This window comes from Podarcis liolepis, assembly GCF_965112155.1.
Source record: "Podarcis liolepis genome assembly, chromosome: 5".
Taxonomy (NCBI): Eukaryota; Metazoa; Chordata; class Lepidosauria; order Squamata; family Lacertidae; genus Podarcis; species Podarcis liolepis.
In genome coordinates, this window is record NC_139556.1 from 32,470,747 (window position 1) to 32,609,053 (window position 138,307).

The window sequence follows — 138,307 nt, forward strand, 5'->3', positions numbered from 1 at the left end:
TACATTGAATGCTTGTTGCAGAAAGCAAGAAAACCTGAAAAACCATTGAAATGTTTTCATATCAGACACTTTCAGATTTCACAGCTTCTATAATGCAAATCATTTCTCCTCAATTCCTTCATTCATTCGCTTGCTTGTTGGCAAGTGGGCAAGAACAAATTCAGCAGTTGTTAGCAGTGTCAATGAGCTATTCTTCCTCAAGAAAATAGCTTTCTTGTGTAGGGCTTAGAGTGAGGCATTTCTTTCTTTTTCTCAGCTAGCTTAATATCAGTCACATATTCTCTTCATGTTTGCTCAATAATACAGCAAAACAATTCACATTTTTTTCTTGCTAGTTGCCATTGGGAGAGTGCTTGAACTCACTTTGTGAGTCCTATAGCATCTCCATCCAATATGCCAACGTTAGATTCACAATGCTAGGAACAAAACCGGGACATCTGTATACAGTGGTACCTCGGTTTACGAACTTAATCCGTTCTGGAAGTCTGTTCTTAAACTGAAACAGTTCTTAAACTGAGACACGCTTTCCCTAATGAGGCCTCCCGCAGCCGGTGCCCTTCCACTGTTCTGGCTTCCATTCTTAGACTGAGGTAAAGTTTGTAAACCGGGACACTGCTTCTCGTTTTGCGGAGTTTGTAAACTGAATCATTTGTAAACAGGGCTGTTCTTAAACCGAGGTACCACTGTACTACAATGGAACATTTTTTCTGTTGTTGGTGTGAATGGTTTTCAGCTTATTTGACTCTTGACAATTGCTCATTGCGTTTGTCAAGAGAAAGAGTGGCACCTTTGAAGGGACGCCCACTGATCACAGTCACACCAATTCTCCAGTAAACAAGACAAGCGGGGCCCCTTCACCTGTTCTCCTCTTTTTTCTTCCTAATGTAACCCTAATGTCTCAACAAATGAAACTGACCTATGGAAAATGTAACTTGAAAAAAGAGACATTGCACATACCTTTGTAAACCAAGAAAACTTTAATAAAATATTTTTTTTAAAAAAAAAGACAAGCGGGGTGGGGCTTTTACAGCACATTCCCACACATGCTTATTCGGAAATTATTACCATTACTATTACTAGTATCCCGCCCATCTGACTGGGTTTCCCCACTCACTCTGGGCAGCTCCCAACAGAATATTAATAGCACGGTAACATCAAACATTAAAAACTTCCTTCATTAGTTGAAATGAGGCTTATTCCCAAGTAAGTGGGGGCACGATTGCATCTTTCATCTAACGATATCTAGAAGGCTACTTGTTGTGTTAAGGCTGCCACCACACGTGAAAGACAAATTTATTATGACATCAGCGCTTGTGAATTAAACGTCTGCTTCATCCGATGCAATGGAGCATAGTAATCAAGTGTCAGAAACACGCACACACGTGTAGACGCTGGAGCTCGAAGAGAACGAGCTGAGAACGCGCAGCCTGAGGCGATTCAATCAGAGCTTAAACAAGCGCAGCGGGAGCCCCTCCGAGGGCGCGAAAAATCCCCGGAGCTGCGGCTCGTTTTGAGGCGCGAAAGCGGCGCAGTCTCCGACTAGCTGCCGCTCCAGGAAGCCGGGGCGCCGTCGCTTTCTCGTCTGTCCCTTCCCGGCTGCCCTCGGGGACACAGGCAGGCTCCTCCCGCCGTCTGGCGCAGGCGAGCCGCTTCCAGAGCAGAGCAGAGCAGGCGCCGCCGCCGCCGTAGCTCGCGGCCTGGGGCTCCGCAGGTGGTTTACGGGCGGGCGGGCGGAGCAGGAAGCGCGGCGGCAGCGGAGGGATTATTGGCGGAGGGGAGGCGCCCGGGCCGCGGCAGAAGCAGGCCGAGGGAGGAGGATGGCGCGGTCGACGGGAGACTCGGAGCAGGTCCGCTACTGCGCGCGCTTCAACTACCTGTGCCTCAAGTTCACGCTCATCACCTACTCCACGGTGTTTTGGGTGAGTGCGAGGGGCGGGCTGGCCGGACCTCCGTCAGGCGGCGACAGCAGCTCCCCTGTAGTAGGGTGTAGCCGCCGAGCTGGGGCAGGCAAGAAAGGAGGAAAGCGGGGCGACGAGCAAGGAGCTGCCATGGGGGGGGGGGGAGAGAGGAGAAATGCCCCTCCGTGCCCGCGCGGGGTTGCCCCAGGGATGCCCTCCTGCTGCCTTTTGTTTTTTTTTCTCACAGAACCGGGGCGACCTGTTAGCAACAGGTGTGGTGCGATGCGGGTAAGGCTGCTGGAAAGAAGCACCAGGAAACGCGCCGCCCAGCCGCAGCGTTTGGGAAGCTGAGGGGGTTTTTTGTTGTTGTTATTGTTTAGGGAGTTGCACACAGAAACCACACACACACACACGCCTCCTCCTCCTCCGAAGACGCCGGGGCGGTCCGTCCAGTTGCAAAGGTTTCCAATCCCACCCAGTGACGGGAAAGCAAGCAGCTCGCTCGATAAGCACGTGCTTTTATTTTTTTGTCAGTGGGAGGCTATTCCGTGGTTTAAAATAACGCCGATTTCAAAGTATGTAACGGAGGAGACCCTTCAGGGGTGCGGTCAGAATAGCTGTAGCTTGACTTGTGCGGTGAATTTAACTGTAGGCTTTTAACTTGGCAAACTAGTGCCCTGACTCAGTCGAGGAAGGGAAAAAAGGCATTAAAGTGCTTGTGACACCTGCTGCCTTTCTCTAAAGCGATCATATGCTGGCAGTGGCTATTAGAAAAGGCAGAGTCACATTTCCTTGTCATCTCCTCTTGCCCTGAAATTTGCTTCTGGTTCTGTCGAACCATTAATAATAAAATAATTCATTTTTGCAGTAAAAATTGTTTAAATAGAAATCGTCTCTGAAAATTGTACATATGCTTAATTTTTTTGTGTTGTCATGCACCCATCATTCTGCAACCAACATTGCAAACACACAGGTTTGTTAAGAAGTGCAGAAGAAGATAAAAACCATGCATTTATGTGGCCTGCATAGTTCTGAGTTCAAAGTCTCAATTTTTGCTTGTGGCACACCCCACATTAGTAGAGAGGGAAATTTTAACCTATAAGGAAATATTTAATGAATTAGTCACATGGATGAATTGATAAGAGCTTGCAGGTCTAATTCAAACAGCCTGTTTTGTTTACAATCACCACCATTTCCTTCCCTTTTCTCTCTCTGCTGTGTTGAATATAGACTAGACACCTTGGGACAGGGAACTCTGTGTGCTTGTTCTTTGTAAAACACTTATTACACAGTGACAGTGTAATATGACTGACTGATTGAATAATATTGCTCCCAATAAGACTTATTCCAGTAAAACCCCCAAGCTTTCATGCTATTTGAAAGACAGTTCAGCTGTCACTTTGGATTGTATTCATACTTATACTGGATTAATTAACCATTAACACATGAGGATCTGGACTGGACATAATGTTCCCTGTTACTATGAATAATAGTTTATGCGGAGTGTTAGATACACACACGCTTCTCTCTTCTTCTGCACTGGCTTTGGTCTGGAGAGCCTGGTTTGTTTAAACTAGAGTTCCCTGTTTAGATGAAATAAGAGACTGTGGCTTAATGTTTGCTTACTAATCAGTACATTATTCCAGGGCCAGGAATTAACCTAAAGCTAAAGATGAAAAGAGGGGCTTTAGTTTAAACAAACCAAGATATTTGCACTGAAGAGGACTTGCAATGGGAGGGGCAAAAGAGGAGCAAAAGGTTTTGACACTCGTTCTTGGCTTCATGGTTTATGAAGCTAGGAATAATTAAGTCTGAACTGAACCTTACTTTGTTCATTATTGTATCTTCAGATCTGTGACTATCGCTCAATCAATACACAACACCGCTTAACTAACATGTAGCTCAGTTAACACACAATGCCCAACCATGAATTTGTGGCTGGAAGTACCTTTGCGAGTTTGCACATGCTCTTATTCCCTCCCCTCCTCCACTTCCTGAGTTTTTCTAGCTCACATTGCTGTGATGTCCAGATTGGCACCTTATGATTTGTGCTAACCTCTGAATCATGGTTTGCAAACCATCTTCAAAGCAACATTTCAAATTCTGTTTAACATCATGGCAAACTATGGTTAGTAAACATCAGGAAGTAGATGGAAGAGGGTAGATTGTGGTCTGTTGGTGAACTATTGGCCAATTTTGGGTGAACAACCTAGTTCAGGTGTGGGTAACATATGCCCCTGCAGGTGTTGCTGCACTCCATTCCCATCATGCTTGCCATTGGAGTTCAACCACATGTGGTAGCTCAGAGGTTAGCAACCCCTGATCTTACCTCCTTTAAGTTGTGTTGTTGGGTTTCTTGCAAAAAATGCTTGACTACGGTAAATGCATTTTGATCTCTTAAGAAAAGAGTGCTTTCATTGTTTAGAGGACTTGCATTCTGGATATGAACTCTTGCTTTGTAAATATGAAATATTTTGGTGGACCCCTGGGCTTCTTAAGAAAAATAAAACAAGACTTGTCTTGTGGGTATCGTTAGAGTCTTTCATTGGGCAATAATGGCTGCCTCAACAGTGAGTAAGCTGAATGAGATGAAAGGTTAGGTAGCAGTTTCTCAGTCAAAATATTGTTCTGTTTCACTGAAGTGAGTTGAAGAGGTTGTTGGGGTCATGGAACTACTGTAAACTTAAGATCCAGTTAAAAGTGCGAATGTAGAGGCCTTATAATTGTGTTTGTGTGTGCATTGTAGCTTTCTGTGTATTAATTATAGGAATCACTGCCGGATAATTCCAGTTTTCATCAGCATAATTCTACCTACATTGGGGGACGGAACTTGCCGATCTGTTTAATAATGCTAAAAATCATTTTAGAAAAAAATGGGTATTTTTTAATGGCTCAAGTTTAGCTGGAACTGTTTGGATCTTCAGAAGGTGTCTTAGAGGATCCCGGGCTGATATCATCTGAAGGATTACTCACTTTCTTCACTCTATTTAGGCATCACAGCTAATAGATCCTCGACTGAAATTCCACTGAAGGTTCATGCTGTTCTTTATCCTTATGGGGAAATTCCTTACTTTTGTGTGACGCAAGCTGATTTCCTATTTACAGTTAAAGTTATCTGTATTCCAGGCGGCAAGGATGTAGGTCCCTAGTTCCCAGTTCGTTATTATTAGTTCTCAGTTCAACAGAGAGCTGCATGAGCAGCCTAAATGGGGAACTGAATTTCGTAACATCTTGGCACCCCAAAATGAGATTTGGGGCTACTCATACCTTACATCTCCATGACTGGGAGGCTGTTTCCTTCAAGATACAGCAGAGACATGTAGGGGCATTTCCCTGAATGTGCAAATACCTAAGTGTGGATGGGGGCAGGGACAAATGTTTGAACCCCTGATGCTTCTCAGGATGACATGCATGAGGCTTTTGAAGCAGGGCTTGTTTGTGCACCCTTCCTCCCATCCACAGATAAGAGCGTTTGCATATTCCGAGAAATGCACAAACATGCCTCCTTATTCTCTCTGGTCAAAAGCTTTGCTTTTGCACAACACACGATTCCACCCTGGTCATTCAGTGTCACAGTGTCAAGCCTTATGTTATAACCAGCTCACATATGCCCAGGAAGGCTGGCACTTCTTTGTATCATGATGCACACATTCCTATTTATGGATGAAGGCTTCAACCAAAAGTCAGACTTTTCTAGAAAGAAGCGACTTAAGAACCTCAAATGGAGAGGCCTCTCCCAGCCAATACACTTTTGTCATAAAAGATTGGTGGGAGGATCACTCCTTCTTTCTCAGTTTATTTTAAACTGCCTTCTTTGGCAGTTTTTCTTCCTCAGAGGAATTTTTATTGAGGGAAAAGAGACCTTTTTAAAGCTATGCTTATTTTTAACTTTGATAAATGCAATGGTTTATATTTCTTAGAAGTATATTTTGGCACTGCTTTTTTATATATATAAAAAAAGGATTTCCCCTTAGTTCTCCGGCCCTCTTGGTTATTGATGGGAGAAATTTTGAAGCTGTGAGTGTGTTGAGGTATGGGAGCTCTAAAAATACAATTCAGGATTGGTCACTGAAGACAGGAGAGACAGGACCTTTCACCCCAGAGCTAATAGCACTGTGGGGAATATTTCCACCAAGATCATGGTTGAGGGGAGGGAAGGCTTAAACATCCCCATGTGCTGCAGTCCCGACAAATTTAGATACTGTATTAATATTTATTAAATCAAAATCAATTTGCATTGGATGATCATGGAGCAGGGATAAACTGATTTTCTCTCTTCTAAAATGTTGAATAAGAAGGCTGCTGAAAATAAGTAGACACACAGTTTTAAACATTATTTTCGTTAGCTTGATTCAGGTAGAACAAGAACAGAAGAAATATTACCCTGGACCAAACCACTGCATCTAAACAGTCTTTAAACCTCTTTTGTTGACCAGCAGCATTATACTTTCCATTTTTAAGTTCGGAATAGAGTAGTTGCTTTGGAAGACAATAATCAGGCATCCACACAACACGACCAGTCCAACGAAGTTGATGTTGAAGAATCATTGCTTAGACACCGGTGATCTTTGCTTCTTCCAGTACACTGGCATTAGTTCACCTGTCCCGATTGAAATGCAGAGTGTCTGAGGACTGGGACATTCACAGGGAAACCAAAATGCTTGTTTACAAAGCTATTGTACTACCAACTTTACTGTATGCTTGGGTGTCTCTATAAGGCCATTAAGACCAGAGTGTAAGGCTACCTCGTGCACCACTATTATCAAGAAAAACAAACATCGAATATTGTGGCACTTTAAAGATTAACACAATTATTGTTTTATTAGTATGAATCTTTTATGAAAGTGGCACAGGACTCTTGGCTGAAGTGGTTTGTCTTCTGGAAATGTATCAGTGGTATCAGTTCTGCTACAGAACAGTTCAATAATGTTTTGGTTGTGACATGGCCTGTTGGAAATACAATCTGTCCCTGATTTAGGGACCAGACAAAATAATGCTGTGTGCTTGATGCTTCCAGTTTGCTGTTTTTTAAAAAAAAAAATCAATTCCACCTTTCAAGATTCCTGCTAGTTTGTACTTTTGTGAAATAAGCAGTAATTTGATTTTCTCTTTTTAATAAGTCAGTTTAAAATACAGCCATTGGTTTGGTTTGGAAAACAACAATAACAAACACTTTCTCTTTCTTTCTGTTACAGTTGCTAGGAGGCTTTGTCTTAGCCGTTGGCATTTATGCAGAAGTTGAAAGACAGAAATATAAAACCCTTGAAAGTGCCTTTTTAGCTCCAGCCATTCTTCTAATACTCCTAGGTATTATAATGTTCCTCGTTTCCTTCGTGGGTGTGTTGGCTTCCTTAAGGGACAACTTATGCCTTCTTCAAGTTGTAAGTACTTTTATATAAGTAGGAGTCTACTTGTAACCTGAACTTGATGTTTATAAAACTTATTTTGATCTCTATTCTGTAAACAGCTTTAAGACGGCTTAGCTAATAACTTCCTTCTTTGGATAAATAGCAGAGAGAAAGGAAAGTACAAGATGGATTCTAATTTAACCACTGTAATCGAAGTTGTCAAAGGCAAACGCTTTACTTTAGTGGCACTTAATCATGGTTTTAGAGAAATTGTGGGTGTAACTGGAAAAGCCTGCTTAAACAAAAGTAAGATTTATGTAAGAAAAATGCAATGTAAATTCAGGCATACAAAATGTTTTTATATTTAACAAATATTTAACATGTGTTTACATAGCTTGATGTTAAAAGCCGTCAGGATAAAATATTTTCATTCACAAAATGTATTTACTTATTATTTAAACTGAAGTCCATTGATTTACTGCCTCCAGGTTAGCAGAGGTTTCTTTCACAGCATGTATGCTTGAACTTTCTCCATCTACATGGTGTTTTTTTAATGTGTCATATTTTTATATAACGTATTTATTTATGAAAAGAGCCCTTTGATCTAAAGTAGCACCATGATTCCTTTTGGGGTAGAACCAGCGATCGACATTTTCACATCAACAGTAAAACAATCAATATGCGTAAAACAATCAATATGCAAATTAAATTTAGAGCAATGTTGAGAATGAAAAGTAAACAGCAAGAATTCACTAACACTACAGTGGTACCTCCGGTTAAGAACTTAATTCGTTCTGGAGGTCTGTTCTTAACCTGAAGCCTCCCGCTGCCGCCATGCCGCTGCTGCACAATTTCTGTTCTCATCCTGAAGCAAAGTTCTTAACCCGAGGTAATATTTCTGGGTTAGCAGAGTCTGTAACCTGAAGCGTATGTAACCTGAAGCATATGTAACCTGAGGTACCACTGTATTGGCCTCTGGTGGGGTGTTCCACTGCCAATCTCACGTATGCACGTGAATTGATGATTACAATATTAGAGCAGCCCACTCGCTCTGCAACACTCAGTCAGATGTTTATTAAAGCTGACCAAGAAGACGAAATGCAAAGTATAAAATACAAAACCACAGCCTACATGAAGCCAATGATTTTAAAATGACAAGCTCAGAACTAAGAATCATAGCAGGCCTATGAGACATTACAACATTCGGAAGTCTTGCCACCTGCTTAATAATAAACGTATTGATCCCCTCAAGGAAGAAACTTGGAAAATTCTCTGAAGATCAGTTAGGAAACTGTTTCGTAAGTGAATATATTGTGTGCAATCTTCTGATAAAATGACAGAAAAAGAACTGACCCTTTTGACCTCTGAGAGGTCATACAGAAAGCATCTGCCTAACTAAAGGGAACTAAGTTTTGAAGTGAAACATTAAGATGGGCAAATCAAATAGCTGTTCTGTACTTTGGCACCTAGCAACTACAGTGGTACCTCTGGTTATGTACTTAATTCATTCCGGAGGTCCATTCTTAACCTGAAACTGTTCTTAACCTGAAGCACCACTTTAGCTAATGGGGCCTCCTGCTGCCGCCGCACGATTTCTGTTCTCATCCTGAAGCAAAGTTCTTAACTCAGGTACTATTTCTGGGTTAGCGGAGTCTGTAACCTGAAGCGTATGTTACCCGAGGTTCCACTGTATGTGCTTGCATGGTGCTGGCTGCAGCGCCCCCATGCCACAAGTGTCTCCTTGATGACCAAATGTAACAGGGAGAAAGCCCCTCCCCTTTCCGTTTGCCAGATTGCGATGATTTGTGTTACCCTTCTAGTGAGTTGCCCTCACCAGCCAGTGCTGCATGTTTCAATTTCAAAGCCTTGTAAATTTATAAAGAAAAAAGGGGGAAGAAAGAAAAATAACACCCCTCACGTTAACCACTCAGTAAACTTCACTATATTCAAATGTCTGAACAGGTATCCAAACAAAATGGATTTTGTTTGTAAATAGTATGTTCGAATGTAGCAAGGGCAATGGTCTTTGGTCCATTGTGTAATAGAGTCTAAAACATGAGTGCTGCACAGAACACAAGAGAGGAGGATGAAGGCGGCTTGGGGACCTGACTGGTGCCACAGGTCTGCCTTCATCTCCTGTACTGTGCTGCTGCTGCCGCCTGCTGCTCATCCTCAGTAGTTGAGAGGCAAGATCATTCCCCGAGGCACATGGGTCTTTGCAGAGTAGCAGTGGCAAGTGCTCCGGTGGCACTGCCTCATCTACAGCAGTTCTAAAAGTTGCTTAATTTCCCTGGAAGTCTTGAGTCATGATTTCAGTGCTGAAGATTTTAGATTTTGTATGTTTACGTAATATTTTTGAAATTCTTTTGCAGTTCATGTACATCTTGGGAATTTGTTTGCTCATTGAATTAATTGGTGGAGTTATGGCCTTAATGTTCAGGAATCAGGTAAGAAAACTGAAATATTCAAGAAAAGGTACCTTTAAAAAAACTTCTCCCTATTTGTTATGGAAAAATGGAACCAGTACTCATTTACCTCAAAGCAAAATTACTGATTATTATGGAAGAGTCACAGAAGATCATGTATTTGAGTAGCAAGATTGCAACAAAATCAGGGCTTGCAAACACTACTGTAAAAATAAAATTGCATTCTGGCACTCCTGATTCTGTGCCCTAAACAACTACGTAACTTACAGAAATCAAGCAAATTTTCATAATTTCTTACTTTGTGTAATTTATTCTTCAATATTCACTCTTGCCGGCTATATAAACTCTTTTTATCCTTCTGGCTTTTCAGCAGGTGTTTTCCACAGTTCAAAGTGTATGTTTTTACCTTAAAGGCTAAAACTATTACCATTAAAAAAAATGAAATATGAGATTCTTAGGAAGTTAGATTCAGTGCCTAATACCACACTATATGTTCAGTAGGCTGTGAGTTTAGTTTATTTGTATGTATGTTGTTTTTCCGTAGTCGGCTGTGCCCAAAGCAACTCATTAAGTTATCAAAAATACAACATTTGGGGAAAATCCAGTTTGTAACCAAATATCAATGTCAGTGAATTCAAGTAAGGCAAAAGCTTTTCAACCAGAATAGGATAAATTCAGTATTACAAAGAAACAATTAGACTTCAACAGTTAGACTTAAACAATATGTATGAATGAAGCTAATAACACACTTCAAGTGCTGCTCTTACAGCACTCCAAGAGCCCACACTGGTCTAAATACATTTCGGAGGGGGTTGGGGGCTGCTCATCACCAGGCTAGATGGTTCACAATGGGCTCCCCTTTCTGTCTTCCAGAGGAGACTTTGACAGCAGCAAAAGGGAAGTTCCTGTTAAGGGCCAATTTGTTGAATTTTTCAGGCTTTAAAGAATCTTGCGTGTTTACTGTAGTAGGAAATGAAAGAAAGAAAGAAGATGGTCTTTACTTCCAAAAAGAAGGAAATACGTATATGATGCCTTGCCCTTCCTTCAGTATTCCTTCCTTTCAAAAGACACCCATAATTGAGTATTGGCAAAATGAACATTAACTGAAGCTAAAAGCCTGGTAGCTAATAAACTAAAGATTCTGTAACTGGTTGGCAATTCTAACATTTTGTCATAAACTGGGAATAGCTTTGAGTGTTGCCAGAATATAACTTCATAGTGCTTTAGGAAGATAAGGATCAACAAGTTGTCTTTGGCAGTCCGCTACCCCTCTGAAGCTTCCAGTCTGCCTGCTGGCTTTGCATGTGTGCAGTAGCATAAATACGATAGAATGAGACAACTTGCCTCTGTGCAGCCTGGATACGAGCACAATATATAGGCATCAAATATCACTCAATACATTATTTCTTAGATTATGTTATGTGAAGTTTCTTTTCAGAATGGAGAAATGCAATAACATTTTCAAGATGCCAGATTACCTTGTTCGGAGATTTGCAAATCAGGCAGCGTGGTACCACTGCAGCTTCACATTGGCTCTCTGCCTGTGGTCTAACACGATACAGGACATTTAGGCTGTAATCCTGCACACACTCACCTGGGAGTAAGTCCCACTGAAGTCAGGAGGGCCTACTTTCTTCTTAGAAGACATGTATCACATTGCTCCCATGCCTTGGGAAAAGACTTGAAGCACAGTAAGTTGGTGAAAAGGTTGTATATGTTAAAATATAACAATCAGAAGAACTGTGGAATAATAGCCAAATCAAACAAATGTGAGCAGAGGAAGTTAGCTCAGGTGTTGGAGGGCAGCCTCCCTTCTTACATTCTGTGACTCCCCAGCCAAAGATTGGAATAACCATCCCTCCTTGCAAGGTGAATCATGAGCTGTAGATGTGCCTCAAGCCCCAGTGTTCAGAAGCTTTCATCCAGGCATGCAGCTCTACTCCAGCGATCACTCAGCAGCACCTCTAAAGCTTCTTGCTTTGGATGATAACTTGTGGTTGTTCCCTGCCTAAAAATGCCTCATGGTACCAGTCAACTGTTGTTTTAATTTCCTTCATCAGCCTGCACAGAATGCTTCAGAGGCGATCGGCTTCTGCTTGTTTGCGTCCACCCACTCACACACAACAGCTTGAAAATAGCTCTAAGCACTGGCAGATGGACCCCATTGACCCAGTGAGGGGCAGGAATATCATAACTGATTCTGGGGTGCGGAATATAGCTTCCCCCCAAAAAACTAAGAGAAACTGCTTGATCACGTGGGAGAACCCAACTCGAGTCTCTTCCAAAGTGAGAGGGATAGAGCAGACTTGTTAATTGGACAGCAGGTTTTTTGCAAAGAGCAAGAGCAATTCATTCTGCGTAGTGAGAACTTGGAATTTCAGCAGCAGCATCCTTAAAAGTCCACAACTATTTTAAACTTGCCTGAGCATCAGTTCCACAAGGCATGGATAAAGACTTGAGAGCCTGCCCAGGCATAGAAATTCCTACCCGCAGCACTGTAATGTCCCTTCTTAACTTGAAATAATGAGGCATACACTCATTCTGCCTAGGCCCAAAGGGTGGAGATGTAAATTACTTCCTTCCCCCAAGCTTCTCATTTTACAGGTAGGTTTCGGTCAGCCTGTTCCAAGTGCTAGTAAGCAATTCTGAGCCATTAGTGTTTTGGAGAAGCGTGGAGCTTGGTGTTTCCTCTTGCAGCACAAGCTGGCCTGACAAGCCTGTTTTGTCTCTAAAGTTGACGTACAAGTCCTCTGATTTGCAAAGGCTTGTCTACCTTGAATGTCTAACTCAGGGAAACTGATTGCTTGCTAATAAAAGTGAAATGAATAAAAGTTTGAGATAATAGGGACCCCCTCACACACATAATAAATTTTCAGTTATGATGTTGTACCTTCAGATGCCTTTCCTCAAAGTAGTATTTCTGTAGTGTGAATATTGCATTTTCCTACCATTCAAACTGAATATTGTATCTGTTTGAAAAAGAATGGTGCACCAATGCAGACAGGATTCAGCCTGAGCAGATAGAGATCTTGGGCCTCGCAAGTTGATTTTTTTTTTTTTTTGGAAGAACTTGGCCATTACGGGATGTATCCTGCTATTAGAATGATACTCATGTGGGAGATAGGTATTTTCTGGTTTGTTTTAAAGAACCATTTTATATTCCAGCATTAGATGTTGGGGACAACGGTGCTGATTTGGGCCCCACACTGTGGGTGCCCAGCATGACTTGCCCCCTGCCCACACTGTGACATTATGATGCACATGCCATGACATCATGATGCACGCTGTGGTGTCATGACGTCATAGCGCGGGGGAGGACACAAGCTCCAGCTGCACAGCAACTGGACCCCTCCTGCCAGAACTCACTCACTCACTCTCTCTCTCCAACTCCACGCTCTCTCTTCCACCCCATGCTTGATCTCCCTGCTCTTTCTCCCACCCACCCTGCCTGAACTCTGTGCTCTCTTCCACCCCAACTCTACACTCTTTCACCCCCTAACTCAACACTCTCTCTTCCCCTCCTGCCCGAACACCACACTTTCTCTCCCACCCCCCGTCTGAACTCGGTGCTCTTTCCATGCGGTGTGGAGTCTGCGTGCCAGCTCCTGCATTTTGCGGGTGCCCAGCCCCTATATGGGAAATTTTCTGAGTGCTTGGGCACGCAGGACCCCGGGGAGATAGTGCCTATGATAGGGGCGTATGCAATCTTCAAATAATTTTTTGTGTGTGGACAAATTGGAGTAGAGGAGAGCTTGCTGGTACCCACCACTTGTTGAAGGGAGAGATTACAATCTCCAGGTTGGAATGGTATAGTGGGAGAGTTTTTATCTTCTAAAGCAGTAAAAATAAAGAAAAAAATCCAAATGCTACAAAATTGACATTGGAAGGATGTATTATTTGTTACTTATGATACATCGCAGGCATTGTCCAACAGTTAATAACCATATTCCACGCAGCAATGTAAATGACAGGAAAAATCACATTTTCCTATTGGCAAAATACTCCCGTTGGTATGCTGGGAAAATGCAAAAATCCTTTAACAAAGCCACTTTTTCATTAAGTTAGTTCTGTGGATCCTACATAGTGGTCTAAGTAAGATATTTCACATTTATTGCATGAAAACAACTATTAAACCATAAGCAAACATTTGCAGGAGTAGGTTCTTGTTTTCCTACAATTTTATATATTGACAGAGCCTAATACCAGACTAGTTCTTGCATATTGCTTATTTTTAGGGCTGTCAATCAGTTACACATTCTTGACCCATAATCTGCCTTTGATTCTTACATTAAATTGTAGATATCATCATCATCATCTTTCTAAGATACCAAAGGAAGTGTGAGAACTTACAGCATGTTAAAAATTTCTCTTTCATTTCCTTTTCTAGCAGCTTATCAGAACTAAGAGTCTAAAAAGCATTACAATCATTCTCAGCCCCACTGCTGAATAGACTTGTTAAAACTTGTTGCCGGTTATAGATGGTATGAGTGCATGCTTATACTTTTTTCTTTTCAAATTATGTGTGCTTGATCTTATTTAGTTGTTTTTCCCTTTAGACAATTGACTTTGTAAATGAGAACATCCGAAGAGGGATTGTGAATTACTACGATGACTTGGACTTCAAAAACATAATGGATTTTGTTCAAAAGGAGGTTGGTTTTTGGATGTCAAATTAATCAAACAGTAGTAGGCTATTCATTGATCCCATGTGCTACAATATAGCAGTAGCTTCCAGCTATTTGCTGTTCAGGTGGATGTGTTGGGGTGCTCAATGCTGGGGTGGCTTCCTTGCTGACAGTGGACCCCCCCCCACTGGTGGAGGCTGGCAGAGCTGGGCAGGGGCATCTCTCCATTCAGACCCCTCCATCATGGTGAGCTGGGGGTTTGGATGGCTCTGTTAATTGCTTACAATTTATATGATTTAGTTTCCATACAAACATTTTTCAGGCACTAAGGTGTTTGTCGGAACTTGAAACCCTTGCTGAGGGAAATAGGCCATTGAGAGTTAGAAATTGTTTTGAACCACGGCTGTGTCTTATGCCATAGCATGCTTAATTGACTCATTGGTTTGTGTTGAAATACTTACTGGGTTGCTTTTGCCTTGAGCTACAGAGATGTTAAATGAAACGGAAAAGTTGGATATTTTTTAACATACAGAGAACAGCATGTGTATAGATATATAGATGAAAACTCCCAACATTTAAAAGACAACTTTGACTTTATGGTGAAGATTTTGGACACAAGCCAGAAGAGAGTTTCTTTTGGGCAAACTAAATTGAAATGAAGGGAAGTGTGCATAAACATAAATGCTCATTTCAATGAGGCTTGCTCAGAAGACCAACGTGGTGAATTGTGTTCCTTATAAGATATTTTTTAAAGGGGACAGCCTTCTTTTAAAAAAAGGTCAGGAACAAATTGTTTTAGGCGTGTACTAATTCATAGCTTTCCAAGTCGCCCTTTTGTTAAATGTATACACAAAGTTTTAGAGTTCTCGTAAGTAACTGGTTTATCCTTGTTTCGGTCCCTGCCAATGAGATGTTTAGTTAATGCGTTAATGATTGATCAACAGTGTTTAGTTTTCTAGTTCTTGTTTTATAAATGAAATTACATTAGCTATTCTCTTTTACTCTGTAATGATACTCATAAAATCTGGGACGATTCTGTGGTGCGTAGTCAAAGCTGAGAAAATTTTGATGCGGCAAATAGAAACTGAAGGTCACAAATGATGCAAAGGAAAGTTTAATCAATCATTTTATGATGCTTATTGTAAATAGCGCATCACAATCCAAATGTTTTTTGAGTTTGACCTTCAGGAGTGTAGTCATCAGCAGATCTCTGCTTTTGGCTGTGGCTGTTTTGCCTGAAGGAAGATGCTACGTTCAAAATGTATGGGGATTTCATGATATTTTAGCCATTAAATTAAACACACACACACACACACACACACACACACACACACAAATAAATTACGCAGTATTCAGAACTTTGGCTAGATAGCTCCTGCCCTTTTTGTTCCTATTTCAACCCTACACATTCATTGCTTTAGTGTTTTTCTTTCCTTTTTTGCAGTCAGACTAGACATCATACAGCATAAATTTAAAGCAACATATTGGTCAGCCTTTCCCAACTTGGTGTCTTCTGGATGTTTTGGACTATTAACTTACATCAGGTCCAGCCAGGGCACCAGGTTGGGGAAGGCTCCCTTATACCTATAATTTGGGGTTCTAAAATGAATAGGGATTGCTTTGGAATCTGGTAGGATCAGGCCTTGAGACTTCCTCACAGAGTTCTTTACAGGCTCTTCTTGCCCCAGAATAGAGCTGCAAACAATATACATTTTGGTGGTTTTGTGTTCCATATGTTTAAATTGGTGATTTGTAAATAATGTTAGGCACCTCCACACATGCCTATAATAATAATAATAACAACAACGAGAAATTAGGACATGAAGCCTCTATAATAATCACAAGGTTTTATTCTTACTGATAATAAGGTTCTAAATTTCTGCGACAAGGATTTGTCTTTGTGTAACACTTTCCCCCCCCCCTCTTCAAAGTTCAAGTGCTGTGGTGGTGAAGATTTTAAAGACTGGTCAGAAAACCAGTACCATGACTGCAGTGCCCCAGGACCACTAGCTTGTGGAGTTCCTTACTCTTGTTGTGTCACAAACAAGGTAAAAGTTATTTATTATTCTGGATTAATTTTGCAGTTACCTGTTGGTTCCTCACATTTCACCAAATAATTTTTTTTTCTATGAAAGAAAATCAGTCTGGCAAGCTAAAATTGCCACCAAGAATGGAGATCTGTACACGGAAGGGTTCGTTATGTGATTCGTCTTGCTTGATATGATCTGTGCACACTTAGACTATGTGTAACAAATGGTAAGCAAGTGTACATTTTCCACACAAAAGCAGATCACCCAGAAACAACCTTGGTAAGGATAACAGGCTCTTTCAGTTCAATTTCACAAAAGGAAAAGTTCTAGGAATCCTTTTTAAAATAAATTGGTTTATTTGTGTTGGTTTTCTACAGATATTTTAAGTACTGGATTCCCCTCCCCCCCTAATATTTTTTGAAGCAAATGAAGAATTATATCCGTTTTCTTCTAGGCTGTTTGTGGAATTAAAGATTAATTATACCATGTCACCTTTTCCTGACCAATTAAAAATAACCATTAAGAAATGTTTCCAAAGAAAGCCTAGTAATAACATCATATCAGTATGATAGAATAAAAAGCTCAACAACATTTGAATGAATTAAAAATTGACGCTCCATTGAGATTTTGTGACAGAGAGGGTGATAATAGAACGTTGTTTAGCAAAATATTTTTGCATCTCTTTTTTCATTATTACCAAATGAAACCAGTAATGTTCCTATAAATAGTATTGCCCTTTTTAGGTTATAAGAGAACATGTTACCGTGTATATCACAGAACAGTCCTTGAAATCTTGCAGCACCGTCTTGTTAACACTCATTTGTCTGGAGGATGCCACACCGGCAGTCTTTAAAAAATAAATCAAGATGAATAAATCTTAGCCGCTTGACATGTTTCCAAAACCAACTTGGCTTTTGCACTGGAAATGTACAGATGTGAGCAATAATTAGTCATTTACTCTCTGGTCATGGAAAAGTACTGTTAATATGTGAGGGCAGCGTCTCTATCTTTGGACAAATTTCATGCAGTACATAAGATTCAGATACTGATACCCAGATGTAAGTGGCTTCCTATGACAGCCAAGCTTGGGGGCAGCCCACAAATTTGCTTGCCAAGGAACATTTTTGGGTCCAAGCGTGTTTATGTTCTGCCATCTCTGGCATGGTACTGCTCATAGAGCCTAGGAGGGGGTGCCTGGGCACAGTCTGCTCAATTTCTCCTTCCACCGGCTATCAGAGCTTGACAGGACTAACTCCCACCTGATGGGAAGGCAGGATTAGGAATGACCTGACTCAGTCCAGTGGCCTCCTCCCACATCTTAGCAGAACAGAGCCAAGGATCTTAAAATGAAAAGTTGGCAGCCCTATGTGCTACTCCCATATCCTGTAATTGCTTAGAGTGATTCTGCAGACGGACTGACCCTGATTAAAGAGTCTTACCATTGCCAGAATGGCAGAGGCTGTTTTGCTGCCCTGCGAATGAACAGGCATAACTTTCCCTCCAACCCTCTTGCCTAGTTTTGCAGGTGTTCAGTGTGGTAGATCCTGAAAGGAGGAGATCTGCCTGTGGAAGATCCTAGCTGGCTAGCAGCTTTGATGTCCAAACTCTAGAGCAGTTTTATGGCTTCCTTTGAAATTTGTGATTATTATTATTTTTGCTTTAGGAGGCAAGTTAAATATACTTTATACGTGTGTGTGTTTGTGTGTTGCCACTTTGAACAAACCCCAAAAGGGTGGCAACCCACTTGACTCATGATGGGAAAGACAAGAATTGGTGGTACACAGTATTCAGCTGTGTTCTGTGTACATTTGCAGTACTAGTGGAAATTGTACTGGCTGGGCATGAGCTGGGCTCAGCTGCAGTTGAAGAACAGACACTTCTGTTTGCGTGGAACATCTGTCACGACGCTCAGTCTCACGCCTGGAGGATGCTTTAGAGCAGTGTCCCTAGGGCAGCACCATCTTCAGAAAGATGACAGCCACCAAGAGTCACTGCTGAAGGAAGCCTGTATGTGGCATCATTCCCAGTGTTAGGACATAGTACCTAGGAAGCCACCTTCTACTGAGTCAGGCCATATATATATGTTTATCTAGCTAAATGCTGCCTGGCAATGTTTCCAGGGTTTCTGACAGGAGGCTTTCCTCGCCCTTCCTGAAGATCTTGGGGATTAAGGCTGGGACCTTCTGGGACAAAGCACAAACTCCATCACTGAGCTGCAATCTTTGTTGCTGAGAAAGCACTTTCTCCACTGCCACTCCTGCCGTCAAGGAAGCATCTGAGGCAGCCTATTTTGTTGCCCTTAAAATGCACCTCATATTTGCTACCTATAAAACAAAAGGTGCTTTTTCTTCCACTATGCTCAGTAACATGCAAATGTAACTGTTTGCACTCTGAAGTGGCTTGGCAAAGCTGGAGATCTTTTAAAAAAAATACAACTACCTATAACTTAAATCATGACTAGTTTTATTCAAAGGTTTTCAACTTTGGCATTGCCAGTTGGTTTAGATGATAGAAAAACAATTTAACGATTCCTGACATAGCTTCTGATGACTTTCTCTCTTTATTGGAGGTCCTTCATCTTGCTTATTGACCCTTTGCAGGTTTCTGGAGCATCCCAGGACACACCTCACAAGTAGTCAGTGCATTTATGTGTTATGTATTGTGAATAGTAACTAAGGGCACAAGGTGCTGGGAACTTCTCTGTAAGCCACACTGAAATATGCCTCACATGTGACTAATTTCTATTCCGATACCACCTTTTCAATGGAAGAAGTGAATTCCATGCAGACTGTGTTTAGAGAGCTAAACTTGACAACTGCACACACCCACGTTTCGTTGCAAGTATAGGCACTTGGAAAGTACAATTGCTGTGCACATAAAACTTCCTATAGGAGAATATAGGATGTTGTTCAGCAGAGATGACTGGAAATTAATTGAACAGAAGCACAGATTTGTGTTGTTCTATTCTGTTTCCCCTTTGTATTTTGGTTTAAACCAATTCACAAACCAAGAACTGATATATTGAACCATATATTGCAGATATTGCTGCAAAATTATTGTGCTATTTTTTTGACATGAGAAGACTTGGCTTATTTATTTGTATCATTAAATACCCAAATGATCCTTGCTTATAAAACTCAATAATATTTTTTTAAAAAAAAACAGCAGCGGCACAAATTTGTTCTTAAGTGATTTCTTCATTTGTGCAAGAGATGTTCCCAGTGGACTTGGTCAACAGTAGCAGCAGTATCGTGTGGATATCCTTGTTCATGCCTGGTTTCATAGTAAGGAGAGTTATGATTCATAAGTGGCATTCATGGGCAAGATTCAAGGCTCAAGTGCCTTAACAGCCCTCAAGGTTGGCCATTCTTGTTCACAAGAGAAACTGTGGCCTTGTGAAACGTGAACACTGAATAAATTGGGATATTGTCAAGGGCTGTGTAACTGCAAACTGAATTGTGAAGCTTGTTGTAAGTCTTTGAGCTTTTGAAATTTGGGAGATTGTAGTAGTAATTGTGGCGGTAGGCAACTCATTTGTGCCAACTTCACACTTTTATGTGAAAGTACCTTCCAAATAGCATTGAAAATACTTTCCACAAGAAGCGTAGCAGGGGCTTTTAATGCTTACAGTCACTGTTGTTTTCCAGTTTACTCACTGTACTGTTTCAGGCCTGGTAAAATGAAGACATCCAAATATATACTGATTATTTCATAGTTTGCATTATCCAAAAATTGAAAATAAGCTATATAAATATATTCATGTTGCACTATACTCATATTGTGAAATATGTTTTTCCCCCAGACAGCAGTTATCAATACCATGTGTGGATATAAAACTATGAATGAAGAGGTAGGAACATATATCCCCCCCCCTATACAGTTTGCTTTAAGCCATTTGAAATGATCTACTGTTTGAGGGTACAACTTGCAGTCTTGTGTCTGTACCATCAAGCATTTCTGTTGCAGACCCAGAAAAGGAAAACTCTCCATATCTTATTTGTTCCTGTGCTGTTTTTTATGCCTTTGCAACCTACACATGCCAAGAAGAGCGTGTGTATGATTTGTAAGGCTCCAGTTATCTTCATCACAAATAGATCTGTTTGTGGGCACACCACTATCTGCTGTTTAAGGCTGAGGTAAACAGATCTACTTCTGAGTAAATGCCCAAGCAACAGGGTTGTGTTGTTGTTTTTTTAAATAAACACATTTTCTGTGATTGTGGGCAATTCTGCAGTGAGGTTACTGCTGACTTCAATGGAACAAAACATGGGTGCGGGGAGCAAGATGAATTGGCTGTTCTTTAGACCTAGCATGTGAGTAACAGCTGGCACAGAAATACCAGTCTGTTGTTGAAGTTTCTTGCAATGCAAGAAAGCATTTTAGGCGGAATTAAATGTTCTGCTAAGGCAGCTGTTGCATTTGCAGTGTGCATTTCTGCTTGCCAGATGAAACCATTCCCCCCTTTTCCTCCCCTGTTTTGGGGGTTCTCCTGACCCAAGCAAATCTGAGGTAGGGGTCACTTGGGGGACAGTGCCATTGGGCTAGGGAGACTAGTTGTGTTGGCTCCCACTAGTGCCAACAACTGACTTAAACACAGACCTATGTCTCAGGTTGTTGGTCTGGTAGTGTTGGCCTGAAAATAGGAATGAATTGCTTTCCATCTCTCCCATCCCTTTGCAGCTTAAGATTGGGATAAGATGTAACCAATGGAACTGGAATGGCAGCTTGAACTCAAAAGTAATTTATTAAAAAATATGTACTCTTTCAAACAAGTCTCTAGGGATCTCTCAGGGCACCTAACGTTATATAAAAAATCATTTTAAAAATCCAATTAAATCATAACGCAACCAGTGTCATCTTATAAATAAATCATCGGCAGTAAACTGCCCTGGCTGGGGGGGGCAGTCTCTTTTGAGAGGCGCTGCAGAAAAATCCCTGCTCTTTGGCATTAGTCTGGACTTTGACAAAGAGGGAATTGGAAGCAACACCCACTCAGACGATCTCAGTCCTAGTATCTGGGGAGGCGCAGTATATGGAGTAGACATTTTCAACCTGCCACGTAAAACCCACTGAGATCCCAGCAGTAAACTGGGAATTTCACTTTGTGTGAAATTCAATGGGGCTGTTAGCATTGAATACAGGGCACATATTGTCTCAGTAGACAAATCAGGCTGCTTACTTAAAAGTCTCTGTTGTTACTTTACAGCGCCTAAGTGTTCAACACGTGATATATGTGAGAGGATGCACAAGCGCTGTACTGATTTGGTTTTTGGACAACTATGCCATCATGGCTGGCATTCTGCTTGGTATATTGCTGCCACAGGTAAGGCTGGCAAGACTCTAAAAGGAAATATTCAGGACAAGGCCTTGGCTCCTTCCTTCCTTGTTGGTTTGTGAGCCACAGTTTGCAGCTTTGATGCGTGGCATGGGGTCAGTTGTTTCCTATATGTGTTTTGGGCTGTCAGAGAAGGTGGCAAGCTTCTCTGTTATTCATTGGTCAGTTTGCAGTAGAGCTGGACCCCTTTCAGTGTGGTCCGTAAAGACAAGCAGTAAGACCTGTGAAACTTAAGTGCTTGGGCATATATTTAAAAGACATATATATATATATATATATATATATATATATATATATATATATATATGCAGGTTTTGGTGTCCTCGGGTGTCTTCCCGTGTAAAAGTTGGGGTGTCTAGGCGACGTTTCGACGAGGTCTCACTCGTCATCTTCAGGCTGGTGCTTTCGGCTTCTTGTTACTGGAACAGAGCGGGATCTCAGTGTTTGAGTTCCTATAAATACTGTAGAGGGGTGTGGTGTATTGCCTCAAAGGTTCTGGGCAGAGGGGAAGTTCCCAGGCTAGTGTTCTTTTCTTCTTTTGTTCCTTAATTACTTGAGGGATATCTTGAGTGATTTCTTGAGTGATATTCTGAGTACCACTTAGGTGGGTCATTAGGTGTGGATTAGTTGCTAAAGCCTTCGTGTCTTGACCTCTTGAATTTGTGAAGAGTTTTTCTGGGAAGATGGCTGTACTGCACTTAGTTGTGCTTTGGCTTGGCTTCGTGTATAGGGGCGAGCTGTGGTTTTGTGCCCTGTGCCAGCCAGATCTGTGTAGGGATTGCAGGGGGGTGCAGCATCCGGAGTTGCCACTATGGTTTGGTTACTGGATGGTGTCTGTAATTTATCTGTGGAGAGGGTCTGGGTTTGGGTCTGGTGTGGTTGATTGGTGGTGGTGTTCTGTGTGCCTCTGGATCTGGTGTCGGTTTTTGTGGGGAGGGCTAATTTCCAGATGTCTGGCAGGCGGGACGTGTCGTCACGCTTGTTCATGTTGTGAGGGTGTTTCTCTATCTCGATGGCTTCCATGATTATTCTCTTGTGGTGATGTTCCATGTTAAAGAGCAATTTGGAATCTGCAAAATTAATTTCGTGTCCTGTTTCTTTCATGTGTTGGAAAAGAGAGGAAGATTTTTCTTCTTTTTTGACGGCATTCTTGTGTTCTGCGATACGTGCATTTATTCGTCTGTTTGTTTGTCCAATGTACGTGGCTGGGCAGACTTTGCAGGGTATTTCATAGACCCCTTGGTTTTCCAACTGGATTTTATCTTTGGGGTTTCTGAGGATATTGGCTATTTTTTGGTTGGTGCAAAAGGCTGTTTTGATATTGTGTTTATGGAGGATTTTGCTAATTTTATCTGTAGTGCCCTTGATATAAGGAAGGAGGGCCATGCCATTGTTTTCTTCCGTGTCTTGGTTTTTGGGGGGTGTTTCTTTTTGGATTAGCTTCTTAACCCTGTTTTGCTGGTATCCATTGGCGATTAACACATTTGAGAGATTCTGTAACTCAGTTGTCAAGTGGTCTTTGTCAGCCAGGCGTTTGGTTCTGGAGATGAGGGTCTTGGCTACGGAGTTTATTTGTGCAGGGTGGTGGTGTGATTGAGCATGTAAGTAGCGGTTGGTGTGTGTTTTTTTCCGGTAGATAGTGTGTCCTAGGGAGCCATCAGGTTTTTTGTAGATTAGGACGTCAAGGAAGGGAAGCTGGTTGTTGGCTTCTATTTCCATAGTGAATTGTATTTTGGGGTGTAGGCTGTTGAGATGTGTGAGGAAGCTATCTAGTTTTTCTTTCCCGTGTGGCCAAATTACAAAGGTGTCGTCAACATATCTGAGCCAAAGTTTGGGTTTGTGTTCTGACTTGTCTAAAGCATTGGTTTCAAAGTGTTCCATGTACAGATTTGCGATGACCGGTGAGAGGGGTGATCCCATAGGTGCTCCTTCTATCTGTTTGTATCTTTGTCCATTGTGGATGAAGTACGTGTTGGTTAGGCAGTGGTTGGTCAGGTCCAGGATGTATTCGGGGGGATTGTATTTGTTTTGAATGGCTGTCAAGGCTTCATTAATGGGCACTTGTGTGAAGAGAGATACAACATCGAAGCTCACAAGTAGGTCATCGGGATGTAGGTTTTGCTTCTTTATTGTTTCTATGAACTGGAAGGAGTTTGTAACGTGTGAAGAGATGGATTCTGCATAGGGCTGAAGTTGCTTAGCGAGAAATTTAGCGAGATTTTGTAGAGGTGAGCCTATGGAGCTGACTATTGGTCTGAGTGGTGTTCCTTCTTTGTGTATCTTGGGGAGGCCGTAGAGTTTGGGGCATCTGGATGATTTTTCTCTGGGGATGATTCTTAGCTGGATTTCTTCACTAATAGGAGAGGCTTTTATTTTGGATTTGGTGGTTTTTTCCAGATAGGTGGTGGGATCTGTTTTTATAGGTTGGTAGGTAGGGTCTTGGAGTAGATTTGATAGTTTTGCTTCACAAATTCAAGAGGTCAAGACACGAAGGCTTTAGCAACTAATCCACACCTAATGACCCACCTAAGTGGTACTCAGAATATCACTCAAGAAATCACTCAAGATATCCCTCAAGTAATTAAGGAACAAAAGAAGAAAAGAACACTAGCCTGGGAACTTCCCCTCTGCCCAGAACCTTTGAGGCAATACACCACACCCCTCTACAGTATTTATAGGAACTCAAACACTGAGATCCCGCTCTGTTCCAGTAACAAGAAGCCGAAAGCACCAGCCTGAAGATGACGAGTGAGACCTCGTCGAAACGTCGCCTAGACACCCCAACTTTTACACGGGAAGACACCCGAGGACACCAAAACCTGCATTCCTATACCCGTGAAAATCTACGAAAACATATATATATATATATATATATATATTTGCTTTCGTAGATTTTCACGGGTACAGGAATGCAGGTTTTACTCTTACACGGGAAGACACCCGAAGACACCAAAACCTGCATATATATATATATATATATATATATATATATATATATATATATAAATAATAATAATAATAAATTATATTTTGCTCTTAGAACTTTTGAAAATCCTTTATGAATGATACCATGGAAAACATTTTTACAACTGACTAAATTGCTTCATGAACCAGATTGGGTAATGAGGCTGTCCGTTGACCAGCCTTGGTGTTAATGATTCTGACGACTGCCTGGATGATTCCGATGCTGCTGGTCTTGGAAATAAGTAGCCCTGGCAAGGATAACTAATATAAATGGTACGATATTGTCAGAGCTGCTCCCAGATCCTAGCTCACAGAGGATCACGCTAGCCAGCGATCATTAAGTAAAAGTCTTTATTGAGTTACAGTTTCCATTCTCAAGCTGCTGCGTGCAACTCTACGTCTTATGCGTTAGATCGGCGAAGCTCCGTCTGAGTCTCCGCCCCTTGTACACCAACTTAATATCCTAGCCCTGCTCCACCTTTTCCGCCTGACTGTTCTTCTCTGGGTCCCTCTGCCCCCCGGGGTCTCTTCCTTCCGGGATTCTTCTGACGCCGACCCCCCGGACCCTCCTGTCTCCTTGCGCCGGGCTTTAGGACCTGGCTCCCTTTCCGGGCTGCCTACTGCGCCACTTTCCTGTGCATTTGAACTTGGCGCGCGCGCCCAACCTTCCACTTTCCGTCTGACCGTTTCTTCGCTCCCCGATGGAGGTGTGGCCACTCCTGACTCGTGTCCTCCCCCCTGTTGTGAGCTGCCAGCGCTTGATCCCTGGCGCCCTTCCTCTTCCCTGCTCTCTGGTGGTGACGCTGGTCCCGATTTCCAACTGCTCCCCTCTGAGTCCCCTCTGGCTCTATCTTCCTGAGGTGTCCCCCTAGGCTCCCCCCTTGCCCTGGCCACTGGTGCTCCTTTCTGTGAATCTTCTGATTCACTGGAAAGACTCGGAGATCTCGGGTCGTCGTCATCACTCATCTTTTCTTCTGCCTCCTCCCCCTCGCTCTCTGTTTCCTCCCTTGCCCTTGCCTCTGCTCCTGAACCCCTGACAGATATGTTGAAAGATTGCAGTTGGCAAGGGTGATCGTGTCCTGTTGAATTAGCGTTTCCGAACAAAATATTTGTGGAAATGGCAAACATTGCACATCAAACCATATATGTTACACAAACATTACCTCATTTAAACAAATTGGGAAGGAAAGGGTTTACAAGCCCTCCTGTTTTCCTCTCCTTTCTAACCAAAATGCTATTGCATATGTCCTCTGAGAAAGTATGACTCCCATGAGATTTCGGGGCTTTTCCCCATGGCATGCTAGCAGCACGCTAGAGAGGGAAGGGAGAAATCCAGGGGGATTCCAGACTGCGATTGAATCCCACCTGAAAATACTCAAACGAGTGATTTGGGTTGTACAACTGCAGTTGATTGGGAGGTTTTGTGCAACAAACTTGCTTCCCCCAGAACCAGACTTTTAAAGTGATGAGAAGATACACTGGGAAGTATAGAGTAATGCTTGCTTTGGCATGTCTTCTGGAAGCAACCCCAATCTCTCTGCTTTCTCTTCTCGTGGCATTTGTAGCACTACTCCCACTTCCTCTGTGCCATCAAAGAAGTCTAAATTAAAGAGGAGGGGAGGAGGGCTTAGGAGGATTGTGATCCTGGCACCAATAATGTTTTGAGGATCGGAGTGGCTAGGAGGGAGGGAGATTTCTCAAAGTAGCTTGGAAAATGTCAGGCTGTTTTTGACCTTTTGGGAAATGCCTTGGCTTCCTTCAAAGTTGTTCCATTTTGGTTTGGGGAAGGCTTCCTCTTGTCTAACCTTTGTCAAGAATCTCAGTGATTGACTTCCTGGGGGATTATATTCAAGCATCCATCCTTTGGATGGTGTATCGATTCATTGCTGTCAGGTCTTGCTTTTCCGAAAACACTTTGTTTTTTTGTGTGAAATTCCTTAGCTCAAGCAGCAATAGTCTGAGATCCATTTCTCATGTTTTTAGTACTTTGGGCACTGTGCAAATCATGTGTGAAGTGCACCAAAGTGCAAATTTCAGCACATTTAGAGTTATGGGTCCACACCTGCCTTTTGTGAAGGTTTTTAAGAGGACAAGTGCCAAATTTTAATATGCCTAGGTTATCCACACTTGTTGCTAGGTGCACGTTATAGAAGCATAGTTGTTAGAGAATCGGAAGGGACCTTGAGGGCCATCTAGTCCAACCCCCTGCAGTGCAGGAATCTCAACTTGTGTCCTATCTATCTGAGTACAAACTTTAAAATGAGAATTGTTTCCCCCAAATGAGCAGGAATTGTAAACAGTTAGTGAATGGTGCTATTCTGATCATCCTCGTCACTTTATTTTGCAGTTCCTTGGGGTTTTGCTGTCTTTGCTTTACATCACCCGAGTAGAAGATATAATTGCAGAACACAAGCTTAACGAGACTCTGCTTGATGGAGGGAGACGGAAGGCGGACATTGAATTTACTGGCGCTGGGTGCTGTATGTGTTATCCTGAGTGATCCCCAGGTATTCCTTTAAGAAAGACAAATGACTAACATCCCTTTGCATTGTGCCTTGACTGTAGTCAGAACTTAATGTGATTTGCAAACAATAGTCCTTAGGGAAAAAACCTCCCAATTCTTTCCAGACCTTGATTAATTAATTTTTTGCTCTGAGCGTTCTTAACAGTTTCACTGGCTTTGAGCTTGAAATGTGTTGTTTCTTGTGGCATCTAAAAATCGAGCCAGTTTCCTGCTTTACGGTAAACAGTATAGCTAATCTGGGAGGGAAATGGTTGTGAAAATTAATACAATAATTATTGTAGCCAAACTGACTATGTACAAGGGCTGCTTACGTTCCCTATGCAAGGATGTCACTAACAACATAAAATCATCTTTACTTCTTTCTATTTTTCTAGTCATTTTCAGAACATGGTAAGATTACCAATGCAGGGGGCACAATCTCAAGTTCACTCTAAAAGGATCTTTTGGTGACTTTCCCACCTCAGAACGATGGTTAGCTTGAAGTAGCCATTTCCTAATTTTTTCCAAAGGATATTTGCTACTTTGTTTTTTATTAGCTGACTGAATTCAGGCTTTTTAAAAACTTGAAAGTTTCGTGTAGGTTCTTTTAAAGACTTGGGTCCTACCACTAGGCAGATTTATTCACGGCAACTGCAGATCATACTATTTTGTGGGCATGTTCAGTTTTGGGTGGAAGCCTGTGTAAGTAATACTTACCTGTCCAAATTGGAACGTTTAAAATACTGTGCAATCATGTTTTGATGCTGCTTCTTATGGGTTAGGGAAAGCACTCTGGAGGCCTTGATTAATTTTGTGCCTTTCTACTATAAACCACTATCTGGATTAAGTCAGATAATGGCAGCTTGCTTTGATGCCAATTTAATTTCCTAATTTATATATTTTTGTATGATATTTGGTATCCCTGATTAATTTGAGTCCTGTATGTATTGTGATGTACTGTATTTTTCCTGCCTATTGACTGGAATTCTGGTGTGTAAAGAGATGCAATTCTTTATATAGAAAATAAATTTAATGATTTTGTAAAAAAAGAAAAAGGAAAACTATTTTTAATTTCATAACCGAACAAAATAAGTTATTTTCATAATCATTGCTGCTAAGGTGAGGAACCAAATGCAAACCAAGACATGCATTTTTTAGTACCACTGAATGGTTTTTCAATCAACAGGTCACATTGACAGCAGCGTGACACTTTAAAATTTTTATTTTAAAAAAAGTGTACAAAGAGGAGGTACATTCCTGCTCTCTTACTCTTCAAGAGGAGCGTAAAAACATCTTAATTTGGCAGGCTTTCACCATTTTTTTAAAAAAAACAAGTCCTAATTTCATAAGATAGAGGAGAGACTCCAGCAGGGTAGCTGTTCTCCTAATGGCTCATTAATGCGGTAGTCTATTTCCAACGGTTTACTCTCAAGAGCTGCACGTAAGCAAAAAAGAGGAAGATGCATGCCAAGCAGAAGAGGGCCAGCTCATTCTCCCAGAAACCCCAGGTGCTATAGTCAATCTCTTGGTCCTTCATGTAATGCTCTCCAGGGACCCTGAAGGAGGAATATGGGAAGTAGGCTGCTGGTAAAAGCCCAGTGAACCCAGACCTTCTGAGCATTGCACAGTACCCCCATAGCAAACAAGCAGGCAAACATTGTTGAGAAAAGCTTCTGGAATATTCCAGAAGCTTTTCTCCTCTTACTTTGCAAACCTGCATCTCATTTTTCAAAAAAAACCCCACTGAATTGTCTTTTTATAAAAATTAAATTCATGGAAAACAGCTTGTAATGAGACCTATCAGCTGTGATAGCTAAAAGGTGCAACTTCAGAGGCAGAATTCACCTTCCCGCTCAACCACAGGAAGAGGGGTTGGTATTATTTTTGATTCACTATTTCTTGCTCTCAGCCATAGGATGCTTGTGGTTCTTCATGAGTGCAATGGAGGTGGCCAGGGCCATTGGAGTTCTCTTGGAGCCATCCCTCCTTCTCTACCCTTCCAATAGCAGAACGGGGGGGGGGGGGAATGCCAGGGTGGATGGAAAGCCCCTTGGGCTCCACAGTATCCTATGGCCTCATGTTTCTCCAACACACCACTGACAAGGGAGGGGAAATGCAAGCCCTGGAGGTGGAACACTTACTTTCCCATCCAGCTGCTCCCAGCCCCAGCTTTTGGTCCTGGCTGGTGTGAGACCAGCAGAGCTCTGGATTTGCCAGCTTTTCTCTGCTTCCCATCCCCCATTACATTGCTCCCCCCAACAGGATGGTTTTTACCTGGTAGAGTTCAAGTAGAAGACTCTTCCTTTAAGTTCATTGATGGTCAGAGCCTGAAATTGAAACATGCATTATACAAACGCAAATTATTGGGGTGGGGGAGACATTTCTGACTGTCAGATCACCCAGTTTCTGGGTGCTTTCATATTGCAAACCAATTCAGGTATCAATTTGTTTGCATCATGTTTTTTTTAAAAAACACGGGTAGATTTTCTGCAAAAAGTAAATCTGGATTAAATTGGGGTGGGTTAGACATTTTGATGCTGATGCCACAGCTCAGGCTAGAGTGGATGTTACAATAAACTTGCATGAGCATCAGAACCAGTTCCAGAATCACCCATTTGTGACACTTTTCTCCCCAAGTGCATTTTTGTCATTGTTATTTTTTGTAAAAGGGAAAGAAAATATAACTGGAGCTAGGTGTACAAACCAGTGTTTGTTGGCAGGTGGGAAGTGTCTGAGCATTTAACCCAGTGTTTCTCAAACTTGGGTCTCCAGCTGTTGTTGGACTCCATCTTCCTTGACCAGTGGTCCTGCTAGGTAGGGATGATGATGCTGCAGTTCAGCAACAGCTGAAAACCAAAGTTTGATAAACACTGATTTAATCATTTACCTACCCACTGATTCTCCTCCTGGGAGACTCTCACCAACCCCTTCCCAGCAGACTTCTTTCCAGACCTGTAGGGCAGTTGGGGAAATAACCTCAAAAACATCTTGGGGAGGGAGCTGCAGTTGGAAAAAAGTCAGTCCCTGTGACTCACATTCATGCCATATCTGTAGATACTAATCCATTTGATCCAGGACAGCCAGCTCAACATGGAATTGAGGTTTACAAGAAACCCACCAAAGACCTGCAGGATATAGGATGTCCAAACAAACAAGTAAATAATTAAAGACCACAGTAAGAACTTAACAAGTCCCAAGGGGTTCATTAAACAGTGACAGGCACTTTGAGTCATCCTCCAAGTTTGGAAGCATTAGCTTTCGCTTTTGGTTAACCACCAATTGTGGTGACATTAGGAGTACCAAATGGATTAATTTTCAACAAGCCGACCTTCAAACCACAGTTTCTGAAACTGGCTTGACTAACCATGACCAACATTAACCACAGTTCCAGACTGTATGGTATGCTGCAATTAGTGTAAGCTAAGGCTTCCAAACTCCTCCTTGGGAGGGAGTGGGGAGCAAAAGAGCTCTTTAGGGGACTGGGCTCATTCACATCTCGCTTAACCATAGTTTGATGTGACATTTGGATCTAGCCATTCTATAGTTTGGCTCGAAGTCACAGAAGCGAGCAAAGCAATGAGGGACAAATACTTGGTGCTTTTGGGGCTACTGTTTGTATCTGATTTCAGTATCTTAGTTTTGTCTTTTGCTGTAACGTCTAACTATACCCTAGAAATTTCATACGCAGAGCTTAAACTCCGGCAGAAACTGTTTTGTGAGTAGCCATGCACGTTATTAAAAAAGGGTGCACCATCCATATGAATGTTTTGAAGAACTGAAAAACAGAACAGCTTACCATCATGAAGACGTATGGAAGGGCAATCAAGAGGTTGGCAATGGCAAATGCATTGACACTGGCGCTCACTAGGAAAGCCATGCTCACTGCTGCAAGGTTAGTCAGGCTAAGAGACAAAACGTGCAGGAAGAAAGATTCTGCATCATATTTGAGACCTGGAGGTGGGCAGAAAGAGAAAAAGTTGCATGGCACCCTTCAAACCCTTAGCTTAGGGATGGGGAACCTTTGGCCCTCCAGAAACTGCTGGGACTCCAGCTCCCATCATTCCTGGTCACTTTGGCTAGGGTTGATGGGAGTCAGGAGTCCAAGAGCATTGGGTGGGCCACAAGTTCCCCATCACTGTCCTAGCTCATTTAGTGCTTCTATCCCTGCATCCATTCGGGTTCTCCTAAGTGGCCTTTGTTGGTTGTTTCTCTTCGTAAGTTTCCTGCTTGAGGAAATGGATTTGTGTCTTACTTTGGGCAAATATTTATGTGTTACTGACTGCAGGGCTGACACTCCTAAGAGAACAAAAAGGCACAGCTGATGATGTACTATTCAAGGTTGTGAGGGGGTGGGGAACAGATCAGAGGCATATTTGTGTCCAAAGACTCCTGCTGAAGAGAGATTTCCAAGCTTTGTTCATGTTTGGCAAAGAACAAAAGGCTCACAAAGGAAGAAAGAGAACAGTAGCTGGCTGGATTCACGCAGTCCACCATTCTCTGCAAGAATCCCAGCAAAACCAGCAGATCACGGTCCGCTCCTAGATGACCTGTTGGAAATTGGTCTAACAGTGAAACATGGCCTACTCTCGGCTCACACTGTCCTTGATGTGTTTGCTGACCTTTTGAATTGTGTGTGTTTTTAAAAATCCTTAATTTGTGTCTTATTTCCCCCCCCCCAAAAAAAAAGATTTGGACTGGAAGAAATGTCACACTCCCCACCCCTTATGTCACCACTGCCACCACCAGTTGATGGTTCTGATCAAATAACATAACACTTTACTCACCCATCATGAAATAGGAAATGGAAGAGAAGAGCAGGACAGGCAGGATTCGATTGGGAACGAGATCAGCAAACACTTTGGCTAGAAAGTATGCAGATGTCCTATAGTAACCTCTGGCACTCTCATGGCTAGAAAAAGGAAAAGGAGGAAACTCAGGGTTGTATCCGGTTGTGTCTCCATACCGACAGAAAGCTCTTTGGTCCAGTTGACGTTGAAAGCAGGGAGAGGCTAATATAGCCGATTCCCCCTTCCCTCTTTCATGCAGCTGCATGAAAAATCTGCAGAGAACCCTCTAGGATAGCATGGGAGGAGAAATGCGGGGAGGGAGGGCCGCAAGAGGTAAAAAAATGGGTAATATTTTTCAACACCATCCACTTTCCTGGAACCCATCAGAGCCTTTGATCAGCAGAGGGACACAAAGATACAACAACTCTACATTAATGTATTTAATGATTTAAAAAGCTGTGCCACCAACACGGGATTCAACAGGTGAACAAGGTTTTCAGGAAGGTGGATCAGAGACTGTTTTAGGGTAGTGCGCCATGCTGCAGGGGGTGCCAAAACATTGCTGAAGAATGGAATGGGAGAGGTGCTGAAATTTGAGAGCCCCAAGTCCACCACTGGGTGGATTTCCATCCCCGCCTATAAAGAACAGTGTCACAATGGAACCAAAGTTCCCCTTGAAGCAAGACAGTGGAATCATCTCTCTTGGAGACATACATATTCAGGGTCAAAATACTCTCGGGGCCAGTGGTTGGACCGATGGCCTTTCCAGTTCTACAATCCTATCTCGAGGTGCAAGGCTGGGGCATGGAAGGAAAAAAGAGGGGGAGTTGTTTTTACAGCTGATGATTTCAACCTTGCTCCCACTTCTAATCCTGCAAGCAAAATTTGGAGAGGAAAACCTGCATTGGCTAGCTCCTTGATGCTATAATTACACCACTACACATCTAATTAAATTTGAGACTCTGCAGGCACAGTTTTCTGGGAAGGCCATGGTACTGGGCATGCCTATTACAGAATGGATTTTCTCGGAAGCAGGACTGCTGCTCACATGAAGAGCTTTCTGTCGTAGATGAAGAGCTCCACAGCTGACAAGTTCCCAAAGATCTGAGTGAGAACCATGAAAAAGAAAGCTCCTAGCCTGCAGCAAAAAAAGAACAGATGTACGAAAGAAGAATTACATATAACTCTGTGCATGCTGCAATTATGCAGGAGTGCAGACTGCGGTATTTAGTGCAGAATTCCACTGCCAGCCACCCACCCACTTTATTTTTAAAAGGGCAGGTTTCTAGCCAGTATGAAAGTAACAGCTTGAAAATGCATAAGAAATGCCTACTGATACTGGAAATGTCAGAGAGGCAGTTGAGTAAGATGTCCAGTGGTTAGAAGGGTCCCTTTCCACAAGTCAAGTTAAAACTGCAACTGTGCAAATTAGCAGTAACAGCATAATAATTCTTCATTCTTTCATTTCAATTCCCTCCCTTCATTTACTGCATTCACATATTGTATGGATTTTATATCAATTAGGGAGTGGACAAATCTGTATACTTTGGGTTCTCTCTGTATCTCATTTTTCCAGTCTGCAATCCTGCACATTTCCACATCATTTTTTGTGATTCCCCCCACCCCTCACTCAAATGCTCATAAGAATTTGTCAGCATTTTAATTCACATTCTTCCAAGATTTTTGCATGCATTTTCTTTATTATAATACATTTTGCATGTTATTTTCACTAATATTTGCATTTTTACATACAACTGTCCCCCAACATACACACATTTATGTACACATCACTGCAGATGTGAATGTCAAAGGAGAGCTGTGTTTTGGTTTGCAAATTGTTCCAAGAAGTGCAAATTATGCAGTTGCACATCAAAATGCGAACTGCCCCTGATTTTGCCCCCATCTCTAATCCTGATGAGATACTCTGTTCTCACAGGATTGCATCCAGAGGAAACTGCCAGGAGTCAGTCTGGAACTATAAATAGCTTCTGGATTCACCCAAGCTACAATTGCTGAGGAGGCCCATCAGGACGCTCAAAAACATGTTAAGCTTCCCACTGGACATGCTAGAACATGGGAGAAAGAAAGATGGTGAAATGCTGTGCTCTAGGGCCACCTGAGTAGGAATGAGCACCTTACCTGTTCTGTAGGGCTTCTGGCAGAGTGTCCGGGATTTGGTAGTAAATGAGCCCCACCAACAAGGAGAAGACCATGCCCAAAAGGATCTGGCCAATGGAGGTCTGAGGATTCCTCAGCAGATGCTTCACGTTACGGCAGCTCACAACATACAACTAGAGAACAGTGTGGCATTAATATCTTGACATGAGGGGTCTCTCTCCCTACTTCTTGACAATTCCCCCCCTAAAGATGTTGCTATCTGTGAAAATGTCCACCTTCCCAGCAAAGTGGTGTCCCATGTTTGGGACAATTATCTGGAAAAACCAAACCAAACCAAACCAAACTAAACCAAACTGAAACCTTTTATGTCATAAACAGACTAGATCCACTGAAATGGACAGTTCAGTTCATTAATTGTTATGGGTCTGCTCCGAGGAGGACTTTGTCGGGTACAATCCTGCGATTGCGCTGCACACAGCCTCGTTGTTCAGGGCAGGCGTGTCGTCATCTACAACGAGCTTAATGATGTATCACATTCCTCATTCAAAGTGGCAGACATCACTCTTAGTAGTAGAACGCAAATCAGAAGCACTGCCACTGCTCATATGGCATATGTACAGTCACAGAGTTTGCTGCAAGCAGCAGAAGGCAAAACTATAGTAGCTGTTGATGCTGATGTGAGTTCTAAATACAATATTGGACACAGAGCTCCAGCTAATGAGAGTTGGGGGTGTTTTGGTCAATGATTTAGGAAAAGGAGGATAGCCCTTCCTTGGCAGTTGTATGGAGATTACTGTACAGAATCATGGAGTGGGAAGGGTCATGCAGTCCAGCCCCCTGCAATGCAGGAATCTCAACTGAGAAATGGCCATCTTAAGAAGAAGAAGAAAGATTTTTAATGTCCCCACATTTGGTTAAATAGGTAGAGAAAACAAAACTGATCTATGCAGATCTTAGCCAAGTTTTATTACAGGTTTATTTGAATGGATCAAGGCAAATGTTGTGCTTATTTGCGGATCCGTCACCCTTTCTCTGTTCCTGCCCCTGTTCCCAGCCCTTTCCCCCTTCACCTGTTGGGCAAATGAGGTGGCATAAGTGGCTTTTGATGTGGTAGCATCGCAGCCTTGGTTCTGGAACGACTGTAGGTTTTTCAGATCCTCTTGCAGCTGCTCATAGTAGGAGGACTGGTGGTAATAACTGGAAAGCGCATTCTTGTCAAGGGAACAATTGCTGGAGAAAAGGCCATCCTTCTTGTTGCCTGCTTCAAACAAAAGGTAGATTTTTAAAAAATAGACAGTTTATTCATCTTAAGATACAAGCGGTATGACCCAGTTCCTACCAGCCCAAGGCATTATATGTTGCCGGAGGCGAAGGACAAGATAGCAGCTCCACATTCCCCATGCAAAAAAAGGACTGGACTGGCAGTGGAATCTTCCTGCAACAACAGTGAGGGGGCGGCACCCCACTCTGCACCTGTGTACAAGGCCCTGGGGGTGGGCTGCAGACCAGACCACACCATTCTGCCCTTCGATACCTTGCCAGCCCTTGCACACCAGCCCACTTGGCACCTAGTCAGCCATGGTGCCAGCATGCATCCCATGCGCTGAGCAACGTAAGTGCATGTGTAATGCCTGCTGGAGGGCGTGGCCAGGTGGGATGACCACCCCCTTCCGGCCTGCTCGCTTAATAAGGGACATTTCTGGCAGACCGCTTCCTCCCCACCCAGCCTCAGTTACCTGCTGTTTGAGGTGGCCATCTCACTTTGTCTAAAGGTGGCACTTTTCCTGATCAATCCCAGTTAAAAACGAAGGTGATTTTTGTTAGCTATCTTGGCATCAGGTCGCAATCCATCTGTTCACATCAGCCACCCATGCCAGCTACCAACAAAGCGACACTTGCAAAACTGCCAGTGCAGACCCCCCTCATCCACCCGCCAAGCATGCAGGTGGCAGGTTCACCAGCAGGACGCCTCCTGGTGGAACCTTGCAGAAGGCTTCCAATTGTTCCAAGGGCAAAGCGAGTCTGGATCCCAAGCTACTCTTAAGTCAGCGCTGGCTGGCAAAGGGTCTGAGTCAGGCCCAAATGCTGCATCAGCCTGAAACGGATGTAGGGATTGGGCCAAAATTGCTCCTGACCCACCACTTTTCACGGGTGTCACTGTGGGTAGCAGGTGTGGCAGAAAATCCACTGCTCTTCAGAACCTCAGTGGTGGCAGTGGCAAATTGCAACTGCTTCTGCCGGAAACTTTTTGTTTTTGACAAGACATGACTGCAGCCAGACTCAGGGCAATTTGACCAGGGTGCCCTAAAAATAGCATTGTATAGGGCTAGTCTAATCTTCATTATACACTGGGAAGGAGTATCCAACGATCTTCAAAATTACCCATCATTTCCGTGTACAAAGCTCTCATTATGGCTCGTTTTCATGCGCCTGTATAGTTCTGGCTTGCGGGAGACCAGCAAAGGCTGATCTCAGTGCTATTGTGGTGTTAGTGGAAAATTAAATTTCCCAAATGGCCGTATGCCATCTCCTACTTCAAGCCTGATGCAGACACATTAGTTTCACTGTGGGCTGCATTGCTTCAGTCTCCATTTATTAAAGGCTGAGCATAAAAGGCACAGGACAGAGTACACAGAAGGGATGGTAGCTGATGATAATTTGGCACTGTTAATCATTTGTTGGATGGCTAGTTCCTGGGCTCAGCAATGGGCGTTTTCTGTTCTTGTCCCTGATAATATGTGGAGTCTCCTAATCCCACCATTCTGTTAATGGTGGGATAATTATAATTCTCAACAAGGGTGCTCAAATAGTTTCATTAATCGTTACACCTCACTCCTGTATGGCAGGTCAGTATTAATATATCCATATTGCAGATGGAGGCCTGACGCCAAGAGCATGTGGCTAGTCTGCAGCCAACAAGGTTCTTTCAAAATGAGGGGAGATTTGATTTGAATCAGATTCACAGCTTACTCTTTCAGTCCCTCTCCTACCGTTGTTCTCAGGCTTACCTCCAAGCAAAGGTAGAGCAGCGGAGGTACTTGTGAGAATTTAAATGTTGCCATATCTAATGGATGGTCTCTGTCCTTGGGAAGGCAGGCCCTGCTGTATGAAAGTCAGGCTTCCATAACCACAACTACAACCATTATAGTTTGGGAAGATTACTCTCCCCCCCCCCCGACTCCCGTTCTCAAACTAAATCAATTACTGGAGGGGGGGGAACACTCACCCAAGTCATGTTGAGGCTGGGACTGTATCACCTCCCCACTGATTACATCCAGAAAGAAGTCCAAGGGATTGTTAAACTGCTCACACTGATAGCCTGGAATTGAAATTCATGTGAGAGGGAGACACACAAAGACAGGCCTAACATCACCTTCAGTTCAGGGCATCTCCTGCCACAGCTCATGATGATTTACTGGACACAGAGAAGAAATCAGAATATTTTTACGTGCTGGCTTTAGAAGTTCCACCCTGTCTTTCAAAAGCTCCTCCAGAAGTCATAGGTGCTTTTTGTTTCTTTTCTCGGAAAGACACTTTTCTTCCTTACCAATGCTATTGAAATAAGTTGTGGCTTCATCTGCTGCTCCTGCAAATATTATTTCTCCCTTGCTCATCAAGGTCAGATGGTCAAAGAGCCTGAAGATGGAGTAGCGCGGCTGATGAATTGAGAAGACCACCGTTCTCCCTTTCCTGGAAAGTCTGCAAAGCAAATAATGCTTAGTTGTTGGAGTGAAAGAGGTCCTTATAGCACATGGCTGCCACCAGAAAGCGCTCAGCAATTGCTGAGTTCTAGTCCTGGCATTGTGTTCCGAGGACGATGTGTGACTGCTGCTATGCAGATAGGTAGTCTTTCTGGTAGTGTGTTAAACGCCAATAAATAATGTGCATTCATAAAAGAAAAAATTGTATGCAGATGTTGCTTCACCTGCAGCAGATTTCTCTGCCATAGAGGCAAGCTGCTTCTTAAACTGGACGGTGGCTTGTCTCTTTAGCAATGGGGACTGCTGCAGTAGAAACTGCATGTTAAGCTCTGGCTGTACGAACACTAGTTTCCCATGCATGCATATCACTCCGCTGCCTCATAAGCATTTTTTGGGGGGGGGGGTTGAGTGGGTGTGTGAGAGATCTCTGCAGATTTATTTGGGTTTAGGCATTTTTATTTTTAGCAGAGACAGAATGCACAGAAACTCACTGGTGCAACAGCTGCATGATGGCGTTAGCTGTGTTGGCATCCAGCCCTGTGGTTGGCTCATCCAGAAAGATCAGGGAAGGCGAAGTGATCAGTTCCATGCCAATGCTGCACCGTTTCTTCTCACCCCCTGAAACGCCACGCAGGAATTCGGTCCCAATCTGACGCCACGGAAAGAAGCAGGGAGCGTGGGAAGAAAACGATACAAAGGCTTTAAAAAAATCCATTGAATTGACTTTCCACCAAAGACAAACTGTAACCCAGCCATTCTACCATTTCCTGTTTCATTAACATTCACCATTCTAAAGCAGATGCTGAGAAGCTTGGTTCTCTGTGGAAATCAGGGACAAGACAAGGGGATGGGCTTCTTCTATTACCTTCCTATGTAAGGGATCCTCATACAAGCACAGCCCTCGTGCAAGAGCAGAGGAGGAAGTCAACCTGTGTCAGGGAATATGTAGCGTCTCCTCTTCACAAGGTAAGTGTGGAGCAGGGGCTCATGGGGCTGAATAGCTTCCAAAGAGGGAGACTCCGGCACAAAGAAATCTAGCAAGTTAGGGAGAAGAATAGGCTGGGACCCTTCTCTCCAACGTGCCAGTCTTCCATATACAGGAGAGTGTTTTATCATGCAAACTCCCACCTGCAGCCTGGAGCCCCCAAACAAGCTTTCCTGAATGTTTGTAAGAACTGGGCCTTCTCTAAGATGTACAACTCCAGATGTCACGTAATCCCTGAACAAGGACCATGATGGCTGCGGCTGATGGAAACCGAACTCCAACCAGCTCTGGAGGGCCACAAGTTGCTCTGTGGCTTACCTTGGTGTCTGCACAGTCCTGTAGGCCCAGCTCCTGTATCACAGCATCAACCTTGATCTTCTTCTCTGTGTTGCTGTTCCTGTTCTGAGGCAGCCGCAGGTTGGCGGAGAACTGGAGGTTCTCCCGGATGCTGAGGGTTCCTGTCAGAATGTCCTCCTGCAGGCCAGGGAAAATCAGATGCCTTAGGAAGCGAAAGGATTCCCACAGGGGAAGGGGGACACATTGGATAAGAGCACTGAGCAACACCATGCTGAGCAACACCAGCTTCTCTTCGGGCAAGAACTTGCTGGGTATCAGGCAGGATTACACATCCAAGGCCTTTGTTTGCATGGTGGATCTCTTCAGTGTAACAGAACCAAGGCACCCATGTCCCACCGTTCTAACATGCTTACAACCCCTGGCCAATAGGATTCAAGCAGAGCCTCTTCGTTTGAGCTGGTTGACATGAGGGAGCAAAGATTGTGAACCATACTGTGCAATAAGCTGGAATATACCTGTAAGCAGTGTTCACATTACTATACACTGAAATGCAACATAATATATGCAAATTGATTAACATTTAATTCAATTACAATAACCAATTGAAAATAAAATAACCAACGAGCTACAATAACCAATGTTGTCTGCTTCCTCTGCCCCCTCCTTTCCTTTGATGCAGCTGTGCAGGAGATTCAATTTCCATTAATCCCTGGTTTAGCATTATGCTTGACCCCTAAACTGTGGCTGATGTTAAGCACTGTTGGTTTAAACAAGCCAGCTTCATAACCCTGAAGTTGACTTGTTTCAGGCAAGCCAAAGTGAACACGAAGCTTCGTTTATCGGGTTCTGATGACACAACCAGCTGTGCCTATGCAAAAGCAGAAATAAAAGCTTCTAAAATCTGCCTTGCAGACATGCATTAGGAAGGGAGAAGAAGTGCATGAGCCTGAATCTTCCTGTGGCCTATCCCCATATGGTTTAGTGTGAGTTGAGCCAGTATCCCTAGAGGCATTTTTACTGTACCAAGATGCATCTAGAATATAAATTCTGTCCCTGACCGTCACTGAGATGTTAGCTGGACATTACATACAAATAACATGGCCCTGACACCATCTCCTTTTCTTCTCCCCCCTCCAAAGAAGGAGCGTGGGGTGGGGGTGGGGCTTGCTCTAGGGAGGCAACAAGAAGAGAATTGACTCTTCCTTGATCTTTGCTTCTCTGCTCTGAAAGCAGAGATTTCCAATGGAAAAGCGGCTGGTCAGAAGAAAGTGAGTGTCTAGCTTCTTCTACATGGTGTTTCCATGCAAACTTCTTAAAGGGAATGCCTGAGGTGGGCCATAATACCACTGTGATTTCATGAGGCTGCAACTCATTTCTTTTTTTTAGTTTCCTGAAATTATGTTCTGGTAAATCCAATGGGTTAGTATATCCATATCCAGAGTACACTTGTTCAGATTATTGGTTAACTTCAATTAACTATAAAATATGTGAACAAATACAAAAAAAAGTTGCACATAAAGAAGAGTTTACCTGGACCACATAGGCAGAACACTGATGAAAATTGGAGTCTACCAACTTTCCATCCATAAATATCTGTCCACCTGTAAGCCCTTTGGGGTCTTTCCATCCTGCTAGGACATCGAGGAGCCTAGAGATGGGGTGGAGGGGAAGGAAACAAGTCATGATCAGCTCATCCCTCTGTTCCCAGGGGCTCTTGGAATAAAGAGGAAGGAGAAGAAAAAAGAAAGGGAGGGTGCGAAAAGCCTACAAAATAAAGGAAGAGAAGGAAAAAACAGGGAAGAAGATTTTGAATGGAAAAAGCCGAGAATAAAGGAAGACAAGGGGAAAAGAGGGGTTTGGGTCTAAAAATAAAAAGAAGCCCCCCCCCAAAAAAAAAGAATTGTAGAGGAGATAAGGGGAAAGATACTGTAGAAAAATGATGCCAAGTAAAGGTATTACAATCCTGATTGAAGAGTTGAAATGGAAATAAAAGGAGGAAGAGCCGAGCATGATGTGAATAAATGTTTAAAAATATATATAGAAGCAGCAGAAGAAAAACAAGACAAATCACAGAGAAGAGTAAATTTTGAAGGACTTGTTTATCCATGTTCTGCTTATCTAGCTGCTTTCTCTTACAACCTCCTCCCCAGAATTAATATTCAAACTTCCTGTTCTCATAACATCCGAAGAAAGAAAGACAATGGAATTAAGAGACTACAGTAGCCCAGTGTAAGACTACATGTCTGTACTGAGATGTAAGTCCCACTGAGTTCAATGTGGGGAACTGCACTCAACACACGTGATCCCGCAGTGTGGAGCCTCCATTTTAATAAGCATCCCACCCAGATGCAGAAAACGCATTGGCTGCACCCAAATGCAAACAGTGACCAACAGGAACTGTGGCTGGTTGCAGAAGTGGATGGCTGAGCACCTTCCCCTGGGAATGGGCAAGCACCATTGTCTGTGGGTGGAAGAGCTGCCAAGAGAGAAGAGTAGGTGGGCTGGAGGCAGGAAACTATTGCATACAGAGGGGAAAGTGCAACTGGGGCATGAGTCATCCCCAGGACATGCAAAACACAGGTATGAAGGACAAAACTTACGAAGTTTTCCCACTTCCGGTTGGCCCCAAGATGGCATTCATCCCAGGCTTCATAATACCACTGCAGAAATAGAAATGGGTTGGTGCCAGTTCCCAGACCAAACATTTCTGAAGTGTATTTTGCATGGAAGGAGCGTATCCACCCCCATCGTTCAGCCCAGACACTGAGGTCCAGCGTCGAGGTCCTTCTGCTGGTTCCCTCACTGCGAGAAGCAAAATTAGGGGGAACCAGGCAGAGGGCCTTCTTGGTAGTTGCGCCCACCCTGTGGAACGCTCACCCATCAGATGTCAAAGGAATAAACAACTATTTGACATTTAGGAAACATCTGGAGGCAGCCCTGTTTAGGGAAGTTTTTAATGACTGATGTTTTAATGTATTTTTAATCCTTTGTTGGAAGCTGCCCAGAGTGGCTGTGGAAACCCAGCCAGATGGGTGGGGTATTAATAAATTATTAATTAATTAATTAATTAATTTCTAAAGTTACAAATTGCCATGGGAGTTTTTTTTAAGCACTGAAGATCTGCCATGTGTCAGCAACAGTGTGAAAAATACCATGTTGGTGTGGCAGTTTTTATTTTACTGCCATACCAATATTACCTTTCTCTTCAGAAGACCTATCCTTCCAGCTTTTGTGATATACACACAACCGATTTCATCTTACAATTAGTGGCTGGAAAGATAAATCAGCAAGGATGATTTGGGCACTGGTTTGCCCCCTCCCACTATCTCCCAATCGCCACCGAATGCATCTAATAGCCCAGTGCTGGGAAACCTGTGGAACGCCTGATGACGCTGGACTATAATTCCCTTCAGCCCTGATCAGAGTGGCCAGTGACTGGGGGTGGGAGTTGCAGTCCAACAACATCTGGCAGGCCACACTGTCCCCAGCCTTGCAATAGGCCAGCAATAGCACAATTCTTTCTGAGCAGACATGCATAGTCTCGCTGAGTCGAAAGGCACTTACTCCCAGGTAAATGTGGAAAGGATCTTAACTTGAATTAGATAGAAACAGTGGGTGATATCCGACAAAGTCATACATGGCCGGACAGGTCAGTTGATTAGAGCATGGTGCTGATAACACCAAGGTTCCAGGTTCGATTCCTGTCTGGGACAGTGGCATATTCCTGCACTGCAGGGGGTTGGACTAGATGACCCTCAGGGTACCGTCCAACTCTACAAATCTATAATTCTATGATTCCATGGAGTAAACCCATTGAAACTAATGGATCACTGATTTTAATGAGTCTACTCTTTAATACTGGATATCACCCAATGTCACTGAGGCTGTGTACACACCATATATTTAAAATTCATCCCTCCTTCCAAAGAACCCTGGGAATGTAGTTTAACCCGTACAAGTCCAAGCAACCTTAAACTACAACTTCCAAAATTCTTTGGTGTGTGTGTGTGCTTTAAATGTATGGTGGATATGCAGCCTAATCATTCGTGAAAAGGACAGTTTGTCACTACCAAAGGTCATCTTTCTTTGCTGTTGGCAAATTATGTTTGCATAGTTGCATGATTTCTAGCACAGCAAAGAAGCCTGGGATTTGTGCTCTCCTGAGGAGGCTACGTTATCTTCTGCAGCAAGTGAAAAACATCAGTCCGTTTTCTTGTTTTTGTTATTAAGAAAAGTGCAAAATGTTATTCGAAAAAGAAACATCCCAGAAGCCAATTTTGCTTATTGTATGTGCAAAAACGTTTGTCGATACATTGCACTGTAACAAAGCGGTACAAGATTAATTTGCTGGTACAAATTTGCTTATTGAATTTCTGTCTCCAGCTGCCTGTTTCACCTCTTTGACTGGCTTGAGGCCCGGTCTCCTGCCCCATCCTGCAATCAATCATTTTATCAGATTGCTGACAAGAGTTGTGCTATTGCATGCTCACAAAACAGTGTGCCCCCAAAAAGTGAAGAGGGAAAAGAAATAAACAGAAACCCAGCAACCAGTCCCGCCTGCATGTGAAAGGTGCAGCATCCAGTCTGTGATACATCCACAATATTTTGATTGTGGATGAGTGCCCTTTTATATTTCACTCAGATTCCCAATAAACCAAGCCTATGAGGAACAGCTGAGGGAGCTGGGGATGTTTAGCATGGATAAGAGCAGACTGAGAGGAGATATGATAACTATATTCAAATATCTAAAGAGCTATCACATAGAAGATGGAGCCAGCTTGTTTTCTCCTGCTCTGGAGACTAGGACCTGAAGCAATGGGTTCAAGATACAAGAAAGGAGATTCCGACTAAACACCAGGAAGAACTTTCTGACAGGAAGAGCTGTTTGACGGTGGAACAGTCTTCCTTGGAAGGTGGTAGACCAGGCATCCCTATCCTTCGGCCCTCCAGATGTTTTGGACTACAATTCCCATCATCCCTGACCACTGGCCCTGTTAGCTGGTCCAGGTTGGGGGTGCTTGTGGTAGACTCTCCGTCCTTGGGGGATTTTCAGCAGAGGTTGGATGGCCATCTGTCCTGGGTGCTTTATTTGATATCCCTGCATTGCAGGGGGTTGGACTAGATGACCCTCAGGGTCCCTTCTAACTCTACAATTCTATGAATATTCAGCATTTATATAGGGCTTTGGAGTGCTAAAATCATTCCGCATAACTTGATTCATTTATGTCTTCCTTGTAAGAAGTTATAAACAACTCAAGATATAAAATACCAGAGGGTGTGCATTTTAAAACTTGAAAAGAATATACAAAACAAAATAAGGATAAACAGTAAAGCATCTTCAGTAGTATCGACAACATGACTGGGTCACACTACAGGAAAAGCTTGTGTGTATAACGAAGTTTTAACTCGGTATCTAAGCAACATGACCACCCAGAACAGGACACCCAACAAATATGTACGGTGTTATGCTTAGAGCAATGATGTGGAACCTCTGGTCCTTCAAATCTTTCTGGATTCCAACTCCCATCAGCCCTAGACAGCATGGCCAATGGTCAAGGAGGATGAGACCTCTAGTTCAGCAATGTCTGGAGGGTCACAGGCTCTCTCCCCCTGCCCTGGTATAAGCATAGCTCCACTTGTTGGACGTCCAAAATACATGAAGCAGTGCTAAAAGTTCTGCTCCGGGTGGTTATGGAGTGAGCGTTGGAGCCGGGTCAAAAGCACCTCTCCTGTGGACTGCAGGGACCTGGCAGTGGCTCTTCAAATAGGCTGGCCTCATTCTAATTAGAGTTACAATTCCCAAGGCCTTAAACCTGGTCTTATAGCATGCTGGCAGCCAATGCAAATTTTTTTCCAGCCACAGGGCTCTATGCCAGTGATAGGCTGCTCAAGTCAGGAGACACCAGCTGCAGCTTCCAGACCAACCTCACGGGTAGCCCCCTCCCCCTTATCTCAGTCCATCTTAAAACAGCTCTGCAAGGTAGGCCAGTGCTATCCCCATATTGCAGATGTGGCACCGAGGCTGGGAAAGTAGTTCCCGTTGCTTTCCGAGCGAACTGAATGCAACCAATTTAGTCCAGATCTAACCCCAGTGTCCAAGTACAAATGTAATTGCCGTTTGAAATAGCAGCTGGCTTACCTGACATCCCTGAGAACTTCCTTTTCTTCTTTTCCTTTGAAAGGTAAAGTCCAGCATGTGGTGACCAAATAACTAATGTTCTGGAAAGCCAACGTTGGGCCATGGACATTCAGCTGAGTAACAGCATCCTGAATATTTGCAAGCTCCATTCCAGGCAGCCCCTTCGCGTCAGAATGGTGGGAGAAGACACAAAGGCTTCCCTTTTAGTCAGTCACCTGAAGGGAACAGGACATGCAATGCTTTACTCTTTTCACTGTCTCGCTTTGCCTCAGCTCATGCACCTTTGCTATCTCAAAAGCAATCTTACTTTTATCTATTACACAGGCTCGAAAGTCATAATTCAGACAAAGTCCTTCTCAGTCAGGCCTTGTGCAAGCAGAGTTTTATGAATAATGATCCAGTGCTATTTTTCCTAGAAAAGGAGGCTGTGGAACTCACTATGAACGTCTTCCTTGTTCTCTCGTAATGGCGCTGGCACCCACCTGAGAGGTGCCAGAACTGAGTTCCGGCTGGGGAAAAGCTCCGGATAAAATAGATCTCTGTTGCCCCTTGAGGAAACGTACATTCATAAAGAAACAATAATAGAACATGCCATAGCTGATCAATGAGCCATACAACTCAGCAGTCTACCTCTTGCCTAGGGTATGAAGGCAGCAGATCCACTTCCTGTTCTGAGTCCTTTGCATCTGCGACCTAGATTTGCACTATGCTTGAGCACTAGAGGTGTACTTTCGAATTTCATGGCTATTAGACATCAGCAGGTCGCATTTCCTGAAGTGTGGCTATCATTATGCAAATAGTGAAATGACATCAGGAAGTGAGTCATGCAGAAACGTTTACTCTTTGACATGTTGCTATTTTTATAAAAAAAACCCAGCAACGATGGGAATCTACATGGAATGTTGTGTCTTTCCGCTGCAGAGATCGCAGAAGATGTGGTCCTGGAGCAAAAATCACCTGTGGAGTTACTCCCAACTCACTTTTCCCTTTCATGTGAAACATTCAACATGAGTGTGGCTCTAATGACAGCCAGCAAGATGAGCCCAAGATCTCTGTGTACATTAGGAGTGTAGGAGAAATTCATTTCAGCCCCTGTCCAAATGAAAACCTACGTAATTCACACCTCCTCAAACACCATATGAATGCAGACACAGCTATCCCCTAGAGCTCACACTTCCTCAAATTTTACAATGCACTTCTCCAATCAAATAACACATATATTAGGGGGCAACGGACCTAAAAGTACACGTGTTAGTGAACATATAAAAATGCATCATTATGAAAAATTACTTTGCAGAAATGTGTGCATTAGGGAAAAAATGCACTCAAGTGTTGGTGGATTTTCATGAAGGGTCTTTAAAAAAGTTATTATGCAGGTTCCCAACTCCTGCATTAAAGATTTTTGAGTGGCCATCCGCAATGAGATGCTCTATTGTTGAACTTTAATTCCTTATTTTTCTTTTCCAATACTTTTTAAAGTTGCAACTTGATAAAATACTTGAAGCAGCTAACAACTAATAAAAAGCAAAATATCGCGTTAAAATAATGGTACGTTAAAATGACAGCAATAAGTAGAAACTCAAATCAAAAATCAAAAATCACAAAACAGTGCCTTTAATATCACAGCAGATTCAGGAAATAGATAGCAACTAAAACTTTGGGTTTCAGTGGGGAATAAATAAAAAATTAGACTTGGGATTTGAACTTCCTGTTCAAATTTGGATGTTTCATTTCCTGAGCCAAAGTGCCTTGCAGCACAATATTAGGCATTTTACTCAGTTCTCAACATGTTCAATGCAGCTTACTGCCCAGGAAGTTTTTTGTTGTTTTTTTAAGGGTCAGTAGCCCTAAATCACTGGAAGAAAACGAAGGTATGCCATTATTATATGTGGACAGCAGGTGGCAGTGTTTGCTCACAATTACCATTCTACAGGAAACTTCTCAAATCAGCAGTCAGCTTTGGAGAAAAGCATCTTACATAGTCGGAGCAGCAGGAGAATACATTTAAAAATAGTTTTCTGAATTTCAAACCCTAAGGTACCAAAGCTTGGAAGCTGGTATTCTACCATCCAAATAAGATACTTGTGGTTTTGGAGGCCATGTGCTTCCCCCTCCAGCCAAGGAGAAGGGAGGATTAGCACAAAGGTGGCATTAAGGTGTCGAGGTGAGAAAACAAGGTACCTGGTTGGAAGGAAGGGAACTCCGTGTCCCTCTGCAGAGGGAGGGACCTTCTCCCATCATTATTCCCAGCTGGAGGCAAGCTCAAATATACATGCATTTGTTCATGTTTGTTCCTTACTTCTCTGTTCTCTTCTTCCCTTCAAGCTTTTGCTTTCCCCACTCCTCCAGGACAGTAAGCAGAGATTCATTTTTTTCTTTACACTTACAAAACTCTAAAGCAGGGATGGAGCACTTACTAGCATGGCCAATGGAAGCTGGATTTTCCAGCAACACCTGGAGAACCACAGTTTACCCATTGCTGCACCATGAACACCATGGCTTGCTTTGCCCTAAGTTGACTTAGCAGTGAACTGGGGTGAAACTCCCATGCAGTTATAACAATGGGGGACGTGACGTTGGTGTCTTTTGCAGCAAATCTGTCCAGTCTGCAAGTAGTGTGTGTCTGTTTAAACACCTGTGTGTACAAGTCTGAGAAACCTGGCCAGGCCAGGCCAGGCGTCAGAGATGTGGGCACCCAAGTGTATAAATTAAACAGGTGAAAAGCAGCTGCAGAACTTGCCATTTCTTACTACCAGGGCAGTTGGAGAAAGACAGCAACCCAGCACAAATCTACAGCTACCACTTTCTAGCAAAGCAATTCTCCTTCTCTTGAGGGGCTGAGTAACGGAAGGCATAAGTGGGAGCTGCGGCAAAATGCTGCAGTGACTAAGTGCTCCCACATTCTCAAATTCCTAGCCAGGTCACGTCCAGGAGACTCCGTTCTGTTCCACTGTTCCAGAAAAGTCAACAGTGGCCCCCATTTTCATTGGGGCTGTGGAATATGGGGAGTGGGGAGCTACAGTAAGGGGTTCTGATCAGACCCAGAATATGTCTTGTTCCACCAGGGGTGGGGGGTTAGGGAGGAGTCCTCCCACTCGCTTTCCCCTGCATGATTACTTTTTTCTTTCTTCTCTACATCCCACTTCTCCAAGGTGGCATGCATGGATTCTCCCACCCCACCCTTCCACTTTACCCTTACCACAACCCTGTAGTTAGGCTGAGAGACTAACTGGCCCAAGATCTCCCAGCGAGTGTCATGGCCAAGTGGGGATTTGAACCCTGGTTTTCCAGGGCCCCAATCTAACATTCTTGCCACTACACTCTGCTGGCTACCAGTTTCTGACTTGGACAGAGGTGTGCCTGGAGTGAGCGTCTCTTCCGCAAGCTGACTTGACTGTAAGGGCAGAGAGTCTTGGGTGCCTTTTCAAGCCTCTGTTGCTACTTTCCCCTTTGACTATTTTTTCTCATTAAGCCTTCTAGTGCTGCTTTTTTGGGGGGGAGGGAAGACACCTTTCTTTGAGCCCACATTAATTAGTTTCAGCTGTCACCCGGATCCGGGTTCTTCAATTACTCTGCGCAGCTGCTTTCCCCAGAGGTTTAACCGCTTCCTAACTAGCACAACTCGTAGTTCGCAGAGTGACCACAAATGTCCACTTCTTTCAAAGGCAGACTTTATTCAGCACTCTGAATGTGTGGAAGCTGCCTCGTGAATAGCTCAGTGCTTGCAAATGTTACCTGAAAGACCACCTGCCCCTGCACTACTCTAAGATCACTTGGATCAGCCTCCGAGAACCTGCTGTCTCCTATCAGCCAGCGCTGCCAGTCGTCAGGGATGATGAAAGTTGTGGTTCTAAACATCTGGAGGTTGCCAGGGCGGTGAATAATGACTGACATCATCTTGGGAAATACTATTCATGGTATCGCACCCTACAGAATACCGTACAAGGGTGATCCCGCAATGGGCACCTTCTCTTATTGCCCCTATGTGATGGAATGCCCTACCCTCTTGCCATAGGTGAAGCAGCAATCATCAGTTGCTTTGGGACATCTTGTAAAGACTTGTCTTTTTGTCCAGGTGTTCCCTGACCCATAGGATTGGACTCTTGATTTTATTTGTATGGATTTCCTGAATTCCTGCTTTCATACTACTGCTTTATTGCTTTTACCTTTTGTTTCAATAACAGTGAAGACTGTTTTCATGTTTTAAATCTGTTTTGAGATCTAAAATAAAAAAATGGTTTACAAATACGATAAATAAACGTACATGTGTATATTGAGCCTACGTAGAAGCTCCTTGCAAATCAGAAAGGAGCCGTTTCTCAGTGGCAGAGAGCATGATTTGCTTGCAAAAGGTTCCCTGCTCAATCCCAGGCTTCTCCAGTCCTCAGGGATGGCTCAAACAGCAGGTCGGGTGAAAAACACTCTGCTCAAGACCCTGGGAAACTGCTGCCATCTACTGCACTGTCAAATAAGCCGCTTACACAACATGCCTTTAAAGTGAATGCATTCCCCTCCCCCCCAAATCACAGGACATGTAGTTTCTTATGGGTGCTGGGAATCATAGCTCTGTGAAGGGGTAACTACAGTTTCCAAGATGCTTGTTGCAGGGGTTAGGCGCTTTAAATGTACGATAGCGTGTATGCAGCCATAGTCTGACATCTTCTGATTTTCAACGCATGTTCTAATCACGATTTAAGAAAAATGCTGAATCTCTTATAGGTGTGTATGTGTTCCAAAACGGTTCAGTTTCACTTAAAATGGTTCAACTTCCCCTTTTTCAGCATACATATATTAATTTTCAGTCTCTGGACTTGGGGCAACCTGGAAAAGTTGACTTGCATTGTCTTCCAAACATCAAATATAGCCATAAAAGCCCATCACCATCACCGTAGCCCAGTATGATTTAGGGATTCTAATGAAGCTAGAAAGCAATGGATCACAAGTAGTATAACACCTGGCATGTTGGAGATCAGTACTCTTTCCAGGTGTCCCAGTGTCTAATGCCCCCTTAGAATTATTAAGTTTCCCCAAGACAAATTGTCTAGGTATTGGGCTGCATTTCAGCTCAGCGAACTTCTAGTGGGGCACGTCCTCATCTCATCATTCACCAACATCAGACCAATTAGCCCTCACCCCATCTTACGGCACATTACACAGAAGCAAACCCAGCTTTGCCATCAAGGGCTTACTTATCAAGGAGTTGTGGCCAATCCTCCGCCTTGACAAGTATATCCACATGACTGCAGATGTTTGCAAACATGATGTTGTCACATTACGCTTTTTAGGCATGTGAAACCCCCTGAAACCTAATGTCTGAATGGGCCCTTACCATTCAGGTCATCTGTAAACTGCAATGTCCCTGCTCTTCCTCTTTCCTGTCCCTTCTCCCCCCGCCCCATCTGAAGCAACAGAAGAGAACAGCAGGCCAGCACCAAGTCACGATTGTTGTTGGGTGTTGGCGAGAATAAATGGAAAGAAAGAGGGAGAGTTGTGAAGAGGTCATTTTAGAAGCTCTTTCATTGCTTTTCTAACTTCCTTCTCAGTGAGAGGGGGTGGCAGAGTCCTCAAAGCAACATTGAAAGCAAGGCAGGATAATGTGTGCCTGGCTGAGGCAAGGAATCCCTGAGTGCGAACTGCAGTGTCTTAATTATCAGTCAACAATTACTCCTTTCAGGGTGGAACATATGGTAGATGGTTTGCTTAAGAAAGAAAACAAAAATACTTTAGAAACTTAAATGATGTTGGGAAAATAGTCGAAATTGCTTTAAAGGGATTGCGAAGGGGGAGGCGGCACGCTCAGGATGCAAGTCCCGCACGAGTCAGCTGGGCTGGGGTTTGTTTTGAAGGTGTTGCTCCCACAGCACACGACCGGGATTCACTTGCTTGTTTCCTAAGCAGGTCACTTCTGGGGGAATGTCCTGTCCTCACAGCCAGACCTTTTGAAGCAATCACAGGAGCCGCTCCCAGGTGGACCCGTGAACAGAACCCTCCATTTCTGCTGTGTTTTTGCTCATGGAGTACACGGTTGCGTCTACTCCAAATAGCTATACTGGCATGAGGTGAACAAATGAGGAGCCAGGCCAAGCCATGGAACAGGTTGGAATTTCAGACAGTGGAACCCCACCATTTGTTTAAGCCAGCACTCATGCTCAAACTGTTTGGTTCTGCTAATATTAAAGTAAGTTCGGCACACTTCATCTTTCGCAGAGTTCATATGAAGGAGGGGCAAAGGATTGGCAGACCTCCTCACAGAGAAAATTTGGGAATTCCAGTGTAACAAATTCTACAGGTGTTTCCGCCTGTTGCAGGAGGCAAAGCGTATCGTGACACCATAACAACTAATAAATCTGTTGTCTTTAAGGTGATGCAAGACTTAATGTTTTTTAGAGGAGCGTGCAACTCCATTTCTGCCTCATTCCGTCTGCAAACACATGAGGAGGAGCAGAGGTGAAATGATGCAATGCCTTTGGATTGTTCCTCATGGGAATGCAGTGTAGGCCAGAAAAATAACTGGTTAGTTTTGTGCCTTCCACAGCGGCTTCAGCTGCAGAAGTCAATGGGTGAAGGTTTTCATAACATGGAGAAAAAGGCTATCTTCTGCGCACAGGACTGGCTCTACTGTTAGGCAATATGAGGCATCTGCCTCAGGCAGCAGATGCTAGTGGGTGGTGAGAAGGAACAGTAACTGCAACACCTTAGCCATTTCTTCTTCCTCCAGCACCAATGGTCACTCAAAAACTAGGGGGGGAACTACATGAGGGAACAAAAAAAGAACATAGCAGTAGCCCAACAAATTTATTTGCATGTCTGTCGCCTGGAACAGCTGATTTTAAGAAAAGGAAATGCCACAACTGAGCTAAAGTCTGTTTGGAAGTTTTTGTCCCTCCCGTCCCAAATATATTGCGGCTAGAATTCTATGCACGTTTACTGGGTAGTAAGCCCCGCTGAGGTGGTGCTGTGGTCTAAACCACTGAGCCTCTTGGGCTTGTCAGTCAGAAGGTCAGCAGTTCAAATCCCCACGATGGGGTGAGCTCCTCGGTCCCTGCTCCTGCCAACCTAGCAGTTCAAAAGCATGCCAAAAAGTGCAAGCTGATAAATATGTACGGCGGGAAGGTAAATGGCATTTCCGTGCACTGCTCTGGTTTTGGTGTTCCGTTGCACCAGAAGCAGCTTAGTCATGCTGGCCACATGACCTGGAAAAACTGTCTGCGGACAAACGCCGGCTCCCTCAGCCTGTAAAGCAAGATGAGCGCTGCAGCCCCCGAGTCATCCGCGACTGGACTTAACTGTCAGGGGTCCCTTTTACACCCCGCTGAACACAGAGGGGTTTGCTTCCTAATAAGCTCACACAGTATTGGTCTGAACGAGTGTGACTGGTTTCCTGAGGGTGGGGGAAGAGAGGGAGAAAAATGAGATTGTTCCTCTGAGCCAGTGGTTCCCAAAGGGTGTGGTGCGCCACACTGGGGTGGCAGGAGAGGATGGCAAGTGTGGCAGGAAGATTCAGGGACAATTAAAGAAACATTTAAACATTTCAGTGTAGTATAAGATAGTATCAAAATAGTTTTTATATATAAAAGCAGAAACAGTATCCATGCCTCTCTTCAAGAGCATGAACTACTCTTCTACAGTCTCCACAACATGGTGTGGTGAACAAGGATTCTCAACCGTGTCCAGTAGGAAAAATCAGGAAAGAGAAAGGCTTCTTTATGTTGATTAGGATATGAGAGTTTGTTTGTATCAAATAAGACCTAATGTAAATGAGATTACCCGGCAAAAGCCAAGCCTAAAATCCTTACCAATTATACACATAAAAGAGCAGATCCAATTCAACACCACCCCATTAAAAGAGAAGCAGAAAATTAAGGTCCAAAAGGCTTGAGCGAATAAAACTGCTTTTGCCAGGCATGCCTCCCTGGGGAGAGCATTCCGCAAGTGGGGAGTCACCACCGAGGAGTCCGTTCTTGTGTTGAAACCCTCCACGGCTGCCTCGGAAGGGGGCACACGGGGGCGGACTCTCAGGCCAGGCAAGCTCTGTAGACCTAGCATGGCCACCTGTCATAGAGGCTTTAGTTGAGATTCCTGCCCTGCAGGGGGTTGGACTAGATGACCCCCGGGGTCCCTTCCAACTCTACAATTCTATGAGATTCTACTGAAGTGTTTTTTCAAAGCCTGCCTCTCTTTAATGGAGGACACACAAGCCACCACCTGAAGTAGCCCGATGCATGCTCTTACCTGAAGAGTTAGCCCCATGTACAGCCTCTTTCAAAACTGTGCTTCTCCCAGGACCTCACCAGAACGGTCTGTCAGCACCAAGCAGTTCCACCTACCAAATATAAATGCACACACATTAATGCCTAAGTCATGCTCTAGTCTATGTCTGTAATATTTTCAGAAGCAAATTATTTCACCACTTAAATAAGGGCTGCATGCACCCCATGCATTTAAAGCACACGACTTCCACAAAGAATCCCAGGAACGGTAGTTTGTTAAGGGTGCTGGGAACTGCAGTTCTGTGAGGAGGGCAAACTATAGTTCCCAGGATTCTTTGGGGGAAGTCATGGGCTTTACATGTGCTTTGAATGCATGGGGTGAACGCAGATCATGTACTTCCACTAGTCTCCGCCTCAACCTGCTGTGGGGCAAAATGACTTTGGACAGCTAATGGAATGCAGGAAACCAATGGAGCCGGAGGCACAGTGGCTCATTCAGAGCCTCGGCACATAAAAAGGTACTTGTTTTATGGATGTGCATCTGACATCCCAATACTTGTGCCTGCTTGAGGCTTCACACACATCTGCTGATATCAAAGGTGGCTTCCAAACAACCATCATCGTCTCTGTCAGCTGCTTGTTCCAAATTATCTCACTACTCTGCACAGGCTGGGAACTGGGTCAAGAGAGCAACTGCAGGCATGCAAAATCTGCCTGCATGCACCTTGGGAGAGGTTGACCTTTCGGTTCCAGTAGCAGCCCCTCATGCACGGCTGTGGCACACATGTGTGGATGACCCCCATATTCCTACATTGCACCCACAAACAACAACTACTGTGACACTGCAGGTCGATTGCTGCTGCTGCTGCTGCTGTGAATTGCAACCCAAAGCAACTGCAGAGTCCTAGGTTGGGGGAGGCTGGTATAACAGGAGAACCACGCCATGCACACTTCTGATATGCTCCCATGCCTCATGTGTGTGCCTGTAACTTAGCACAGGGTAGGGAGACTCTGGCCTTTCCAGTTAGACTTCCCTCACCCCCAGGCAGCATGGTCAATGGCCAAGGATGCTGAGCATTGTGGTCCAGTGATATCTAGAGAGGCGCATGTTTCCCAATCCTGCTGCAATCAATTGAAAGAGTATCACCAAAAGGGTTAGGATAGGAGTTTCCAAACTATGGTGCACAGACCACCATTTATTCAGGTGGTCTGTGAAGAACAGTGGCCACAGAGCATTAGATGTTCATATTGGTTTTAACTGTTTTTATTGCTTCTTTTATTCCTTATATTGCATCTTTATTATTGTTGTATTTTGTATCGTATTCTGTAGAATCCAAATGGTAACATGATAAAGTACAAATAATTGAAACAAAAGAAGCAATAAAAATACAATTAGAAACCAGACAGAATCTAGTACAGAGCAATACAGTTGCAACAGCAGGCAGAAAATTTGTTATGCAATTTTCAAGAAGTTGCTGTGTGGGTGAAAGGTCTGGGAACCACTGGGTTAGGATATTTGTGTAACTGCAAAGACAATTTCATATTTACATGTTACATCTTTTAGTGTAGGGTGTTTTTTAATGGCTTAAATCTTAAAGGTTACACACAATAAACAAAATCATTTATTGGGTTTGACAACAGGCAAAAACTATGGCGTTCTTCATAGCTCAGTCGGTAGAGTCACGCGTTGGGCAAAAGATTCCTGTCTTGCAGGGGGTTAGACTAGATGACCCTCCAGATCCCTTCCAACCATACAATCCTATGATTCTACACAGATGCTCTTATGCTGGTGCAAGATGAACTTGCAGTATCTCCAAATCTGGGAGAGTTGTGTACAGCTATTAACCAAATGAAAAACAACAAAGCCAGCGGACCTGATGGGATACCCCCCGAGGTCTTCAAAGTAGGTGGAATTGAACTTACACAACAACTTCACAAGCTCATCGAAACTTCACAAGCTCATCGAAAAAAATCTCGGAGAGAGTGGAGATCCCAGCAGACTTTAGGGATGCCAAAATTATCACTCTTTTAAAAAAGGTGATAGAATGGATTGCAGAAACTTTCAAGGCATCTCTATTAGCTGCGGCTGGCAAAATTCTTGCAAGGATCTTAGCAAACCATCTCCTAACAATATCTGAGGCTACCCTTCCTGAATCTCAAAATGGCTTTTGACCTTCTAGGGGGACAGTGGACATGATTTTTGCCGCTCGACAGCTTTAAGAAAAATGCAGAGAGCAAAACCAACCCTTGTATTGACCTGACTAAGGCCTTTGACATTAAATCATAATGCCCTGTGGACTGTCCTTCTGAAAATCGGCTGCCCAGATAAATGTGTGAACATCTTTCGGCTCCTCCAAAACATGACAGCAACAATTGCAAATAACAATGGCTCTCAAAATGAACCATTCACAGTGGCATCAGGTGTTAAACAGGGTTTTGTTATCACCCCAAATCTATTATTTTCATCACCATGATCCTACACTTTGTTAAAGGGAAACTCCCCACTGGAGTAGAAATAATTATCAAACAGATGGAAAGCTCTTTAACTTGAGTAGGCTGAAAGCAAAGAGCAAGGTTACCATAACTTCCGTCAGAGCTTCAGTATGCCGATGACAACGTAGTGTGTGAACACTTAGAGTATGACCAAACCATCCTAAATATCTTCACAGAAGCTTACAGAAAGCTTGGCCTATTGTTCAACATCCAAAAAGCACAAGTGTTGCACTAACAAGCACAAAACCACCCCTCTGCAGCACCACAAATCCAACTCATTGGTGTAATGTTGGAAAATGTCAATCACTTCTCCTATCTTTCCACAAGGGCCGACACCAGCATCGCCTGAGTTCTGCGAGTGAGCTTTCTCCCAATTGAAGTTCAGAGTGTTTGAGGACTGGGACATTCTCAGGGAAACCAAACTGCTTGTTTACAAAGCTACTGTACTACCAACCTTACTGTATGCTTGTGAAACACGGACCACTTATAAACACCATCTCCAGATCCTCAAAAGATTCCATCAATGATGTCTCCAAAAAATTTACATATCACTTGGGAAGATAGGTGAACTAGGGCCTGTGTACTGGAAGAAGCAAAGAGCTCCAGTGTCGAAGCAATGATTCTTCAACATCAACTTCGTTGGACAGGTCACGTTGTTCGGATGCCTGATTATTGTCTATCAAAGCAACTACTCTATTCCAAACTTAGAAATGGAAAGTAATGCTGCTGGTCAACAAAAGAGGTTTAAAGACTCTCCCCAGGCAAATCTTAAAAAATGTAGTATAAACACAGACAATTGGGGAACACTGGCCTGTGAGCGCTCCAATTGGAGAACGGCCTTTACCAAAGGTGTCGTGGACTTTGAAGACGCTCGAACTCAGGAAGAAAGGGATAAACATGCTAAGAGGAAAGAACGTTTGGCAAACCCTCACCGTGATCAACTCCCACCCAGAAACCCATGTCCCCACTGTTGAAGGACATGTGGATCCAGAACTGGCCTCCACAGTCACTTATGGACTCACTGTTAAGACCGGGTTCATGGAAGACAATCTTACTCGGCTACGAGTGATCGCCAAAGAAGAACAACTCGATGACCTTGCTGGCCCCTTCCAACCACACAATCCTATGATTTTATGAAGATGCTCTTATGCAGGTGAGTTAAGGAAGGGGAAGGGAATTGGGGAAAGAGAACTGGGAAAAGAGAATTGGGGAAAGAGAACAGGACAGTGGGGAGATCACATTTTAGGAAGTGGGGAACCTGTGGTTCTGCAGTTCCAACTGGACTGCAACTCCCCTCCAACCTAACCAATGCTCAGGGGTGCTGGGCGTTGCAGTCCAGCAACACCTGCGCCCCCAGACTGCACCTAATGTTAACAGTGAGGATGAAACACGCGGGCAGATTCCCATGTAGCATAAGACAAGGCAGAAAGGAAGCCTTGAAGTGGAACTCGTTCCCTCTCCCAAGCTCGCTCCCCGGTCTTCAGCGGTGCGCCCTCGCTAGGACTGCAGTCTGAAAGCAGCTGAGGCCTGGGGTTCGCGCACGTCGGGCGGGGAGAGGGGAAGGCAGCTCGCCGCGGAGGGTTTCGACGTGACTCACCGCGCTCGGGGTCCATGGCCAGGCGGGTCCGGGGCGCGGCCGAGCTCCTCTCGGGCCTGAAAGAAGCCTCTCCCGGCTGGGCTGCGGGGCTGCGGCTCCTCTCGCTTCCCGGGTTCCTGTCACGACGGGCCCACCTGCTCCGCCCCAAGCCCCTGGCTTCGCGGGAAAGAAGCCTTTCCTCCCCTCGGCTGTAATACGAGCTCTTGCAACCCGCCCTCTCCGACCGCCCGACTTGGTTTCCCCTCACGTGTCCGCCTTCGGGTTCTATCTATAATAGAGGGGCGAAGCGTCTGGGTTGCGTAGAGGCCTCGTGAAAGGCTCGGAATAGCAGCTGCGGAAGAGGACGCATGTGAAAAAAATGCCGTGTTCGGTGTTGCTGAAGATCCCGCCAGCACTTGGGGTTATCTCTGCCTCTTGACTGCACTGGGCCAAAGTTATAGGCAACAAAAAAACTTGCAAAAGGGAGCAAAGACTTGGCAAGTGCGGGACAGGATGCTGGACTAGACGAGCCTTTGGTCTCTTGTGTTTTGTGCTAAGCAAACTTTAATGTTTTACTTATAATATTTAAAGCATGTTTCCCCAGCCTTAAAAAGGCCCCGGTGAGCACTAACAATATGGGAGGTTGCCTGCTCTGGATGGGGTTGCAGTCCCCCTGAAGGAGCAGGTATGCAACTTTTGGGGTACTTTTGGATCCTTTTTGCTGTCGCTTGAGGCTCAGGTGGACTCAGTGGCGCCCCTCTCTGGACAGGGATAGCCTAACTTCTGCCATCTATGCTCTGGTAACCTCTGGGGTGGAATCTAGACCAGGGGTCAGCAAACTTTTTCGGCAGGGGGCTGGTCCACTGTCCCTCAGACCTTGTGGGGGGCCGGACTATATTTTTTTGGGGGGTGAACGAATTCCTATGCCCCACACACAACCCAGAGATGCATTTTAAATAAAAGGACACATTCCACAGTACTCATGTAAAAACAGCAGGCAGGCCCCACAAATAACCCAGAGATGCGTTTTAAATAAAAGGACACAGTCTACTCATGTAAAAACAAGCTGATTTCCGGACCATCTGTGGGCAGGATTTAGAAGGCAATTGGGCCGGATCCGGCCTCTGGGCCTTAGTTTGCCTACCCATGATCTATTCTAGACACACACAAAAACGCTGTGAAATTTATTTATTTTTAAGTGTTTTGAAATATATATTGAATTTGTCATGAGCTCACCATCGCCATCTAGTGTCACACTTGTATAATGCACTTAAAACATTTGCAGCTGTATAGCTGAGTCTTAGGGTAAGATTACTGCAATGGGTTATATGAAGGGCTGCCTCTGAAAACAATTCAGAAACTTCAGCTGTGCAAGCTCTGACAAGCAGCAGACCAATTTAGAGCTTTGATCGATAAGAACAACCAAGAATCTTGTGGCATCTTAAAGAATAGCAGACTTACTATGACATAAGCTTTTGTGAACTAGAATGCTCTTCCTCCTGCTGAAACGAAACCATGAAATCTTATGCCGTAATAAATCTGCCTTTAACATGCCACAAAGCTATGTTGCTTATGGTGTGACACAAGCACAGGAATCTTGCCTAATATTCTCTAACACCTTCAGTGTGGAACCTCTGAAACATGCAGCTAGTACAGAATATATTTTTAAAAAATCCATTACAGAGGGTTGAGTCGCAAAGAGCACCTGAACACCTGTATTCTAGGATATGCACACTGGAAGACCATTGAAATTCCAAGACTGTTAAGCTAGAGCAGGGATCAGCAATGTGCGGCTCACGAAGACCGTCTTACTGGCCCACGAACTGCCCCCAAATTGAGCTGCCCGCGTGCTGCGTTAAACCAGTGTGGCACGGGCACTCATCGAGTGGCGCCACAAATGGCATCTGTGCATGCGCAGATACAAGAAATCACGTCTGCGCATGTCCAGACGCTGAAAATCACTTCTGTGCAGGTATGATTTTCAGCGTCTGGGCATGCGCAGAAGTGATTTCCGACACTGCGGACATGTGTAGACCCAATTTCCGGCATCGCACTGCACCAGTCTGGCCCACGGATGATCTCCGTGAGAATGATCCGGCCCATGGCCGGTAAACTTTGTCGACCCCTGAGCTAGAGCTATGCAAGTCCCTTAATTTCACTGGAAACCCCTCTCACCTATTAGGCCTTGCTCTCTTAAACAGCAGATGAGGGGATAAACTTGTGTCTGAACTGCTTCTCTTCTGACTGCAAGTGGGAGTTTGCATGATGGAATTAAGAGTAAAATCAAATCCAGCCATTTAGAAAACTAGCCTACCAGTCAGGGAGAAGAGTACATTAGAGCCTTTCCGCTTGACTCCCAATCTTCTGTGTACAGGGATTTTTTTGGTACTCATCTGAGCCAACATCTGTCGCATGAAGTGAATTAATCCTGCCCAGGAGTTGCTTGCGAACAAGTGTTATGTTCAGCTGCCTCGTGTGGTGATCTGGGAGAACTGCAGCATAAAACTCCTTCCTTGCAGTGGCATAATTTTCTCAGGACATGGGCATGGGGGGGGGGGGCTACATATGGTCCCTTTGCAGGAATGGAAACCGTAGTCAACCTTTGTTTGCAACTCCTTGGAGGGAGCTTCATGTTCACTTTTCAGGCCAACACTAGTCATGCATTATCTAGGAGTGTGTGTGAGTGAATGCATGTCTGTATCTAGGGGCTGGGTCAAGCCAGGAGCATTCTCAGAAGCTCCTTGAAACATTTAGTACTCATGCATACCAAATAACTGAACAGGACTCATGTCTCTTTTATTCTGGAAAATCCAGAGCACATCACTGCCAAACTGCTGCATGCAACTGTCTTCCTGAAGTAGCATCTCCACCCCCATCATTCAGCCCGGACACTCAGGTCCAGCTCCAGGGGCCTTGTGGCGGTTCCCTCGCTGCGAGAAGTGAGGTTACAGGGAACCAGGCAGAGGGCCTTCTCAGTAGTGGCACCCACCCTGTGAAACACCCTCCCACAAGATGTCAAGGAAATAAGCAACTATCTGACTTTTAGAAGACATTTGAAGACAGCCCTGTTTAGGGAAGTTTTTAATGTTTGATGTTTTATTGTGTTTTTAATATTCTGTTGGGAGCTGCCCAGAAGTGGCAGGGGAAACCCAGCCAGATGGATGGGGTATAAATAAGAAGAAGAAGAAGAAGAAGAAGAAGAAGAAGAAGAAGAAGAAGAAGAAGAAGAAGATATTATTCCAAGTTGCTTACTCATCTTTCTCTCTCTCTCTCCCCACCCCTGACTTAAATGCAATTGCAGCACTAGCCTATCCAGTATGGACCAGTGAAGCACCAGTGATGCAACTGGTGGGAGTAATGGTCTATGTAGCATAGTTGCCTTTCTGTATTGTGCTCCCTGACTGCATCGCCATTACATGGTCCATTCCCTCACAGGCCACGTTCTGTGCCTTAAACGCTATCATATAAACAATTCGTTACCCCCTCAAATGTCAGAGAGGTTGTGAAGCTCTAGGGTCATTCAGGCATATGTGGTGGGGCTGTATCCCTATTGCAGCTTTCTGGGAGACAGAATTTGCCCCCCCCCAATATGATTATTGGCATCTTAATTTAGACCCAGAGATAGCTCTCCTGTCCTTAAGAGAGTCACAGCAATCCAAATATTGTGCATAAAGAATTAGTGGCATTATCGGCCGCTCAAATGAAAATTTCTGCTAACTGGAAAACGGGCTGGTCTCAGTGTTGGCTAAACAGAAAGCATCTCACTTATAAAGGGGAGAAAAAGAAATGGAACACAATAAAAGCGCAAGGAAAAACAAAACCTGGCAGTACATTAACAAAATAATAAACATCAACACATCCATTAAGCATTCAGACTGATACATGCCATCCAAGTGTTCAAATAGATGTTCAGGCAAAGTTGGTGTTTATAAAGAGTACATTCAAATGTAGTGAGAGTATTAAGAATGTCAGATCATTGCAAAATAGATAGTGGATGTTTCATCCTGGAGAGCTGCCGCAAGTCACTGTTGACAATACTCAGCTAGATGGACCAACTGTCTAACTTGGTTTAAGGCAGATTCCTATGTTCCTATGATACCTCCAGCTTGCAGTACAAGTCTCTTAAAGGCTCTTAAAAAATTCTTATGTGCCATTGCCTCTCAAGCTGCTGAAATTGCAGGCGATATATAGGTCCTGCTCTTTTTACATACTTAGATCCTCAACACCTCCCATTCAAAAAGGGGTGTTTATGTAAGCCATATCTAAAACTAACCCATGTTGGGGGTATTTCTAGAAAAAAGACTTGCTGGTTGTTTGTGCATGCTAAAAGATACGTCTTATGAAATTCTTGTTCCAGCATAGGGAACTGCTTTCTTTTATGAGGGTCAATGAGGTAAAGTATCACCCCAAATAAAATTCTGAAATAGCACACTGATCTTTTGAAGATATGCTTAAGCCACAGGTAGGAAATTATCATGCAGCACACATATTATTCATGGCAGAATATTCATTTTAAGTGCGCTAACCTTAGCCCCGAATACCAAGTCTGGGTAGTGCCCATCTTTCCAAATCACTGGAGATTTCCATTATTAGCCTGTTTGTATCCATTTTTGTCATTTGAGAAATGTAGAAACCAAAATCCCTAGACGTGTTTATGACTTCTGGACACCAACAAAACCACTAGCTGGCATACAAAGTAGCTGATTTACACTTGCTCATGGGCAGTAGTAGGGACGCGGGTGGCACTGTGGGTTAAACCACAGAGCCTAGGACTTGCCGATCGGAAGGTCGGCGGTTCAAATCCCTGCGACGGGGTGAGCTCCCATTGCTCGGCCCCAGCTCCTGCCAACCTAGCAGTTCGAAAGCACGTCAAAGTGCAAGTAGATAAATAGGTACCGCTCTGGCGGGAAGGTAAACGGCGTTTCCGTGTGCTGCTCTGGTTCGCCAGAAGCGACTTAGTCATGCTGGCCACATGACCCGGAAACTGTACACCAGCTCCCTCGGCCAATAAAGCGAGATGAGCTCCGCAACCCCAGAGTCAGCCACGACTGGACCTAATGGTCAGGGGTCCCTTTACCTTTATGGGCAGTAGTAATTTAGTAACTTTTTCACCCCATGCACTCTGTGGCACTATCTTTCTCTGTACCACCGCTGGGCTATTTGACACTCTTCAGTCACAGCACTTATTTCCCATTTGCACAGGTCTCTACAATCCATCCTTTCCTCTCTACAAACCACACTCTGATACTGTCTTCCATCTGCAATATCACAGTTTCATCCACGCTTCCTTCTAGATCCCCACTTTCCCCAGGTTACTCTGCACACCCTGTTCTTTTCTTCTTCCTTTAGACCACGGATAGGGAATCTGTACACTCCAGATGTTTTTGCACTGTGACTCCTATCAGCACCAGACAGCATAGCCAATGGTCAGGGATGATTCAAGTTGCAGTCCAGCAAAATCTGTGCTGCAGGTCCCTTACTCCTACTTTAGACAGACTCCAAATGACCTGTTTGTTCAACATCCATCCTGATTTGCTTGCACAAAAGTTGCATGCTAGTCGGGCTACGACTGGTCTTTTTTTTTGAGCATTCATTCTGTTGTTGCTTTATTACGGGGTGGTTATATGCAGGCCCAGTTGCTAGCTAACCCCCAGGCATGTGTGTAGGTTGCCCAGGAAGACCCCAGAGACCTTTCTCTCTGTAGACGGCACTGTTTTCTCCTACGCTTTCTTTGGACTGTACACACAAAGGGCACTCTTAAAAAAGGGTCGAAGATTTACTGTGCTAGAATGCAACTGGCGGCGTTTTTATAACAGTCCTTTGCAGCTTTTCCTATTCAGTGAATTAGTGACTGATTATTCCAAAGCATTTTCAAGTTAGCTGAGTAATTAATTATTTCCCTTTTTAAAAACACCATAGATCTTTCTAACTGTGTGTGTGTGTACACAAAGTGGGAGATGGAGAGAGAAAGAGTTGGGTAAGGAAAGGACATATTTTAAACCAGCTTTTCGGAGGCAAACCACATTGTTTCAGCTTGCGGCAAGCAACTAAGACAAAAAGGGGAGCTTTGCATATCTCACCTCTCTCTCCATTGGTTACATTGGAAACAAATAGGCCACTTCCCTTTTGATTAATGATCATTTCTGTATGAATGGGTTGATCTTGCCACTGATCTCCTACCTAAACTTAACTTGTGGGTACGATTGTCTCTCCGCATTGGATAAATTTCACATCTTCTGTGCAGCAGTTCTCACTGAGGTGCTTCTAGAGCTGGGGTGGAGAGCCTGTGACTTTCCAAATGTTGTTGGGCTCTACCATCAGCCCCAGCCAGCATGGCCAATAATCTTAAACGATGGGAGTCGAGTCCTGGGTCAGCTCTCTCATGAAGCAGCAGCCTCAGGAAGTTGATTCTGGGGTAGGTAAAGGTAGAGGGACCCCTGACCATTAGGTACAGTTGTGGCCGACTCTGGGGTTGCGGCGCTCATCTCGCTTTATTGGCCGAGGGAGTTGGTGTACAGCTTCCAGGTCATGTGGCCAGCATGACTAAGCCGCTTCTGGCGAACCAGAGCAGCGCACAGAAACGCCGTTTACCTTCCCACCGGAGCGGTACCTATTTATCTACTTGCACATTGACGTGCTTTCAAACTGCTAGGTTGGCAGAAGCAGGGACTGAGCAACAGGAGCTCACCCTGTTGCGGGGATTCCAACCGCCAACCTTCTGATTGGCAAATCCTAGGCTCTGTGGTTTAACCCACAGTGCCACAGTAGGCACCAAATGGTTGGGCATTTAATGTTTCTTACTGTGTTTTTTAATGTCAGGGAGCGAAAATAGGCATGTGGGATATTATACCAGAGCTGCTGAGGGAAAAAACCTCAGCAGGCTTTGGGTACTATGAACCTCAACTTGGGGAGAGGAGCCCGAGGCAGCCCTACCATGAGGCAAAATGAGGCAGCTGCCTCAGGCAGCAAATGCTGAGGGGTGCAGAGTAGACAGAGCTGTTGTGTGCTCTGCAGCCTGCTTTATGTCCCTCCCTCAAGGAGCCTGCTGCCCTCAATTGCAGTGGAAGATTCTCACTGCCAGTATTGAAGTAGGAGTCAAGTGCTATCTAGCCATCTTGGGCTTTGGGTTGGGTTCAGTAGTAATCCAACCATATTTGTGGAGGTCCACAGGTTCTCCACCCCTGAGGTCACCAAGGGTGACCTGCTGAATGTCAATACAGGACACCTCCAGCAAATGCGCATGAACAGTTATTCAGATGTACTGTTTATGGGATGATTAACAGGTGTTGCATCTGCAGCCCCTCAGCCACTTGTACTATCTCGTAGGGGTGGGGTACCTCAGCCAGAGGGCCAGATACAGCTCTGAAAGCCTCTCTGGACTTTTCCCAAGCCACAGCCCTTCTTCCCAGGCTCCAGAGGTCCCTGGTTCTGCTCCATGCACCCTTGAGGGCCTTGGCCTACTGGAAATGTTCCCAAACTGCAACAATGTCCCTTGTTTGCCTGGATAGAGAGGAATATACAGCTTTGTGTGGCTGGAATGTTTCCTATTGCACACAGGAAAGCATCACACCTGTTGCTCCTCCCATTTTTGCCTCTTTCCCCACCCACCACTGACAAGCGGCCCCTGGAAGGTTGCTCATGAGGCAATATGGCCTTCAGCTGAAAAATATTTTCCAAGGCTGGATCTAAACACAAAGAAGTGTTTCAGTTTAAAGCATTGTAAATTTAAACAGGGAAAACAAGCACAGTGGTACCTCGGGTTGCAGACACTTCAGGTTACAGATGTTTCAGGTTACAGACTCTGCTAACCCAGAAATAGTACCTCGAGTTAAGAACTTTGCTTCAGGATGAGAACAGAAATTGTGCTCTGGCGGCAGTGGGAGGCCCCATTAGCTAAAGTGGTACCTCAGGTTAAGAACAGTTTCGGGTTAAGAACGGCCCTCTGAAACGAATTAAGTTCTTAACCTGAGGTACCACTGTAGAGAAAAATGGAACTCCACATCGCCATCTGGTGGCACAATGTTATATTGCATATACAACACATATAAATCGCTTTTTCTTTACCAGTCTGGCTGAGTTCCTATAATCAGTTCCCCTGACATAACATCAAGGTGACAGAGGAAGTCATTTATGAACTGGTGCCATGCAGCACAATCCCATAAATACATCAGGGGTGGATAACCTTTTTCAGCCCAAGACTCACGTTCTTTTGTGGACAACCTCTATTTCACCTTCAATCCCTTTTTCTCCCCCCCCCTTACTTTTCTCAACTCTCTGTTGCACATGGATCATCCCTATTTCTATACCTTCCCCCCTCCCTTATTTTGCAGCCCTCTTTGCAAACACACACACTGCCCTGAACCCCTGGCCTACCTGGCAGCAAGTCAGTATGCCAAGTTCCTAGTCCAGGGCCAATCCACACGTCCAGAGTCAAAAACCAAAGAACAGTCCCACAGAGATCCTGCAGGATCCGAGCCATGGCCCAACCATGGGCAGCTGAGCAGACACAGCCCCTCAGCTCTGCTTCCCTTTTGTATTTTGCCTGCTGATTGCAGCATCTGGGCTTGACGAGGCAGATGACCCTCACCTGCTCCAAGCCTACTTCTGTTGAGGAATCACAACCCAGAGCTAATGAGTCCCACCTGGCCACCCAGGGAGCTGGGCTGTGGGCCCTTGCCTGCCTCTGCCTCCTGGAGTTGCTCCCTACACCTCAGAGCTCACCGTGTTCATGGAGACAGGGGTTCCTCTGGCTCTGGTGATGGGTCCTGTTGCTCTGGTTCCTGTGCACTGACCCCCATCCCTTTGCCACCCTCTGTCACCCTGTACTCCTATCCCCAGCTTGCCCTGGTGGTCCCAGTCCTGGCCACGCCTCTCGCCAGAAACCTCTTCCTCCTCCCCATCATCCTGCCAGTTCATGACACTTTTGCTCTGCAGGCACCTTATGGGTGGCACAAGCATCTGCTCTCTGCTTATGACAGGCTGTGATCTGAACTGCATATGTTTTTCTGGGGTAGTGTGGTGGATAATGATACCTGATACTAAGGAAGGGACAACTGGACAATAATCTTTCCAAGGCTATGATTTTGGGTGTCTACAAATGCTATGGTTTTGTAACCCAAACTGAAAATTCCCAACTCTGAATTGATGAAAATCTGGATTCAAATCAGAGAATTCCAGAGAGATGTAATTTCACTAAGCACTGAAAAAGAATATATCCCCCCCCCAGACATTTACTGATATCCGTGGTTCATAATTCAATATCCAGTGAGCATCCCATGTTATTCAGCCATTTGCACCAGTGTAGCAACACCAATAATTTGCTATGTGTATGTAAATTTTCATTTTGGTTTGTTTTTACATATTTGTAAACTACCCTTCAGCCAATGATTCCCAGGGCAGCACATAACGCAATAAAATAATAACATCAGCCACCAAATAAGCAAGAAATTAAGGACAGCAGAGTTAAAACTCAAAAGTCTGGGAGAATCCAAATATTGTTGCCCGAGGCTGAAGGGATAGCACTGCAGGTGCCCAGGCCATAAAAAATCCATAAAAACAGGGGAGGGGGCAACGCCACAAAGGCTATCTCCCCTAGTGCCGGATTTATGTATAGGCAAAAGCCTAGGGACTGTAAATCTAGGGGGCCTTGCGAGCCCTCAGTCTCCCCTCTCCCAAAACTGCAAACCCAAGACTTCATGAAAGAGAAGGGCAACTTGGGCCTCTAAATCTTGTGGGCCTCGTCAGCCTGCCTGCTCCCCAGCAGGCAATCTCTTCTCTCCCAAAATTGCAAACCCAAGACTTCATGCAAGGGCAGGGCAACTCAGGCCCAGCAACTATGAGACTCAGGGTTAGCCAGTGGGGCCCAATTGGAAGCAGTGGGGCCCAACCTGATTTTTTTTTTTTTTTTTTTTTTGGTAGGGCCCCAGCTCACAGCCAAAGTCTGCAAAACCTTATAGATATAAATAAAATCCATCTAGATTGCCCTGGTGCAGCGGCCCCATTAGGAGTGGCCCACGGGGTCCAATTTGGCTAAGTTGCTCCAATTGCCTTAAGGTCAGCCCTGATGAGACTGTGCTGGGGTTGGACTGACAAGCCCTGCACTTTCTAGTTCCCTGGTGTCACTATTCAGAGTACAGACTCAAGGACTTGTTATGGAAATAAAGGGGGGACACTTATTGGAAATCTGTTTTGTCACCTCCCCCCCCAAACCCAAGACGATGAGCCCAGTCACCTTTTATTCACAGTCACCTAACCACTTTAGTGTAGTGGTTAAGAGCAGTGGACTCGTCATCTGGTGAACCGGGTTCGCTTCCCCGCTCCTCCACATGCAGCTGCTGGGTGACCTTGGGCTAGTCACACTTCCTTGAAGTCTCAGCCTCACTCACCTCACAGAGTGTTTGTTGAGGGGGAGGAGGGGAAAGGAGAATGTTAGCCGCTTTGAGACTCCTTAGGGTAGTGATATAGTGGGATATCAAATCCAAACTCCTCCTCCTCTTCTTCTTCTTCTTCTTCTTCTTCTTCTTCTTCTTCTTCTTCTTCTTCTTCTTCTTCTTCTTCTTCTTCTTCTTCACTACAGCATGGTCATAAACCTGTATGTTCAACTGCTGAAATATACATTCAATATGTACCAATGGAGATTTTGTTACTGCTTTATGAATGAACACCGTGTTTTATGAATGGACTATGTATTTTGTGAATTACCTGAGAGCCACCAATAGGGAACTCTAGAATCTGACAGCTAACCAATTGGGTACTACCAAACAGCAACCCCTATTGCTGAAAGCAGGTGACCAGCAGGGAACACTTCAGTTCAGCCTTTGCACTGTTGAATGAACACCCTCTGCTGTGCAGATAACAGAAAGCTCATAAATTGTATCCCTTCTGGTGGCCAGGGCTGGCCAGGCCAGTCTTCCTGTTATATACCTGCTGGGATTGACAAGGCATCTGACCCTCACCTGAATCTCATAGCTCTCTGGACGAGTGATTTGGACCACCAGATACCAGGCACTCTACTATTCAAATTAGGCCCCAGTGTTTTTCTTACAATCCCCTTCTCAATAAATTAATCAATTTTAATCTAGCATGTAAATTCTCAAAACTTTCTTCTTTGTTTATTCGAGCAAGTAAACTACTGCTCTCACTTCATTACAAACAGTATTTCTACCTGCAGCACACTTGAGCAAACCTACTAGTTGATTAATTGATTCGGCAACTTCCATGCACATGATGTGTGATGCTAATTTCCCCCCAAAAGAGTTAAATGATAACTCATCAGAAGCAGCTACAGTTGCAAATGGCCACAAAATATCTGTGAAAGGAGTAGTAGTCCTGTGTCTGTACTTTGAAAGTGACACACTTAGACAAACAAGTTTTGATGAAGTTTTGGATGACTTTGCTATGAGGAAGGCTAGAAAATATACATTTTAGCCTTACTGTATTTGATGGTTGTAGTTTACTTCTTAATATGTATTTTAAAACTGACATTTTAATGGCAACATGAAGTAGATTCTAAAAGTGCCACACTGTCAGGTGATCATGATCATATTACGTGCCTCGCAAGACGAAAAGAATCCGTTCTGTGATTCTCTTCGTCTAGCGTTTTTTTCGTCTTGCGAAGCAAGCCCATTGGCGGATTAGCGGATTAGCGCTATTAGCGGCTTTTAGCGGCTTATCTGCTGATCGGATCAGCTGATAAGCGGCTTAGCGGCTTAGAAAAAGGGGGGGAGGGGGGAAAACCCACAGGAACTCGCAAGGCATTGTCATCTTGCGAAGCAAGCCCATAGGAAATCCGTCTAGCGAAGCACCTCCAAAACGGAAAACTCTTTCGTCTAGCGGGTTTTCCGTCTTGCGAGGCATTCGTCTTGCGGGGCACCACTGTATTTACACTTCCCAGGCAATATAAATTGTAAACTCAAGGTGTTTTTTTTAATAATAACGTTACAACTTTATTTTCCTAAAAAATAATGCTGATTCCACAAAAGGTTTACAAAATTCAGTTATTGCAAAGGTTTCTCAGTGTTAATTTTATGCATTTTTTAAAATCACCATGGTATTTAACAATAACTTCTTAGGTCCTTTAGAAGAGAAATTGCAGAATTTTAAATACCCGTCATCATCCTTGGCTTCACTCAATTTTGTTTATAACACTCTTGCATTTTCTTCTAGACTTGAGGGCAGGGGATGGGGAGGGGCATCACAAGTGGAGTAGCCTAGGGCCTCTCCTCATCTAAACCCAGCCCTGCTCTCCCCATTCATATTTTATAGCGTAATTTTATGTTGTGGAGCCCCCTGAGACCTATGGCAATACGGCGGTATACAAATATAATAATAATAATAATAATAATAATAATAATAATAATAATAATAATAATAATGCTATCTATTTCACTCGGGCGGTGGGGGGGCGTGGGGAGCACCTGAAGAAGAGCCTCGTGGGTCTGAGACTAAGGTGGGAATGGGTGCTCTTTCAGGTCTCAAACTGTGACAAGCCCTGAATCCAACAGCTTTCCAGATATAGAGTGGGAGGCTACAGAGTTGGATAAGCCACTGTGCCTAAAGCTGCCCCAACAATCCCTCTCCCCCCTCACAAATGCAAACAAACCTCACTGCAGCCAACAACAGACAACCAACTACACACTGTCCCCCCAATCCCTCTCCCTACCAAGGAAATGAAATAAGTGAATAGGAAGAGAACTTAACCAGTAAACAGTGACGCAAAACCCCACATGTACACTATATAAGAGAATATGAGTCTCACCACCACCACCCTCCCCCCTCTTCTTCCCCACCCTTATACTGTACAGTGGTCCCTGGGGTTAAGTACTTAATTCGTTCTGGAGGTCCGTTCTAAACCTGAAACTGTTCTTAACCTGAAGCACCACTTTAGCTAATGGGGCCTCCTGCTGCCACTGGAGCACGATTTCTGTTCTCATCCTGAAGCAAAGTTCTTAACCCGAGGTAATATTTCTGGGTTAGTGGAGTCTGTAACCTGAAGCGTATGTAACCCGAAGTACCACTGTATACAACACTAATGTCTCATATCAAATGCAACCGATCAGTAGAAAAGACTTTACAACCTGAAAAAAGAGGCAATGCTCGTACTTTTGTAAACCAAGGAAATCTTTAATAAAAACTATTTAAGAAAGAAAGGCTAGCTAGAGAGAAGGACCACCAAACCTCCTGCCCTTGTGTTGACCTGTGTTGACTTTCTTTCCCTGTTAGGGTTGCTGACCTCCCTTCCTCACATAGTAAACAGGTACATATGTCAAAAAAACAATAAAAACAACTGCATATATATATATAATTGTAAAAGTCATAAATATAAAAAAACAGTTTAAAACAAAAGCAGAACATCCATGAAAAGAATTAGAATCCATCGTAGAGTAGACACAAACTGTGATAAAGTTTTCTGAAGGCTTGCTGAAAGAGGGACATCTTTGGCTCAAATGGCAAGAGAGAAGATACTTGTCTGAGATGCACTGGGATGAAGCTCCAAAGGGGAGGCAGAACTGGGTCCCAGCTAATGAATTGTGCTGCTGCTGTAATCTCAAGTGCTCACTCCTCAGATAGCTTGCACCTGCTGCTTGCTGCTCCACAGTGAGTCAGTTCACAGCTGTATTTATTTTTAAACATCTGAATGTGAAGTGCCTATATATATCTATATATATATATGAAAGAATTACTTATTTTCAAGGCAAATAAGGTGCATGGTAAAGTCTTTGGCTCATTTTGCTTCCCTCTCCAGGTTGCATGTGGGTCTGGGGCCTTTGCTGCTGCAACCTAGCTGATACTTCAGACGAGGTAGCAGGGTTGGAGTGCTTTTGTCCAGAGGAGGACTAATGGATGCTTCTGTCCGTCTGCTGATTTTGGGGGACTGCGGAGATGACGTGTGCATGTGTGCGAGCATGCGTGCGTGCACGCGTGCCATTAGCATGCCTCACAGCAGAGAAGCTCTTCTGTGTGTACAGCCAAAGTGCACAGGGATGAGAAAGATACAAAGTCAAATATGAGTCTTTGTCCAAGGCGAGAAACCCTCTAATTTGACTTGCAAATTTGCAAGCATCATTCTTCATCTCTGCATTGGCATTTTGCATTAGACTGCTTCAGGTGCTGCCCCTCCTCTCCTCATACCATAAACAGTGGTGGCACCAATTTGAATGAGAAGTGTTTCTAATAAATCTTCACAGAACTAGAAGACTGGGAGACTCTCTCTCTCTCTCTCTCTCTCTCTCTCTCTCTCTGTGTGTGTGTGTGTGTGTGTGTGTTTTCTGGTTCAGTCCTCCCCACATTAGTTTAAGGATTATTTTATATTTAAAAAAACCATAATCCAACAAATCGATTTTCAAACCAAATCACTGAACACAACCAACTCCAAACCTAGATACAGCAAACAGAGTTTAAAATAGGTCAGGGCTGATGGTTGTTGCAAGGGGGAATAGAAAAAGAATTAACCTGGTGCACTTAATGCAGAACAATCTGCAGAGTGCCAAAATTCATCACTTGTTGTGATCAGATAATGGTGCTTGTTCCCTATTTTCTTAGGAAGTTTCCTATCCGTTTTTTCAGATTAACAACTGGATATTTCTTTAGAAAGATGGAAGGTGTTTTGCACCATTATAGGAACTGTTTCTGGAACTTCTCCATCATTTTCTTCTAAGGCAAGGTTGGGGAATGTGTGGCCCTCTAGTTGTTGATGGACCACAACTCCCATCATCCCTGACTATTGGCTCAGGAGAGGAGGGCAGTGGCCTGTGGGGACCTGTACCAGCTAGGAGGCAAGAATCAGAGGCGGGGGGGGGGAGCTTTAGAGCTGGAAGAAGAGGATGACAAGGCAGGCCAGGCAAATGGACTGGGTGCTTCCCCCCTCCCCCCCCACCACTCCCAGAACCAGGACAGAATTGAAGCAGGTAGAGCAGAAACAGCATCTTTCATACAGGTGCAGTCCCCAGCTATGTTTGGACAACCCGTCGGGGGAAGGTACATAAGCTGGTGGAGGGGGAGTGGTCCCCAGTTGTTGCAACTGCTCTATAGAGTGCAGACCTGGGAATAGATGCCTAGATGCCAGATTAGTGTGTGATGGTCTCCAGAGCTGTGGAAGCGACTGTAACTGTTATCTCTGATGTTAAAGAGTTAGCTCTCTACCATGCGCATTCGTTGGCTGGGAAGCACCCGTGACATTGGCCATGCTGTCTGGCCCTGATGGGAGATGGAGTCCAACTACAGGTGGAATGAGACAGGTTCCCCATCCCTGTTCTCGGAGTGCCATTGAACAAAAGACAATTTCCTTCATCATTATCTCTGGATTGCTTGGTGGGAACTTCAGTACCCCTTCCTGAGCATCGCCAAGTATCTTCCCCAAGAAGCTGGGTGGTCCTCTTCCTTCCTTTCCAAGACTTTTGCAGGAAGCAAAACAGTGAAACTCCAGTTTACCTAATGGGTTCCTGCCTCCACCATGCTCCAGAACTGGCGGTCCATTTCTAACCTTGCTCTGTTTTGTTTTTGGCAGTGTGTTTGCTCTTGATTTCAATACAAGTCCTCTGCTCCACCATTGCTAACAGAAGAAATCCATTCGCTGGCCATATTTGCAAACAAGGACCCCCCCAATGAGGTGCAACCCTGGGTCTCATATTCCATCACTTTGTAAGCTGCCCGTTATGATACTGTGGTTTCCAAGGGGGATCCAAGTCTACACAGATAAAGGCACAGAAATCCAGACAAAATCAGGGCTGTCACTTTGTCACCTCCACCAATGCTATAATGCATGGTCAGCATGTGGTGCTTTAGGGCAGAAGTCCAGGGCCTCACTCTGAAGGCTGAGGAGGAGGGTCCCCAAACACAGCCACCCGAGTTTACCACATTTTGGAGGAAGTGATGTGATACACTAAAGAGCCATAGGACCATTAAGGTCAGATGTAACAACAAGGATGGAGAACTTCAGGTCTGGGGACCAAATGTGGCCTTTCAGCTCTCTCTGTCTGGCCCTGGGGACTCCCCCAGAACAAACGCTCCACTGCCCCTGCTTTGCACACCCTTTGAGAGTATTTAGCTGCAATGTATCCTTGAGCTCGCATACTGTTTCTTGCTTGCTTGGGTGCAGGACAGAGAGAAGTAAGAAAGTGCACGTCGAAATTAGGTCCCTGAACAAAGGGGTAGTCATTGCTCCAGCCACTTTGGACTCTAGTCTCTCCCTCCACTGGCATTCAACCACCTCCGTCCCCCTGCCAAGGTTGTCTAGACCGGAATGTGTACCTGGGACAGGAAAAAGGTGTTCTCAACCCTGGTGATACCTGACCAAACTGCACCAGAGGCCAGTTCCTCCCACTGTGTTTCTGGGTGGAGAATGAGAACGGTAGCGGGTTGTTGATGGAGGGCTTGAGCTTGAGCCAAAGAACTATCCATCTCCGAACAAGACCTGGCCTGGAATCCCGTCCCCGCAAAGCGCTTTCCTTCCAGAAGCCTCATCAGACCCCACACCACCTCAACAAATGAGAGCGCACCGATTTCCAGCAGAACGTCTCTGTTCCTGACAGACTGAAGGCGCCTCTCCTCTTGGGGTGGGTGGTGGGGGTCTTGGAGAGGGAGCTGCCTCCTCCCTCCTGGCTCTAGAGATGGTTTCGCTGCCCCCTCTCGATGGCGGGAAGAGAGCCACCTCTCCACTTTTGCGCCCGGCGGTTGCGCTCCAAGCAAAACCGCCTGGCGGATGAGTTAAACTGGGGAAGGGGGGAAATGGAGCGGAGGGGGGAAATAAAGAGCATCTGTCGAACTGGACAAGGAAGCCCTTCCCTCGCAATCGAGGCCTTGTTCTCAGCCATATTAGCGGGGTTCTCGTTTTTCAACCGGTTGTGTGTGTGAGAGAGAGCGGAGGACGCCAAGAGGTGGCTCCCCAGTTATCTCTTCTGGGTAGGTATGTCAGGAGCGGCAGCTGTTCCTTCTGTGTGCCTTCTGAAGAGCATCCATATGTGGCGGCTCAACATATGGCCTCACAAATCACGGTTTCCAGCTAATGGTCTCCCCCACCTCCTCCTCGCCAGTTTCCTCCTGGCTTGGGGCGGGGAAAGAGAATGAGCGAGCAGGGCGCTGAGAAGTCTTGGAGGGCGCAACAGGTGTTGCGCTGCGCCCTTGTACCTTTCCCCGACATTGAGCGCAGCTCAGCTCCTCTCAAAGCTTCGTTTGTCCGTCGCTGAATGGGGAGATCTTGTGTGTCTCTCTGTGTGTATAGAGGGAAGCGGGGGAGAACGTGTCAGCACAAAGCTCCGGCCACTTGGACTAACCCCTTTCCCTTGTCTGGGTTCATTTTGTGTGTGGGGTTGTTTTGGGGGGGGGGGTCTATTTCCTTTCCCAAGTGTTCCACGTGCGTCTTGGGTTACCTCAGATGGGGACATATGGTCGCCCTCTCACCTCTCCAAAAATAATAATGGGGGAATGCCTTCTTTTCAGGGATGCGGATGAACCCGGTGCCAGTTATTCTCTCTCTCTCTCCTTTAATGGATTGTGTGTTTGTGTGTGTGCGTGCCTAAGATTGTATTGACACAGTTTGTGTGGGAAAGGGAAGCCAGACGGCCCTGTTATCTCCACGAGCCCTCCTCAAACCAAACAGCGCGCCAGTTGGCCGCGGCAGCCTGCAAGAGGAGAAAGGGGAGGGGGAGGCCCAGATTGCACGAAGCCTTCGCCGACGCCTGGCAGGCGAAAAGGTGGGGTGCTTGGCTCCTCTGGTTACCATATGGTTTCAATAAAATAAGACAAATAGGACGGGGCGATAGGGAATTGCAGTAAACCTGTTATAAAGTAGCAGAAGGAAGGCCAATGTAAACGCCAGAAGGGCCCCAACTGGGATGGCCATTTAATGCCAGCGAGGCATTCAAGCTGCCCGGACAGGTGTGAGGAAGAAGCCAAGGCAGCGCCCCCCCACCTCCGGTCGATTTTTATCACGTTTGTGGTAATATTGCGCTTGTTATGCTAACTATGAGTAAACAGAAGCGACCAGCCAATTGTGGCAATTGGAGGGAAGTTATCGGGGAAAGCAATGGCACAAAGGGGGGTTGGGGAGAGGGAGAGAAGGTGATCTAACAATAAAGTTGCCTTGTTTCCCTGAGCAGGTGATGGCTGCCCCCCGCCTCATGATTAATGTTTCCCCAAAGCACTCCACTTTACAATCTCTTGTCATTATTTATTAAACGAAATCTATTTATTATTATTTTAGCAAACAGTGCGACCAGGTGGGGCTTTCTTTTCCCTCTTCAGCTTTTGTCTGGAGGACGTTTGAAGTGGGCAGTCTAAGGGGTTGGTAACTCGCTCACCAGATTTTTGTTATCCATTTGTGTGCAAGCAAAAAAATCTGCCAGGAGCCTATTCAGTTTTCCCTCGCGCCCCCCTTTCCCTCCTCTCGTCGCAAATCTAAAAAGGGCACACAAAATTCGAGAGGGGAGAAAAGTCTCTCGCTTCCTCCCCGCCCCCCATTTTCCTTGTGGGGGAAAAGACGGGAGAGTCTTTCAGATCCCCGTAGAGAAGAGACTCGAGCGGCGGTCGACAGATGCACGAGGCTGGCATTCACCGACGCCTCTGCCCTGCGCTTTTGGAGACAGCCGTGCGTAAAAGGGGTCTCAGGGGGCCCCCGTGCTACCTGTCGCATGGAGCAAACCGCAGCTTGTCCGAGGTCACCCTTCCAGCTCTGGGAAAGGAGCTGTTTCAGCACCACCGCTTTCCACATAGGGATCTTTTACACAGATTCCAACGGCGATTCTGGCTGCCGCAGCCAACGGCCAGTGAGGAAATGTTTTTGGTGAGGTGAAACGGAACCCAGAAAACGCCTCCAAATCCGCCCTTTGGGGCTTGACAAAGATCTCAGTCCCACTCCGATTCCAGCTCGGCAGACTCCTCCAAGCATGGGAAAGGGCACCTCAGAGTTTATCCTTCCCGCCCTGAGGTGGGGAAACAGACGTGCCCAGAGCTTTCCAACTGTTTGCGTAAATTTCCCGGGTAATTTTTGCGCACAAAAGTGCCGCCTCCTTTTCCTTTGCTCGGGTCCACTTTCTTAAAGGAAAATCACATTTGGACCTTAGAGTTCCCACCACCAGGTCTCTTTGAAGGACCCCAGCCTTTTTAGAGCTCCAACCTCTCTAATTTTTAAGCACGGGGGCGAAAGTTCCAAGTTTCCCTTTAGAAAGGAAATTTCTTTTCCCCTTCCCTTTTTTGCTTTTACTTTACTGGAGGGTTGGGATGGCGAAGTCTTTGGAGAGCCGCATCCCTGGTGCTGACTCCCCCCAAAATAATAATTTTTGATCACCTAGTGGGGGTATTTGGCCATTCTGGGGCGCGGGGGAGACCTTGGAGCGACCCCTTACCCCTCTCTGATGGAGGGAAGGGAGGTCCTTTCCTCTGCGCGGGCAGCAACAGGTGTGCGCAAAGGAAGCCCAACTGTTGCTCCCGCGTGCCATTGTCTCCAGTCCTCCCAGACACGCTCTCCTTGGGTCTCTGGTTGAATCTTTTGCACATGGCTCGGTGCCAGCGCCTTTGTTCCCTTCTGTGGCTTATGCGTGTAACTTTAAACACTTCCTGACAGTTTGCCTTGTTTGGCCAAAGGCTTTTTCAAAACAGGCCGTCTATGCAAAACTCAATCTAGCGGTTGCTTTTTACAAGTCAGAGGGAAAGACTGTTAAAAAAAAAAAAGGGAGCAAATACACCAGTACAGAGGAAAGGGGAGGGGAGGGGAGGGGAGAAAGGAACCAAGGCCTCTTTCCTCAAGAAAACTGGCCTCTTCCTTAGGGTCAATTGGGTGGCGGGGGTGGGGAATGTTATGAATGACAACCCTTGTATGGTAGTGATATAAACATAAGATCTGCAAGGTTGGACAGAGCAAGGGCTATCTAGTGCAGCACTGTGGCTGGTCAGATGCTTCTGAGAAACTCAAAAGTGGAGGATGCAAGTGATGGTGTGGGGGGGCGGGCGGGTTGGTTGGTTGTCTGTCCTCTACATTAGATGGTACTCAAACATAGACTGGCACTGTGCAGGGAGGTTCCATTTAGCCACCATGGCTATGGAGAGGTCTGCCCGCCCTGAATTTGTGCAGACTTTCCCCCCACTCTCCCCACAAGCCAACAAAGGCAATCGCCACTTTTTGCACTTGCAAATCCCATAAACAAATTCATATCCCTGTGAAAACTGATTTGAGTTTGGCACATAGCTAAGTGAACACCTCTCTCCTGCCCCAGGTTTCTAACACTGAGGGGGGGGGGAGAGAGAGAGAGAGAGAGAGAGAGAGAGAAATCTCCTTTTCACTCTCAAACCCATAGTTCTACAAATCTCATGTTTTCCATTTTTCACCCACCCACTAAAGAGTCCATAAAAGACAGCAACACTTTACCCACCTACCTGGGAATGAGCCCCACTTAACAAATGGGGCAGCAGGAGAACAGCAGTAGAACCAAAGGCTTTCCGGAAAAGAAGTCTTCAGTCCCCAGCAAAACACAGGCAAAGAGGGGCTTCCTCTAAGCTTTTGGTTAGTGAGTTCTGTGAGCTGAGTTCCACCACAGAGAAAATATGCATTCTCCCACATTGCCACCAAATGTGTCTCAGAGTTTATTTATTTGCGGACAAATATCATGCCCTTTCTGTGCGCTGCTCTGGTTTCGCCAGAAGCAGCTTAGTCATGCTGGCCACATGACCCGGAAAAACTGTCTGCGGACAAACGCCGGCTCCCTTGGCCAGTAAAGCGAGATGAGCACCGCAACCCCAGAGTTATTCGCGACTGGACCTAACTGTCAGGGGTCCTTTACCTTTACCTTTTTATCATGCCCTTTCTCTGCCATGGAACCCAAGGAACCTGATCTACAGCTGCTTAACTTCAGCAGTGAAAGAGGTTGATCACCATGGATTTAGCCTGGAAACTGGTCTAAGCTATGCTGAGTGCGGAGGTGCTGGAAGGAGAAATATAACATTAAAAAAGGCAAGGCAACTTTTTATTATCTATCAGTATTTACTTATGTATAGGGCAGTCAAGACCCCCTTTGCTCCATGCTGGGGGTTGAGTTGGGTGTGGGTGTCCCTCTGTCCAGCCCTGTTGGCCTCTGTCAGTCATCACCTCCACTAGTATGGAGTCCCTCCTTCCACTTGCCCAATAGGCAGGGAGAATGACTGCCAGGAGAATCCCTACCACCTACTAGCAGAAAACCCTGAAATGTAGCTTTCTGGGGAGCAGAACTGAGCTGGCCAGAGATCCAAGGAATCACTGCTTTGCTCTCATGATGACCCTGGTTCTGATTCAGGCCCAGTCACCCCATGAGCTGCAGGCTGGTGCAGTAATCTGCCTCCCCCCTCCCCATGTGTGGCACTGCCATTCTGTAATGCCCCGGGTGGGCTTGGTGAGGGGAGCTGGGATTACTCCCATACTAAGAGGTTTTGGTTCTGCCTCCCTAAGAGTCTTGAAGTGGGCTACAAAATTTAAAATAATAAAATCTCAATGCAATAAAATAAACGCAGCTGAAAGATAGGGATTAAATAAATCAGATACTGGAACTATGCACCAGCTGAGTACATAAATAAGTTTTAAGGAAGGCTGTTTCCTTGGTAGTTTATAGCTAGCTGGGCATTGATGCCAGCCAGAAAATACAAACTGGAATCAAGAACTAGGGCTTCCCTTTCTTAAACCTTTCCAGATTCTTCCTTTTAAAACAACTTTTTACACAGTATAGAAACCACTTTTGCCTGCTGGGTGCTCCAAGTTACAGAACACATGATGAGCACAGGACTGCCAACAGAAGTTGGTGAAAGTGGCATTTTTTTTCATTGGAACAGTACCTGACATTTGTCAAAGAACAAGCAAGCCTTTAAATGATGCACAACTCGTAACGGAGACTCATTCTCCACTATGCACTGTCTGTTGGATCCATTGTGAAGTTACTCATAAGCAAGCCGAGATTCCTGCATTGCAGGGGTTGGACTAGATGACCCTTGGGTCCCTTCCAGCTCTACAGTTCTATACCCCACTGAATTTACTGTAGTAGCCTTAGGGAGTTTCCCTCTACTTGCACATAGCTTTGCTTTAGCACTCTGCATAGAAACAGAGACACCGTTACAAGAGACCACTGGTGGCAGAGCTGATGTAGCGAGTAAAATGTTGGAATACTTGGGAGAAGCCGCATTTGGGGTATTATGTGGAGTGTGTGAAATGTCCTGTTCCCTTGCAGCAGGAGAATTGCAGCAAAAAACCAAAAGCAATGGAGACAAGAGAGCTCTCCTTTTGAGGCTAGTTAATTGACTATTAAGGGATGCAGGTGGTGCTGTGGTCTAAATTACAGAGCCTAGGGCTTGCCAATCAGAAGGTTGGCAGTTCGAATCCCCGAGACAAGGTGAGCTCCCATTGTTCAGTCCCAGCTCCTGCCAACCTACCAGTTTGAAAGCACGAAGTGCAAGTAGATAAATAGGTACCACTCCGGTGGGAAGGTAAATGGCGTTTCTGTGTGCTGCTCTAGTTCGCCAGAAGCGACTTAGTCATGCTGGCCACATGACCCGGAAGCTGTACGCCAGCCCCCTCGGCCAATAAATCGAGATGAGCGCCGCAACCCCAGAATCGTCCGCGACTGCACCTAACGGTCAGGGGTCCCTTTACCTTTAATCGACTATTAGCAGTGCTACAGCTAGTTGTTTCTGTGCCTGGGAAAGGACGGCTACACCAGTTGCTAGAGATTTTGTGTGCCTCCATATGTTATTGGACAACTCCTGACCATTGACCACAAGTTGCCTGGGGCTTATGAGAGTGTGGAACAATACCCTAGGGCCATGGGCTCCCTAACACCCTCCCAGAACTGACACCACAGAAATGACCTATACGGGTGCTTTAAACCAAAGTTCTCAACTAAACACAGGAAGCTGCCTTTAACTGATAAGTTGATTCGTCTGGTTTGTTACTGGTCTACCTTGGCTGACAACCCTCCGGAGCTTCAGGTGAGAACATTTCCCCCAGCCCTACCTAGAGCCGCCACAAATTGAACCCGAGACCTTTCGCATGCAAAACATAGGCTCTGCTACTGCGTTGCAGCCCTTCCTTATATAGGGATCTCAGATTAACTGCCCTTACTCAAAAGCTACTGTGCAGAACACCTGCTGCCTGCTGCTGTCCAATGGCTCATGGGTCTGTCTTTCTCCTTCCCCGAGAACCTGCAATTGTGCCATTCTGCTTGGCTAGCTGCTTTCACTAAGTTGACATCTGGTTTGAATCTGCCTTCTGCAATTTTCTTTCCTTTTTTTAATCAGCACCTCAAATGCTGAAAAATCTCAAATCATGCTTTTGTTGGAGGGATGGTCCGAAAATGTATCCATGTTGCGTAGAAATTAGTTTCAGACTAGGACCCGAGTTCAAATTTCCACTAAATCTTTCGGCTCGCTTGAGCTAGTAAACTCTTTCTCAGCTTCACCTATTTCACAGGGTGGCTGCGAAGAAGGAGGAGAGATGACTTTAGATGTGTTTTTGCAAGCAACGTTGGGGGCAGAGAATAGGTTTAAAAGGATTTCCCCCAAGGCTTTGTTTCCTTTTTAGTTTCTAAGTGGCTTTTCTTTCTCAAAACAGACAAAATAAAGTAGAGGACCACAGGTTAGCCCCCTGGGGCTACTGCCCTCATGGGCGGGCTTCCCAGACTAGATACTAAGTTCTGGAAACGGGGATGCTGTACTAAAGGAATTCCTTAGTTTGCAAGATGCATTTTCTACTGCGCATAAACCCGCTTGTAGCCCCTCCAAGAATCCATCTTAATTGCTGCACGTGAAAAGCAATCCTACACCCATCCACTTACCTGGGAGTAAGCCCCACTCAATTCAATGGGCCTTACTTCCGAGTAGATACGTCTAGGATTGCGCAGCATGGGAGGAAAGATTCCAGAGTCCAAAGACCTCTTCTTGGCTAACGCATAAAAACGGAAGGTTAACATGCCATTAAATAAATACGTAAAAATAAACCAAACTGTGCCGAAAAGAAAAGCGGCGCGTGTGTTTTAGGAGTTTATTTGAAGAAGCTTTGCTGCCATTCTCCTTTTGAACCATCAAGGCGGCAGCTCTATCAGTGCTTGGCAATCTTGCGCTTCTGCTTGGGCGCCCGCGCGCACAAACACCTTGCCGTGAAGCAAGGGGCTTTGCGCCTTTGGCGGGCGCACCTCGCCCGCGCGTCTCTATTGCGGGGGAGCTGCTGCTGAGGAGGCGACAGGGGCATCTCTCCCCCCCCCCGCAAGTTCTTTGTTGGGCCGCCAGCTGTGCAAGGGGCTCGCGTGGCTCAGCCCGGAGGCGCCTCTCTGATTGGCCTCTTGCGGGCGGTAACGAGACAGGCACGCTCCGAGCCGGCCTGATAAGATAAAGCGTGCCAAGCTGGACGCGCTTTGGCGAGGTGGCGGGGGTGAACCGGACGGGGGGGGGGGCGGGGAGGAGAGGGAGGAGAGGACGGGACGGGACGGGACAGAGAAAGCACCACACGCTGCCCAGATCAGGAAACCCTGCATTGTCTCTGCGCCCTATATATAGGGGCCCCGAGGCAGTCGTGTGCCCGACCTGCAGCCTCCACTCTCCTGCCGTCGGGGAAGGCGCTCTCCTAGCCTCGTGCTCCAAGGTGGGCTGCTCCCAAAGAGAGATCGTCGCCTCTGGCTCAGGTAAGAAGATTCCCCTGTGGATTCATTGGAGAGGTGCCGGGAGCCGTCGATGATCTGGGCAGAGAGGTCAAGGCGCTTTGCATACGCCCAGAGGCTTCCGTTCCTCGTGCAGTCCTATTCTTCTTAAGAGCTGCAAACTGGTTCTTAAGAGCTGCAAACTTATTTCTCCCAAGGGGGTGCAAAAAAGAAGAAGAAGTTGGTACTTCCCCATCGATTAATTATTTCAGTGCCTTGCGTGAGGGCACATGTAAGTTCTTCTCCCACAAAGTATCGAAGCTGCAGCACCCAAGGGTACCTTCCCTTTAGATTCCCAGAATCCCTGCTTGCAGCGCACCCACCTTCTCAACCCATTTCCCCTGGAAAGGGTCGCCCCGTGGATGTGCCACGGCGCGCCCACAACCCCGCGCCATCTCTCTGGGTGCCTCCTTGCCACTAACGTGGCCCCCTCGCCCGGCTCTCTCCGCTTGCTTTGCAGGATGTCTCCCAAGACGGCCTCTTCTTCGCCAGCCTCGACCACCAGCGAGGGGGAGCCGCCCTCTTCAGGCATCTCCGACGACGACGCCTCCTTCGCCTCGTCTTCCTCTTCGCTGGGCGCCGGCGGCAGCCTGCCTTCGTCTCCCAGCCCCTGCCTGCTCCTGGTCGAGGTGGGCGCGCGGGCGGCGCGCGGCGGCCCGGCGAAAGGGCGTCGGGGCCGAGGGCCCGGCAAGGGCGAGGGGCTGGGCCCCAACAAGGCCAAGAGGAGCCGGCGCATGAAGGCCAACGACCGGGAGCGCAACCGGATGCACAACCTGAACTCGGCGCTGGACGCGCTGCGAGGCGTCCTGCCCACCTTCCCCGACGACGCCAAACTGACCAAGATCGAGACGCTGCGCTTTGCGCACAACTACATCTGGGCGCTCACCGAGACCCTCCGCCTGGCCGACCAGAATCTGGCCGGCGCGGGGCCGGGCCCCGAGGTGGGCGCCACTTTCCAGCAGCTGGGCGCCGGCTGCGACAGCCTGGCTGCCTGGCCCGCTTGCTGCCAGTGGGACGCCGCCTCGCTGGACTCGCCCGGCTCGCAAGAGGGCAGCCTCAGTCCCACGGACTCCTTCCAGGCGCCCCCCGGCGGGGGCCCTCTCCGACTCAGGCGCCCCCCGGAGCGCGCGGTCTTCCCGGACTTCGTCTGAGCTGTCTAGTCTTGCCTGAGATCCCCTCCTCGACGGAATTGTACTAGGACTTGCGCGCATGTACTAGGGCGGCTCGGCCGCTCGGCTCTCCCCTCCACTAGATTCGCCTCAGCCTTTACCTTAAGAGGGAGAGCTCCCTCCACTTGGTCTGTGCAATTTTCTTGACAACGCACCCTCCCCCATTATTTTTTGGGGGGGGAGAAGCCAAAACAGGGCTGGGAAGAAAATAAGACATGGTAGCCCTCAGAGCTAGGGATCGAGAACCTGGAGCCTCCTAGATGTGGTTGAACTACAACTCCCATCATCCCTGAGCATTGGCTCCGCGGGGTGAATATGATGGAAGCTGAAATGCGACCGCATCCGGAGGCACCAGGAGGACTCCCCTCTCTGCGCCAGAGACTTTCTAGATGGGGTGGTTTTCTCATCCGGAGACTGTGCAGTGGCCTTGCTCCAGTTAGCATAAAACGTTAAGGAAGAAATTGCGTTTTCTCTAGGGCTCAAATGAAAGCACTGAATTGGGGTGGGGTGGGGGAATGCCCCCCCAGCCTCCATAAGCATAAAATCTGGGTGTAACTCAAAGTCACCCTTTGGAGAGTTGCTCATGACATCACTAGGCAGCTAATTCCGTTGCCTCATCCTCTTTGGTACTTAGAGATTTTATTCATACTGTACTTAAATAATAATAATAATCTGTAATGGGTTAACTGCACCCTATTGTAACAACACAGAAAGGTGCGCTCACTTAGTGTGGAATTCCAGCAAGGATACTCACCCCCTTTCCCCGTGCAGCAATGTCTTACCAATTAATGCCAACTTTTGCATCTCTTCCAACCCCCCCCCCCCCATTTAGTTCTGGGTCCTAAAAGGAGAACACCTACTGATTCCCACCTTTTATGTTTGTTCTGGTGGGATAATTGCACTGTATTGGAGGTAGTGTGGACGGCAGGCTAAATCAAAACACAGGGCCATCAGCATAAGCACAACTGTTCTCCCACTGAAACCAGCAGGACGTAAGGTTCTTCACTAGGCTGCATTCCCCACTGCCCCAAGCCCCAAATATCTCCATACTGAATGCAGTTGCTTAGAAACTGCTGCTTTCAGGGGGACCTTGCTTGGACATAGGAGCTCAGCCTTTTGCTTCTGGGAAGATGAATCTGGAATATTATCCAGTACAACTCCAGACTGATTGAAAATCTCTGTGAGCATGTCTTGAAGAGAGGGTAAACCTGCTCTTTTAAAGCACCCTCAAATCACTCACGGGGAAAAATACATATTAAGAGCACTTAATATATAGATTAGTTGCCCTTCGCTTTGAACCACCCTGTGGTTGAGTGGTTGTGGCTGTAATCCTATGCCTTCTTCCCTGGGAGGAACACAATGGGACTCACTTCTGGGTCAACATGTATAGAATCAGCCTCTGAGATGGGACGGATGGGCTCTCCTTACCCAGTTTTCAACACGCGTTAAGGGTGGCCTAATTTATGGCAGAGCGTACGCTCTAAGAAAACGAGAAACAGTGGTGAGCATAAAACCTAGAGTAGTAGTTGCTCTGGGTGAATCAAGCAGCATGCAAAGGTGTGAACTTGTGTGTGTGTGTGTGTGTGTGTGTGAATGCAACTTGGACAAGCAGGTAAAATGCGTGTGGGGTTCGGAGGGGGGAGGTCAACGTGACCTTAAAGGGGATGTCACTCAGTGACAGATGGTCCAATTGGCATTTCCACTGCAAGCCTTAACCCCTCAGAAACCGCTCTCAGAGTGAACAGCCCTGGGTGGGTTGGCCGGCTCTACCATTAGACAGAATGAGGCAGCTGGCCAGGGCTGTGGGGGGACAGTGGCAGCAGGTCCCTTTTGAGATTCCCATGCTGTTCCCTTCTATTGGAGGACAGAGCTTTGCACATCACCCAAGCAGCTCTGTACACTCCCCCAAGCTAGCCCACAGCAGCCCTTTGTTGCGGCACTGTCCTGCCATGAGTGTTGAAGTAAGATTCAGCAGTCAGTCTGACTGGCATCTGCCCATGGAATCTTATCCTTTGCCTCAGGCGGCAGAGCCAGCAGCAGACGGACCAGTGGCTCACCTCAGCATACAGCAGCAGCTTCCCATGCCTATACACTCCTCTAAGAAAGAGAAACAGCAAACTTATTTGCAATTAAAATTGAATTGAAAGCAGAGGGATTCACTGTGACAGCCCCTCTGAAGCGAGGAATTTCTCTACATGGGGAAGTGCGCATGTGTGTGAGGGGGGCACAGAGAGAGAGAGCGTGAACATGTATGTGCTAAGTACACATGCATTTAATAAAAAGTCTCTGCCTTTTGGTACATTTCAGACTAAGACTGAAATCCTATACCCACTTACCTGGGAGAAAGCAGCATGGAATCCAGTGGGATTTCCTTCTGAGTAGACATTTACGGAATAGCACTGCAAGCTCCTATTTCCCTGTACAATGGTACCACGCCCGTAAGAAGCATTGATCCCTTCTTTTTGTACTGAAGATAATAATTTATAATAATTTCTCACTGTTTTGTATTTATTGATTATATTTCAGAACAAATATATGAATATATGAATATATTATATATACAGTATATATGTTTGGTACCGAAGATTATATTATATACATGTTGCGGAGTTACAATGGGGAGAATTAAAATGACTTTGCTGGTGGTGGGAATTAAATTTTCTTTGGGAAAAAAATATGGAAGTGGTCTCCTTTCAAACTTGATGAACACAGAGAACTTTCCAAATGCACATGCAAAGGATAAGGATCCACCAATCGTCCTCAGGGCACCTTCCCAACAGGAGCAATCACAGTTTAGCACTTACTAAATGGAAGATACAACATCCACAGTAGGTCTGTTCTGCACCTGATGTCAAATGTAATTTTTTTAAAGGAGAGCATAGCTACTGATGATGTGGCCAAAGGATAAACTATAAAGTTATTGCTGCACATATCCATAAACACAACATGACAAATACGTGTGTATCCATATTTTTGTCATATCAGAACAATCTTGTTTGTTTTAGCACCTGTTTTCCCCATTTCCATTTTTTTAAACCAGCTATGAAAACTTGAAATTTTGTACCTTTTGTATGTAGAGGCACTCTCATAATCTGAGGCTCTAAGATGTTGCTTACTTTGCTTGTGTGCAAAACTGGCACTGAGTGGCTCCGTTGGTGAGAGCGTGGTGCTGATAATGCCAAGGTCACAGGTTCGATCCCTGTGTGGGTCGGCTGCATCTTCCTGCATCACAGGGGGTTGGACTAGATGACCCTCAGGGTACCTTCCACCTCTACAATTATATAGAATCAGAAGAATCATTATTTGCATCAGCCACTAGCCATAGCAATAAAATAATAAAATAAAATGAACTGAAGATAGATGTAAAAACTATACAAAATACATTCCAGAGGTTTACATCAATAATCAAATAATAGATCTTATTTTAATCACCCCTGCTAATTTTTTTTTTGCAGTTTTTGCTGTCACCTGATTATCTTGATCTGCTACAAGAAAGGACACCGTAGCAATGGTTGAGCGACCCAGCATGGACAGTAGTAGAGGGGTAATAACCTCACTCCTCAAATCTTTATAAAGAGTGCAAGCCAGAAGCATATGAGCCACTGATTCAATAGAGTGGTACCTTGGGTTAAGAACTTAATTCGTTCCAGAGGTCCGTTCTTAACCTGAAACTGTTCTTAACCTGAGACACCACTTTAGCTAATGGGGCCTCCCGCTGCCGCCATGTCGCCACCATGCAATTTCTGTTCTCATCCTGAAGCAAAGTTCTTAACCCGAGGTACTATTTCTGGGTTAGTGGAGTCTGTAACCTGAAGTGTCTGTAACCCGAGGTACCACTGTACTGCCATCTCCACATGGACACAACAATTTTTCCAGTGTAATTTTTTAAAATCAACCCTCAAGTACAGCTGAAGGCAGCATTTTAAATCTTGCGCATCTGTATTTTGGAATTGTTAAATTTTGCAAATAGGGTGCCAATGTGTCAAAATGACTAGGTGGAAAATAATCATACCATGGACAAAATTTCCTTATCTTGGCCATATTATTCTGTCGCTCAATATCATATAGGCGCTGTCTAATTAAATTGTTTGCTTGCCTGGTGTCAATAACTCTTGTGGTGGTAAACCAGAAAAGTAAAGCTTTTGGTTGACAATTTTAGTCCAAGCGCTCTCATGAAAATCTTGCAATACTAAGGGCAGTAGACCGGTGGGGTTTTAATTTAGCCAAAGCCAATAATTAAATGTCCTACACCAAGTCTGTAATTCAACGGAGGGGAGATTAGCCTCCAGGCATAATGAAGCAATTGGAACACGGGATGAAACAGGAAAAAAATTGCCTTAGGAACTTAGATTGAACAGTTTCTGTAGATCCAAGGTGAGTGTCTGTCCAAATCTGAGCCCAGTATAATAACTGTGCTGGGGGTTTAGCTTTAAGCACTTCAAGTGCTGGTGGTATGTGATTGGCACCTTTTGGATGCAAAAAGCATGTCAGAATTTTGGCGCCTTGAGACGCTTCTTCTTTTGCATATTTCTGATGTGCTCCCCATGACCCTGTTGACTGAAAAATAAGGCTGAGGTGTTTAAAGAGAGCAAGGGGGGTGTAGTGGTTAAGAGCGGTAGATTCGTAATCTGGGGAACCAGGTTTGCGTCTCCGCTCCTCCACATGCAGCTGCTGGGTGACCTTGGGCCAGTCACACTTCTCTGAAGTCTCTCAGGCTCACTCACCTCACAGAATGTTTGTTGTGGGGGAGGAAGGGAAAGGAGAATGTTAGCCACTTTGAGACTCCTTTGGGTAGTGATAAAGCGGGATATCAAATCCAAACTCTTCTTCTAAAGACTTTAACTTGTTCGATCAATTGATTATCCATATACAATCTATGCACCCTATAGTTTCTTGAAAGCACCATGATTTTAGTTTTCTTGTCATTCACAGCCAGCTGTTCTCTTTGGCAGTATCCTGAGAATGCCCTCATAAATCTTTTTAGGCCCATTTTTGTCTGAGATAGAAGTACCGCATCATCTGCGTATAGTAATATAGAGATGACTTTTGTGGCCAATTTAGGGGCATGATACTCTGGGGATGTTAAACTCTGAACAGTATCCTTTATATATAAATTAAATAGAGTGGGAGCTAGGATACAACCTTGTTTAACTCCCTTTGTGGCTGGTATGGATCCTGTGAGCTGCCCATTTGTAGAGCAACACACTTTCAGCACAGTGTTTTTATATAAACATTTACTACAGTTATATATATATATGAGTCTAATTCCTTGTCCCTCTCATCCAGAGATGGATGGGTGAGTTGCTGGCAGATTCAGAAGTCTACAGGACTGGAAACGATTCACTTCTGTCCTCTCTGCCCAGTGGCTTCCAGCCCACTGAATTCTAGCTTCCATCACATCAATGGCCATTTGACCATAGCTTTCAATGTAATTTGAAGAACACCCAGCGAAACCTACAGCCCTGCAAGATTGGGTGGCCTTTTAGGAGAACTACCCAGTGGCTGCAGTTCTGGCAATATATCTGCACATTCCTCTCTTCCGCCAAGAAACACAGTCACCCATTTGTTGGTGCTCCTCAGCGCACAAGCAAACAGCCTCCTGGCTCTACAAAAGCTTCCCAGTTTATTTCAAAAGTGATATATGGCCCCAATCAAAACCCGGATGAAGGTTAACTAGCAAACACACAGATGAAGGAAGGTGTTGTTTCATTCCTGGGGGTTTGACTGAGTAGCCTGAGATTAATGCGTAATTGGTGGTGTTTTTGCAGAGCTCGGAGGAAGAGCAACGCTTGCACCTGGAGCTGCAGGTGGAGCTGGTTATAGGCAGCAAAGGAGGCCCAGCCACTGACGTTTCACAAAAGCCTCTCCAGTGCACCAAAGCTCTCCCAATGTGGGGGGCATGGCTGATATTTCAAGTGGATAATAGTTGTTATATAAGGTTGCCTCTTGGCGTTTCCCATGGGACCCCAGGAGGCTGGCAAGAAGTGTGCTACAGACAGTGAGCGCTGGAGCTCTGAGGTGACCTGCTTCTATTCTGTCTCCGCCATTGGACACAGTATGCCTTTGGCTGCCAGTTTCTGGGAATCAGAAGTGGGGAGGCTGCTGTTGTGCTCCCATAGGCATCTGGTTGTCCACTGTGAGAACTGGGTGTTGGACTAGGTAGGCCATTGGCCTGACCCATCAAGGCTTTTCTTATGTTCTTATGCTGGCGGAAGACAACTAGAGACTGGGGCACTGCATGGTACATGCTGGTATCTGAAAGTCCTGGGTATTTTAAAAAAACAAAAACCAAGCCAGAGAAATTTCCCTTTTCAACTACAGTCGTATCTTGGTTCTCCAACGCCTTGTGTTTTGGCTCCCGAACGCCACAAACCCAGAAGTGAATATTCCAGTTTGTGAACGATTTTTGGAAGCCAAACGTCAGACGTGGCTTCCACGGCTTCCGATTGAGTGCAGGAAGCTCCTGCAGCCAATTAGAAGCCATGCCTTGGTTTTCGGAAGTTGAACAGACTTCTGGAACAGATTCCATTCAAGAACCAAGGTACGACTGTATGGGCAATTGAAGACAAGAATTATATTTTAAAAGTTGGGGTGTGGAGAGAGATTCTCAAATCAAAATTTCCACGCTCAAATGTAATAGTAATAACAGCCCATAGACTTCTAATTTGATGCCTCCCGCAGCATCTCCAGTCATGGGTGCTGTTGCATTTAAGATTTTAAGAAACCAAACTAAAACCTGAGCATGAAAGTGTTAAAATTGGCAAGATGATCCTGAATGTTATTGCCTTGAAAATGGGGAGAGTGATCACGTGATCAAAATGCTGCTTGTGGGTTTCCCACAGGCATCTGGTTGGCCGCTGTGTGAATGGGATGTTGGACTCAATGAGCCATTGGCCTGATCCAATGGGACTCTTCTTATGTTTGTAGAATTGGTGGGAGATTTCATTCCAGTTTTCTAGAGATAAACAGCTTGGTGGGTGTTGCTTCTTAAGTACAAGTTGGATCAAGGTCGGCTTCAGGGGAAGAGTGTGTGGAAACAACCAAACATTATGTGCCATTGTGCATAGAATGGAGTGGGCAATTGTGGCCCTTAAAGCCATTCTATCTGGCCCTCAGCACTCTCCCAAGGGCTACACTCCTTCCTTTTTTAAAATTTTTAAAAAATAATATTTATTAAAAGTTTCAGAATTACAGAAAAGAAGAAAAAATAGAAAACAACACTACAATACATAAAAAAGAAGGAAAAAAGCATAAAAACCAATACAACAATACAGCAAAAAAAAAACCACCACAAATCCCATATTACGTATCTTTAACTTCCATTTGCTTGTTTCATTGACCTCCTCACACCTCCCTTTTTGTATTCTAGTTTAATTAGTTATTTCAGCAAATTCTTTCCATCTTTCTCAATTTTTATTGAATAATTTATCTTAACAATTTAACCTATTAATTAACTCAACAAATCCTTTCCATCTTTCCCCATATTCTGTTATTCAAATTGCCTTGATTTATTTAACCTTATCTTACCGTAAAATACCTTAGAGCTTAAAACTTAATACTCAATTATACATGACTCCTTATATCATTTCTACTAAAACCATATAGTTTCATTCCAACATTTTCCCTAATATTCATTAATTTTAGGCTAATTCCCTAAATAAAATTTTTTCTTTATAAATTTTCTTCCAATCTTCATCCAACGTCTCTTCTTCCTGGTCTCGGGTCATGTCAGTCCTTACTGTCCATTCCATCTAGTCCATCAACCTGGTAATCTTATGTCCGAGGCTCTTAAGTCTCTTCCATGTCCCTTCTGCAGATCTTCTTCTTCTTGTTTATACCTGCACTTTTCCTTGTCTTTTGTTGGTCTCTTTCTTAATTTCTTTCCTTTCTCATTGAGGAGTAGGTCTCTGGGAGGTTCCAGCCCAAAATTATCTCCATCTCCCTTCATCAAACCAGCCCATTCCCCACAGTCCCACTCCCCACAGTCATCAATGTAATCCAAAAAATGTTTAAGAGCATATTTCAAAGTCCCTCCGAAGTTAAGAACCTCCTCAGCTCCAGACTCCCCCTGGCCCACTCCAACTTCAATCTTCAAAAACAGCGGCTTATGCTCCTGCAGGGCCTCGGATCTCTCCATTTGTATTATTTGAGGTGCAACTGCAACCTCCTCCATTATCTTCTGCACTTGCCCAGTCAATACAGGTTCCTGAGTTGGTCCCTGAATGGTTTCTGTATCAATATTCCTTGTTTGACCACAGTTATTGACCACAACAGTCATCAAATCCATTTTCTCATTCATCAGATCCATCTTCTCATGCATCTGTTCCAACAAAGCACTTGTCTTGCATAAAGCAAGCACCAAAACTTCCTCCCAGCTCATTTTTATTCAAGGTCAAAAGGACTGGTCCCACGATCTTAATCTCACAGCTGTAGAGTCCTCAAGTAGACTGCAGCAACCATTTAACAAGCTCCCTCTAGAGGAGGCAATTTCTATTTGTATCCATCTTTTTAAGGCAAGTCCAACAAAGGAAAATTACTTTCATTTTTCAGATATTTTGTTTCTTTAGAATGCAAAAGGCAACATTGGAATCAGTTTATTCCTCTTCTTTAGCTATCTGTCAAAGTATTCCATTCACAGTCAGTGAACCTCTCCAACAATTTCTGTCTCTGACACCCCGTTCCTAGGTTAGAGACGGTGGAAACTTATTTTTCTTCACTCCCTCTCCTGCAGGCTTAAACAAAGTCCCCCCCCCCCTTTACTCCTGCTTCCAAGGGGGTTTTAGGGGTTATAAATGAAGGAATTTTAAACTTTTTAAACGACTTTCCAGGCTTTAGCTTACAAGGTTTTTGCTTCAGTCTATATACAAAAAGCGGAAGGCGGACTTCCTGTTTTGAACCTTCCCGCTTCGGTGCCAAATTAGGATATTTCTTGATCCAATTTTCCGTTTCTACTCACGGGTACTTGTTTTAAATCTAATTGTCCACAGGAAAAAGTCAGCGCTCTCCGGCAATGGCTGTGCGGCTTCACTCCATGAAAGTAGCAATCAGTTCGCAGCACCGCGCCGCTCGCCCCACTTCACCCCAGAACCCCGAAATGGGGTTCCCCGTGAGTAGGGGAGGCGCTCCTGGTGCCCTGCAGAACCCCACGTTCCCAGGCTTCCTCCGCCTGGGATTTCTAGCGGGTCCCCACCTTCGCCACGGCGGGAAGACCCAGTTTCCATGGAGCCAGTTCCTCCGGTCGGAGGAACTCCGCCATTCGCCGATGGCGCTAACCCGGAAGTCCGGGCTACACTCCTTCCTTAGCCATACCACCTCTTGTCAGGCCACACCAATCACCAGACATGCTTGTACCCTCCTTGAATTTTTCTGTCTGTCTGGACTGTGTCTGTGAACTCTGATCATGCCTCTTGCTTCCCTGGATGGAGGTAGAGAACAGTGCATGAGTTTTCATGGAAACTAGCCTACTGTACCAAGTTAACATTGACAATTGTTGCTCTGCCTCCTTTTGCCTCTGATCTTGCCTGAATGGCCTTGCCCATTTCACCACCTAAGGTGGAACGGGAAGGTGCAGCCCCCTCCCTCTGCTGCCACCCTTCCACCGTTGTCTGTCTCAGAAGACAATGGAGCGTCTTCAGGGGTGAAGTCAAACTGTTAGAAGTTGCAGTGCCTGCTGTGGCTGTAGAGTCCAATACGGGAGAGGCATGCTTTGTTGTAGTCGGGGCAGGTGAAGGCTTATGGTTGTGCTGTTGCAGATTACACCATGATGTTTCTTCTGTCTGCGCTCCTCCCAGCGGTCATTCCTCCTCTGGTCACTGCTGTGGATACACAACCTGTTTGTCTGTCTTCAGGCACTGTGGTGGTCTGCAAGGGATTCCCACACAATGGGGTTGATGTTGCCAGCCTTCATGTCATGTTTACGGACATCTTTGTAATGCGCAGTTGGTCTGCCATGGGCCTGGTGGCTGAAGCCCTGTAGAGCACACTTCTCCACCAAAGCTTTGCTTATCGGGGTCGTGCAGCTGAGGCTTCTGGGTTCTGCTGAGATCTTGCAAGAGGTCCACAAGATCTCACCGGAACCTGGAACCTGGAACATGCATTCCCTACCCTTCTTGCTTCCCCGGCACTTGCTTCTTCCACCACAGAAGAAGTGAGAAGTGGAAGTGGTGACGAGATGTTGTGTGAAGCCACCGCTGCCCCTTCTCCTCTGGCAGCAGGGACCCACCGGATTCTGCCACTTGAGGCAGCTGCCTCAATCCGCTTCATGGGCAGGCTGGCCCTGAATCCTAGTATGTGACCCTCTGATGGATGCCTAGCATGGAATGTAGCTCTCACAGTGAAAAAGATTCCCCATCCCTGCTACAGATTATGACATCAGGGAGAGCCATTCTTAGTTGTCTGGAGAGACTGACAATATGGGGAAGCCGGCCTAAGAATTAGGTAGCTTATTGAAGGCCAGAGTTGCATGTGGCTTCCATACACCATTTCACATCACAATCTGGTGTCGTGTTGTCGAGCTTTGAGTGGGTTGTGTATAGAAAGTTGGTCTCTCTAAAATATAACTCGGGTAGCATACAGTTTGCTTTCACTCAAAGTACAGGATAATTTTGCAAGGCCAATCCAAGGGATTGTCTTACTGCTCTCTTTCTGTAGAATCATCTCAGTTTTATCCAGGGATTTTTTTAAAAAGGGCAAATGCTGCCTACCTTGCAGAGATTTCCCCCTTCTCCAATCGAGAGGCTTTGTCTGTGTTAAAGAATGCCCAGCCTAAAACCCATGAATCTTGGAGCTTTCCCCCTCCTTCTTCACCCTGTCCTCCTCCTCCTCCTTTTTCACCACCACCACCACCTCCTCCTCCCCAGACTCAGTTTGCAGGAGGTAGATTTATGGTGCCTCCTTTTTCTCTCCATTCTCCCACTGCCTCTTTTGCAATGCAGCCCATTAACAAAGGGAGGCTTCTGGGCCAAAAGGCGATTGTCATGCTAACTGATGTCAGCAGGGGCCCATTTGCCAGCCAGCAAAGAGAGGCTATTGAAGCAATTTGTAGAACAAAAGAAATTTGGTTATTGGGGGACAAAAGCACATGCACTTCGCTCCCTCCCTCCACCAACCCTGCTCCAGAAGAAAAGGCAATGCTTGCAAAACAACAGCCCAAGCTGGGATCTCTGTAGGCCTGGGATTGTTGTGGACCCTCCGCTTGGAATGACTTTCACTTCTCAGCTCAGAGCATTGATTCTCCCTGCCCTGAGGGTCACGTTAAATGAGGTGCCCTGCTTCCGAGGGTGGCCAAGGCGACTTTCTGCCCATCCTCTTAATCTGATGTGCACAGGAGAGGGTGGGCCTTAGCCTCTGAAGTCAGGAATTCAGCCAAAACTTAATGAAGAGATAGACGCTTTATGGGAGGAGATGCAGGACACGGACTCCGTAAACCCAGACTTACTAACTCGCCTGAATGGGTGGCATTTGCTTCCACGCCCTGCGATTGGTCGGTCATTTGGGGAAAACAGCTCAGAAAAGAGAGGGTTGGACCCTATGCTTTGGCAAGGCTGGTCCCTGCCCCCCATTCTCAGTTTCTATCTGAATGGCATCCTGACCCCTACACACATTTACTGAGAAATACATTCCGTTGATCTCAATGGAACACATTTCCAAGTAAGTACTTTGGCACTGGGGCTTTTTTATAAAGGCTATTTAATTAATGAATGGATCCAGCAATGCCTGGTGACCTGAAAAAAGGTGAGTCATAGGGTCACCGGTCATTAACCCACCTGCACATACCCTAAAACTTCCTTCTCCCCAGCTTTATAGATGCTTGTCATCTCCTGCCAAACCCTTAGATTATTTTTATTGTGTTCTCTTGCACCCCTCCTTTCCTAATCCCAAATCTTCTTTCTTTCCTGAGCACCTAGACTATGGTCTAGGGTGGCCTCTAAATCTTACTCACTCCCCCCAAAAACAAAAGCCTTTTAGGCTGCAATCCTTTACACACTTGCCTAATAGTAAGCCATGTTGAATACAGTAGGATTTGCTTCTGAGTGCATAGGATTGCAAATGTGCATAGGATTGCACTGCTAAGAGTTTATTTCATTTGTACCTTTTCCTCTAAGGACCTTCAGGTGGTATATGCTGTTCTTCAAACTCCCATTAAATCCACACCGCAACCTAGAGATGTAGGAAGCATAGGAACACCAAAATTTGGAGGTCTTTAAGCAGAGGCTTGACAACCATATGTCAGGAGTGCTCTGATGGTGTTTCCTGCTTGGCAGGGGGTTGGACTCGATGGCCCTTGTGGTCTCTTCCAACTCTATGATTCTATGATTCTATGAAAATACTATGCTGTCCACCTAGCCCAGTGTTGTCTACTACTATGACCAAAGGGGCTCTGAGACAGAGCTCTTTTCTGTCACCTGCTGCCAGATCCTTTTTTTGAACAAACTGGAGATGGCCGTTGGCTCTCACCTGCACTCAGCTCTCACCTGTGGCTGCTAGAAGCTGTCAGCATGCGACAGCAGCCACACCCCAGGAATGGCTTTGACTGGCTAGCTAAACCAGGTGGGGGTAGTCAATGGGTGTAAAACCCTCGGGGACTTCCCCTGCATGCAAAGACAGGCTCCGGTGGGTGGAGTGGATGAGACCAATAATGGGTCCAATGGCCAAGAAGGCATTTTCTGCACATGCTGTAGAGGTAAGTGAGAGGTAAATGGAGCTCATAAACCTGGGAAGGTAGCCCATCTAGGAGAAGGAAAATTATGACCCAGGACCTCTGCTGCCTTGCAGGACATCTTTGGGAGAATAAAAGGCTAAGGAGTAAACCCTGCACAAATCTGGAGTAGAGTCCCTTAGACAGTTGGATGGTGCTTGTGCACCTTCTTCTGGCAACTCCTGCAGCCAAACATTACCCCTTCTTCCTAAACATAATTCATTTTTCAGTTTTAATTAGATATAAGTTTCTATACCATTCTCACTGTAATCTAAGGAATTATTTTGTTGCTGCTGCTGCTGTAGCAGCAGCATTTTGAATAGCACCTGTGCCTTGATGCCTGCCACATTCCTGCTGGTTAATATGCTTCCTCCTCCTCTCTCTCTCTCTTTGGCTTGCCACAACTGTAAAGCACCAATCACCCCAAAATATGAACTATTAGTAAAGAGACTAAGGCAGGAGTGGCCAGTGTGGTGCACTTCTGATGTTGCTCAGGGACAATGGGTCCAACAACCTCTAGAGGGTGCCATGTTGATTACCCTGGGGCATCTTTACCCAACATTGGATTATAGAGGGTTCATGCGGGGCACAAAGGAGGCATCAATATGAGATTTTTTTTATCTCAAAATTTAGTTTAGATATCTGGTGGTGATTTTGAACTGTCGGCACCCTCTGCCATGCTATTTGTTGAGAGATGCTATATTTTGCTTGTGTCTTGTTATGCCAGCAAGTCACCTGCCATCTTCCCAATTCCAGAATACTTATATAAGCTTCAAATCTGGCGGAAAGAAGTGCTCCCTCTCCACATCTTCCAGCGTCTCGCCGCAAAGCCCTTTCCTTCTCCTTTAGCAAAGAACCTCCAGCCAATTATTTTGCCAATGAGCAGAGCAAATGAAACAGAGTGGGTGGATTGCCTGCACATTGCTTTGGCCCCTTAGCTTAGTACCAGCTTCTCTGTCGCCAAGGTACACCACAAGTTTGTGTGGTGCTGGGAGAATCTCTCTGCAAAAGAATGCCAAGTGTATAAAGACCATTTTGTGGAGCAAAGGCCGTTAGAAGGGAAGGGAAGCCACTGGCCATGGTGCTGAAATATGAGAGTCACAGCAAGGAGCTTTCACAAACGACACCAAACTGCTGTGGATGTGTCAAGCCAGTGCCACCAGCTGTCTGCCCAGTTTCTTCAGCCACTAGCTGGTTATGCTTGTTTGTAATGACCTAAACCAGAGGTTTTCAACCTTGTTGAGCCCACAGCTCCCTTGACCAGCTACATTCTTTCTGTGGCACCCTGTGGGGCTCAGGAGCCCAGTTATGTCACCCCTCATCTGCAGAGCTGGCAGCCCCTCAGTGCTTTTCGAACACCCTCCCTTGTGAAGTGTTCCCTCAGCCTCCTCTCCTCTCCCTGGGAGTCCTCTGGGCAGCAGCAGCTGCTGCCCTTGGTCTCTGAGCTCCCCCCCCAACCCAAAGAGAGGTGCCTCTTCACACTACTCCACAGGGGCTTGGGAAGCATCCTCTGGCCAGCACCCCCTGGCCAGCACCTGAGGCACCATTTGCCTGGGGAGCTTGTATCCAGGGCTGCTGCAACAAACAGCTGCGCAAGCCTTTGGGTGGCAGAGAAGCAAAAGGGCATTCAGAGGAAGGAGGGAAAAGAAAGAGGGACAATGTTGCCCGGGAACCCCTAACCATCTTTCAAGGCACCCCAGGGTGCCATGGTGCACTGGCTGAAAACCACTGAAAACAGTTGTTGCTCAGTGTTCATTGTCATCTGTAGCCTGCGTCACCTTTTCCTTTTGGGCATCACAAACCCAAGCTCTGCCAGCCGCCAGCTACTGAATGTAATATATGAAGCTGTTCTAAGCATACCTATTTAACATGGGGTGCATTGATACAGGGTTAATATCTACTCCTGCCCCCTCAACTGTTGGTGTTTTATTGAAGCTGTGAAGCTAAATTCAGGTGAAATAGACTTTTGCGTGTGAAATACTATGCATCTGGGCATCTGCTAAGTGGGGAATGTGGCTCATCAACTCATTTGTGTTTCACATCTCTTGTCAAGCAGAAAAGAGATTTCTGTGGGTGGTATCTCACCCCTCCTGCAAACCTATGGGGTCTTTAGCACCAGCAATAAAACTCCTGGGCTGCCCATCACACCTACCTCGCCTCCAGCTAGTTCTGTTCCCATCTGTCCACATGGATGGCTGATAGGATATAAACTTCCAAGAGATGCTATGGTTCTAGCTCCTAAACTGTGTGGAAATAGAAAATATCTGTATCAGGGATTGGGAACCCCGATAGCTCTCACCATGAGCCCTGATCAGGCTGGCTAGGCCTGGAGAGACTTGGAGTACAACAACCTCTGAATGGCTGCAGGTTCCCCACTTCTCTAGCCTGCACATTCTGTTATTATCTGTGGGGACCATGATGCAGCTTGCAAAAGGATGGAAGTTCATCCTAAGACCAAAACAATGGTTTGCTAGAGTGTGAAACTGGTTTAATGGAAAATGTAACCTACTGTTGTCATCAAAATAAAATACTGCCCCCCTCAAAATCATAGATACTTTAGGCAAATAATTATCCTTTTGAGTAAAAGAAAACAGGGCCATAAAGAATGGAATCTAGCAAGATGTAGATATTGCAGAGCTCAGAAAAGTTGTTAGTAGGTTGCTTTTAAAAAGAAACAACTTTAAAGCTAGTTATTTAAACGTATTCACTTAAGTGGGTTTTACGGCACTGCAGCCTCCTTTTTGTGCCTTGCTCTGTATACTGTGGGGAAATTTACAACTTTTAGAGAAGCGGATAATGTTTTAGGGTTTTGAATGCATCTCCCAACCCCCACCGCTTTGCTTCCACATTATTCGGTTAATCATTGCTTGAACTGGTTGCTATGGTTTTGGCAAGCCCATGGAGACTTTATAATGAAGACTGAAAGACTCTTCCATTTATCTCTGCTCAATGTTTAGCACATGATGGTTTCATTTCTGTTCACCAGGCAGCTCCAAAGCCATCATTACAACCAAGGTTTCTTTTTGCCCTTTTCAATGTGTAATGAAGTGGTGACCAATTGGAACACTTCCATTTCTGTGGGTGTACAGAATACTGCATCCATGCAACACTTTAAAAATTACACAGCATATTGTTTCAAAAGAAAGAACAAAAGGATTTTCAGAAAATAGCAAACCCTTGTCAAAATCGATTTAAAAAAGAATATAAAACCTCTTGTACCCAATGCAGCTAAAATTACTTGAGTCTAAGTGCCATTGCCTTTTATGGGATTTAGTCATGGCCAACTTTAGCTGGGACCAGAGTCAGCCTATATGAATGATCTCTGTTATATCTATTCGGACCAGGATCTAGAGCAGGCATGGAGAACCTATGGCCTTCCTAATGTCATTGAGCTCCAAGCCACATCTGTGGGATATTTACAATGCATTCAAACCAACAACGCATGTTTGCTAGATAGGCACATGATAGAAGCTGACACTCACAGAGTTTTCTTGTACATTTGCTAGAGAGAACTCTGTGAGAGACAGTCCCACTGTGCCCTAACAGGGGGAGGGCATAGTCATATATATTGTCCTTACCTGCCTGGGCACATCCTCTTTCTTCTCTTACTCCTACACCTTCATCATCAAGCCAGAAATGTGAGAACAATCTGCATGTCTGAGCTCCAATGCTCAGACACCATCTTAAGTTAGATTTAAGCATGCCTATGTAACTGAATTACCATTTTAAGCCGGCCTTAACAAAGCTGCTGTATCTGTCATTCTGCAGCAGTGTCAATGTTATTTTTACCTTTCACAAGACTGTTTGTGTGATTATTGTTTTAAGGGGGAGGAAAGGGGGAAATACCAGGAGAATCATTTCTGCCTTAAAGCATCTTGGATTACTTAAGCTAAAAGGCTAAAAATGAATAACTAATAAATATATCCTCTCCTGGCATCTGTACACATCCCTACAACATTAGCCCCAGCCAATATGGCCACTTTTTTGGAATGATGGGAGTTGTAGTCTAATAAAATCTGGAAAGTAATAGGATCTCCATCCTTGACCTAGAGAGATCTGTACACACACACACACACACCATTTCTAAAAGAGGTATGTGATTGGTTTCTCTGCTGATTAACAGTCTTTCACATCTTTTGGGATGTTCTCCAGAGGATCTTTGAGGAATTGGGGGGGGGGGAGGCCTGAGAAGCTGCTTCTAGAAGATGAAACTGAGAAGCCCCAGTACACATATGGAACACCACACTCAAAGCTTAGGATCTTGGCTATAATGAATGAAAAGTAGCGACACTGAATGCCTTCATTACAAAGTGGGTTGTTGATTTTACAACACTGGGAGAAATAGTTTTTCTACTAATCATTTGCTAGGAATTCTTTATGATGAATAACAGTATAGATCATAAGAAACACCGGATATATATTCAGCCCACTTTCTTATAGGCTAAGACCTCCTTTGCTCACCCTGCTAGTCTCTGTTCACTTCCATGGAAGGGATGGCTGTGTGCCTCAAAAACAGGTATGTGCAAAGAGATGAGTCTGCAAAGCTGCTCTCTCCATTGCTGTGAATGGGGAAGCATATTCTCACAGATACTTTATGTGCGCACACTGGAGTATATGTGGGTTGAAGCACCTCTAGGGGGCACTGTGCAAGAAGGAGAACCCCAAAGCAGCCATGTTGTTATTAAAGAGTTCACAGTGCTGAAGCAAGGTGCCTTTGTTTCATACTCCAGTCAGCAGGGTGCATCACTTTAGAAAGTTGACAGTTGCAACAAGTACAGGGTTAAATTCACACAACAACTCTGGAGTCTTGAAATGGCCGCATGTGTCAGCTTACTGTCCATTGCAAGACAGATTTTTAAGACTGATGCCGGGCACAGGTTTCATGTTTCTGCATGCCACTGGAAATGGCCCCCCAAATAGGTTTGCTGCACCTCTCCCCACTTAAATATTGTTTGTGGTACCCTGCTTGCAGGCAGTCAGCCAAAACATCTGGCTACTTCAGGGATGGTGTGAATTAGCCATAGCCCATGTTTGGCAGCTTTTTCATGGAGCAGCAGTGTGAATTATGACATAAACTGGGCATCACCTGGACTGCTTCAGCTCATGAGATACTCTGCAAAGAGTTCCACATGACTCCCATTGCCAACATGTCAAATTGGGAGTGGTCCTAAATTCATATTGCTACAGCTCCTCAACGATTATTATTATTATTTAAAAAAACCATTGCCACAACAAGTTCAAATAATACAGTGCCATTCTCCATGATGCAAGGAACTCCAATCCCATTTGCTGTAGAAATGCAAGAATTGGGATTCTTTCACATGAGCAGATCTCTCTCTCTCTCTCTCTCTCTCTCTCTCTCTCTCTCTCTCTCTCTCTCTCTCTCCTCTTTTCCAGCTTATAATGACAATCCAAAGAGTTCCTGATAGGGTTTTAAAAGATGCTTATTCATTCACTGTCCACCAAGCATGAAAATCCAGCTCATTTGTTTCCTTTCTTCATGCAAACGACCTCACAGGGTTCAGTTCAAGCTAAAGCCAGTTGCTGAAAACCTGTCACTCACACATTTAACTCCTTTTTGTTGGCCTCTTTCTATTTTTGTTCTTCTTGGTCTCCGCCTCCTCCGCAGCCCCGCCCACTCCAGCAGTCACAAAAGGAAGTCTGGGAATCTCTTTAAAGCTGCAGCGCCTCCCTTTAAAAATTAATACCAAACCAAAATAGTAGCTTGAAAGGAAATGGCAAACATGTATAAGATAGAAACTTCCGTCTCGTCTGGTCAGCGGTCTACATGCTGTTGAATTTAAAAGAGGAAATAGTTGGGATTGAAATCTGAGCAGATATGACAAGAGGTCTCTGTCTGTCTCTGGGCATAAGTCAAGTGTCAGCCTATTGAAATGAAGTGCCTTTTTCTTACCCTATAAATGGCAGTTTGCAACTCACAATAGTTGCATTGAAACCAGCTATTTGGGTCAAGGAGTCGTGGACAAACTTTACAGACCAACATCCTCTCTTTCCATATTATATCTGCGAAGGGGTCCTCCCATGATTAAGTGGACGAAGGGGCAATGCAGCCGCCGGCCTCACCCCAACATCATGTAGCTCCTCCCCAATGTCTGCACATTGAGCACGGACACCTGACAACAGGAAGCCAATGAACACCAAGCTCTGTGTGCATAAGCTTCTGTGTGATCTAGAATGCCAATTGCTCAGGGTTCTAGATCATTTGGAAGGTTATGTGCACAGCCTTGCCTTCTTCCGATGTAAGTGCTCAACAAGCAGATATTGTGGATCAGGAAGGCACATGATGATATTGGGGGCAGGGCCAGACCCACTGCCCTGTTCCTCCTTAATTGTGTGGAGCCCTCATCATGCATATTGATATTTAGAAGATTTCTTACCAGTCCATTGCCATAAGGTCTCAGGGTGGGTTACAATAACAATATCCGAGATGATAAAAAGAAATAAAACCATTACAAATGCAACAGAGGAGAATAAGTACAACCAAAGTGGTGGAACCCCGCACCTTAACTACAGAAGGTCATCTTCAGCACACAGCAAAAGCTGGACAAGCGAGATGATAGATGCACCTCTATGGGGGTGGGGTTTCACAATTCAGGGGCTACCACAAAGAAAGCCCTCCACTTCTCTGCTGATTGTATCACACATAAAACATGTGAAGCGAGACTTAAGTTTCAGTATGAACCCACCACACTCAGGGGATATATCATATTATAATGCATTTTGTCCCTTTTCTCTTTCCCTCAGAAATGGATGTGTGCATGTGCAGAAGGAGTTGGGTAGGTGTTCAGACTTCAGATGGTTATGTTTTGAACCGTACAATCCATGCTTCATTGTGATCTTGTAGAGTTCAGGGTAAATAGCACTTCACAAGGTGTTTTGTCTCTTTCCTGACTCCTGGGGAAATGATTGTGGAAGTGAAGCCCCAGTTTGAAAAAAAGGCACCCAATTGTGCCCTATTTGTGCATAACGAATTTTATTTTGAAATCTCAGTGTTGAAAAGAGATGTTGGGCTACAATCAAAGAACACCAAACTTTGATGAACAATAGGTGCTGAGTGGGACATCAATGTGGCTAGACAAAGAAAACACAAATAACTGAAATGGAGAATTATTGAGAAATGCTCTGGATATTCTGCTTTCCTCTTGCCAGACTGTTCATATAGCCACTGAAGATGACAGAGGGAATGCAAGGCTTTAGGAGTCAAGCCAGTTAAGAGCAGGCCAAGGGAACATACGTTATTTCCCTCAATATGTCACTGAGATCCATTGTTGTAACCATGAATTGTCTGAATAGAGGAAGGGGAAGAATTTTTGTTAAATGGTATGAGCCTGTGATCTGATGAAGCAGGTCCATCTTGCCTCTGCAGCCCTCAGTATGTTACGTAACCTTTCCCTGCCTTTCTAAAGAGAGTTGCATTGGTGTACTCACAAAGCTACAACTCCAATCTCTCATGATGAGCTATGCTGGACAACCCACCTAAGAGCTAAGTAAGCATTTGATTCAACTGCTTGAATCAGGAATTTCTCTCTCTAAGTGGGGCAGGAGGGGGAGATTCCCATCTCTTTCACCTCCCAGGTACCGATCCATCATTCACAAATACTTCAGAAAACCAGTCCTATCAGCTTCAGTTGCTTAGCAGCAGCAGGTACAGAGAGTGGAACACCACCCCTCTGATCTTGTTCAGTCTTTTTGCCTGGTCAGCAAATAGCCTGCCTAATACAGAGCCCTCGTGTGCCGGGGTCAGGAGATTAATGAATTAAAACAGGTGTTTTGAGCCAGGAGCTGGAAATGCCACTGATAACATTTCAGTCTGAGATAGGGTCACATCTGGCCGTGCCCAGGAAGGGGAGGGAGACAAAGCACAGGCATTCCTTTTTGGCTGCTGCTGCTGCTGCCAGCTCTCTGAACTATCTGCCTTGCTCTGTGTTCTATAGACATTTCACCCGCATGAACAGTCAACAAGTGTCTGTGTTCACAGTGGCAGGTTTATGGTCTGTACGGCCCTGCGCACGACCCTTTTTTTGGGGGGGGGACCTATTCAACCACTTAAATAAATAGTGACTGCTGCGAGGAGCAGAGAGAGAAGAAACATGACGGTGTGTCTGCATCAGCACAACTGGATGCCTTCATTTGCCTCACCTGCAATAAAACATATCTCTCCCATATTGGTCTCTACAGCCACAGCAGGCGCGGCAACCTTCCAACAGTCTGACTTCATCCCCAAAGGTGCACTCTTCCATCCATTGTCTCCCGAGACAGAAGGATGCCAACAGTGTCAAAACTAAGGATGTATAAGATGATAGTAATAATGTTTCTGCCACTGTGCTCCTGCCTCCCAACCTGGGGCGATCCCTGCTGCAGGTTAGGCAGGAAGAAAAGGTGATAATAATGATGTCTCTGAAATGGGGGCTCTCCCTACAAAGGGGGGGGAACCCTGGGAACAATCAGGGGGAACATTTGTCCCCATGTCAGTTTCAGTTTATTGGTTTCTTTTTCTAATAAGGCTGTTTCCCATACTATTTGATACCATTGGTCCATGCTTACTCCTGACAGGTCTCTCCAGTGTCTGGCTATGATGCTTCTGGCTGCTGAGAGTAGGTGGGTTATGAGCTCTTTATAATGTGAGTGGGCCTTATTATCTTGGAATATGTTCAGCAGGGCTAGTTCTGGGGTGGCTTCTAATACTTGCTTTGTTATTTTGCATATTTCTTGTATGTTTGATGTCCAGAAGAGTTGAATTCTGGGACATACCCACCACATGTGGAGATATGTGACTGCAAACATTCTTGCAATGTTTGTGCACCTTCTGTTCCAGCTCACCACTGCAAGTCCAATACAATATATGCAGAAAATAACATGTTGGAACTGGGGTCCCTCCCAACACAACCATGTTCTAGATAAGTTTAAACAATGAAGAATCTTGTGGCACCTTAAAGGTAAAGGACCCCTGACAGTTAAGTCCAGTTGTGAACAACTCTGGGGTTGTGGTGCTCATCTCACTTTACTGGCCGAGGCAGCCGACGTTTGTCCGCAGACAGTTTTTCCAGGTCATGTGGCCAGCATGACTAAGCTGCTTCTGGCGAACCAGAGCAGCACATGGAAATGCCTTAGGTTCATTAGGTTTAGACCCGTGTGACACCTTAGAGACTGACAAATCGATTATGGCACAAGCTTTTGTGTACTACAGTCCACCGCAGTTGTTTAGTGCACAGAGATTGATCTTTTTGGACACATCCAATATTTTTGCAACTGTGCATGCATGCATTGTGCCAAACCTAGAAGTGCCCAAATGTGGCACAAAAAGGGGCAGGGTTGGCATGAGCTGTTTGCGGGGTTTTTCAATGGGTGTTTCGATTATAGGCGATTTCACGTTAGCACATGGTGCCTCAGAATGTAACCCCTGTGCACATTGGTCATTGCCTGTATCTTAACAGAAATTGAAAATATAGTTTTGCTTCTTTGCAAGATCACTTAGTGGTGTATCGTATTTTCAGTGCAATGATGCTTCTTGAAATTGTGAAATTAGTTCAGTGACCTTGTATGCTCCCTTCCTCAAGGCTACTTGGGTTCATAGGAATATGTGAGTAGTAGATAAGCGTTTATGTTTTTGATGAGCTAAGGGAGCCAGGGTGGAAAGGGGTGCAATATCTCGGTGCCAATTGAAGCCTTTGCCTTTCAGTCTGAATGCGTATGCATCCTTGGGAGGCCTGTAGGGTTAACAGTATCTTCCACTGAGAACAACTGCCTTTCTCCCCTCCACCCACCCTCCACAAAGCGCTCATACAAACAAGCCAAGAAAAAGGTCGATTTAGACCTTAATGCGAGGCAGACAGCTCGGTGTCTGACCTTGTGGCTCTGGTAATGATTTAACAAGACATTCGCAAACCTGGTGTGTGTGTGTGTGTGTGTGTGTGTGTGTGTGTGTGTGTGGTTCTTCCTTGTTGCATGGAAGCTCCAGCCAAGCACTCAATCTGTGGAGGGTGGGTGGGGGGAGCGGAGGACAGAAGGGCAGACCTTCAGCTTGTGCTCTGTCCTACTCCGTGTGTCCCCCCCCCCACCTGGCCTCTCTTCAGCCATCTGCTGTGGCTGGCTGGTTCTATTGATCAAATGCCACTCAATAGCTCATCTTCCCCCAGCTAGACCAGGCAAAGCCAAGGTTTCAACCTCATTGTCCATTAATAATTCCACAGGGGCTGCTGCCTTTAAATTTATCGCTTCTTCTTTAAAAAATAAACAATTCTTCACGTGCTTCCCCCTTTCAGCCCATTTTAATGCTCCGGTATTTCATCACTTGGCACAATGTCTTTCAAACACTCTTCTCTTTTCTCTGTTTGGTCAATCTAGGGCTCCCCTACCTTCCCCCCAATAAATGATTGCTGTCTCCCTTTATATTTCAGTGCCGTTTGCTGCAAGCGATTTCTCTTCTCTCATTGCCTACCAAACCCATCCCTCTAGCTATTGCTTTTATGGGGTGGGGAAAGTATAACTGCTTTGGAAACCATTGTCTTTTAAGAATATCTGGCAAATATATATTGTGAATAATCACCCAGGGGGGACATCACCCACAGGGAAACTGTGTTCACATTAGTGCACCACCCCATGAGGATTATTTTATGCTGCTGGACTCAGTTCTGTACCAGTCTCTGCTTAATTATCTGTATGAAGCTGTTGAAGTGCCAGATTTAGGGCAAAGAGGACGGTTCCTCTGCACAGGGCATTGGATTGCAGTGTAAGTGGAGTGCCAGGATGTTTCCTCTGCCTTCTTTTTTAACCCAAAGCAGCCTTACTTTGAGCCTCAGTTGGAAAAGGGCAGGTAGAGAGAGGCTCATTTTCCGCCTGCTCCTCACTGAGATGGGCAAAATGCTGAAAAAGCAGCTTGCGGGGGGGGGGGGATTTTGAGCTGAAAAACAAAACAAAAACCTGCGGGGAAAGCAGCCTCGTTCCCCTGCCCCTTCTGCTCCTAAATGTAGTCTATCCAAGGCTGACCGGTCTATCCAAGTTTTTAATTCACCATTCCAGTGCCCCCTGTGGTGATGAACACACTATCTTAGGCCACAGTAAGCAGTGGTGTAGCATCGATTGCTGGCACCCGGGGCTGGCATGCACGCATGCTAGGTGGGGTGTTAGCCCAGCCCTCACCACTGATGCCGATGGAGCGACCACACCCTCACCGGAGCAAAGCAGGATTGTGCTGATCCACCTGTCCATCGGAAGAGGGGGGAACCCGGCCAGCCAACACAGCCCTTGGAAGGCGGAGAGGAGCATTGGGCTAGGCTGCACTTGGGGCGCTTACATGAGATTGCCTGGTTTGCGCCCACTCAAAAATTGTCCACCCAGGGCCACAGCCCCTATGGCACCCGCCACCCCCCATGCTATGCCCTTAAAAGTAAAGACAAAGGAAGAATCACTAGGTTAGCTTGGGAACATCATTGTGCTCTTGGACAAAGGTACAAATGCGTTGGTGCATATATCATAAGACTCTTGTTCTGCAAAACACTGGATGACATAAATAGAGGGATTTCTAAAGTTTGAGGTTTTCAGTGTTATTACCTCAAGAAAACTTTTTGAAACAGATTTGTCTGCTGTGAACCGTTTTACTTTGCAAAGTTCTCTCAGTATAGCTTACCCAATACTGAGATTTGCTTTTTCTTTTTCCTCGAATGACCCCTCTGCTTTTAACAGCAGCAAAAACAACAACAGTGGCCTCATTTCCCACCATGGATTCTTCTTTACTGGAAAATATCTCCTTGCTACACTTCTGCCTTGTATGGATTTGTGAATAAACTATGTCTTGCACGTAAGTAATCCACAACAACCATTATGAATAGAATTACCAGCTGACGGGGGGGGGGGAATGGGCTAGCCTGTAGCTGTTTAGCATCTTGATCTGAAGATAAGCTTACCTCACAATGAATGCAGATTAAGCTGCTATTAAGCTGCTATAAAGGCACAGGAGCAGGGGCCAGTATGGAAGCGGGCAACCCTGGGCTTAAACCTGGACTGCAATTTGACCATGATGCAGAATCGGGACCTGGCAGTGCCGGGCGAACAGGGAAAGTAAGGAAGTCACGTAAGGAGGAGGTGCATGAATAAAGCTGGCTATATAGCACGGGAGCTGAAGCACTGAGCCCAGGGTCTGTAAGAACAGCAGTCACGGCTTTTGCCTGGTTGATGTGTCAGACACATCTATAGAGTGTAGTGACTAATTGGAAGTGAAAGGGAAGCCGGATAGTCTCAGGAAGGAGCACGTTGCAGGCGCTAACTTGGCCATCTAGTTTCTAACCTTTTGACCTTAGAGATGCTGTTCGGGAATCAGAGTTCATTCATTGGGTTGGGAAAAAAGAAGAAGAGATCCTTTCTCTCTCTCCGCTCCCCTCGGTTTTCCCCCCTTCTTCTTTCTTTTACGCCCCCTTCGCCACCGCCCTTCGGGGAGAAACCCTTGTTCGGTCCTTCCAGAAAAGGAGAGTTCAATTAGCTCAGTCAATCGTCAGGAGAAGAAAAGGGCACAATGTGTGGGCCTCATTCAGGCCTGCAGTGGCTTTGAAGATATGATTTGCTCAGCCTGGGGAGAACCAAACAGATGCTAATTCACCTGCAGTGTGCAGAGAGGGCCAAGCAAATGCCTCTCTCCCAAGGCAGCGGTTGGTTGAGCAGGCTTGTTCTGAACTGACAGAGTGACTAAAAAGGAAGCCATGTGTGTGAGAGAGAGGGGGCTAAGATTCCTTTCATTTCTCCTCCTCTCACCTCTCTCTCTCTGGTTTTCTTTTTCATTGAGTTGGGCGTTGATAACAGTTACTCTTCCTCTTCATGCTTTGTTGACATGAGACGAAAGGCATGGCAGCTAAAGGAAATCTGAAAAACTCTGACTGGAAAATAATAGAATTATAGAGTTGGAAGGGACCTCGAGTCATCTAGTCCAGCCCCCTGCGAGGCAGGAATCTTTTTGCCCAACAAGACCCTGAGATTAAGAGTCTCATGCTCTGTGGACTAAGCTATCCACTGTTGTGGTCTTACAGAAAGTTTTGTGGCTCTGAAGGACAAAATGCTAGGGATAGTCCTTCTCCCTCTTTCTTAATCCCTTCACTCTTTCCCTCAACATCTGCAGTGCCAATTTCATCCGGTTCAGGCAGATCAGATGAGGGGATAAAACTGTCCCCAGAGAGAGCCACTTCGGTGGGGGCAGGTGAGGGACTCCATCACTGAATGCCGTTCCAGATTAAAAACAATCACAACTGACGGCTGGCTCAAGCCATTTTACTGCCTGAGGAGAAGGACAAGATGGTGCCCTACCCCCCAATTTTACATACAGAAGCTGACTGAACTGGTAGCTGAACCTAGTTTTTGATAGTATTTTATAAATATTAAATAATATTACTTGTAAGTATGATATGGATGATATTATATGAAGATACATGCAGAGAGAAGACGGAAAAGATGTATGTGAGAGACAGAATAAAATGGTTTTTCTCAGAGTGTGAGGCTGAGGAAGACGGGAGCTGTCCCAGGTGGGAACTGGGTAGACATGGATCTCTGTGAATTGAAGATTAAGATAGAAGGTTGTTAGAATATAAAAATTTGTTTTTGTGGGGGTGTTTCCCCCTGCTTCTCTCTTTCCTTCTTTTTATTTTGCTCTCTTTAGATATTAACTTTGTTTGGTTTTTATTGTATTATATGTTGAAACCTTTAATGAAATTGATTTTTAAAAGAAGAAAGATTTCCATACTGAATTCAGCAGAGCTTTCAAGGCAGTTTACAAAAACACCTCACGACTTCCTCTCACCCAACCCCCATCCCAGCATATGCTGCCTAAACTGGCCAATTGCCTTTCTCCAGTGGTAGGGCCTTAACAACAACTCACTCTGCACAGAAAACTAGGCACTAGAGAGAAAAGTTATGGCTTGATATGTTAATTTTTTTCACACAGAAGTGTTCAACCATGCCATTTCCCAACTGTAGCCTGAAGTAGTGGAATCCAGGAAAAGTCTTGCTATCTCATCTGCTGTTGAGGTATATTGGTCTCCAGCAGAATAAGAGATTTGCGTAACTAGACTGCTCAGATTGGTGCTTCATCTCAGCGTGGAAAGACTTCTGAATTGGGACTAGATTGGTCAGAAGAACAGCAAAGCGAGAGAGAAAAAAATGCAACACCTCCCCCAGCCCCCAAAGCAAGCACAAGAGATGTAGCTAATGGCTTGAGAACAGGCCTGGATTAAACCAAGTCGAGGCCCTGAGCTAGGAGACCTTGAGAGGCCCAAACTTAATAGCATCTGACCATGAGAAGCAAAACATTGTTCTTTTCTTTATGTACACAAGGAAAGTAGAACATTGTGGAAATTTTAGCACTGATACTAAGATTGTTTATAAATTTATAACCTTCAGTAAGTTTACAGAAGTGTGGGATTAATGAAGACACTCACACAGAACATTCACAGGGGAATCTCAGTTTTGTTATAACATTGCACTATGTACAAAGTCAGAACAGTTTCTTTTGAGCTCTTTTGGATGGAAATTACCAAGTAGATAATTAAAATCAGTAAGTCACAGTTTATCATTTTCTATGCAGAGAATATATATATGAATATATATATATATGGGCTGAAATTTTCTCTTTCAGGGTGCTCTCGTTTGACATGCATGTGGAAGTGCAAGAATTCATCAACTAGACTAAGTTCCACATCCTTTGGATACTCTTGCATCAAATTTTTAAAAAAAGCCAGCTACACCCCTACAGACTGTTGCTCTTCTGTCTAGGCTGGCTTCAAGAGCATCCATAACAGGGATAAATGAATTTACCCTAAACTTGTTTCTTGGAAAAAGTTTGTCTAAGGCTTTGGGTGCTGTCCCATCCTTGGTCCCCCCCCCTACTTTCTGCCTTCTTTTGGCAGTTTTGTGCTCAGGATCGAGTAAATTTTGCTTGCTGTTCAATTTCATCAACATTAATCCAAGTGTTTGATATGAACTGCAATAGTGTCTAACAGAGAAAGACGTTCTCCAAGCCAATGTGGTCACTTATATTCACACTGCATCTGTTATGTGACTCGTTTGCACATACCCTGAATGTACGAACTATCTCCACTGGAAAAATATTGTGTTTGAGCTGACATACATGGCTCAGTAACTGGGCCAGTTAAAGAAATAAAAACAAACACTTTCCCTAGTTATTGTTTCTCATGCTCAATATAGTCCTTCTGCCTTCTGTGTCATTTTATAAAATTTACCCTACATTCATGTTACAATATGATGGTGCGTTTCATTTGCCCTTGAGTGCTGGTGCCCTGAGAGAAAATTTGTGGCATTCTTTAGGAACCACTCTTCCATGAAGTATCATTCAGCCACTAAGTCTGCACAAGGTTTTATGTGAACAGGTGTTGAGATTCTGGAGGGATAAAGAGATGATGTTTGAGATGTTACGATAATCACTTTAGTTATTGGTCTTCAGTGGCCTAGAAATCCTTCACATTGTGGATCCAAGTTTGCCTTTCCAATAAAGCAAAGGAATTTTCCTCCAAGTTCCCTTCTTAAAAGCATGACCCTTAGCATCTGTCTGGCTCCAAACCAGTGTTGTTGTAGTGGGCGGTCTCTCCTATAGGCTGTTTCCCCCTCTGCCGGAACGCTGACCACATTGTTATCTGCCCAGTATCCTGTAGCCACAGAGACCCCTTCCAGACTTTGGTTTGGAGAGTAGTTCCACGCCTCTTCACCCTCCCTCCACACACTCTCCAAGTTGAATGGCCTATTAGGGAGCCCCTTTGTGATGTAATTGGATTTCTCCTCTTGTTAGTTTGCAATGAAAATGTCATCTACATCAAGGGAGGGGCCCATTCATTGCAAATTAAATTCAGTCATCTCTTTGGTGAGCTGTGAAACTTCACGCTGCAGGAAGCAGCTGCAACTGGAGGTGCCCTCGACAAAAGCAGCTCTGTGAGCAAAGCCCACCTCATTCCTACCAAGTTGGTCCACTCTCTTCTGCAAGCCCTTCCAATCCAGACAAATTAGATGCCTGGCTTGCCCCAGTTTTGATATGGGAGCCGCCTCAATTGCCATATTTTAAACTGGTTCCAGTACAGTCTGGTAGGTCTTGGAGGCTGGGTGACACACCAGGATGTCCTAGGTTCAAATGTCACCTCTGCAATGAACTGACTAGCTGGCCTAAGGGAAGCTGTTTCTCAGCCACAATACTCCCATCCTGTATAAGGGCAATAATACTGACCTATCTTACAGGTTAGTTAAAAGGCTTACAAGATAATGTTCATGTGAAACACTTTGAAGAACCTCAAGTGCAGTACTTTACAACTGCTAACAAGAGAGGTGGGGAGGCATGCCTGATCTACTTTGGTTTTTACGAAAACTCCAGGATCCAGAAACCAGAGCCAGGAACAAAGGGCATACAGTTAGGAACAGAGTGCCTCTGAATTCGTTGTAGACTAGGAATTTGTGTTTGGTATTAAAACTGAACTGAGCTCACTACTGTTTCACACAAGACATCCACTCCTGCTTAGCTCTCTTCATTTCAGCCACATTATTTAGGTAGAATAAACAGTTTTGTTGTTGTTGCTACTGTATTGTTAAAACTACTGGGAATCAGAAACCCTTGCTGAGCTACTGCAAACCACTAATTTAATTAAATCTACTAATAAACTTCAATGCACCTTCTGGCTACTCTGATATACAATATACTATGATTGCCAAGGGCACTTCTGATACAACTGCTTGTCTTAGTTTATAAAATATTGCCTGTAAATCCCTCTCATGTTGAAAGCCATGGTGCCAGCCAGAAGAGCTAAATCTCTGTGCTTACTTCTGAGCTAGGCACTTGAATGCCAGTCCACTTTTAGCAGTACCTCTGCCTGACCTGTAAGCAGAGCTAGAGAGGCGTTAAGAGTTGAAAGGATGAATCAATTTAATTGGAAGGGGAATCAAGTAAAGTTTTTATTTATTGGCTATTTAGGGTACAAATGTTGATTAGCAGGGGCAAATTTTAAACCAGAGGGCTGAGACTGAAGGGAGTACTTCTTTTTAAAAGAGAAATATGGACCTGGGATAGCTCAGTTGGTAGACCATGAGACTTAAGGTCACAGGTTTGAACCCCACATTGGGAAAAGATTCCTGCATTGCAGGGAATTGGACTAGATGACCGTTCCAACTCTATGATTACAAGTGTGTGTGTGTCATGAATATTTCAACACATCCCACACCCCACGTCTTCTCAAAACTTAACGTTAACATCACGTTGAAGGGTGCGGAAGGGGTGAGAGAAAGTGAACTGAAACAGCACAATAAAATTTCACAATAATTCCTTTTGGTACAGTTGCTTTTCTTATGGATTTTCTCAGTAAGCACCTATATAAATATAGGTTTTATTTTTGTCATTATTAATATTTTTTACACCTCCTCAGCTTGTTGCATTGTGCGAGGGAACCGCCCGCGCTGCGCTAAATTTGTCACCCCCTTACTAACTTGATCAATACTGGCAGAACCTACGATATAAGTGAGCATTCAAGTACAATTCAGGGATCAAGATTATATTTTCTAGAGCTGCATAAATGGTTTGAAAACTGAATCTCAGGAGGGTTTCTTAACAGACCAAAGGGCGTCTTGACTCTTTAGCATTCTAGTCAGCTTTAGAAGTGAGAGGTATGGGAGACTTAAAGTGCTCAAATGTGTTCCTGAAATGATTGTATTGTTTCTGAGGCATAGGGAGGGGATTAATGTTGCAATCCCAAACTTTGAGCCTGCTTTCCCTACTTTTCAGCCCCCCCCCCCAATTTAGCAAAGAAAGGCAGCCAAGTGTTAAAAGGATTAGTTCTGTCGTTCAGGCTCACAATGTGGGCCTACAGCAGTGTGTCTTTGTTAAAACCTATTTTGGGGTTTGTTTTGCTTCCCCCTAAGGAGGAGATGTATGCCAAGGGAGACCCCAAGAGATGGTTTTGCACTGGTGTTTCCATGAAGCAGAAACAGGCTTCACCTAAACAAATGAGAGATATACTGGGACTGAGAAAAATTAATATGCCCTCATGCCCTTACTGTTGATTCCTGCACTTGCGCAGTGAGCAAAAATGCACACATGCAGGCAAAGTTTCAGGTTGCCTGAATTGTACTGGAATCCCCTTTTCGCACAAAAGAAAAAGCAATGGATTTTCTACCAGGACTTCATTTAATCCATATATCACTTGAACAATTTTTGATGCCCACCCCTCCCCACCAGCTCTGGTTGCTGAGAAAAAATTGTAAATGCATTAACTATATCTGCAGAAATTGTAGACTTTGGGTGGTATTCAACATTGGTACTAGTGCAAGGATTAACTCCAGTGCAGCAGGATTCCCCAGTCTCCTCTTATGGCAACTGGCCCATGCCACCCCCAAATCCACTCCAGAAGATTAAGGCAACTCTGAGAACAGATTTAGGGGGCACACAGGGGAAGGAGAGGGAGAAACCATTCCATTGTGCAGGGACGAAACTAGGCTTTATTTTACCCGGGTCAAAGACCCAGTTTGGCACACTCCCACACACATTTGCATACACACACACACACACACACACGGGCTGGGAGTCTCAATGGTGCCCCCCTGGAGGCTTCACGGTGGTAAAAAAATCTGGCTAGCCACCCCCCCACCCCCCATAGCTACAGCTCTGCATTGTGAAAGGATAGGGGGAAGTGGGGCAGATTGATGCAGAAAAATTCAATCTCATATTTTATGTAACAAAATGTGTCAAATAATAAAAAAATTGCTTTATCAATATTTGCTAATCAATATTATGATAGCAATCAAAAGAACAATTAAAGTTAGACGATAATGAGAATATAATGACATGAGTGAAAAATGGGTTTTGTATCATTCTGCCCCAGCTACGGGGCACTTTGAAACAGTGGATGGGGCACTTTCATACAAAGCGTAAATTGTATGAGAATGATAAATTATTGTAATTTATTTACAAAATTGTAAATTTACAGAAATTTAATGAAAAAACAATTTTTATTGTGAGAGATCATAACCAGCCTTACAATTCGTTACTTAAAAACTAAATTACGTATCAAAACTAACAGTGTTTCACATATATCATAGACCATGGCAGGTTTTCTTACCAATACATCAAAACTTATATTAATCTTTCCTCAAACACCTATCCATTTTTTAAAAAAAACTTTGGAAAAAGTTTAAAAAGTATGAGAACTCACATTAGGTAGCCAAAAAATAGTAATTTAAACAAAATGCTTATAAAAAATAAGATAATTAACGTTTAGCTTCTATTGCACATTATATCCACTGAAGTCAAAAGAAAAAGTATAAAGAGATGATGTTCGAGATGTGCCATTTGATAAGGTTTTGGCAACTGCAAAACAACATCCTTGAAATCAACTCTTGCCTTATCTTCTACAATGGTGAAGGCAAACATACAAGATCCTGGTTTTTCCCTGAGATATGACACTTGATAATCTGTCATACTATATTTAGAAATGACTTTGGCCACGTAGTAAACAAGTGTTTTTCTTTTCAAATTTCATGAGTAGGAAATCAGTTTAGAGATTTCATGCAAACTTGTATATTGGGGCACTATTGTACACTAGCGGGGCACTTTTATACGTATCAATGTGCCCCATGTCTTAGTGCATCAAAGTGCCCCAACAGACATTTTCAGAAAACTAACAGTTATTAATAAAACCACTGAACTTATTTAAAAATCAAGTGTAATCCTGATTACTGAGTGGGATAACTTACCTTTGGTATTTTTAAATCTTAACTAAAAGACGTAAAACAGCGTTGAAACACTTTTACATTTCACGTAATTTTTTAGTTGGCTGCGCTAAAAACATACCTACTCTTGTCAAACACCAAGAGCGAACTGGCGGGCGGCGCATTCGCAACTATCATACTCACACATGTATAGACAGGTTTTAGTGATGTCACGACACGAATAACGTTTCTCGATATTGAAATATTGTTGGTGTATCAATGTGCTCCTTGCATCAATGTGCCCTGCCTCCCCCTATATCCTTGCACTAATACAACATTGATCTTCCTGGTCCTTTGAATACAACTCTTCGCCTTAGGTCCAGCCTAAGCCTATATATGCCTACTCAGTAATGTGCTCCACTGATTTCAGTAGTGCTTACTACAGCTAAGTTAGTAGAACTTAATCTAGGATATAAGTCCCACTGATTTCAAGGGTGAGGGGAATTGCAACCAACTTAGTTTGGGTTCAACTTTCTGAAGCGGAGAAGCAAATGACACCCCCTCCCCATGTTAGCACAATCTGATGAATCAAGTTATTTTGGCACCTGAGGCAGAAAATCATCCAAACGCCCTTACACCCACTTTGTGGCAGTAAAAATACAGAAAGTTAAATACAGTGGTACCTCGGGTTAAGTACTTAATTCGTTCCAGAGGTCCGTTCTTAACCTGAAGCACCACTTTAGCTAATGGGGCCTCCTGCTGCCGCTGTGCCGCCGGAGCACGATTTCTGTTCTCATCCTGAAGCAAAGTTCTTAATCCGAGGTACTATTTCTGGGTTAGCAGAATCTGTAACCTGAAGCGTATGTAACCCGAGGGACCACTGTACTGCTTAAGGCAGCTGCTTCTCTCTGCCTAGTGTAAGGCACTCTCTTCAAGAGTTGGTTGATCTGCAATAACTAGCCAATTATGTATTTAGTTACTTGTCACTAAAAGGGTCTCCTGCTGACCTCTGCACCCCGGATATTTCCTAAAGACAGAGAAGTGGGTAGGGCCAGCCCACATCTGTTTACAATAACTAGCATGACCACCATAGCTGTCAACTTTTCCCTTTTCTTGCGAGGAATCCTATTCGGAATAAGGGAATTTCCCTTAAAAAAAGGGAAACGTTGACAGCTATGATGACCACGTAAAGGAAAAAAGAGTGCAAGTCTCCTGAACCTTCAGAAGAGGAAAATGTCAACAGGTATATTGTGCACCTGTTGCAATTCTCTCTTCTACCCAGCGGTTAAAGGTGCAAGGGGAGCCCTGCCCTCCTTTCCCCCCTTTACCCGGGGCGGGGGGCGGGCGAGGAACACGCGGCCATCCCGAGGTCGCCTGGCCCTCCCACCAGCCGCAGCCAAAACATCTGCAAGGCCCTGGTTCAGCAGAACTTCCTTCCGTCCGCCAGCGCGAGCTCTCTTGCCGTCAAGCAACCTGCAGTTCACGGAGGGCGCCTGAGGAGGGGGCTGCTCAGGTTTTGCAAACGCTTCTAGCCGCAGGATCTTGCTTTGCGCCTCTCCCTTCCCTCGCCTGCTTGCAACTTCCGGCGCCGACAGCCTGTAGGAAGTTGCCAAGCTTCAGATGTGTCACAGTCGAGAGGAAGCAGCTGGAGGAGCAGCGGCCGGAGACGTTTTGCACCAGCCGGAGGGGGAGAAAAGAGGCGAGTGGTGCATCTCTAACTGCTCCTTCATCCCTCCCACCCCGCCGCCAATTTTTTTTTGCTTTATCCTCTGAAAGGGCAGCTCTGTCAGAAACGCAGAATCCTAAGATGCAGCCGAAGAAATGCGGATCCCCTTGGTTAAAGCAGGGTAGAGTTACCTGCCAGGATTTTGTTTGAGCCAAATGCAGCGCGGGAAGTTGGTCCCTTTATCCGAGGGGGTTTGGGTGTCTGCCCTGGAGCAGCTGCAAGAATAACTGCTTTGCGAGCATGTGCAGTGTGCCCGTTTCCTTGTCAGAAGGGGTACCTTTCCTCCCAAGGCGAGGCTGGGCATTCTAGGGCACTTCACATTAAAAAACAGCAACTAAGCTCTGTTATCATAACTCGTAGCAGTGAGTCCCTTAATTCTGCTACCTGTGTTTTCTGCTTGCTTGTTAACTCTTACCCATGCGAGGTAGGTCAATATTGCAACTGTAGAGCTGTGCCTGATAGAAGTAGCGTGTCTAAGGCAGCCTGGTGAATTCAAGCTGTAGGTGAGAAATTTTAACGGGTCTGGGGATTTTTCTAGCTTATGGCTTAATACTGTGTGAATCTGCCTGAGTGTTTTTTTAGGGGAACTTGGATGTTCATCTCACTCCTGAAGTACATTATGTTGTGCTTTTGTGAAGCTGCCTTAAGTTGCCTCTGGTGAAAGGTGGTGCCTGATAAATAGAATAACAAAAATAAAAGATATGCATGGGCCATCAATCTGTAATGGTCCTCCTGACTGTAGTCAGGTCACCAGCATCAGACTGTCTTGCACCATGGCATAACTGCTTTTATGGGACTGTTTCCCAGGTTTGTTTGAGTGCTTAGAAATCTATATTCAGATGCAGCCCTGGGGTCTAATCAAATGTGTGGAGCTTTCTCTAAAATCTGCCCTTTGTGATTTCTGTTAATCGTCCAAGGAATTAGAGACAGACTTTCACCTTTCTGTTTAGATATCAGGCTGCAGCCATTTGTCAGTTAATTGGATTAAACGATTAAAAGTCTTCTGACTCATCAACTGTGCAGTCCTATCCCTGCTTAGTCTGAAGTTAGCCCCATTGAATTCAATGGGACTTGCTCCCTGCTGACTGTGCCTAGGGTCACTGCTTGAAATGGACTGTGATTAATTGTTCTTCTCTCTCAGCTAGGAGGGATTAACTTTTCCAAGATGGTGTCTTGCGACAAATGCATGCATCATCTAAAAGCAAAGCATTCTTTTCATTTTCATTCTTACGGTGTGTGTGCCAACTTAATCGATTAAAGAGTCCTGTGATTAATCCACTTTAACTGGATGATGATGGCTCTACTGTACAGGAGTGTGTGAATCAGCCTTTCTTCTTGCTAGTCAAAGGGCTTGTCTGGTTGGGTTTTTTTGGTAATTTGCCCCCCCCCCCCCGTGTTTCTATATGAATGATCCATGGAATAGATTTTTTTTGCGTACAGTTTAGGATTGTGTGAAAAGTGTGATAAGTATTCCAATCTGCCTTAGCCATTGTGACCATGAAAAGAGGGGGTGTCAGTATTAATCGTGGAGCAACTAATAGAGAGTATAAAAATGTGCTTTCATGCAGTGCTTTTTTCTGGGGGTACGCATACCCCTAAACATTTTGTGAATCTAAGTTTGGCCTCATTGAGGGGTAGTATTTCAATATGAGTAGGAAAATAAGAGAACCCCTAAACATTTTTTTTTAAAGAAATAAAGCACTGCCTTCATGTATATTAATTTGATATGTCCTAGCTTCTCTAAACTGCACTCCTTTCCCTAAGACAACAGTTGGAGCTTGTTCAAAACTCTTTTCTTTTTTATGTTAACAGGGGTGGCAAAACAAACACCACACAACCCTTAAAGATGGTGCGGATTTTGGCCAATGGCGACATCGTACAAGACGATGACCCTCGAGTGCGGCAGAGCACTCAGAACAGAGGAACCTCCTCTCGGCCGGTGAGGAGAAGACCTTTATGTGGTGTTTCAGTTTTGCTGGGAATTATTATATGAGGAACTTGAAAGGCTTCAATATTCCTGTTGCAAATGGATGCTTAATTCTGAAGTTTGGTCGATCTGTTCAAAGATTACCCTTTTAAGTACATGCGCATGTTTCCTCTAAAGTAAATTTGCAAAATTGAGCCAGGATTGCTTCCAAGTAAGCATGCACAGAATTGCATTTGGGCACTGTAATCTGAACCACCTTTGTACTGAACTTGAGATGGAGAGGGGGAGTTGGACTGGACCACAGTTCCTAACCCTGCCAGTCACTGCCCATGTGGAGTTCCCTATTCCATCTGCAAATATGCAGGCTGTCCGGTGAGATTCCTGAGGTGGCAGCCTGCAGAAAGACCCAATATGGGGTCCTCCAGGGGCAGGAAGAAGAAACTTGCTGGATCCTGAGTCGTCCCCACTGCTGTCACTGGTGCAGCAGATTTGCCCACCCTTCTGGCCTGACTGCCACGATCAGCAGGGCTGTGGATGCTGTAGGGCCTATGTTGCTGCCTAGCCAGGGTTCACATGGCAGCCTTAATTGTGAATCATCAATACTAATAGGGGTTTTAGTTCTCTGAAGTCATTGCATATCAAAAACAACACCATTCTCATCCTAGAGGGGTTATCAACAGACTCAGGGAAACACCAAGGTTTGTAGATGTGTGTTCAAAAGAAAAGCCTTGGGTGGGTGGGGTGGGAAAGATTAAGGGGGGGCGGGAGAGAGGAGGCCAAAAAACAGTTTGGTGAGTACTGAGTGTGCTCACTGGTCACAAAATACTGACTTGATTATTTGGAGCAGGAGTGGGACATTGTCAGAGGAGTTTGTCAGTCCTTCTCCACAGGCAACCCTAGAAATTTTAGTTCTTTGAGGGAGGAACAGCAGCTCTCAGCAGCCTTGATGAATTACGATTCCCATGATTCTTTGGGGGAAGCCATGACTGAAAAAGCTGTATGATACTGCTTCAAATGTATAGTGCAAATGAAACCAGGGACAGAACATGAGGGAGGAATGGGAGGAGGATGGGATATCCTGAAAACAGGAGTAATCCACACTGCAGCATTTTGTGTCTGGCTCCATTTCTGTGTAGGCGGGGAGACTTCTTTGACATCTTAAGTCCAGCTGTCATAGATAGGATTGCCAGCTTACTGTTTCTTAAACCATGTTGGTTTTTTAAAAAAATTAAGTTTTCTGGTGCATTTTAATGCCTTGCACTATTTTTAAGGATGAAGTAGAAATTAAAAATATTTTTAAACGTTGTCTGTGGAATATGCTCACCGAAGAGGGCTGTAAGTTTTTCTGTAGTTTCCTCATTTCTCAAAACTCTCTCTATGGTAGTACCTGCCCTTTGGAATCTATGAACAACCCAAATGGCTGCAATTCTGGCTCTTTATAACTTTTACTGTATCTGTCAAACTGGATCTGGTGCCATGAATTCACTCTGTTTCTCTGGGGTTCCTCCGCAGGGTTTTTTCAACATGAACACAGGCACTGCTCCACAACAACACTACCGCCAACAGCAGCAGCCGCCGCCTCAGGATGCAGCAAGGCCAGGGGAGCGCTCACTGCTTTCAGACATCAATCAACAGTTGGTGAACATGGGATTCCTCACGTGGAACCTTGGAAACCAGGTGGTGGAGCCAGTCATGTCCATCCTGCTGCTGCTCCTTCTCATGATGGTTGGCGTGCGTGGCCTACTCTTGGTGGGCCTCATCTACGTTGTCTCTCACTTAAGCCAGCGATGACAGGGACTTCTCTACAAGCCATGACTGCTGCTTGGCGGATGGAGAACCACATTTCCTTATCCGGTGTGTGAGCGCATGTTAGAGAGGGGGGGGGGTCAGATGTGCCCCCGTTGTGTGTATGTGTGCCCATGTGGGCTCCCACCCTCAAAATGTTATGTAAATAGATTTTGTAGGGAACAGAAATGAGTTGTGGGGGGAGGCAGTATATGGAGTGCGAGTTTGTGAGGGTACAGTTTTTTCTACTTCAGTTGGCTTCCTGCGGAAGCATGAAAAATTACTTTATTTCAGTGGCACAAGGCTCACTACATTTTTTCTCGTTGTGCTGCTCAGCTTGTAGCAGTTGGGTGTGGAGGCAATCTCAGGGTTGTTGGTTGAAGCTTAGTTTTTTGACTGAAGGGGTGAAAAGGCAGCAGGTGGATCTCTCATTTGTTCTCTCAACAAAAGCGCTTAATGAATCTCATATGTAAAAGGCAGTGTTATGAGATGACTAAGTAGGCATTGTTTATTGCCCTTAGAGAGGAGGTAGGTAACATGATAACTGAGAAGGTTTAAAGCAGAGGTGGGAAATGTGTGGCCCTTCAGGTTCAGATGGACTACAACTCCCACAATCCCTAGCTATTGGCCATGCAGTTTGGGAGTGATTTGAGGTAGCATCTGGCAACATCTGGAGTGCACCAGGTTGTACAAGGCTGCATTACACTCATAATCTGGGAGTCGTAAAATGGATTGGGTTTGGTTTGGCACTCTTGGTCACGATCCGACCTTGAGCCTTTGCTTCCTTTGGTTGGAGGGGAAGACACAGGCCCCACATCCCTGGTTTAGAGCAAGTTATATAGGTATAACACCTATCACTTCTGAGATGTGTGTCCAGGTCTTTTAAAGACAGGCATGTGCATGAAGATTGATTGAAAACCAAGCTTCTTAACTCAGGTCAGTCACAGGATTAAAATACCATCTCCAAATGGAGAGAAGCTTGGGTTTGTGTGGAAATGTCGATCATGGAACCACACTTTGCATAGTTGATAGGAGGCCACTGTGTAGCTAATCAGCGTACATGAGGAAGGGCAATTCTGAGAATTATTTTCCATGTTGGGAGCTGTATGTGTGGCCTCTGTACTTTGCATTGTCGCATACACAGTCCCCATGCTGGAGGCAACAGTCCTGATGAATGGTTGCCTCTGTGTGAGTGCTGGCTCCTGGGGTGCTCACTTGGGGTCTGCCTTAAGCATGAAACCATCCATTGTCTCATAATGTGTGTGTGGTTTGTGTGTGTTGCAGTGGGGGAGCCTTACTAGGTGAGTGTGCAGTGGGCATGTGTAACGTGGTTCTCACGTCTGTTAATTTACGTGAATGGACATTTCTGCGTCCTTGCAAAATGACCTGGTGGGAGAACTCCCCACCCACCCACACTTCTTCCCCTGCTAGTGGTGGCCTCCTCTTGAAAACAGGAGTGGAGGAATCTAATCCAAGCAAAGGAAAGCTTTGTAACCACCTCCCTCAACTCTTTGTAATAATAGTTGCAAACTGTTCCTTAATACACATCTTTTGTTCCTTTCCAAATGGCTGTGGCTTCCATTCCTTTATGTGTTTGATCTTGGGCTGCTAATAATGAATGCTGGAAGCTTAAATGAAGAACTGGCTATCAACATAACTTATATTTCAGATTTATCCTGTGGACGTAAGGCAAGTTACAACATGTTTAAAACCAAAAGTATTACATTAAGCTGTAGAAATATAACATCCACAACACTTTGAACACTCAAATAACTAAACCCTCCCATCCGAAGATACACCAACAGCTTGACAGTGGCTGCTATAAGCTGATATAAACAAAAATACCCCTATTTGCTTTTGGAAGTTGTTTTGCCTTGTCTAGATGAAGGACAGATCTGAACAGGACAGGCTGTGAATGGGTTAGAATTTATTTTTGGGGTGCCTTTCAGCCAAAAAGCCCCCCAAAATGGTTCACAAAGATTTGTCCGTTCTTAAACCTCAGCATATTCTGTAATTTTAAACAAATGCAAACGAGGAAACTTTGCTTGTTCAGGTTAGTAAGGTAGCATCGCTTCCAGCTTTTCAGTCACTCACTTGGTTAGCAGATGTATCAAAGAGCAGGCAGCAGCGCTGGCTGGGATCCAAAGAGCCACACCACTGGTTCTGCTCACCCAGGGGCTGGAGAGACAAGCTTGGAGAAGTACATGGGGAGATGCTCAGCCTCTCCGTGCTCATAAGCAGTTTTAATGTGTGTTAGGAGCTCACAGGATGTGGCCGCAACAACTTCTGTGGTCTTGATTGCTATGATGAGGATGATGAGAATGATTTTATTATTTATATGCTTGGCATGACTGGGTTGCCCCAGCCACTCTGGGCAGCTTCCAACATCATATTAAAAACAAAGGAAACATCTATATCACTAACTACTGGGTTGGGAAGCTGACCCGCAATAATCTGTGACACCCCCCCCCCCAGTATTGTTCTCTCACTTGGCTTTTATTCACCCGCATTCGTGGATTGTCTGAGTTTTTGAGGGAAACCCCTGTCAGAGGTGGTCCTTCAGTGCCGGCAGCCACTATTGTGAGTTCAAGTAACAGAACTAATCCTGTTAGCAGCTTGCTCCTGCGCTTGCTGTAGAGGTGATGCTCCCTACAATAACAGAACAATGGGTTTAAGTGGAAGGGGGGTGGGTGGCCTGTCCTCCGGGTGCATTAATCTTCAATCCTAATCTCCTTAAATAACCATGTTCCCATGGGATGCTGTATTTGAAACATGTCTGCTCAGACTTGAGGGCCGAGCCTGGCTCCTTGAGGGTATTTGCCATGTATTTGCCTGTGTCTGGAGTGGTAAATGGCGGCAGCAGGAGGCCAGGCTGGGCCTGGTAGGTGATGAGGCTACAGTCCCACTCCCTGTCCTACAATGACCTGCTTCCAGGCTCCCTTGATACTTGGGTTTTGGAGGCCATTTTGTAAACCCATTACTAATACCTTGACATGGTACTATCTGCATGGGTGAGCTTCACAGACCGTGGGCTCACCTGGTGGTAGGGAAGCTGCTATTTAAAGTGTCTCACAGTGCCCAGAGAATTGTGGAGAAATATAAATGGTGACTTGCAGACCCAGCCACCTGGGTCCTGTGGTCCTGCTGGGGCCCTGGCAGCTGCTGACACCAGGCCAGTTGTGATTGCTCATTCAGCTAGGGATCCCTAAGATTCTCCACTTCAAACCCAGTTCCTGACATTTCTGTTTCCCTGGGACCTTGAGCTTTCAGCTTTCCTGACTAACATGTGCTGTTTGGGCTGGCCAATATATGTGTGTGTCACACCACAGAAGCAAACCAGTTGTGTGTGGTGGGGTGCGTTGTGTGGGGAGGGAGCTGGGGTTGGAGAGCACTTCTGAGGCATTGTCGAGAGCGCCTCCAGTTGCAGCTGCTTGCTGCAGCATGAATAGCTTCACAGCTCACTGAAGAGATGACCGGCTTTAATTTGAGTTGAATGGGCTCCTCCCTCGATCGAGATGACATTTTCATTTCAAACTAACAAGGGGAGAAATCCAATTACACCACAAAGGGGCTCCCTAATAAGCCATTCAGGCATGTGGGGTGGGGTGGGGGGCTCGAGGAATGGGTTGCAGAGGGAAGCCCCTCAGGCCATCCATCAGTCACACAAAGCGAGGCCGAGGGAGGGAGGGAAACACTCAGCCCAGCTTTGTACGTGTGGGACTCAAAAGAGAGCATCATTCTGAAAAGTTCAAGAGATGCAGAGAGCGAGCAGTGCTCTGCCAAGAAGGGGTTTAAAGTGTCACTTCCAACTGGCTGGTTTTCATGAGTGCATGTTTACACTTCAGCCACTATATTGATCAAACATGGCTTTGTGAGTCCTAAAGTGTTGGGTTTGGAAAGCCCAGGATGTGAGAGTCTCTCTGAGTGTTTTCACAGGTGATGTGAAGGATGCTTCCTCTCTCTCTGAGAGAGTTAAACTTACATTACTGCACCACCCATTCTTGTAACATGGGAAACATGCTGATTTCTTAAAAAACTAAAATGACAGTTCCTGGAAATGTGGCTATCAACTAGTGGGTCTCAGATGTATGGCTGCTGCATGTTTTCTCCACTTCTCCACCCACCCTAATAATGAGTAAAACAAAACATGGCACGGTAGGTCTTTGCAAATAAGCGTTTCCCCCTCCTTGCATGCGACAACTCCTGAGGTTGCTCCCAAAGGGCATGTTGCAGAAGACTAGGAAGGTGGCATGTGAAAGTGGCACTCTTCATATACTTGATTCTGAACAATCTGGTTTTCCCTACTGCTGTGTACAGGTTCCAGACTTAGCAATGTACATTCTTGATCTCCAGTTGCCATAAGAAAATGTGGCATCTATTATCTCCTGGTTGTCTGAAAATAACAAACTTGGTATTTTCTAAAAGGCTTCCCAACATTAACTTACTGTGGGTTTCGCTTTAAGAATTCAGAGCAGTCCTGGATCAGTTGCTGTTTCTGAAACCAGTCAAACTCATGGAGCTGTTTAGGGAATAAAAAGTGGGTTGAAGGGGGAATAAACCTTTACCAGCACTAGGTATGTATGTACAGAAAACTGAGTGTGTTGGTAGCAGAGGGGCTGGGGATCATAGCTGGAGAAGGAGGGGAAATGGAATGGAGTATCCTGAAAATGGACATGGTTCCCTGCCTGAAACCCTGAAGGAAAGCACTCCACAAGGCAATGTCACAGGTCCCACATGTAATTGTTTAATTTAAAAAAAATAATGTATTTTATAAAGTGCATTCCTGTCCCAAGTCATTAATGAATGACATGCTATTATAAAACAGCTGGTATTGATCCTTAGTGCAGAGAATGAAAGGCAAAACAACAAATCAGGGCCCATAATTATTGGAGTGCTGTGAAAATAACCACTGAGGGGGCAAATTAATTTGTAAATTTAGTGTAACTCATCTATATATCTGGCAGTACCCAGGAAAAAAAGTAGCAGGTCTTTTGCCCAAGTACTGTAGGTGTGCCACCTGGTGGATATTGTGCAGCTTAATGTTTTTTCTGCCATAGTGTGCTTCTGTGTATCTTTGCATCTTGAAATACTAGAGAATCTTTGCCCAAAACTGTAACACTGAATTCCTTGCTGGCTGAGCAAATTACAGTCTCTGGCTGAGGAAGTTCACCCATCCCTGAGAAGCAACCAACTAGCAACCAACCAATTAATTTTAAATCCATGTGAGCCGAGGAGGGGCAAGTTTGTGTTTTCCTGTTATCTCCACTAGATGGCACTGACCCCCTGTTAACTTGCTCCTGTGGATGAGAGAAGAAACGACTTCATAGGAAGAAAAGAGAGCTCAGAAGGGGAATGAATTACATTTGCAAATGTGAAAAGGCAGCCAGTTGCCTTTCAGTGCAGTCCTATGTGGGAAAAGCCTTTTAATTCCAGCTATGTTTGCAAGGTGAAATCAGGCTTGTTTTACCCAATTCATGGACAGAAGGAGAGGAGGGCAAGTGCCTCTTCCCTCCCTGTTAGTTGTTGTTGTTGGCATCCGTCTGCCTCGAGAGATGATGGAGCCTGTCTCTGGGGGCGAAGTCAAACCACTGTGTTATCATCACCAAAGTGACCTCCTTGGGGCACGTGCCTGGGCAGTGTGTATGGAGGTCCTGGGCTGCCCAGATGTCAAGATGTGGTCCAAAGGAAAAACGAGCAATATGTTAGGCACCAGTTTGGCTGCAGGAATTGCCGGAAGGAGGCGTGCAAGGCACCATCCAACAGTCTTATTCCTTAGCTTTTTCTTCTCCCAAAGATATCCTGCAAGGCGGAGGAGGTTTAGGATTCGTTTTCCTTCTCTTAGATGGGCTACCTTCCCAAGTGGATGACCCTCATCTGCCCCTCACTTCCCTCTAAAGCACTTGCAGAAACCACCTTCTTCCCTGTTGAAATCAATGGACTCAACTTACTTAACATTGATTGTAATAGGTCTATGCTGAATATGCCTTAGTTGGATATCTCGGCCCCCCCCCCCGCCATGGCCAAGAATAGAGGATTACTGAGCAATTTTGAAAGAGAAGATAAAAAATATATAAAAATTAAGAGAAAGCTGCATGGTATTTTAGGATTTGGACTATGCTCCAAATGCCAGTCCAGTATAAGTGAGCAAGAACTCTGCCAATGCTGTAGCCAATACAAGTGGCACATGGACTCATGCTTATCCCTCTAGGACTCCCTGAGGAAGCAACTATAGAGGAGGAAGCAGAACTGTCAAGTTGTCCTTGAATGTTGTCTTGATGTCAATTCTGAATGAGCAGTCTACTCCTCTTTCCCTGATGTATGTATGTCTAGATTAGCAAAACATTGCTGTAAATGCAATTTAGGGCTTTGTTAGTTTTTAAACAAGCTGCATCCTCAGTCTCGTATGCCCAAGGCAGGTTGCCATTTCAGGCGCTGTGTCAGAAGCCTTTCTTTGGTTGCAGCTGCTAAAAGTTGTGGGGAAAGGGGAAGAATGGGATCCAGGGGCTCAACTGCTGCTGCCTTCTGCTCAGCATGGAGGAGGTCAGCAGTTACTCTGAACCCAAGTCAAATTGGGAGTGAATTTACCTATATGGAGTTAGAGTGCTCACAAATTGAGAACACACCCATCTCACAACTCAAGGAGTCACATGACCCCTACGGCATGCTCCAAACCCTGCATGGGTCCACTCAAGCCACAGTCTCAACATACACATTTTGCTTTGTGACACTTGGGTCTCTCCCTTGGCAATCTATTTCAACTATATTTCCCCCGGCTGTAACAATAAAACAATAATCAATAACCAACAATTTGCTGCCCTTTCATGACACCCAGAATTGACCGCCTGAGGCAGCTGTCTATTAGCAGGGCCAGCGTCCTGTCCTGGAAGCTAAAGGGGGTTGGATTACAAAGTATTAAACAGAGATTAAGTACATCACATACTTTTTGGTCCTTGTATCAAATTGCTGTCACTGAAAATTGGAGATGTGTTTTTTCCTGTAGACTCTAAAGCACAGCTGTAGTTGTATGCTGACATTCTGATGGGCCCTGGACTCTCTTTTTTCCTGTTACTGAAACAGGTTATGCACCATCATTTGCCAGTCAAACCATTTTGTGCCACACAGAAACACAACATTCATCCAACCTCTCCTTTAGGACTCATAGTGTTTCTAAGTGTATGGGGGGAAAGTAACATTTTACTATGCACTTTGCGTGCTGTTACAGTGTGCAGATCCAAATCTTAAGAAACAAATTACAAGCAGCCAAAATATGATAAACTGTTTCAGCTTTCCTTCATTATGGTGAAGTCCAGCTTTACTAGGTCTGTTGTTAGGGAGAGATAACTCTATCAACGCACGTTTTCTGCTGAGGCCTAAATTTATTTATTTATTAGACTATTTATATTCTGTCTTCCTGAGACAATGCTTCATGCGCCTCACATTTTAAAACAAGAATAATTGAAAAACAAACCAATTCAAAGTAAAAGAGAGTGAGAACTACACACACACACACACACACACACACACACACACACACACACAATCTCCTTAACTGAGGGGTGGGGAACTTCTGGGTCCTGGGCCCAATTAGATCTGTCATGGATCTCAATTTGGCTATGAGGCTATTCCCATTCCCAAACCATGACTGCCTGCCCCACACCTGATGTCATATATAATATCAGAGATAGGACAGGTAGAAATGTGGCTGTCAAGGAAACATCAAGAGCTTTCAAGTGCTCCTGATTGCTCCTTAGCAAAGGAGGATTGCTGTTGGCACCAATCAGTTGATTGGAAGCGACAACAAGCTTGCAGTGACTGACAGGACTATGCAGTTTTCCCATCAGGACCTTCATGGCACACATAATCCCACTGGGCTGCCTGTAAGTGACAAACAGGTGATGTGCAAAAGCTGACCAGACTGACTGACTCACGTTGACACTGGCAGTGGGACAGCATCCTCCATGTCAGCTGAAGGCAGCAAGACACACACAGCTCTGTCTACTCCCAGCCCATCAACATTTGTTGCAGGAGGCAACTGCCTCACTCTGCCTAAAAGCAGGGCTGGTCCCGATTGGAGAGCTGAGCAACTGAAGTCAGTGACAATAGTGTTGTCCAGTGGTTTCCCTGCAACTGTGGAGCAGCTTGCAGATGTTGCTGTTCTTTCTACACTTAAGGCCCAATCCAGCACTCTTGTAGTTGTTGGCATGACAAGGGTAGGGTCATGTGAAACTTTCTGCCAAGCAGGATGCAGGGTTTAATTTGCCATCTTTAATAAGTAAGAGCAGGAAATGAGAAAGGAGAGGTTAACCATAAAAAGGAGTCTCGGTGGACAGTTCTTAGCTTCACGAAGCATCAGTTTTGCTTTGAGGAGGCCAACATACTGTTCCATTTATTCACCTTTCCCTTGGCAGAGCACTGCCCTGGAATATATGAGAAAGCTACAGTCTTAGGCCCAAATCCTTCTATTCCCACCACATCTGCTGATGCTAAGAGGGAAGACAGATGTAGCATGTAGGGAGGGGGGCAACCTGGAAGCACACCCACTGTGTTCAGTCGATGGATGCCTATCACTCTGAAGGGCCAAGCTAAAAAATGAATCAACCTATCAATCAATAATTTCCTAGAAGTTTGCAAAAGATGTCGGCTAGGCATCATGCTAATTAACAAAATCCTTTAATCCTGTAATGCCACCCAAAAACCTCTCCTCGTTTTTATAATGATGATGATGATGCAATGAAGAACTGGGAAAATGAATTAATGGTTATGTGACATTAAAGAGAAGAACAAAGGCGTACGACCTGCATGAGATTGATGGCTGTCCCAGCATCCGATTCACTGGAATGTCTGTCTGAAGTTGCAGTTGTAAGGCTGGGCTGCAATCATTGCCAAAGAATGGGCTGTAAGCTCTTTTCCCCCTCCCTTTACAGCTATTTTCACTCTCATTTGGATTATTACCAAAAATCTCAGGAATATCTCTTTCTGTTCAGCAGATCCCAACATGGACTGTTGCCTGATTAAGATCCACCTAATTTCACACACGGTCAGCGATCTGGAATTCCTCCTGGGAATTGGATGACTTTTTCATCAAGAGCAGGAGAATTTTGGAGGCCCAAATAATTAGAGGAGGCTTTTGAGGAGATAATTAGGAGCAGAAAGGTTCGGGTAGATGTTTCTTTTCTTTTCTTGTTCCTGTGCCTTTGGAAAAATCCACTTCTCCTTCAGCACATCACATGTTTGTTACACAGAAACATCCATAACAATTCTGGGATGGCCAACGAAGCATTGCACTTTCCTGGTGTTTCTCCATACATATATTAATAACTGTGATGATAGGCAAATGCCACAAAGCGTAGATAGAATTGCACTAAAAACTGCCTGCCCTTCTCATCAGGAATCTGAGTTTTCTGAATTCCCTCTCCTACTCCAAGAATCTTGGTGGAAGAGTGGTAGAGTACACACTTTGCATGCAAAAGCTCCCAGGTCCAGTCTGGGCTGGGAGAGACACTTGCCTGGAACTCCTGCAGTCAGTTCTGGCAATACTGAGCTAGATGGAGCAATTATTTCCTTTGGTGTAAGACAATTCCTTGTTTCACTTCTACACAGGGTGCCTGCAGACGTTCAGTATTTTGCAGAAGGCATTGAAGCACATGCAAGAGTTTCAAGTTTGCACAATTAAAATGGATAAAATGCCCTGTTGCCCTAGTGCAACAAATCCACTATACACACACACACACAGACGAGTTTTTGCAGTTTGGCATGTGGTGGTGAAACGCACTGGAAAGTGTAGAATGAACCAATGAATAATAGAAAAATGTAAATGCCCTGCAAGTAATTCTGGATGAATGCTCGTTGTTCATACAACTTCTCAAATAAACCAGAACGAATGCTCAATAAGGGCTGGACATAGTCTAACCACCACACAACCTTTGTGCAAACAAATCAGGATGAATGCAGAATAAACAGGCCATCCAGGGGACCCCCCCAGCCATACCAAACTTGGTTGGAACAAAACTTGTGTATACAACTATCCATGAAAGAATCGCAACCATTGTATGACAACAAATACTATGGTACACAAATTAACACCAGTAATTTTGAAAAAGTTGGTTAACATCCTCTGACAGGTTGGAGTATAACAGTGAGAATTAAGGAACTTAAAAGAATTATCAAAGGGAGTTTTAAAACATTGCCTGCATCACTAAATTCCACAAAGTCCTTTTAAAGACTATTTTGTTTTTATCTGACATCCTGTTTTTTAAATCTCTTTACGCTTTTATATTGTTTTGTGTATTTATTGTAAATCTTTTATTTTTAATGTTCTTAGCTGCTCCAGGAGGTGTTGCTTTTTAGCAGAGGATCAGCTTAAGCACACAATCCTATATATGTTAACTCAGAAGTCCCACTGTGTTCAATGGAGCTTGCTCCCAGGGTTGCAGCCTAAACTGTGTAAGCCAAAGCGAATTTTGTGCTCTTTTTTTTGCACTGCCTGAATCATAGAGGAGACTCTATGGAAGGGCTATTCCTTGATTGCCTTTCTGCTTTTCCTAAATGATGCTCTGGCTTCCTAGTCTAAGGTGACCCCAGTGTGAACCTCCTTCAAGTTTGAGTGCATTTTCTCTCTGTGTGTCTCTCCCTCCCTTCTGCTAGTTAGTTTCATTCCCCTGCGATGGCTTGATGAGAACCAGACTCAGAGTTAAGGTTCACATATTCTCAACAGGGTTAATTTTTGCTTCCTGTGTGATGGCCGTGAAGAGCGAGGGCCACAGTGGAATCTTTGCCTCTTCTGCGACAGGGTTCATGGATATTAGCAATCCCCCAGTCTCACAGAATTGACCTGCTGTATGACTCTGGTGACTCTTCCCACATCTGTGTTGTCTCAACTCCCTTGAGCACCAGTCAACTGTGAAACAAACTGTAAGTCCAGGAATAAGGAAGTGCATAGTGCTTTTATCATGGAAGATGTGCAACCACAACTCATGAGACAAACTTGAAGAGTACAGACTGCACCTCCTTGAAATCAGTGGTAAAGCTTCCATTAATTTTAGCAGATCTAGATCACTCTATAAATCCAGGAATTATAGTGATTTGGAGGTTGAGCTAGATAAATCTTTGTTTGTCTTAATAGCACTGTTGTATCTTACCATGGCTGGGCATCCTGGCTAATATAGCTGTTCCTGTAACAGCACTGGATCAAGTAGCATAATGAGAACTATTGATGGCGGGACCTTGTGATTGATCTTATACACTGTAATCCAGCACAGCAGTTTATGGGATTGGACTGTTATCAATTTCCTTGCTTTATGTCAAATAAAAACCACTGCAGCACCGGATCATTGTAAGAAATTCAGACTTCACTCTGAGCTGGAAGTTAAAGAGGAAAAGTAAGTAAAGTTCCATTGTGCAGGGGGAATAATTAAAAGTCAACAGCATTGCTTCTGAAAAATAATGTAGTTTTTAGGCACTATTCAGATTTAATCCTCCTAAGTGCTATTCATAATGCAGGTTAGAGCTTTTCCTTTCTTTTGTAATCCAAATTAAAATCGGTTTTTTAACTACGACCCTCTCGATATTGAAATGGCACAATTTCCTATATTTATTTATGGCCGGCTGCAAAATGATTTGCAGAGCAACTTGGGACTCCATCACTGCTGCTACTGGTTTTGTAAATGATATCACTTTTCAGCAAGAAGACCACAGACAGCAGGAGGCTAAGAAACAAATTACGTTTCCCAGGACCTTTGCAAATGAGATGGATCCCTGGGATGATAAAGGAAATTTCGTCCTGCAATTCATCAATATGAGATGAATTTTCATGGGGAATGGGAAAATTTGTTTTCCACTGCCTATAGCCTCAGATCTTTCCCAGGGAAGTTCCCTGCCCCTTATAGACTGAAGGGTGCCTATTGAAGCTGATCTGGAGGTGTTGATATAACACTGACTGCTCGATAGTTTGAACCTCTAGTTAAAGCGGAGAGTCAGGGAAAGTGTTTGTGTAAGGGGAACTTATTAGACCATGTTGCTCTGCAAAAATATGCCCATATGTTCTTTTGCAGTTTCCTGGCTCTTGGTTCTCTCTCCTCTCTGCCACGGAGGTGTAAATTGTTTCCATGAGGCCTAGAACCAGGGCAGGAACCCTGTCAGTTCCTGTCACAAAATGGAGCATTCTCACCGGCAGCTGCTTGGTTGTCCCAATACAGTGCTGCCATGGCAACAGCGAACTTCACCCCAACCTCTTCATTGCACCCGTGCTTCTTTCTGAGAGACTGAGACAAGGGTTAGCAAGGAGCCTGAGGGAGACAGGGATACGATTTCATTTAATATCTGTATGCCGCTTTCGCAACAACAACACTGAGCTCAAAGCAGATGCAGATATATACAAAGTACAAAGTACTTCTGTTGCTCCAGCAATTCAAGATGAAACACAGACCCCGACTCACACTTCCGGTCAGACTTACTCATTTCACAAGACTGGCCCTGACACACACTGAGCTGATGTGCCTTAATCACTTATATAGATGGCACTGGGCTGTTGCCATAGCAACTGGCTTGGCTGACCTTGCACCTGTCAGCTTAACTAATACATGGGGTGATTTGGGCTCATGAAGGAAATTAACCCCCTCCTCCATGTCCAGTTCCTCCAAAACAAGTGACAGAGCAAAGAGAGGTGTGGATAAACCTGTAGTCTCTGTGTGGGGTTGTGGACAGAAGCAAAATACACAAAATAAACCATCAGTCTGGAAATGGCATAACAGATGAGGGTGCTGGAAGAGGTAAAGGTGTGCAGCCTTTCATCTACATTTCTATTTTTTCAAGGCTGATCCAGTTTTGGTTGAAACTTTGTCATTGCCCAGATTGTCCCTAGCAGTTATTTACACTGGACAATCAGCATTTAAGGTGAATGCAGTGTCTACTCACGCTGCATGCCACAGCAACCTCAGTGAGGTTGTTAAGTATCTTTCACATTCCTTTTCTCCATTTTGTGCCTCAGGGAAGGAGTTGGAGCAACCTCCCATCTGCCCTCCTAGACACTAGCTTGCTCTTGCCCATAAATTAAATGATAAAGATTTAAAGAGTAAAATGGGAAAGCAAACATTCAAGTGGAGCTTATGTATGTACCTGGGAATCGGGCCATCTCTCCACTCAGATGCTCTTTCCAGCTTGGTCTGAAGCCACCTGGGAGGAAGAACTCATCTGCAGAGGACATAGAAAGTCACACCACGTACCTGGAGGGCTGTGCAGGCCCAGCTCTACCATTAGGCAGCATGGGGTGGCCACCTCAGGCTGCTAATTTTGGATGTCCCCCCAAAATGGCAAGTTATTACTTTATCACTTGCTTTTCCTGTATTTTTACTTCCAGGGCAAGGGTGTTTGTGGGATTTTTCTGTGTCTAGTGCCAAAATAACTTGACTAGCCTTAGGTACAATGCTCCCACCCTTGGGGTTGGTGGGGACGGGGGTGACATTTGCTGTTTGGACTCAGACAGCAAATACTTGTGTTTATTATTTGCATTTATGTCCTGCCCTTCCCCACAGGGGCCCAGGGTGGGTCATGAAAGTATAACAATTAAAACAGGTAGTTACAAACCATAAAAGAAAAACCACAAGAACAAACCATATTGGAATACAGTGGTACCTCGGGTTACAAACACCTCGGGTTACAAACACTTCGGGTTACAGACTCCGCTCACCCGGAAGTAGTACCTCAGGTTAAGAACTTTATCTCAGGCTGAGAACAGAAATCACACACTGGTGGTGTGGGGGCAGCGGGAGGCCCCATTAGCTAAAGTGGTACCTCAGGTTAAGAACCGTTTCAGGTTAAGAACGGACCTCCGGAACGAATTAAGTTCGTAACCATAGGTACCACTGTAATAATTCAGGAGCACAAAACAGCCGTGCAAGGAGGAGGCAAGAGATCCACTCTGCAAAAAATCTAACCAAAGCATTTAGGCTCATTATGTTTGGGCAGGCCTGCTATTATTATGAGTATTGTTGTTTTATTGTGACCTTGCTCCAAAAAGCTCAGAGCAGCATTAAAAAAAAAAAAAAGTTTCACAACAACAGCCCTGTGAGGTAACTTCATCCATTTGTGGTAGTTGCCCAAGGCCAAAAGGGATTTGGCAGCTACAGAAAAAATATCTTGGGACTCATCTGACCAGTGAAATAGATATTTAAAGAGGTCGTCCTTATAGTGAAGGAATAGTCGTTTACTTTATTAACTGTAGACAACACACTCCACCATTGCTGCTTCCGGCAGAACCCCAAACGCTTCCACCTGGAACAATTTGGACAAGCCTTATATAATGAGGGAGCAGAAAGGCTTGTAAAGAGACTGACAAACTGACATGTTGGCAGGCGTATGCTCCGTGTCTGAGTGGTCTCTTCAAGGTTGGATGAGACATCTAAGGAGGCCTCTCCCACGCTGAAATTTCTACTCTATGCCCATCTGGACATTTCCCCTCAAATAAGTCTCAGGTGGCTGCAAACATGCCTGTTTAATCTTGCAAGAGGATGCTAAGCTTTTATTATCACATTTAATGTTGGAACACGGCTCTTTTCCATATGGAAATAAATTGGAAAAGAAATTCAAATGGATCCCCTGTATTTCAATCATTCCTCCTAATTGCTCCAAGCCTCCTCTCTCCTTTTTTCCCTCCAAATTTTTTTCATCCTGCCGGATTGTTTTCTAAATGATGAAAGGCATTTTAATTTTAAAGAGAAAGCAGGCCCTGAAAATCAAAGCCCCTGCTTAAGATTTCTCAGAATTACTGCAACTGGGGCTAATAAAGCCAAGGTTATGAAGTGACACAGAGCCTGGAACAGTCAGGCTCGTTCCATAATACGCGGCTCAACAAAAATCTATTCATACTAGGTGAAGGGGTGGGGAGGTTATGTAGAAAAATGGAGCAATTTCCCCAAAGTTTGGTTGTATGGCAGAGTGCTTACAAATATCTGTTTAATGCACTACTCTCCCACTCCAAAAGAAATTGGCAAATGTTCCTGTACAAAATGTTCATTATATAAGATGCAGTCCATACAGTTAGTTACTTGAATAGACCCTGGAGCAAAGTAGCCTCAGGTGCCTTCTGCCTAGGATACTTTTGATTTAGCAAGCTCAGTTTCAGAATGCTTTGTTTCATGCTTCCTGTCTCCCCAGAGTTTGGACTTGATATCCCGCCTTTCACTCCCCTTAAGGAGTCTCAACGCGGCTAACAATCTCCTTTCCCTCCTTCCCCCCACCAAAACAAACACTCTGTGAGGTGAGTGAGACTGAGAGATTTCAGAGAAGCGTGACTAGTCCAAGGTCACCCAGCAGCTGCATGTGGAGGAGCGGGGAAGCGAACCGGGTTCACCAGTCCACCGCTCTTAACCACTACACCACGCTGGCTCTCGAGTGGTAGGAAGCTCCAGAGCTGGGTGGTTACAGGTCAGGGCCAGTCCCGCCGCCTTTCATTTTTTTTTTTCATTCATCTTTTGCTGAGAAACAATACCAGCCAAGAACAGCATTCAGCGAGAACAAGTTCACAAGCTATGACTTTCCTTATGAGGTCCCCCAAATTCGTGGGACTCCAGGCACACCTGGACCTTTTTTCAGCATTTGGATGTCACGTACATTGTCCCAGGGCCAAACTAGATTGAATGGTGAAGATCTGCAATGAAATTATGGAAGTCACAGGTGGAGATTCTCGACTGGAGCTGCAGCCTTGAGGGATGGAATAGGGAAATATTGTGGACATGGCAAACGGCAACTTTAGGGAGCCATATAAGGTAAACAGCATGTGGGGGGGGGGAAGGATGAACTCTCCCTCCTCTAGCACTGTTGTCGCAATCCACACCCACTTCCTAGTGGCATAGTGGTAAATTCTGCAATGCAAGTGCTCTCCCTGACAACTTCCCACAGCCACACCCCTTCTAAGTCTATGAAACAAAAATGAACCTCTATACCAAGCCAGCATTTCTCTCTCTCTCTCTTGCATTCCCCCCCATTTGCTAAGCATACAGCCCGACAAAGAGTTCTGCTGGATTCATAATTAAATGATGTTGGGTTTTTGTTTTTTTCAAAATAAAAAAGTGACAATTTAGCCTTCAGCTCTACATGCTAATTCAACCTACCTCTTCCCCTGCTTAGCTTATTTGGTGGGCTTCTCTGTGAGAAAGGCTTATATATTTGGCAGGCAGAGGACTGTCAGATAGCAGGCTCAGGTGATGACATCATTGTCCCTGCTGTGAAATAAGTGCTGGCACACTGCCCCTTCCCTTCCCTGTCACCCTGTATTGCTGCCTCTCCTTCCCATAGCTCCTATTTGCCAGAACAGAAAGAGACAAATCGGACCCTCCCTTAAAGAGGTGAGACCTGGAAACTGACACCCTGTGTTGTGGGTGGGTATGATTGGTCAGCCACAACACCTGATTGGTAGGTCCCTCGTAACTGGGTGCAATCTGGCCAATGGGACGCAGTCCAAATGATTTAAGGGACCTATTTATGCCCATGCACGTGACCCTCTTTTGGTGCGTGCATTCAGAACACCCGCCCACCTCTCCCTACTTTTAGGGTTTTGCACTTGACCTTGCTATGCCTTCGTGTGTCGTCTGTCGTTGGGACAGGGGCACAGCAGGAATTTCCCCCACTTGGCTGACTGGCTGTTGCCATTTGGATTTTGCCTGCCACGTAGCAAATCGTCACAACTTGTAAGGTTGCAGATAGGCTCTGGTTCAGGTGACAGGGATAGAAGAATGCTCTCGCCATCCCTATGTATTCTGTTATAGGAATCCTGGGACTCGATGGGTATTCTGTTATAGGAATCCTGGGTATTCTGTTATAGGAATCCTGGGACTCGATGGTTTGGTCAACCCCTGAGAAGGGGTTCTGCCCGTGCCTGAGTCCAGGGGGACATTTGGGTGGCAGAGATAGCCTGTTCCCGGCTTTCCGCTTATCCAGGTGTTCACCCTTGGCTGACCTATGCTGGAACCCTGGGTCAGCGCTACCTGCATGGCAGGGAGCTAGTCGAATCAGAGCCTATGCAACCAGTCACTTTCTGTAATCAATAAAGTTGTGGCCTAAATTCTGCCAAAAACCAAAACCAAAATTTGAGTCAAGTGTGAATTTATTCAGGGGGGAGGTTTCTGGGTCTGAACACGCAAGAGATCCCATTGTTGGCCCTCAGTCAAAACTAGCCCTCAGCAATCCTTCTAGTCAACAATCCTGTGCAGTCAGCCCGTGTTCTTGTCATCCTTATAT

The 138,307-nt window shown here is 45.0% G+C and overlaps 4 protein-coding genes and 1 long non-coding RNA gene across 11 annotated transcripts; 3 read left to right on the top strand and 2 right to left on the bottom strand.

Moving 5' to 3' along the window:
- The first annotated feature begins 1,247 nt into the window (after positions 1–1,247).
- TSPAN15 (tetraspanin 15) lies at positions 1,248–28,184 on the top strand. 3 transcript variants are annotated; one of them, XM_083503233.1, is made up of 8 exons: positions 1,253–1,919; positions 7,094–7,279; positions 9,619–9,693; positions 14,229–14,324; positions 16,229–16,345; positions 20,130–20,177; positions 21,534–21,650; positions 26,974–28,184. In XM_083503233.1, the coding sequence occupies exons 1-8, from the start codon at positions 1,818–1,820 to the stop codon at positions 27,124–27,126; spliced, it is 894 nt and encodes a 297-aa protein (XP_083359359.1). In that variant the 5' UTR covers positions 1,253–1,817; the 3' UTR covers positions 27,127–28,184. The 3 variants fall into 3 exon arrangements, with proteins under 3 accessions (XP_083359361.1, XP_083359360.1, XP_083359359.1); XM_083503234.1 differs by lacking the exon at positions 20,130–20,177 and having other exon boundaries at positions 1,252–1,919; XM_083503235.1 differs by lacking the exons at positions 20,130–20,177; positions 21,534–21,650 and having other exon boundaries at positions 1,248–1,919.
- LOC310706801 (broad substrate specificity ATP-binding cassette transporter ABCG2-like) lies at positions 28,141–57,867 on the bottom strand. Of its 4 annotated transcripts, none has more exons than XM_083503083.1 (18): positions 57,457–57,867; positions 53,389–53,479; positions 45,595–45,704; positions 45,157–45,371; positions 41,618–41,677; positions 40,548–40,665; positions 39,039–39,194; positions 38,227–38,384; positions 37,582–37,733; positions 37,261–37,353; positions 35,105–35,292; positions 34,056–34,207; positions 32,965–33,054; positions 31,914–32,038; positions 30,926–31,080; positions 30,165–30,254; positions 29,404–29,456; positions 28,141–28,685 (listed from the first exon to the last, which is right to left on the bottom strand). In XM_083503083.1, the coding sequence occupies exons 4-18, from the start codon at positions 45,303–45,305 to the stop codon at positions 28,538–28,540; spliced, it is 1,887 nt and encodes a 628-aa protein (XP_083359209.1). In that variant the 5' UTR covers positions 45,306–45,371; positions 45,595–45,704; positions 53,389–53,479; positions 57,457–57,867; the 3' UTR covers positions 28,141–28,537. The 4 variants fall into 4 exon arrangements, with proteins under 4 accessions (XP_083359209.1, XP_083359207.1, XP_083359208.1 ...); XM_083503081.1 differs by having other exon boundaries at positions 35,105–35,295; positions 57,457–57,734; XM_083503082.1 differs by lacking the exon at positions 45,595–45,704 and having other exon boundaries at positions 57,457–57,860.
- Positions 57,868–82,369: 24,502 nt separating this feature from the next.
- On the top strand, positions 82,370–83,251 carry NEUROG3 (neurogenin 3). The gene has a single exon (XM_083505340.1). The coding sequence runs from the start codon at positions 82,439–82,441 to the stop codon at positions 83,225–83,227; it is 789 nt and encodes a 262-aa protein (XP_083361466.1). The 5' UTR covers positions 82,370–82,438; the 3' UTR covers positions 83,228–83,251.
- Positions 83,252–117,207: 33,956 nt separating this feature from the next.
- Positions 117,208–122,641, top strand: FAM241B (family with sequence similarity 241 member B). 2 transcript variants are annotated; one of them, XM_083503270.1, is made up of 3 exons: positions 117,208–117,336; positions 119,176–119,302; positions 120,803–122,641. In XM_083503270.1, the coding sequence occupies exons 2-3, from the start codon at positions 119,210–119,212 to the stop codon at positions 121,079–121,081; spliced, it is 372 nt and encodes a 123-aa protein (XP_083359396.1). In that variant the 5' UTR covers positions 117,208–117,336; positions 119,176–119,209; the 3' UTR covers positions 121,082–122,641. The 2 variants fall into 2 exon arrangements, with proteins under 2 accessions (XP_083359396.1, XP_083359397.1); XM_083503271.1 differs by having other exon boundaries at positions 117,262–117,866.
- A 3,190-nt stretch (positions 122,642–125,831) lies between these two features.
- LOC310706894 lies at positions 125,832–132,673 on the bottom strand. Its single transcript, XR_014526230.1, has 2 exons — positions 132,214–132,673; positions 125,832–126,874 (listed from the first exon to the last, which is right to left on the bottom strand). It is a non-coding gene; the product is annotated as an uncharacterized lncRNA (long non-coding RNA).
- Between the last annotated feature and the right edge of the window lie 5,634 nt (positions 132,674–138,307).

Bases quoted from the DNA above. Each gene is read 5' to 3' on its own strand.
- TSPAN15 (XM_083503233.1), top strand. From the start codon at position 1,818: ATGGCGCGGTCGACGGGAGACTCGGAGCAGGTCCGCTACTGCGCGCGC. The intron at 1,920-7,093 runs GTGAGTGCGAGG...TTTCTGTTACAG, and splicing joins CCTACTCCACGGTGTTTTGG to TTGCTAGGAGGCTTTGTCTT. The intron at 16,346-20,129 runs GTAAAAGTTATT...TTTTTCCCCCAG, and splicing joins CTTGTTGTGTCACAAACAAG to ACAGCAGTTATCAATACCAT.
- LOC310706801 (XM_083503080.1), bottom strand. From the start codon at position 45,305: ATGGAGCTTGCAAATATTCAGGATGCTGTTACTCAGCTGAATGTCCAT. The intron at 39,195-40,547 runs GTAAACTCTTCT...CCTGGCCTGCAG, and splicing joins GTTCTGCCTATGTGGTCCAG to GAGGACATTCTGACAGGAAC. The intron at 35,296-37,260 runs GTGAGTGTTCCC...TTTTGTTTGAAG, and splicing joins CCAGCCTCAACATGACTTGG to CAGGCAACAAGAAGGATGGC.
- NEUROG3 (XM_083505340.1), top strand. From the start codon at position 82,439: ATGTGCCACGGCGCGCCCACAACCCCGCGCCATCTCTCTGGGTGCCTC.
- FAM241B (XM_083503270.1), top strand. From the start codon at position 119,210: ATGGTGCGGATTTTGGCCAATGGCGACATCGTACAAGACGATGACCCT. The intron at 119,303-120,802 runs GTGAGGAGAAGA...GTTCCTCCGCAG, and splicing joins GAGGAACCTCCTCTCGGCCG to GGTTTTTTCAACATGAACAC.